Source organism: Dasypus novemcinctus, chromosome 9, assembly GCF_030445035.2.
Source record: "Dasypus novemcinctus isolate mDasNov1 chromosome 9, mDasNov1.1.hap2, whole genome shotgun sequence".
Lineage (NCBI taxonomy): Eukaryota > Metazoa > Chordata > Mammalia > Cingulata > Dasypodidae > Dasypus > Dasypus novemcinctus.
In genome coordinates, this window is record NC_080681.1 from 67215922 (window position 1) to 67360100 (window position 144179).

General features: G+C 36.6%; 1 protein-coding gene and 1 pseudogene across 5 annotated transcripts; one reads left to right on the plus strand and one right to left on the minus strand.

Annotated features, from left to right (window-relative positions):
- Positions 1 to 29475: 29475 nt before the first annotated feature.
- On the minus strand, positions 29476 to 114831 carry ATG4C (autophagy related 4C cysteine peptidase). 5 transcript variants are annotated; one of them, XM_058303467.2, is made up of 12 exons: positions 114653 to 114831; positions 98664 to 98839; positions 95710 to 95850; positions 79865 to 79948; positions 72197 to 72430; positions 69060 to 69390; positions 67419 to 67489; positions 64613 to 64749; positions 58131 to 58209; positions 57396 to 57472; positions 52613 to 52732; positions 29476 to 30621 (listed from the first exon to the last, which is right to left on the minus strand). In XM_058303467.2, the coding sequence occupies exons 3-12, from the start codon at positions 95783 to 95785 to the stop codon at positions 30454 to 30456; spliced, it is 1377 nt and encodes a 458-aa protein (XP_058159450.1). In that variant the 5' UTR covers positions 95786 to 95850; positions 98664 to 98839; positions 114653 to 114831; the 3' UTR covers positions 29476 to 30453. The 5 variants fall into 5 exon arrangements, with proteins under 5 accessions (XP_058159450.1, XP_058159448.1, XP_058159447.1 ...); XM_058303465.2 differs by having other exon boundaries at positions 98759 to 98839; positions 114653 to 114792; XM_058303464.2 differs by having other exon boundaries at positions 114615 to 114790.
- LOC101438162 (protein transport protein Sec61 subunit alpha pseudogene) lies at positions 101519 to 102903 on the plus strand (annotated as a pseudogene).
- Positions 114832 to 144179: the final 29348 nt, after the last annotated feature.

Consider the following 144179-nt stretch of genomic DNA (forward strand, 5'->3'; position numbering starts at 1 on the left):
TAATTCTACCTGCAGTTACAGCTTCCAGCGAAAGCTTCTGCACTAAATTTATCTTTTTTTGACATTTCTCCCTGTTACTCAAGCAGTTAAATCGAGGTAACATTACTAAAATCCTACCTAACTTTGAAAGTTAGAATTGATTTCTTTATAGGTATTAAAAACAAAAAATGGATAAGGATAGGATAAATTAGCCTTCAATTATTCCTAGAATAGCATTAAATTATGTTTAATCATGAATTTAGATTACTATATTCAAATACATGTGAGATCTACATATCTAAATCACAAATACATATTTCTACTTCTTACAGACATTTCTTATAAGATGAGCAAGACAAAAATTATTACTAATCCCCATCAGATAATCCTGAAGAGGTTAATCAACTGCTTTTTATTATCAATGATTTTTCAACTAATTTCTGGGAAAAGTAATTGTAAAAATGGTCATTTGTAAGTAAAAGTAATTGTAAAAATTGTCATTTTTAATTTATCTATCACTGCTTGTTTTCATTGGAAAAATCTTTACAAATCAGAGTCTGTAAATTGAGTAAAGTTCAAAACAGATACCTGAATAATGTCTCTCACAGACCCCTTTTTAACCACGGAATTTACCCCACAGAATATATTAGGTTCAGAAAGGGCCACAGTGTCAATGACACTATTGGCAGCTGTGTTAACAGTTAAGGGCCTGGCTTTGTACAGCAATACAGTTATTAAATTTCTCCAGAGACCATGACTCATTAATCAAATATTCATACATCTCTGTAAATACACACTAAACAGAGAATACCCTCAGAGTCGAGCATCCCAATACAAGTGCTCTTTCATGTAACACTGACAAAATCCTGAGAACATGCAGTCATGTTTTGCATTTCTAATGTACTATGTACTCTTTAATACTCCATTTCCTAAAAACAGAACACAAATGATCTTACTGATTCCAAGTGTTAGACAGTTACAATTAAAATTATTCCATTATTGCTTCATACAATCTTTTTATAAAATGAGGACAGTGAATCAATTCTTCTGTTCTTTGTTTACCATCAAACAGTAATTTTTTCCCAGGCGGATGAAGAAACCCAGGGCCATGCTCCTATTAATACAAGAATTTGTATTAGCATGAAAACAACAAATCACTACTTAAACTAGGGAGGCCAAATAACTTAGCATATTAGCAGACATGAACTTGCTATATTTTGCAAAGTCCTCAGTCTATTTTATACCACTGGGAGTTTCCCCCCTATTGTACAGTAACAAAAGGTCTTTCTCAATTGCAGTCTCTGGAAAATTGGGGTCTGAAGGCCAGGCAAAGAAGAGAAGGCTCAAAATGTCACCTCCCAAGGCTACTAAAATCAGGTTCTTCACCTCAGGACAGGCAGGATGTACTACAAGAATGGAAGAAAGGAAAGGAACATCTTAAATAAACTTCCCATCTATATAGCAGTTGATGAAACAATAGGTACCTGATTCTCAATACCAGTAAACAATAAGCAAATCTTTGTCAAGTACTACCTCATCTCTTCTTTAGCCCCTTCACTGTATTACCCAGACTGCCTGTGTTTTTAATCCGTTTTCTAAAATTCTGATTAAATTCCAGATTAAAGACTCCCTTTCCACAGTCTCTGTGCTTTCATCCCCATCCAGCTGATTATTTAATTAATAATATTTGAAAAATATTTAATAAGTGCTCAATAAATAACTGTTGTTGCCATTGGTATCATCACTGCCATTGCAAATATCTTGAAATAGTTATTTACACTGTTTTGAAATTATGGTAGGACTCGCTGCTAGAGCTTATTAATATGTTAATAAAAATATTTTAATAACTATTCCTTTTGTAATCTTATGTGTTTTCATTTACATTTAAGAATTTTTTTCTAAGGCATTCATAGGTTTGTAATCACTAATCCTCTATCACTTTTATTTTTTCTGACAATACTAATTCCCTCCTAACTTCAACCAGCAGAGAGATTCCCCTTTCCATTTAAATCCCCCTGACTCAGATGCCAAATTTTTTTTAAAGATTTTTAAAAAAATTTATCCCCCTCCTACCCCTCCCCCCCCACTTGTCTGCTCTCTGTGTCCATTCACTGTGTGTTCCTCTGGGACTGCTTCTATCCTTATCAGCAGCACCAGGAATCTTTTTGAAACCAGTGTTTCTTTTTGGTGCATCATCTTGCTGTGTCAGCTCTCCCTGTGTGTGGCACCATTCCTGGGCAGGCTGAATTTTCTAACGCACTGGGCGGCTCTCCTTACGGGGCGCACTCCTTGTGTGTGGGGCTGCCCTACGTGGGGGACACCCCTGCGTGGCAGGGTACTCCTTGCACACATCAGCGCTCTGCATGGGCCAGCTCCACACAGGTCAAGGAGGCCCGGGGTTTGAACCGTGGACCTCCCATGTGGTAGGCAGATGCCCTATCCATTGGGCTAAGTCCACTTCCCCTCTATCATCACTTTAAAGCCTTTCCTACTGATGCTCATAGCATCTACTTCAAACACTAAAAAATATTCCATATTCAGATTTCAATCTGCAATTCTCCTCTGCCTACCACTCTCACAATCTGGTATCATTCTATTTCCTCCACTTCCTTACTTTAAATCCTTTGGTAGTCTGGTAAAGCCTATGGACCTCTTAGAAAAATGTTTTTAAATGTAAATGAAAATATATAGGATTACAAAAGGAATATTAAAAATACCTTTATTGATACATTAATAAGTCTTAGCCTCAGGTCCTACCATAGTTTCAAAACAATGTAAAAAATTTCAGGATATCTGCATTAACTATAATATGACAGGAAAGTACCTATCATTTCTATTAGTAACAAAGGCTCAGGGACTGTTGATACTAATGTTTTGTTGCCTACATTCTTTTTTTTTTTTTTTAAAGATTTATTTACTTATTTATTTCTCTCCCCTTCTCCCCCCCACCCCGCCCCAGTTGTCTGTTCTCTGTGTCTATTTGCTGAGTCTTCTTTGTCTGCTTCTGTTGTTGTCAGTGGCACAGGAATCTGTGTTTCTTTTTGTTGTGTCATCTTGTTGTGTTAGTTCTCCGTGTGTGCAGCACCATTCCTGGGCAGGCTGCACTTTCTTTCACGCTGGGCGACTCTCCTTACGGGGTGCACTCCTTGCACATGGGACTCCCCTGCACGGGGACACCCCTGTGTGGCAAGGCACTCCTTGCACGCATCAGAACTGCGCATGGGCCAGCTCCACACAGGTCAAGGAAGCCCGGGGTTTGAACCGCGGACCTCCCATGTGGTAGACAGACGCCCTAACCACTGCGCCAAGTCTGCTTCCCTGCCTACATTCTTAATGGAAGTAAATACTATGCTTCATTACACAAGAGTGTTTTTCCAACCAAGTTCAAGGATAACAGAATTCTATCCATGGGTCTGCCAGGTTAAGAAGCTTTGCATCAGAAGACCTTCTCTTCCTCAGCCCCATCTTAATTCACTAACTTCATCCCTAGAATTCATAGAATTATATCTGGATCAAACAGACCCTAAGAGTGGGGCTTGAGGAATCATTTTCTAATTTTAAAGTATTAGAACTGAACCCCAGTTCTTCTGATTCTATACCCTATACTTCTCCTTCATAGCATCCTTCCTCCTGTGTTTTTCCCAGACATCTACCTAAGTAAGTATAAATTTCACCCCGACACTAAAGGCCAGTAATATGGCCTCAACATGCATTTCATTCTTATCACCCACTCCCCTATCCATATCATTGCAAGATGATATGCAATGCAACATATCATCGCAAGATGTTGCAGCATACATTTCAAGATGTACTGATGGTTAAATGCCAGCAGTACAATAACCAAACTACCCACATGCACTCCAAAACGTGCTATTTGAGGATAGAAACCCACCTCAACCCCACTTCCATTTAGAAACACATAGCCATGGACTCTTCTCTGGATCTTTTTGCTGTTTCCTTCTTAGTAGCTATACTAGTCTGAAGATATATGGGAAGTGGACATGGCTCAACTGATAGAGCATCCGTCTACCATACGGAGGGTCCAGAGTTCAATCCCCAGGGCCTCCTGACCCATGTGGTAAGCTGGCCCACGCACAGTGCTGCTGCCACACACAAGGAGTGCCGTGCCATGCAGGGGCATCCCCACATAGGGGTTCCCCACGTGCAAGGAGTGTGCCCTCAAGGAGAAGCACCCCATGTGAAAAAAGTGCAGCATGCCCAGGAGTGGCACCACACACACGAAGAGTTGACACTGCAAGATGATGCAACAAAAGAGACACAGTGTACCAGTGCTGCAGTATAATGCAAGCTGAAGCAGAAGAACACACAGTAATGGACACAGCAGACAACGGGGGAAAGGGGGAGAGGAATAAATAAAATAAATATTAAAAAAAAAATACATGAATCCCAGAAAATCAATTCCTGTGGGTGTAAACCTATTATTTATTTATTTATTTATATATTTTCTTCCCCACCCCCACCCTGCTGTTTTTGCTTTGTCCATTCGCTGTGTGATCTTCTGTATCTATTTCTCTTTTTATCTTTGCTTCTCATCTTTCTCCTCTAGGATTCACTGGGATTCGATCCTGGGGACCTCTGACGTGGAGAGAGGTTCCATGTCAATTGTGCCACCTCAGTTCTGGTCTCTGCTGCACTTCACCTTGACTCTCCCCTTCATCTCTCTTTGTTGCGTAATCATCTTGCTGTGTGACTCACTTGCACAGGCACTGGCTCATCGCATGGGCACTCGGCTCCCTCCGTGGGCACTGGCTCACCACGGGGGCATTCACATGGGCACTCACCTCACCATGCAAGCATCACTCGGGCACTCAACTCACCACGCAGGCACTCGGCTCGCCACGTGGGCATTCACATGGACACTTGGCTTACCGTGCGGGCACTTGGCTCGCCATGCAGGCACTGGCTTGCCACGTACGCACACTTTCTCTTTTTCTTTTATCACCAGGAAGACCCAGGGATCAAACCCAGGTCCTCCCATGTGGTAGGTGGAGGCCTTATCACTTGAGCCACATCCATTTCCCGGGTGTAAACCTATTATAAGTAGTGCCCTTTTGTTTAGGTTCAGTTAAGGGTCTTTTGATTAGGTTACATGGGTTAAGGTGTGGTTCAAAGTGGTCTCAATCCTCTTACTGGAGTCCTTTATAAAAGAATGTAATTCAGAGAGAAAGAGAGAAAGCCATGGAAGCCAGATCTGAAATCAATGAAACCTGCAAGAAAAGAGAGAGACCAGCAGACTCATCATGTGCCTTGTCATGTAACAGAGGAGTCCCGGATCACCAGCAGCCAGACTTGAGGAAGAAAACATCTATGATGACAATTTCACAGACTTAGAAGTGTAAGCCTGTAGGCTAATAAATCCCCATTGTAAAAGCTAACCTATCCAGAATATTGCCTTCAGCAGCCTAGCAGGCTAAAACAGTAGTCCTGTAAACAATATTCCATCTCTGCTTGTATATAAATCATGCTGTCTCCTCTATGAAGACTTCCCTAATCCCCATAATCAGATGTGAGCTCTCTTTTGAAACTAAATACCATTTTACTTTGTAGAACTTCTATTAAAAATCTTTTCTTCCTCTACCATGGGTGACAATTTTTTATGTTGTTGCCCATTCTTAAGTAAATTTCTAAGCTCCCTGAGGTAAGTGTCTGCCTTGCTGACATTCAATAAACACTGGAATTGGGAAGCGGACTTGGCCCAATGGATAGGGCGTCCCCCTTCCACATGGGAGGTCCACGGTTCAAACCCCGGGCCTCCTTGACCCGTGTGGAGCTGGCCCATGCGCAGCGCTGATGTGTGCAAGGACTGCCGTGCCACGCAGGGGTGTCCCCCGCATAGGGGAGCCCCACGTGCAAGGAGTGCACCCCGTAAGGAGAGCCACCCAGCGTGAAAGAAAGTGCAGCCTGCCCAAGAATGGTGCCACACACACGGAAAGCTGACACAACAAGATGATGCAACAAAAAGAAACACAAATTCCCAGTGCCACTGATAAGGACAGAAGCGGTCACAGAAGAACACAGCAAATGGTCACAGAGAGCAGACAACTGGGGGGCGGGGCGCAGGAAGGGGAGAGAAATAAATAAATATATCTTTAAAAAACAACAACAACAACACTGGAATTGAATTAAGGGCCTTTAATAGAGTTTTTCTTTTCTTTTTTAATTCTTCTTTAAAAAATACTAGTTATGCTGGTTTGAGTCTTTTATAGACCCCAGAAAATTCTGTTCTTAAAGCAAATACTTTCCTGCCTGTAAACCCATTGTAGATGGGATATTTGATTGGATTCAATTAAGGGATCTTTTTTAGATCACTTTTGATTAGATTGCTTTGGTTAAAGGTCTTTGATTAGATTGTGGGACCCAGGATGGGTCTTAATCCTCTTATTGAATTCTTTTATAAATAGAGACTAAAATGCCACAGACACACAGTAAAAGCTGCTGAGACAGAGAAACCCCAAGAGGCTGAGAGAGAGGTCCCGGTGGCCAGAGGCTAGAATCAGCAGAACACAGAGGCACAGAAAGAAGTCCCAGAGAGGCTGAAAGAGACAAAGCATATGCCTGATCACCCACAGCTGAGTTTGGTGAGAAAGTAAGCCTGGAAGAGAAGACAGAGACTAAGACCAGCAGAGTCACCATTGTATCTTGCCATGTAGCTGTAGTCAAGGACTTGTCAGTGCCAACATTCCGTGAGACAGCATTTCTGATGATACCTTGATTTGGACATTTTCACAGCCTTAGAACTATAAGATTTTAACCTAATAAATTCCCACTGTAAAAACCAACCAATTTCTGGTATATTGTAAGCAAACTAAAACACTAATTAAAAAATAAAAAGAACCAGTATATTCTTAAAGCCTTTTCAAATCTTAAGACATACATGAATAAAATCTTGATAACAGTTTTCAAAGGCTAACATTTACTGAGTACTTACTATGTGCCAGGCATTTTTCTAATGTTTTGCATCTACATTCTCTCTTAATCCTCATATTGGTCTGTATCAGTAGTTACTATTATCCTCATTTTATACATGAGGTTAAGTAACTTGCTTAAGACCACACAATTAGTAAGTTCTAAAGTCACAATTTGAGCTGAGCCAGTCTGACTCTACAGTTCAACCAGTTCATTAGGCCATCTCCTCTATGTAATACTGGAATTTGACAGAGAAATTAAATATTTTTTCCCTGAATATAAGGACTAAAAATTTTTTCAAAACTAGTAGTACTAAGTGAATATACAAAGCTCACTTTTGAAGCCCTTGTTTGGCTGATATTATGATATAATGTATTCTACTGTAATTTGATATGGTCTTATATAAAATAATCATATCTACAAAGCTATTTTGCAGGTTTATCCCATTCAAAACATTTACCTCTGGTGTTTGGGCTAACTTTATATTATATACATGTTCCATAACAGTTTATATTTGAAAACTTAAGTATACAAAAAGAAAAAAAATTTGCAGTAATTGATGAGCTGATCCTAAAATTCATATGTAAGTGCAGAAGACCCAGAGTAGTCAAAACAATCTTGAAAAAGAACAAAGTTGGAGAACCAATAATGCCCAGCTTCAAAGCTAACTACATGGGGAGCAGTTGTAGCTCAGTGGTTGAGTGCCTGCTTCACATGTACAAAGTCCTGGGTTTGATCTCTGACACCTCCTAAAAAAAAACTTACTACAAAAACAGTGTGGTACTACTGCCATAAAAACAGACATATAGATCAATGGAATAGAATTAGTAGTTCAGAAATGAATCCATATATCTATGGTCAGTTGATTTTCAACAAGGGTGCCAAGACATTCAATGGGGGAAAGAATAGTCTCTTAAACTAATGGTGTAGAACAATTGGAGATCCACATGCAAAAGAATGAATTTGGGCTGCTACCTCACACTATATACAAAAATTAACTCAAAATGGATCAATGACCTAAGTGGAAAAACTTAAACCATAAAATTCTTAAGAAACATCAGTGTAAATCTTGTGACCCTGGATTAAGCAATAGTTTCTTAAATGATACCAAAAGTATAAGCAACCAAAATAAAAATACATAAGTTAGATTTCATCAAAATTTAAAACCTTCATACTTCAAAGGACACCATCAAGACAACCCATGGAATGGAAGAAAATATTTGCAAATCACATATCTAATAAGGACTTGTATTCAGAATATGTAAAGTACTCTTACAACCCAATAATATAAAGACAAGCAACCCAATTAAAAATGAGCAAAGAATTCTAATATTCATTTCTCCAAAGAAAATCCAGATGGGAAATAAGCACAAGAAAAAATGTTCAAAGTCATTAGTTATTAGAAAAATGAAAATCAAAATCACAATAATATACTATTTCACACACACTAGAATGGCTAAGGTTAAAAACACAGATAATAACAACTATTGATGAGGATGTAGAAAAATTGGAACCCTCATACATTGCCAGTGGATAGTAAAATAATACAGCAGTTATTCATGAAGTTAAACATAGAGTTGGCATATACCCAAGAGAAATGAAAACATACATCCACACAAAATTGAGCATGTGAATATTCATAGTAACATTATTCATAAGAGCCAAAAAGTGGAGACAATCCAAATATCTATCAACTAATGAATTTAAGCAAAATGTGGTCTAGCTATCTAATGCAATATTATTCAGTTATAAAACGGAATGAAGTACTGATACATGCTGGAACAGATGAACTTGCACACATTTTATTATGTGAAAGAAGCTAGGCACAAAAGGCTACATATTCTATGATTCCATTTCTATGAAATGTCCACAATAAGAAAATTCAAAGAGACAGAAAATTAGTAGTTTCCAGGGCTGGGATGGGGGATAGGGGATATACAAAGCAGGGTGGAGAATAAGAAGTGACTATTAAAGGTATAGAGCTTTTTTCTGAGTTGATGAAAATGTCCTGGAATTTGACAGTGGTGATAATTGTACAACACTCTGAATATAGTAAAAACCACTGAGTTGTGTATCTTAGAATGAATTGTATAGTATGTGAGTTATATATCAATAAAGCTGTTATATGAATAAATCCATAATGAGATCCAATTCCCACTAGGATGGCTGTAACAAAAAAGACAGATATTAGACTTTCATATGTAACCTGACACCCCTAAACCACCTTAAATATTGTAAACTTTGGACTTTTGAACAAGTACTTTGAGATGTGAGCTGATATTATATGTTAGTTAATATGACGGTCTTTGCACAGAAGTTTATATTATTGGATTTTATATTTCATTTCCCCTTATTTGGTAAATGTGACAGGAAAACAGAAAAATCAAAGTGCTAACACAAGTGGTAAGAAATGTAGGTCTTGTAAATTTAATATAATTAACATAAAGATGGAAATAATCATTAACCTCTATGAAATGCTCACCGGACTTTAAGTCAATCAATTGTATATTCTACTGTGACAGAAACAAACAAAAATAAAGGATATCTATGAAATGCTGAAACTATATCATCCAAGATCATATCACCTTATAAGATTAAAAATAACTTTATAATGTTTTTAATATTTTTATAATATTTTAAGCTCCCTGTTAAACATAAGTCTGTTTTTCAAATTCTTCACATTCAACTGTCTTAAGTGTTTATAGGAACATATTATACAAAAATAAAAGTACCTCTCTAGATATAGACATGGGCTGGCAGCCACAAAACTGGCTAAGCATAGCTGGTAAAGTCTAAGAACTAGTCACAAGTCATAGGAAAGATTAGCATTTCAGTCAGAGGCATAAAACAATGTTTGTACATAATTTAAAATATAAAAGATTGAGTAAACAGAATAAAGAGAAGAGGAAAAAGGGAAGAGAACTCACATTTATGGAAAGCAGTATATTAGGTGCTTAGATAAGTTTGCACCATACTATTGCCAAGACCACTTAGGATTACGGGAAATAACTAGAATTCAGAGCCAGAGGAAAACATGTTATGTCAAAATATTAAAAGAATAAAGCTGAGTGTGGGGAAAGCTCTGTGATCAGAGTCCCACTTTAGGACAGAGTTTCTAAAATTCTATAGAAAAATTTTCAAGACAACAGAGATCAGGCAGATTAGATTAGGCAGGTTGTGCTGCTGTCATGTAAGAAATAAAATATAGTCTAAGCAAGCACAGTAATACATCTCAGAACCCATCTACGGGACCTGTGCAGTATTACTTCTAAGGCCAAAGCTACCAAGTCATTACTCTGAACAAGTGGATACAGCACTGACCCACAGGCCCCAAAAATCTGCATTATAATCACTGTAGCCATGGGTGGCAAGTCTTTTATTCACTTTTACTATTGCCCTCAAATGTAACATAAAAATGAAAACTCCAAACAGTGTCCTATCCTGTAAGATAAGATTCAAAACAAAGAAGCAGAGACTTTACTAGATAATTTTTTAAAAAACTGTTAGGTAAATCAGTGAACTTCCCTTTCCTCTCTGTTGTTTGTCAGTTAAGCTCTCTGGACAACTTTTACAGAAATGCTGCTAAATTTTAGAATATATGTAGTAGTCAGGAAGTATTTCTCCCATAGGTTGAGTTAGTTTACCATAAATTTAAATCAATGTCTAGTTTTTGAGAGACCACTAGTTACAACTATATTTTGAGTAGTGCCAACATGAACAGAAAATCTTTTCAACATGTTGACAGTTAATTATTTTAGAAATTAAGGTTGTAAAAGTACTTCAGTCTATGTTACTTTTAAAAAAATAGTCTTCCAGTTTCTAGGGTTCTACACTAGAATTCCTAGAGGGCATCCTGTCTAAAATAAGTAAGACATCAAGAACTACTGTCTAAGTTTTGGACTACAGAGATTCAACTATGGTGGGGGAGGAGCACTTGTGTGGGGTGTCATTAGTGAGGGGCACACGGTAGGGAGGGAGTTCTCCAGGGTATGTATACAGGATACATAGAAAGGTTTGGATATTTTCCTAGTGGTTTCAGTTGGAAACGACAGACGAGAGAGTGCTGAACTCCTGACCAGGGGAGCTCTACCACATTCCCCAATGGAACAACAACAATCCCCCTAGTGCAATGGCAAAGACCAATAAAGATGGATGGTCCAACGATGAGCCCTTGATACTGATGGCTCCGATTATGAGCCTGTATGCCTGAAATATGAACTAGGCCTAGAGCTGCAAGGTGCCTAAGAGTTACCTCCTGAGAGTCTCCATGTTGCTCAAATGTGGCCACTCTCTAAACCAAACTCAGCATGTAGATGCACTGCCTTCCCCCCAGCATGGGACATGACTCCTGGGGATTAGCCTCCCTGGCACCGAGGGATTACTACCAAGCACCAGCTGATGATGTAACTACAAAAAGACCATGAACAAAGAGGTCAACTCAGACCAGCAGAATATCTCAGCCTACATGTAATATCAGGTATTGAAAACTACTTTTTGACTTTGGATAAAAAGGAGGAAATGGAAAGGACAAGTGAGTTTATATGGCTAAGAGTCTCCAAAAAAGAGTTGGGAGGTCATCAGGGGGTGATGCTTATGCATGCCTCAGCAGGTTACCAGAGATAGCCAAGGTAGATGGAAACCCAGGTGCTGGTTCTCCTGAGGGCTGCAGCGACCCACAGGTTCTATGGTCAAGGTGGATGGCTCTGGAGTCCAGGGCCATGTCAGTGGGCCCTACTTTGGAGTTTGTGTTCCTAAGTGTGATGGAATTGGACACAGATATAACTTTTCTACACATGCCTCTTCTGCCTGTCACTTTTACTGGACCCATGGTTGGTGTTTGGGTTGGCGTATACTCAGGAGACCTGAATCTCTGAACTGTCCATGTGAAGACCAGGTCCTGGGCCTCAGCAGACTTGCAGCTCCTACCCTCTGGTTTCTTGGACTTACCCTGGCCAGCTGACAGGGAGGTCAAGAGGGTCAACCACCACACCAGGGAGCCAAGAATGCCTACAGCTTCAAGCAGGAGAATTGCATCCATCATCCATGTGGAATCTAAACCCCCTCTTGATGTAGAGGGGGACTGGACATAGCCATCCCAGGTCCATGAGATGGAGGAATAGAGTATGGATTAGAGTGGACTTACTGGTGTTCTGCTGGGGAACTATTGTGATTAGTAAGGAAGAAATTGTAATGATGTGGAGAGGGTGGTCATGGTGGCTGCTGATGCTTGGGAGAGGGAAGAAGAGATATGGTGTGGGGGCATTTTCAGGATTTGGAGTTGTCCTGGGTGGTGCTGGAGGGACAGATGCTGGATGTTGTGTGTCCCGTTGTCGCCCACTGGGTGGACTGGAGGAGAGTGTGGACTACAGGGTGGACCACGGTCCACATGCTGCAGTGGTTTTCCAGAATGTATTCACTGAGTGCAGTGGATGTGCCACAATGATGGAAGAGTTTGTTGATGGGGGAGGGGTGGCATGTGTGGGGTGGAGGGTATATGGGGACCTCATATTTTTTGAATGTAACATTTAAAAGAAAATAAAGAAAATTGTAAAAAAAGAAAAGAAAAGAAACTACTTAAATAAGCTTTTAAAAAAAGAAAATAAACAAATTAGCTTTAAAAAATAGGTCAGGGATTAAATTTGAGTTAATACAAAAAAATATTAAAATGTACAGTGTGTGACAAAATATTACAAGACAAACAAGGAAACTAGAAATGATGGCCCATCCAAAGGAACAAGATAAAATTTCAGAAACCATCAATGAAGGAGGACAGACTTTGGAAGGGAAGTACCAGATAAAGACTTTCAAAAAATTATCTTTGATATGTTCAAAGAGCTAAGAGAAAACATGGAGAAAATACTAAAGAATATCAGGAAAATGTATATAAACCAAATAATAATCTAAATTAAAAGATAGAAATTATAAAAAGGAACCAAAGAGAAATACTGAAGTTAAAGACCATAATAAATTAAAATTTAAAATCCCCTAGAGATTTTCAACAGCTGCCTGGAGCTGGCAGAAGGGAGAATCAGTTAACTTGAAGATAAGACAATAGAAATTATTCAAATTGAGAAACAGAAAGAAAAAAGCATGAAGAAATGTGAACAGAGCCCAAGAGACCTGTGGGACACCATCAAGCATACCAATATAAGTATTATGGGAGTACCTGATAGAGAAGCAAGAAAGGAGCAGAAGAAATATTCCAAGAAATAATGATAGAAAATTTCCCAAATTTAGCAAGACATGAATATATATACATTCAAGAAGTGCAACAAACCACAAAGAAAATAAATTCAAAAAAAGAAAGAAAACTGCCAAACAAGAATCTTATATCAGGCAAAACTGTCTTTCAAAAATGAGGGAGAGATTAAGATGATTCCCGATAAACAAAAGCTAAGGGAGTACATCACCAGAAGACTTGCCTTAAAAGCTATGTTAAAGAGATTTCTTCAATTGGAAGGAAAGGACACTAGACAGTAGTTCAAAGTGGCATAAAGAAATGAATATTGCCAGTAAAGGAAACCATGGGTAATTTATAAACTCTAGTACAATTGTATTGTAATTTTGGTATGTAACCACTTTTTACTTCATACAGTTTCTAATACAATACAGTTTTTTATGCAAAAGCATAAAAAGTAAAGATAAATCTATGGTCTTGCACATAAAATTTATAAAGATATAGTTTGTAACAAGTACAATAAAAAGGTAGGCGGATGAAGGAGTACATGAAAATAGTTTGTGTATGCTGTTAGAGTTAAATTGGTATCAAGTCAAACATGACTGTGCAAGACATAGGATGTTAAATTCAAGTCCCATGGTAACCACACAAAAAATACCTGAAAAATATACACAGGGGAAATAAAAAGGGTATCAATAGTTACTTTGATTAAACTGTATATTCAAAAGGCATGTGGCAGTTTGATATTATTTATTAATTCCAAAAAGAAACATTGATTATGTTTATAAACTTGACTGTTCCTCTGGGCATGATCCCCTTTAACTATAGTAAATTCAGAGGTTTCACTTTTATTTGATTAAATTAAGATTAGGGCTTTGATTCAGCCATGTCAGTAGGATGCTGAGCCCTTGCCTTCCACCGCACTCCCCATAGATGGACACTCATACAGAAAACAACATGGTAAAGGAGAGAGCTTAGTTTGATGCTTGAGTCCTGGGGAGAAAGCTAAGCTGTTTGCCTGATAGTTTACAGATGGCCTTGTGGAGAGAGCAGAGCAGCTGAGCCCAGAAACAGACAAGTCCCAGAAAAAGAGAGGAGCCATATGTCAGCCTACAGCTGAGATCAGAAGAAGCTGGGACCATGGAGCCTGACTAGGAAAAGGAAGGCTGAACCTTCACAGAGACTGGCAGCCATCTTGCTCCAACACAGGGCAACAGACTTTGGTGAGGGAAGTAACTTAACTCTTTATGGCCTTCTGACTGTAAGCTTCTACCCCAAATAAACACACATTTTAAAACCAACAGATTTCTGGTACTTTGTATCAACTTCCCTTTGGCTGACAAATAAAAGGCACATATTGGCAGAATGGAAAAAAGTATGACCCAATTATATGCTGTTTACAAAAGACAAGCATAAAGTCAAAGACACAAGTACATTGAAAGTAAAAGGATGGAAAAAATATCCATGCAAATAGTAACTAAAAGAGAGCTACAATAGCTATACTAATATCAGATTAAATAGACTTTAAGTAAAAAACTTACAAAGGACAAAGAAGGACACTATATACTGATAAAGGGGTCAATTCAACAAGATGATATAACAATTATAAATATATATGCACCAAACAGGAGATCTCCAAGATATTATGTAAGAGGCAAATACTGACAGATTTGAAGGAGATATTGACTGTTCCAGGTTAACAGTAGGAGACTTTGATACAATATTTTCAATAATGGATAGAACATCTAGACAGAAGATCAATAAGGAAATAGAAGAATTGATTAATACTATCAACTAACTAGAGATATCAGATATATATAAACCCTTCATCCAACAGGGGCAGGATACACATTCTTCTCTAGTGCACATGAGTCATTCTCCAGGATAGACTAAATGAGAGGTCACAAAACAAGTCACAATAAATACTGAAATCAAATAATATTTCTTCTCTGACCACACAAGAATGAAGCCAGAAATCAAAAACTGCGGGAGAAATGGAAAACTCACAAATATGTGGAAATTAAACAACATATTTTTAAACAACCAGTGGTTCAAAGGTGAAATCACAAGGGAAATTAGAAAATATCTTGAGAGAAATGAAAACAAAATACAACATATCAAAACTTATGGGATTCAACAAGTACAGCGCTGAGAGGGAAATATATAGCACTAAATGCTTACATTAAAAAAAGAAGAAAGATCACAAATCAGACCTCACCTCACACCTGGAGGAATTAGAAAAAGAAGACCAAACCAAACACAGTGACCATAAAGAAGGAAATAACAAAGAATACAGCAGAACTGAATGAAATAGAATATTAAAAAAAAAAAAATACAGAGAATCGAAACACAAACATTAGTTCTTTGAAAGGATTAATAAAATCAACAAACCTATAGAGACTGACAAAAGAAAAAAGCAAATAACTAAAATTAGAAATGAAAGGGGGAACATTATAACCAACCCCACAGAAATAAAAAAGATAAACAACTGTATGCCAACAAATTAGATAACCCCAGGTGAAATGGACAAATTCCTAGAAACACCCAAACTACCTACGCTACCTTAAGAAGAAATAGAAATCAGAGAGTAGAAGTTGCAACTCTGCTAAGGCTCAGAGCTCAGCTGGCACATGGCCAATCCAGAGATTGAAATCTCATGGGTATATACCAGCCCCAGTGCCAATCACAGGTTCAGTAAAAGTGAACAGAAGATGCAGTAAAGAAAGGTCACATCTAAGTCCAACTCCATCACACTAAGGAAAACAAATTCCAAAGTAGGGACCAATGACAAGGCAGTGAACTCGAGCCAACTGCCATGATTGTAGAACCTGTGTGTCTCAGTAGCCCTCAGGAGCACCAGTACCTGGGTTGTATCTACTTTGGCTTTCTCTGGGATCCTGCTGAGGCATGCGTAAGCATGACCCCTCTGATAACATCCTGGCTCTTTTTTGAAGACTCTTAGCCATATAAACTCATTTGTCTTTACCATTTCCCCCTTTTATTCAAGGTCTTTTTCTAGTTGCATCACCAGTTTAGTGACTGGTAGTAATCCCTCAGCACCAGGGAGGCTCATCCCTGGAGTCATGTCCCACAGTAGGGGGTGGGGGGGGGGAAGTATTGCGTTCACATGCTAAGTTTGGCTCAGAGAGTGGCCACATTTAAGTAACATGGAGGCTCTCAGGAGGTAACTCTTACACAGGTCAGCTAACAGGGAGGTGAAGATGGTCAACCACCACATCAGGGAACCAAGAGTGTCTACAACTCCAAGCAGGAGAATCACATCCATCAACCATGTGGGATCTAAGTCCCTCTCGATATAGAGGTGGAGTGGACATCACCAACCCAGGGTCCACAGGATGGACAAATAAAATATGGATTAGGGTGGACTTACTGATACTCTACTATAGAACTATTGTGACTAGTAATGAAGAACCTGTAGCAATGATGTGGAGAAAAGGCCACAGTAGTTGCTGAGGGCAGGGAAAGGGAAGAAGAGATGAGATGTGGGGGTGTTTTCGGGACTTGGAGTTGTCCTAAATGATATTGCACAGATGCAATGGATGTGTCATGATGATGGGGGAGAGTGTTACTGTGGGGGGAGTGGTGGGGTGGGGGCAGTGGGGGTGAATGGGGACCTCATATTTTTTTAATGTAATATTTTTTTAAAAAATGAATAAATTGAGTAGAATTTGAAAAAAAAAAGAAAAAAGAAAAAAAATAAAATACTACAGTATTAAAAAGAAAAAAATGATTTAAAAAATTTAAAAAATTAATAAATTGAGTAGAATTTGAAAAAATAAAATAAAATAAAAAATAAAAAATAAATGATATTGCAGGGACAGATGCTGGACATTATATATCCTGTCATAATCCACTGAATGTTATGGGAGAGTGTAAACTACAATGTAAACTACAATCCCTGCAGTGCAGCAGTGCTCCAAAATGGATTCACCAAATGCAATGAATGTGCCACGATGATGAAAGAAGTTGTTGACGTGGGAGGAAAGGAGGGGTGGGGGATGGGGTATGTGGGAGCCTTGTATTTTTTTTTTTAAGATTTATGTATTTATTTATTTATCTCCCCCCCCCCCCCCCCCCCCGGTTGTCTGTTCTGCGTGTCTATTTGCTGCATCTTGTTTCTTTGTCCGCTTCTGTTGTCAGCGGCACAGGAATCTGTGTCTCTTTTTGTTGTGTCACCTATCCGTGTGGGTGGCGCCATTCTTAGACAGGCTGCACTTTCTTTCGTGCCAGACGGCTCTCCTTATGGGGCGCACTCCTTGTGCATGGGGCTCCCCTACATAGAGACACCCCTGCGTGGCACGGCACTCCTTGCGCACATCAGCACTGCGCGTGGGCCAGCTCCACACGGGTCAAGGAGGCCCAGGGTTTGAACCGCGGACCTCCCATGTGGTAGACGGATGCCCTAACCACTGGGCCAAGTCCGCCGCCTGTATTTTTTAATGTTACGTTTTTTTGTGATCTATGTATCTTTTTAAAAAAGACAATTTTAAAATTTTAAATTTTTTTTAAAAAAAAGAAGAAATAGCAGATCTCAATATACCAAAACCAAGAGTAAAGAGATTGGATCAGTAATCAAAAACCTCCCACAAAAAAAAGTCCAGGTCTAGATGGCTTCACAGGTAATTTCACCAAAAATTCAAAGAAGAATTAACACAAATCCTACACAAACTCTTCTAAAAATTGAACTGAGGGAGTACTCCATAAGTCATTCTATGAGGCCAGTGTCATCCTAATACATAAACCAAATAAAGGTTTCACAAAAAAATAAAATTACAGACCCATATCTCTCATAAATATTGATAAAAATATTCTAAACAAAATACTAGCAGACCTCACAGCACATCAAAAAAATTATACACCACTATCAAGTGGGATTTATCTCAGGAATGCAAGGGTATTTCAACACAAGGAAATTAATTACAATTTCCACTTTAATAGAATAAAGGAGGGAAATAGCATGATCGTCTCAATTGATGCTGAACAGGCATTTAGCAAAATACAGCACCTCCCTGATAAAAAACACTCAGAAAACTAGGAATAGAAAAAAACATCCTTAAAGGGCATTTATGAAATACCCACAACTAACACTACATTCAATGGTGAAAGACTGAAAGCTTTCCCCCTAAGATTAGTAACAAGTCAAGGATGCCCACTATCACCACCATTATTCAACACTGTATTGGAAATTCTATCCAGAGCAATTAGATAAGAAAAAGAAATTAAGGCATCCAAGCTGGAAAAGAAAAAGTAAAACCTTACCTATTTTCAAATGACACGATGCTATATATAGAAGATGCTGAAAAAGCCATAACAAAGCTACTAGAGCAAATAATCAAATGCAGCAAAGTGCTGGGTCATAAGATGAACACGCAAAATCCAGTGGTGTTCCTATACATTTAGTAATGAAAATCTATTTACAACAGCAACTAAAAGAATCAAATATCTAGGAATAAATTTAACCAAGGAAGTAAAGGACTTATACATGAAAAACACAGTGAAAGAAATTAAAGAAGACTTAAGTAAGTGGAAGGACATTCTGTGTTCATGAATAGGAAGATTAAATATTATTAAGATGTCACTCTTATTCAGAGCAATTTACAGATTCAATATAATCCTGATAAAAATTCCAACAGCCTTCTTTGAGGAAATGAAAAAACAGATTATCAAATTCATATGGAAGATAAATGAGCCCCAAGTAGCCAAAGCCATCTTGGAAAAAAAAGAACAATACTGGAGAACTCATACTTCTTGATTTTAAAACTTGTTACAAACAGTAATCAAAACAGCATGGTACTGGCATAAGGACAGACATATAGACCAACAGAATCAATAAGAGTGTTCAGAAATAAGTCCTCCCATCTATGGCCAATTGATTTTTGACAAGGCTGCCAAGTCCACTCGATGGGGAAAGAATAGTCTCTTCAGTATATAGCTGCTGGGAAAACTGGATATCCATATACAAAAGAAATAAGGTATACCCCTACTTCACATCATATATAAAAATTAACTCAAAATGGATCAAAGACCTACATATAAGAACCAAAACTTCAAAACTCCTAGGAAAAAACTTAGGGAAGCATCTGGAGCACTTTTTTAAGTAATAGTTTCTTAAACTTTACAACAAAAGCATGAAAAACAGAAGAAAAAAACAGATTAGTGTGATTTCATCAAATTAAAACCTCTGTGCATCAAAGGACTTTATCAAGAAAGTAAAAAGATAACCTAAAAAATGGGAGAAAATATTTGGAAATCACATATCCAATAAGAGTTTGATATCCAGAATATATAAAGAGCCCCTACAACTCAACAACAAAAAGGCAAGCAACCCAATTAGGAAATGAGCAAAGGACTTGAATAGGCATTTCTCCAAATAAGACAAATCAATGGCCAATAAGCACATGAAAAGATGCTCAACATCATTAGCCATTAGGGAAATGCAAATCAAAAACATAAGATACCACTTCATACCCACTAGAATGGCTAATATTTTTTAAAAAGAAGGTTTTGGCAAGATAGTGAAGAAATAAGAATACTTATACATAACTGAGGGAAATGTAAAATGGTGCCACCTCTGCAGAAAAGGGTATAGTGGTTTCTCAGAAAGTATAGAACTACTATAGGATCTGGCAATCCCACTGCTAGGTGTATACTCAAAAGAAATGAAAACAGGAACTTAAACATATATTTGCACACTGATGTTCACAGCAGCTTTATTCACAATTGCCAAAAGGTGGGAAGAACCCAATTGTCCATTAATAGAGGAATGAATAACAAAATATGGCATATACATACAATGGAATATTATGCAGCCATAAAAAGGAATGAAAGTTCTGATACATGTTATAAACATGGATGAGCTTTGGAGACATCATGTTGAGTGAAATAAACCAAACAGGAAAGGGACAAATATTATATGATCTCATATATATGAAATAATTAGAATATGTAAATTTATAGAGATAGAAAGTAGACTCCAGATCACCAGGAACCAAATAGGGGTAGGGAATGGGGAGTTAATGCTTAATTGGTACAGGGTTTCTATATGGGGTGAGGGAAAAGTTTTGGTAAGGAGAGTCGTGACAGTAGGACAATACTGTGAATGTCATCAAAAGTGGATAAAATGAGAAATTTTAGGTTTTATCTGTTACCAGAATAAAAAATAAAATAAAACAAAACCCATAGGAATGAACAACACAGCCCTAACGTAAACTATGGACTGTCATTAACAGTATAATCATAATGTTGTTTCAGCAATTATAAAAAACGTACCACACTAATGCAAAATATTAATAGGGAAAACTATGTGTGAGGGAGGGCAGATATGGGAACTCTGTATTTCTGCATGTTTTTCTGGAAACCTACAACTGAAGGGAGGGAGGGAAGGAATGGAGGAAGGAAAGAAGGATGGAAGGGAGGAAGGAAGAAAGGAAGAAGTTTCACTATACGAATGGATTTTGCTAAATGAGGTCAGTTTCTATGTCTATATTCTGCCTAAAATATGATTTACTTTACCCTAGTCTTCAGTATATAAGTTTTAACCTTTGCTATTAAATCTCTCTATGCCTGGATCATTAATTCAGGCTCTGAGTCCGAGTTACTGATACCTTCTACCTGATACCCTTAATTTCTGTATAGTATGACTGTTACTCCCTTTTTGTGATTTTCCCCTAATCTAAGTCACTACATGACCAAAAATACTTTTATATTTATAGTTTATACTAAGCTTCTTCAATATTAATTGTTTGGATAATACTGATCTCTTAGTTTAATTAACCATTTGTTTTCTAGGCCCTCTCCATCCAATATAATACAGTTCAATTAAGAATCAAAATGGGGAAGTGGACAACAAGCAAGATGGCAGTGGAGTAAGGAGTTCCTAGAATCAGCTCTTGCTACAGAGCAGTTAGTAAACACCCAGAGCTATCTGGAGCTATTTGAAGCACTTGCTTAGGGACTCCAGGAGACCAGAAGAGCATCTTGCAACGTACTTAAAGGAATGGAAGAAGGAGACTGCCCACCTGTAGAGAACATTCATAAATAGAGCTCTCCATGACATGGAGGCAGGTGCCCATCCTCCACTGGAGGCACAAACCACCTCGGGAGCTGTTCTGTAGCTGGAATTGAAAACTCCACTTCCCAAAAGCGGGGGAGGAAGAGACGGCTGGGTACCAACTTCAGCTACTGATGAGTAAATTCAGCAGGCTACAGTATAATCGTAAGAACAGTTTTAGTTTGTGTCTGTCCAAGTCAGAAGGAGGACGGAAGCTGCCATCTTAACTCCACGCTTGGCACAAGGGGAAGCGGGGTGGACTGAAAATCACAATGCTGGTGATGCTCTTTCCATCCAGATCAGATTGCAGCTCTAGCCTAGGCCCCAGCACTGCCTCTCTGGGAAATTACTGACCAAGTCATGGAGACCAGTGATTATCCTACTCTGGCGGTGCAAGCCACCAGAGGAGCTATTCTGTGGCTGGAATTGGAAGTTCCATTTCCCAAAAACAGGGGAGGAGAAGATGGTTGGCTGCAATTTCAGCTACTGACTAGTAGACTCTGCTGGATAGGTATAACCATAGGAACAGCTGGGGTGTGAATCTGTCCAAGTTGGAAAGAGGCTGGAGGCCACCATTTTGCCTCCACCCCCAGGATGAGGGGAAGCCTGGCTGACTGAAAATCAGTGATGGTAGGAACCAGTATCTTTCACCCAGATCGGCCTGCAGCCCTAGACTAGGCTTCAGCCCCACCTCTGGCAGGGAGGAGGCTGGCGGGCCCTGCAACAGCCTAGCCAGGTAACTGCAGATACCTTTGACTGGCACAGACTGAATAACCGGAAGTCTACTGGGGCAACTGTGGTCTTCTTGGACCTGCACAGCATAGATTGCTGCCCACAACTGTAGTTCCATCCCACCCCAGGCAGGGGAGAAAGAGGTGCAAAGCTTCATCAGTCTCTCTGGGCAACTACAGTACAGGCCTGTGTGACTTGGATTATCCACACAGCTGGGACTCTGTCACTACTCCTGGCAAAGAAGAAAGTTCAGAGAAGCTTCATCAGTCCCTGGGGCAATAAGTGTAGCTTGAGGCTCCACAGCTTATAGCACCAATTACATCCTTGGCTCCTACTGCACAGCCAGTAAGGGAGAAATGGCAGGAAGCCCTAAACTAAAGAGAAAAACTGCACCCAGAATAAATACTCTAGGAAGCCAGATGCTAAGACACCAACAAAAAATTACAATCCACACCAAGAAACAGGAAAATATGGCCCAGTTAAAGGAACAAGATAAGCCTCCAGATGACATAAAGGAGTTGAGGCAACGAATCATAGATGTTCAAACAAATTTCCTTAATAAATTCAATGAGATGGCTAAAGGGATTAAGGATATTAAGAAGACACTGGATGAGCACAAAGAAGAATTTGAAAGCATACATAGAAAAATAGCAGTTCTTATGGGAATGAAAGGTGCAATCAATGAAATTAAAAAAACACTGGTATCATATAATAGCAGATTTGAGGAGGAAGAAGAAAGGATTGGTGAACTTGAAGAAACGGCCTCTGAAAGTGAACATACAAAAGAACAGATGAAGAAAAGAATGGAAAAAATTGAACAAGGTCTCAGGGAACTAAATGACATCAAAAGGCATGCAAACTACATGTCATGGGTGTCCCAGAAGGAGAAGAGTAGGGAAACAGGGCAGAAGGAATATTTGAAGAAATAATTGTAGAAAACTTCCCAACCCTATTGAAGGAAACAGATATCCATGTCCAAGAAGTACAATGTACTCCCATCTGAAAAAATCTGCATAGACCAACTCCAAGACACATACCAATCAGAATGTCAAATTCCAAAGACATTTAGAGATTTCTGAGAACAGCAAGAGAAAAGCAATGTATAACATATAAGGGATACCCAATGGATTAAGTGCCAATTTCTCACCAGAAACCATGGAGGCAGGGAGACAATGGTATGATATATTTAAGATACTATGAGAGAAAAACTTTCAGCCAACAATCATATCCAGCAAGACTGTCTTTCAAAAACGAAGGCAAGATTAGAACATTCACAGATAAACACAACCTGAGAGACTTTCTAAGCAAGAGATCAGATTTTCAGGAAATACTAAAGGGTGTGCTAGAGCCTGAAATGAAAAGACAGGAGAGCGGGGCCTAGAAGAGAGTCTAGAAACCAAGATTATATCAATAAAAGTAATTAAAAGTATCAAAGAAGAGTGAAAATAAAATATGACAGATAAAACTCAGATAGTCAGGAATAAACTTAACCAATGATATAAAGCACTTGTATTCAGAAAACTGCAAAAGAAATCAGAAAAGGCCTAAATAACTGGGAGAACATTCCATGCTCGTGGATTGGAAGACTAAATATCATTAAGATCTCAATTCTACTCAAATTGATATACAGATTCAATGCAATCCCAATAAAAATTCTAACAGCATTAAAAAAAGAAAAAATTGAAAACACGATTGTCAAATTTATTTGGAAGGGTAAGGGGTACTGAATAGCCAGAACATCATAAAAAGAAAGAGCAAACCCTCATCTCCAGACTTTAAATCATATTACCTAGCTGTAGCAGTAAAAACAGCATGGTACTGGCATAAAGACAGACACACAAACCAATGGCACCAAACTGATGGTTCAAAAACAGGCCCTCACATGTATGGTCAAGTGATTTTTGACTAGCCTATGAAACCCAGAGAGCTGAGGCAGAACAGTCCATTCAACAAATGGTGCTAAGAGAACTGGATATTCATAGCCTAAAGAAGGAAAGAGGACCCCTATCTCACACTTTATCCAAAAATTAACTCAAAATGGATCAAAGACCTAAAAATAAAAGCAAGAATCATAAGCTTCTAGAAGAAATTCTAGGAAAATATCTTCAAGACCTGGTGGAAGGTGGCGGATTCTTAAAGGAGGTAAGAGGAGGACTGAGAGAGACTACTGATGTTTAATGTATGTAGAAGTTTTAATTAGCTTTAATGTAAAAATGTGGAAATGCATAAAGTGGATGGTAACAAATAGTGATTACCAGCTAGTTTATAAATGGGGATGTGGCTGAAAATGGTAGTCTAGGTATGTCAATGCCAAATGAAAGAACGGTAGAGAATAATCTAGGAACTAAATAGCACAGTAAACCAAGAGGTGGACGAGAATTGTAGTTGATGGTACAGATACAAGAGTGTCCTTTGTGAGCTAAAGCAAATGTACATCACTACTGCGTGGTGTTAGGAATGTGGTGAAGCATGGGAAAAATACAACTGGAGCAACCTATGGACTGTGGTTAGCAGTAATAATATAATATTCTTGCATCTATGCAAAAGATGTACTGTGTTGATAATGGGGCAGTATGGAAGATGTTAGCCAAATGTACACTATGGATGTGGTAACAATCAGATGATATTATCTTATTTGTAACAAATGTTCCACTACAGTGTGGTGTGTTGATGGAGGGGTGTTGTTTGGGAATTCTGCACATGTGCATGATTGTTTTATAAGTTTACAACTTCTATCATAAATAAATATTTAAAAAATAATAACAGGGTGGGTTGGGGAAAAGACACACCAAATGTAAGATAAGGACTATAATTAGTAGTAAGATTTTGACAATATTCTTTCATAATTTGTAAACAAACATCTCATGACAATGCAAGGTGTTGGTGGAGGGTTGATGTATAGGACCCCTGTATGATGTTATACATGTTTGCTTTGTAAGTTCACAACTTTTACTACACATTTAATTGTTTATGTATGTTCATATATAAATGATATAAAGATAATAATAGAGTGGGTTGGGGGAAAAATACCTTGGTTAGTGGTAATATTTTGACAATGCTCTTTAATCAATAGTTAAAAAAGTTTAACAACAATGCAGGGTATTGGTGGTAGGGTGAGTTTTGTGAGTCCTGTATGAGGTTACATATGTTTGTTTTGTAAGTTCATAACTATTACTATATACTTATTGTTTATGTATATTTATGTATAAGTGATATACTTCAATAAATTAATTTGAAAAATTTTTGTTAATTAAAAATTTTTTTTAATTTTGAAATGGGAAGCAGATGTGGCTCAAGTGATGGGGCTTCCGCCTACCATATGTGAGGACCCGGATTTGATCCCTGAGGCCTCCTGGTAGAAAAGAAGAAGAGAAAGCATGCTTGCGCAGTGAGCCAGTGCCCACGTGGCGAGTGAGTGCCTGCGCGGTGAGCCAGTGCCTATACAAGTGAGTCATGCAACAAGATGATGACGCAACAAAAGAGAGACAAAGGGGACAGTCAAAGTGAAGCTCAGCAGAGACCAGGAACCAAAGTGGCACAATTGATAGGGAAACTTCCCCCACATCAGAGGTCCCCAGGATTGAATCCCTGTGAATCCTAGAGAAGAAAGACAAGAAGAGAAGACCAAAACAGAAACAGATACAGAAGATCACACAGCAAATAGACACAGACAGCAAAACCAGCAGGGTTGGGGGAGAGGGAGGAGAAGGGGAGGTGGTAAATAAATAAATAAATAAATCTTTTTTTAAAAGGCTCAAAATGCAACCTATTGAATGTTTATTTAAAGAGTAATGTAATGAACATAAAAGGGAATATAGAAAAATGTACATAATACAGTGAGATGGCAGAAGTATGGGTGGCTTTTCTTCCTATGATATCAATTTAAAGTACTGACAATAATTTATATATATATATTTCTCCATTTATACCCTCTGATCTAATTAGGCTTCTGACCATATACTATCCTGACCTGTTCCAATCTGTGATCATTCAAGTCACAGAACACATTTGTTTCCCCCTTAACCCTAGATCTAAGATCTAATTCCCCATCTCAGATTCATAAGTTATAATTTAATACAAGTGAACCGATTAGAACAGTGCTGGGTAAAGAGCAAGCAGTGTGTAAATATTAGCTACATGACTGCTACACTGCATAACTGTCAGGAGTGCCAGTCAAACAGTATACATTAAGAATAGTGCCTCCCTGGAGTTGTACAATGTGGCAATCCTACATCTACTTTCTGTTATCAGTCAGCATTTACTTCTTTCTAGTCCCTATATCCATTTTAAATCTTTGCAGCCTGCAAGCCTTCTTAATTCATACATTTTTATCTGTATCAGTTTACTATGGTATATTTGCCTAAATACACTCAAAACTTGCTGCCAATAACTCGTCCTTCAGCTTCTCAGACTTCTGTTGACTTCCAACTTCTCCTGTTTCTTTGTTTACTTTTCTCATGAAATAACCTCTTTTAGAACCCATGAATTCTCCATTTTTATTAATTTATATTTATGTTATATAAGTATAAAATACAGATATAGAGGAGTGGATGTAGCTCAAGTAGTTGAGCATCTGCTTCCCATGTATAAGGTCCAGGAATTGATCCCTGGTACCTCCCAGAAACAAACAAATGAAAAAATCAACTCTCCTTGGGTAGCGGATGTAGGTCAGTCATTGAGTACCTGCTTCCCATGTAAGAGGTCATGGGTTCAACCCCTGTACTTCCTAAAATAAAAAATACAATTATATATTTATAATAATTAAATTTTCAATTTTTAAAATAAGAGATAATTCTCTATATAATCTGTCATGATTTATTCTTAGATGACATCTTATATTTGGACTCTTGACTTAAAATAGGGGAAAATGAGTTTCAAAGTTTCTGGAATTAGGTTAAAGGGTAGCACAGTAAAGTAATTTTCTACCCAATAACAAAAATGTTCTCAGCATCTGATTCTAAAATCCATTTTTAACATATTTTCCTTATCATTGTGAGAGAAGTGAAATTTTATATCTGTAGTTGTGAATGTTTTGGGCCATTGCTTGCCACCAATAATGTCGAGAAAGATTGTAAAAAAGAAAAAGAGGAAAATGCTAACTCAAAAATGTGCCTGCAACACCAGCTCTAAATATAATATTTTTCAAAGTTTATTGGCAAGGAGAAAGTCTTTAAATAACCATGAAAGCCACACAAAAATGCTTAGGGTTTCTAAACTGATTTAAGATTCAAACTATAAAATGACATAAAATTTATATTTTTAAATCAATAGGATGTTTTCAATTTTTCCTGGTCTGATGTTTCACTTTCTCAATTCAGCACTTCAAAGTACTTGATCTAAATGCTCCAGTGAATAGTACTATTGAAATGTGTTTGATTGGCAATAATGAACCTACAATAAATATCACATGATAAATAATTACATTTTCAAAAATTAAAAATTTTTGAGAAAGGTATTTGCTCTTCTTCTATGAAAAATAATAATCCCTTATCCTTTCCAAGAAACTGTCCACATCATATATTCTGGATGTCTTGCTTCTACTACATCATTTTTTAAAAATTCTCAGTTTCCTCCTCATTTTATATGTCTATTTCAATAGCAATTCATATAGTGATTTAATGTTTTCAAAGTGTTTTCAATATCTGCCCTTCCTCTTGTTTCCTGTCTTTGGAAAATCCTTTATACTCTTTTTATGGTTGTTTATGAACATATAATCAAAAGTGAGATTAAAATGCAAGGTGTTGAGAGTGATCTGTGAGAAGCCAAGAAAAGGAAGTTTTTTTCCTAGCAGCAAAGAAATTAGCAGACAGAGAGATAAAAAACTAGATTTGTATAATTTGACCAGAAATAAAGTGCTTTTTGGCATGGAATGAAAGAAGATAACTAGAAATCTCCAAAAAGTAGAGACTTCTGACTTAAAATTGGATGAAAATGCAGACAAGTCATTTTTATTATTCTGTTTCTTTCATTCTTATAAAAACAGGATGGAATTAACATCTATACTTTTAAATGTATTTGCTCTCAGACAATGTTAAATCCTAAAGTGAATAGAACACAAGTGACCTTAGTTTTTAATCCTGTGAAGTTATTTTCTCACTAATACAGATTTAATGGGTTTGGTTTAATGTAAGAACAAAAACAATGGATACCTAAGGAAAAATTTTTTTGTATACATTTATACTATAAAGGATCTTTTCATTCACTCATTCAGCAAATGATGATTTTCAAGGTTGCCTGCTGATGGTTAATACGTTGACAAAACGGGATTCAAAGTTCAAATCTTATGGAGAAAGAGAAAAGAAATCTTCACCATCAAAAAGTCTCACCAAGAATTTTAAAAATTCATTTCTGAAATATTAATGGTAAAATCCAGTATCAAATGATGGGGGATCCTCCTACCATAATTCTAACAGAACACCCAACTTGGAATCTTGCCCTTTTTTATTTTACTTTCTTCCAGGCTGAAAGAGATCATTTATAAGCTTTACTTGACTAAGTTTACCTGCTGTCAGAAAAAAGATATCTGTGCTCAAAGCAAAGTTTGAAACTAGAATATACAGTCCTTCTATTCTAAATCTAGTGACGTAATTTTGTTGCTGCCTTCCCAATAAAAGATTAGCACAACTTTTGGCTAGCCATCTGCTGAAGATGAATTAGTGCCAAGAAAAATCCGTCAGCCCTTCTCTCAACTTCCATTCACTCATGCATTCATAAATATCACTGAATACCTTTTATGTACATATTTTAGGCTAACAATTTCTGATTATAAACATTTATTTCCAGTTATAAAAATGACTATATTGCAAGAATTTGTCTGTACAATAGTCTAAATTTTCAATATGATTCAATGTAAAGGAAGTTTCCGCCTTCTCTCACCTCAACTTTGTCTCATTCTAAAACCCTGCTTATAAATGACCATAGACATGCTGAGGAAATACCAGGATACTATCCTGTAACTCTAAGCTTTACATAGTTCTTGTAAGAAAACACTTACAATCAGTTCTGATCCATTTGAAGGTATGAGTGCTCTCATTTGATGTGTTTATTGTAGAATCCTGTAGAATACTGCAGCTGTGTAGGAACAACAAATTGCAATGGCTTAGAAGAGAGGACTGCAGTTTTTAAAATCTGGCATACTACCAACTTTCTGTTCCTACATTGCTTTGACATTCTAGGAAAATTAGTATTTGACTTAATTTGTACAAATTTTATCTAGGGTAAAGGAAACTTAGATATAAGACTATTTCACTTCAATAAACTAACCTCACTGGGAAATGTCAAATCTGATTTTTCTCATCAGGCATACTAAAGCAATCTGCTCACCCTCTATTTCAGTTTTGCATGCAACTCTAAATTTAACAAATAGCCTTTCTGATAGAAGAGATCAATGACTTAGATGATACACAATTTTATGTCTCTGTGATGTTACCTTTCCATTCTGAAACATGGAAGCTCCATAAAAAAGTTAATATTTTGCTTTCAGAGCAACAATATTATTTGCCTTATTACAAACAGAATTCATTTGAAACAATGATTTTTCAAATTAAAGGATTAAAATAATCCCAACACCAAAACCAAAACAAAAGCATTTTATGTTCTCACATCTTTATTAAAGTATTTTATAATCCTAGCTCAGTAATAACTCTTATTACCTTTATATCACAAATTTGCCTTTAAGAAACACATAATACCCTTAAGGCAGACTTGCCTTATAAATGGCCTCAGCGTCTAAACACCACTATACTGATTTATATTAATGGCAAAAATCACATAGAGCATGTATTGATGTCTTTCTTGGTACTTAACATCAGATTTTAAAAAGGCATAATAGGAAGAGTTCCCATAAAATTGCATTTTGAGATAGGAAACAAATACTTCCCCTATCTTATAATTGTCTTTATCTGGTTTGATTGGATGCAGTTACTATTCATAACATAACCTTTAAATTTGTGGAGAAAACCAATACTTTATATCCACTCCTTTTATGAAGGTTCAACAGCAAACATAACGAGCAGCCATTATAAAATCATATTGCTACATATTACCTTAGCTCACAATTCTGCTTATATAATTGTACGCATATCACAGCTAACCATTACTATTTAATATATTAAAATACATCCAAAAGTATCCTTTGGTTGCTTTAACAATCACAGCAAGCTGCTAAGCGGCATCAAAGATTGGTTCTCTGATCTTCTGGTCATTCGTACAAGTTAAAGCTTGGAACTATTTGATGATCCCCATCTTTGGACCTGTATCACAAAACCTCCAGGAAACTAGCGGCCTTGGGTATAAGGTTGAAGATAAGAAGACTTACAGTTAAGGTATAATTATCATTTGCAGAACTTAGGGAAATAGGAATGCAATCAGAATCACTCAATATTTATTAGAGACCAAGATTCATTAAATAATTTCCCTTTCAGAAAAATATCTTTAAAACTTGTATATTTTTAAACGTTCTTTTTTAAATGAAGATACTTGTGAAAATAAACCAATTTCAAGTATACTTGTGTCTCTTCATTTTTCCTCCTTCAGAGGAGTTCATTGAGCAACAGTGTGCTAATCTTTAAAGCAAGACAAACTCTTCTGTGCTCAATCTTTTGAATCTTTTCTTTACATCATCTGAGAAAAGGTCTTCTTCATTGGTTGTAGCTGATGAAAAATCATAGTCTCTGGAATGACCATTTACAAAAGTAAATAAGGGATATTTCTCCTTAGAAAAAACTTCCAGCATCTGCAACAGAAAGTACAGAAGAATCTCTTACTCAATGTGATAAATAGAGCATTAGGATCACTTGGCAAAATCTAACGTTTTAGCCCTTCTTGTTAGCATCCCTCTTGTTTCCATTCATCCAGGGCTACTGCTTTAACTGGTCTGACTAAAAGACAAAAATTTATCAGTATTATACAGTAATTTATAGCTGAATATATGTTTCTCTGTTAGAACTAGACCTCAAAAATTAAGCATGTGCTTATTCCTTCTCTACCCCCAAAATAAGCCTTCTGGTCTCATCAGTATGAGGGCATACTACATAATTACGTTGTGGTTTTCCTTTGGCAGTAATAGACAGAACAAAATGGTATCATGGCCTATGGTAAAATATTGTAAAAGACTGTTTGGTAGCATAATACAGAAAAAAGAGCATTAGACTGTGAAAGAAGCCCAGTCCTATTCTCAGTTCTATATCTTGCTTTGATGTGACTTTAGACAAATCAATCAACCTGAGTATCATCTACAAAATGGAAAGATATTCAATCTCCCTACTGCAGAGAATTGTTAAGAAGACCAAAAGAGATCATATAAATTCATTTAAAAAATAATTTTTGTTATGTAACATTTATGTAATCTAAGTATCCTTTAAAAAAAAAACTAAAAATAATTTTGGTCTTTTCAAAGATTCCTATATTTGAAAAAATATTTTGACTGGAATACTTTTGCAATAATCTAGCCAACATGAAAATCCATGATCTATTTTACAAATTAACACTACTAATATTAATATTGTTAATATTACATATTGGGCGGCGGACTTGGCCCAGTGGTTAGGGCGTCTGTCTACCACATGGGAGGTCCGCGGTTCAAACCCCAGGCCTCCTTGACCCGTGTGGAGCTGGCCCATGCACAGTGCTGATGCGCGCAAGGAGTGCCGTGCCACACAGGGGTGTCCCCCACGTAGGTGAGCCCCATGCACAAGGAGTGCACCCATAAGGAGAGCCACCCAGCGCGGAAGTGCAGCCTGCCCAGGAATGGTGCTGCACACACAGAGAACTGACACAACAAGATGACGCAACAAAAAAGAAACACAGATTCCCGTGCCACTGACAACAACAGAAGCAGACAAACAAGACGCAGCAAATAGAGAGAACAGACAACCGGGGTGGGGGGGAGAAGGGGAGAGAAATAAATAAATAAATAAATCTTTAAAAATATATATATTACATATTAATAATCCTGTGCCACACCATGCATATTTCCTTCTGAGACTGCATTACATAATTTGAAAATGAGAAAAGCAAAACCTAGAATTTCGTGGAGTAACCAACAACCTTTATAAACTGTCAATTTCAGATCCATTGACAAGTCATCAACCCATTCCAAAGCATTTTACATCTTTCTGTTACACAAATTCTATTTAAGAAATTGAAACAATTTTCATTAAAAAAAAGAATTTAAAAATTTGAATGAAGGATGTTTTGATAGAAACTTTTCTACCGGGAATCAAGTCCAAAAAAAAAAAGATTCTAAAAAGTTTGTGAGTTATAGAGAATGCTAAAAATATATCAACAGTATTTGATGACCATTACTCATAAGAAATTGATATAATTTGTTTTTTAAAAGAGAATTGCACACGGAGTGGCTATAGCTCAGTGTTTAAGTGCCTGCTTCCCATGTACAATGTCCTGGGTTCAATCTCCAGTACCTCCTAAAATATATGTGTGTGTGTGTGTGTGTGTGTTTGTGTGTGTGTATAATTGCAGAGATAAAAATTAAATTCTCCCAAAAATCAACATTTAGTTGAAGGATCATCCAATTCTTATATTATATATTATATTTACAGATTCTTTTGAAATGTGGCTAAAATAGTTACATGCAGCACAGAAATTCATTAAATTTAAAATATTTCAATGAGATGGTTATTATGAAATACATTTTTAAATGAATCAAAAGGAACTATTTTAATACAGTATGATTAAAAACTAGATATAATGAAAATCAGAGCCTATAATTATACTTTGTTCCAAAATACAGTGTTCAAATTTATTTTATTTACATTCTACCAAAAATAAGGGGGAGGAGAGAGAAATGACTAAAATGTGAAAAATAAAAAATAAGCAGAGAGGAGCTGGCATCTAATCAAGTGACTTCACCTTCAGCCAACTGCTTTGATGTAGCCCAAAATTGGTGCCATTTTATAATCATTTAAAACTTATAGGGAAGCAGACTTGGCCAAGTGGTTTGGGCATCCATCTACCACATGGGAGGTCCACGGTTCAAACCCTGGGCCTCCTTGACCTGTGTGGAGCTGGCCCACGTGCAGTGCTGATATGCGCAAGGAGTGCCGTGCCACACAGGGGTGTCCCCTGCATAGGGAAGCCTCACGCGCAAGGAGTCGCCCCGTAAGGAGAGGCGCCCAGCGCGAAAGAAAGTGCAGCCTGCCTAAGAATGGTGCCGCACACACGGAGAGCTGACACAACAAGATGATGCGACAAAAAGAAACACAGATTCCCATGCCACTGACAACAACAGAAGTGGACAAAGAAGAAGATGCAGCAAACAGACACAGAGAACAGACAACCGGGGCAGGGGGAGGGGATTTGATAAATAAATAAATCTTTTTTTAAATAAATAAATAAACCTTATAGTCATTCACTTGTAAAAGCCAGGATCTAATCAGCATATATCCACACTCTGTACCATTTTCAGATTAACATAGTAGAGTTTAACATTATCATCACTTCATTCTTTTTTTCAAGATAAAGACAGACATCACTGAGATCTATTGCCACAGGACTAAGTTGCTTATCAATGAAAGACTAAAATCTGTGCCCCAGAGAAAAATGTCAAAAAGTAACCCTCTACCCTTTAATTAGAAAATATCCCTACTTTTTTGCAATACGGGGTCTCTTAATGCATAATATTTATTGGTTTCAGGCTTTCAGAATTATTTTTCTAACTATTCTGAGTTTACTAAAAGTATTTTTAAAGGCTATCAAATGATAAATATATTAAAGGGTAGTTGAACTGAGCAAAAATATGTGATAATCTATCAATACTTAAAACATGATACAACACAGAAAAACTAATTTTAGGACATAAAAATGGAAGTGCCACTTGATGGAATAGAGGAGAGTATGGGCCATGATGTGAACCAATGTATATGAGGTGCAGAGGTGCCCAAAGATGTACTTACCAAATCCAATGGATGTGTCATGATGATGGGAACGAGTGTTGTTGGGGGGGGGGGGGGAGAAGGGGGGTGGGGGGGTGGGGTTGAATGGGACCTCACATATATATTTTTAATGTAATATTATTACTAAGTCAATAAAAAATTAAAAAATTAAAAAAAAAAAAAAAATGGAAGTGCCAAAGGAAACTTTAGAAATGATCTAGCTTACTCTAATTTTATAAATGGGAAAACTGAGATCCAGATTAGGTTATCTATGTGAGAAGATATTATACAAAAGAAAAGATCATGGTAAACTAGGATGTTTTAGGTATGGTGAGCTGACACAACAAGATGAGGCAACAAAAGACAAAAGGAAAATATAATGAGATACACAACAAAGCAGGGAGTGGAGGTGGCTCAAGCAATTGGGCATCTCCCTCCCACATCAGAGGTCCTGGGTTCAGTTCCCAGTGCCTCTTAGAAGGAAGACCCAGCACGCGGCAAGCAGACACAGCACATGTGGGGAGAAATAAATAATAAAATAAAACTTTTTTAAAAATTAGGATGTTTCTAACATACTAAACTGGGAGAATGTTAATTACCTAATATTAAGAGGAAAAAACAAAATATATTAACTCAAAATGGATCAAGGACTTAAATATAAGAGCTAAAATCATAAGGCTCTTAGAAGAAAACATAGGAGAAACTCTTCATGACTTTAGATTTGTCAATGATTTCATCACTATGACTCTAAAAGCATGAGCAACAAAAGGAAAAAAAACAGATAAATTGGACATCATCAAAATTAAAAACGTTAACTCATCAAAGGACATTATCAACAGAGTGAAAGGAGTGAAAGGGCAACCGACAGAATGGGAGAAAACAGTTGTAATCTATGTATCTGCTAAGAATTTAATATTGAGAATATATGAAAAATTCTCAGAACTCAACAACAAAAAGACAAATAATCCAATTTAAAAATGGGTAAAGGACTTAAGACATTTCTCCAAAGAAGATATACTGATAGCTAATAGGTTCATGAAAAGATGCTCAACATCATTAGGATGGCTATTATATACATATTTTTAAAAACCACACAGAAATAAGTTTTGGCAAGAATGCAGAGAAATAGGAACTCTCATACACTGTTGATGGGAATGCAAAATGTTGCAGTTGCTGTGGAAAACAGTTCGGTGGTTCCTCAGAAAGTATACAGAATTACCACATTCATCTTCTAGGTATATAACCAAAGGAACTGAAAACAGGAACTTGAACAGACACTTGTTCACCAAAGTTCATAGCAGCATTATTCCCAATAGCCAAAAGTAACCATCAGGAGATGAATGGATAAACAAAATGTGGTACACACCTACAATATTATTTAACCATAAAAAGAATGACATTCTGATGCATGCTACAAAATGGATAAACATTGAAACACTATGTTGAATGAAATAAGCCAGACAAGAAAGGACAAATATTGTATGATTCCACTTATATGAAATGTCTAGAATAAGCAAATATAGGAGACAGATTAGAGGTTACCAGGGGGCTAGCAGAAGGGACAAATGGGAAGTTATTGCTTAATGGGTGCAAAGTTTCTGTTTAGGGTAATGAAAAAGGTGAGATAATGATAGTGGTGATGGTAGCACAAAGTTACAAATGTAATTAATATCACTGAATTATACACTTAAAAAATGGTTAAGATGGGAAATTCTGTTACATATGTGTTACAAAATTTTAAAATTTTAAACAAGATATTTAGCTATATGCAAATTCCAATCTCAACTATATTAAAAGATTTTAAATATGCACTTAAAAATATTAGAAGGAAATACAAAAAAATTAAAAGTTATCTCTGAATGAAAGAATGGTGATTTTTAAATATTTTAGACTTCTATTTTTCAAACTTTCTAACATGTATTTCTACTGTAGTTAGGAGAAAAACACTATTTTTTAAAAGACACAAGATAATTTAATTTACTCTCTCATAGCTGCTTTTCAAAAAAGATTTCAGTTGTTTGATCAACCACTTTAGAATATACAAGTCTGTTGTATTTTATAAGACAACTAAAGATATATTGAAATTGCTTTATTATCTAAAAGGTAAATAAAAAATTTCTTTTCAGAAAGTCAATTATTTGATCATATTTTTCCTGTGTACCAAGTTGGCAGGTTTCAGAATTTACAAAGAAAAAAGTTGGAGGACAGAAGTTAGGCAATTTATTCCACCCAAAAGCTATTAATAATTGGAAGTAAGAACAGAAATAGAACCAGAAATGACCTCTTGTCACCAGGCCAAAATTTTTCCCACTAGTCCCTACCATTACACATGTGAAATCATGTCAATACAGAGCAGTCTATACCTATATGGTTTATATTCACCACAGTGAAGCTATATCTTAAGTAGGAGTTAGGTTCTAAAGTTAGCCCATATAGGAAAATAAAATATAGTCAAAATCAATTTAATCAAAATTAGCTTTGAAAAGCCCTCATAGTGCTCAAATGGAAGTATGCATAATCTTGAATATATAGCCCTGTTCAATAAAATGTATAAATGTACTATATTTATATGTTTGTGTGTGTGTGTGTAAATATATATATATAATGTATGGGATATAACAAAGAATACATATGGAAAAATATTTTCCAATTTTTTTACTATAAGAGCTCATGTAGTTGAATTCAAGTAAAATGACCATAAGACAAAATTCCACTCTCTTTGACCTACTCAATTTTAAATTCTTGTAACCTAACATTTACCCCTATCACTATACTGAAAACACTATCTTTTCTAGTCCTCAAATAAAAAGGTCTTTTATCAGTTCCTACTTTCCTGATATTTATACATTCCTTTCTTAAAATCTCCCCTGCCCCATTAACTTCTACAGTATTTTGGTTTTTTGGCTCTTTCTCTTTTCTGAACTATTTTTTCTCCATTTCCTTCACTGACACCACTTAGTCCCCAATCCCAAAATGCAGGTAAAAATGATCCTTTATCACCTCTCTATATATTAAGTCATTTTATATTCTTTCCAATGAAAATATTATCTACTCTCAATTTTGACTAGTTCCCCGATAATGATTCCAAAGTTGCAACTTAAAAACAATGACAGGGAAGCGGATTTGGCCCAATGGATAGAGTGTCTGCCTACCACATGAGAGGTCCAAGGTTCATACTCAGGGCCTCCTGACCCATGTGATGAGCTGGCCCATGCACAGTGCTGATGCACGCAAGGAGTGCTGTGCCATGCATGGCTGGAACTCCAGTTCTTGAGTTTGTACTGAAAAAGGTGGAATAAAGGCATGACAGCACTGAATCTATATCCCACTTTATGAGGAAAGCCAAAGTTTTCCCAGAAACTTCCAGCAGACAGTCACTTATATTTCACTGGCCAAAACTGTGTGTAAACAAAAGGGAGACATGAAAAACAAGCATTTGGGTAGGCATACTGCCAGCCAAAACAAAATTAGGATTCTCTTAGCAAAATAAAGGTGAGAGAGAGCAAATATTGAAAATGGTATACTAATGATGTTTGTATACCATTCAGAAATGAGAACAATGACAAAAAATAAAACAGGGTCATGCGATAAGGAAGGAGTGGGAGGCTTCTTTAGATTGCATTTTCAGAAAAGGTCAAGCTGAGACGTGAATGACCATAACCAGCCAGACCCAAAAGTTCGGGGAAAGGAGCTTTCCAGGCTGAGAAATCAGTTAGTGCAAAGGCCCTAGAATGTCAGCACACTTAGTATGTTCAAGGAGAAAGAAGAAGTAGGAGGCCAGTGTAGCTAGTGATTAGACAAAAAGGGGAAGAGTGGTATGCAAAAGCCAGATCACACAGACCCTTGTAAGCTAAAATAATGAGAGATTAGGTTTCATTGTTCTCATAAACATTCACCTCATCTTGTACCATAAACATATTCTAACATTCTACCTCAATGTTTCTGCTAAGGATGCTTCTGTTAGCTAGCTACTCTTCCTATTTCTTTTTTGATCATACAAACTCTACCAGTCCTTAAAATTCCAGACCAAGTTCCACTGACAACATGGAGTATTTACCAATGATCTCAGTTCACAGTGATTACTTCTTTCTCCAAAGTCCTATAAGTTTATCTAGTATAATGGTTACAAATATGAACTATGGAACCACACAATCTCTCTTAAAATGCTGGCTCGATACTTACTGTGTGACCCTGGGCAAGTTGCTTTATCAGATTGTGTCTCATTTCCCTTATCTGTAAAATTTTAGTAATGATAATTCCTAGCTCATAGTTTTTTTAATGAGAATATATATATATAAATACATGTACATGTATATTATATGTGTATATATACCCATACTCATAATTATATGTATGACATATATGTGTATATATATGTGTGTATAATATACATATAAGTTAATATATATAAAGCATGTAGAAGATTTCCTGGCATCTAATGTGCTATTATCATTATTGCCATTATCATAATATCAGTCTTCTGGCACTGATTAAACATACACTATTATTTCACTTGGAAAATATAATATATAAGGAATATCATCATGAACACAAGCCTGAAATACTCAAGTGTTTTCAGAAAGACATTTTTACCAGGATGGTGTTAGGTATGAGAAATTGTACACCTTTAGAAGAAATGGGAACGTTTGTCCTAGTGAAGGAAGCAGACTCATTCTCTTGTGCTGAGGCCAAGGAGTAAGTGACATGGAGACAGATTCCAACTCAATATCAAGAAAATCTTTTTTTTTTTAACAGTAAAGGTCTGTTCAAAAATTGTAATTACTACCAATGAGTTCACCATCAACTAAAATGAAGATTAGATAATCAATTGTCTGGAATAAGGATTGATGTATAAACAGAAGACTATAACATAGTGCTTATGAACACACTAATCTTGAGTTAAGCCTTCTAAGGAATGAATCTCAGCAGTCAATACTATTTATTAGTTGTGACTTTGGGAAAGTTACTGAACCTTTCCAAATGTAAGATTCCTTACCTGTAGAATGGAGCTAAGAATACCTACCTCAGAAGGTTAAATAGATTAAAAGAGAAAATGTATATAAAGCTTTAGCAAAGTGCCTGACACATGGTAAAAACTTTTGTCTGAAAAAAAAACATCCTAGAGGAAATTTATTAACCGTTGAGGGTTGCCCAGTGAAGAGGGAGGCTCATCATATGATCTCCCTAGCATGAACTTCGCCAGATAAAAATCCATGCCTAAATACAAGAGGTTCTACACAGCTTTTTCATGCCTCATCCTTAAATATAAACATACGCAAAAGCTCACCAGTCATTTGGGTAAAGCATTCAAAAGAAAATAGGAAGATTAAAGCAAAAAAAAAACAAACGAAGAACATGAAAAAAAGGTCCAGAAGGAAAGAGAAACAACAAAAGAAACAGAAGAAAATGTCAACTTTCTATAATTAATTTCCTTGGAGAGAAGGAAAGGTAAGTCTAGAAAAAAAAAAATAGAATGCTATGAAAAAAGAAATACAGAAAACATATATAACTCCTAGAAATTTAAATATAATTGAAATTTAAAATAATCAATAGAAGCATTAGAAGATAAAGTAGAGGAAATTTCCCAGGGCAAAAAGATAAAGAGATGGAAAATAGGGAAAAAGATAAGAAAATTTGAGGAGCAAATCAGGAGATTCAACAAGCATACAATAAGAGTCCCAAAAAGAAACAAAAAAAAGAGGAAAGGTATGTATTTTTTTAATTTCAAAAAATTTTCCAAAATGAAGGAAACAGGATAATCTATTTTTAAAAAACCTTGAACCAAGAGGTATTATGAAGTTTTAAAATACTAGAGATAAATAATAATAGCTAACACTTTATACGGTGCCTATCACAAACCAGGCACTAATCTACATTAGATTAAATAATTTAATTACATAATGATGCTAGAGATAAAGGTAGCTATTAATATTTTATTCCATGGAAAAACTGATGCACAGAGAGATTAAGGAATATGTTTGAGTTTAGATAGCAATTAGGTGGTAGAACTTGAATGCAAAACTGACCATTTTCAACTGAAAAAAGAAAAAGGTTACATTTAGAGGAAATGAATTCAAAATGACACCAAACTTCTCATTGTAGAAGGGAGTGGAGTGATGCCTCCACAGCTCAGGAGGAAAATTATTTTCATTCTAGAATTCTATATCCAGTAAAATTATCAACAAAAGATAGAATAAAGATGGTCAGACATGCAAGAATTCAAAAAATGTATCTCCCAAGCATCCTTTTCTTAGGAAGGCACTGGAAAATATGCTTCAGCAAAACAAAGGAATAGAGTAAAACAGAGATTCAGAAGATATGGAAAAGTAGTGATAGGAAGTTCCAAACTGACAACTCTGTACCAGGTCTAAAAATAGTTAACAGGGAAGTGGATGTGGTTTAAGAGACAGAGCTTCCACCTACTACATGGGAGGACCTGGGTTCGATCCCTGGGAACTCCTGGTAAAAAAGAAGAGAAAATGTGCCCGCACAGCAAGTCAGTGCCCATGTGAGTCCCGCATGGTGAGCTGGTGAGCACGAGTGCCCACATGGTGAGCACAAGTGCCCATATGCTAAGCCAGTGCCCACACAAGTGAGTCACGCAGCAAGATGATGACACAACAAAAGAGAGACAAGGGGAGAGTCAAGGTGAAGCACAGGGCAGCGGACTTGGCCCAGTGGTTAGGGCATCCGTCTACCACATCGGAGGTCTGCGGTTCAAACCCCGGACCTTCTTGACCCGTGTGGAGCTGGCCCATGTGCAGCGCTGATGCGCGCAAGGAGTGCCCTGTCACGCAGGGGTGTCCCCCACATACGGGAACCCCACACACAAGGAGTGCTCCCTGTAAGGAGAGCTGCCCAGCATGAAAGAAAGTGCATCCTGCCCAGGAATGGTGCCCCACACATGGAGAACTGACACAAGATGACACAACAAAAAGAGACACAGATTCCCGTGCCGCTGACAACAATAGAAGCGGACAAAGAAGACGCAGCAAATAGACACAGAGAACAGACAACCGGGAAGGGGGGGGTGGCAAGGAAGGGGAGAGAAATAAATAAATCTTTAAAAAAAAAAAAAGGTGAAGCACAGCAGAAACCAAGAACTGAGGTGGCGCAATTGACAGGGAACCTCTGTCCATATCAGGAGTCTCTAGGATCGAATCCCAGTGAATCCTAGAGGAGAGAAAATGAGAAGAGAAGACAACACAGACAGCAAAAACAGCAGTATGGGAGGAGGGGAAGGGGGAAAATAAATACATTTTTTTTTTAAGATTTATTTTTTATTTATTTCTCTCCTCTTCCCCCTCCCCGCCCCAGTTTCTGTTCTCTGTGTCCATTTGCTGCGTGTTCTTCTTTTGTCTGCTTTTGTTGTCAGCAGCATGAAAATCTGTGTCTCTTTCTGTTGCGTCATCTTGTTGTGTCAGCTCTCTGTGTGTGTGGCACCATTCCTGAGCAGGCTGAACTTTCTTTCGCACTGGGTAGCTCTCCTTACAGGGCGGCTTTCCTTACGGGGCATACTCCTTGCGCGTGGGGCTCCCCTACGCGGGGGACACCCCTGCGTGGCACAGTACTCTTTGCGTGCATCAGCACTGCACACGGGCCAGCTCCACAAGGGTCAAGGAGGCCCAGTGTTTGAACCGCAGCCTCCCATGTGGTAGACGGACGCCCTATCCATTGGGCCAAGTCCACTTCCCAAATAAATCTTTTAAAAATTAAATAAAAAATAAAAACAGTTAACACTGGAGCTGAAGGAACAACTAAGGGAGGAAAGAAGAAAAATATTGATATTCTTATGTCTGTGCTTATGAAAAATTTACTGCTTGGTATTTGACAGGTATCACTGAACATTTAGGAAAAAATATCAATAGGTACAAGGAAAACTAAGGAAATTATTATAGGGGCACAGTAGAATTAACTCCAAGAAAAACAAGGGTTGGAGAGAAAAGAAATATAATCATAGTACCCTATCTATGGCAGTTTGAACTTTTTTTGTGAATCCATAAAAGGTCATGTTCTCAAATTAATCCATTCCTGTGGGTGTGAGGCCCTTAGCTTATATTAGGGCCTTTGATTAGATCACTTGATTATATTGCTTTAGGGCCTTTGATTGGACTTTATCAGTAAGGCATGACCCAGCATGAGTCTCTGCCCTCTTGCTGGAGTTTTATACATTGAATACTGAAAGCAGAAACACAGAGAGAATGAGCCGCAATTTTGACCTTGCCATGTGAGAAAGATGACTGCACAAAGACAGAGAAACCCTGAGAGGACGAGAGAGAGGCTGGAGGGTGGAACCAGTGGAGCAGGCATGAAACAATGAGAAGCTGCCGTTTTCCCTTGCCATGTGGCAGGAGTTCAGGATCATAACAGCCGAACTTTGGTGAGAAAGCATTTCTGATGATGCCTTGACTTAGACATTTTCAGAGCCTCAGAACTATAAGCTTTTACTCTTAAAAATCCCCCTTTTAATAAAAGCCAACCCATTTCTAGTATTTTGCTCCCACTAAAACACTATGTAATTAGTGAACAATATTATGGAGATATAATAATGTGATCACTGAATAGTGATTTAACAAAAAACTGTGATGTAACTTAACTACATTGGAAGTATAATTGGGAGAAGGGGAAATGGGGGGAAAGGACTATAACAGGAAACTAATTGATCCAAATGGATTCATGTAAAATTGATTAATCAGATTGAATAAGGACAGAATAAGCACATAACTTAGAAATGTAGAATTTAAATCCTGAAGAAATAGCTAAAAAGAGTTAAAAGTGACTGTCTTTGAGGAGGTATCTTAGGGAGTAGAGACTCCTGTTTTTCAGCATAAGCCTTTCATTGCCATTTCATGTTATTACCTTGATAAAGATGAAAATTAATTTTAAGTCCATATTAGTTGGCCAAAATATGTTTTGAACTATGTATTAAGTAAATAGGCTATTATAAAGTAAGATAAAGCCACAGCAATTTAAGGAAAATACAATTTAATAGAAGAAATAGGTGAAAATACACTGGAGATTTGCTATAATTCACTTCTTAGTTCCTTGCTGACTTATAAATAAAACAAAGTCTCTTTGATTCATTATTTCATACAACAAATATGGATTGAGTACCTACAGTGTGACAGGTCTGTTCTAGGCACTGGGGATACAACAATAAACAAAACAAACAAATAGCCCTGCCTTTGTTGAGATGACATTCCAGTAGGAGTAAACAGATGATAAGATAAATAGAACATATATATTTATGATATAGCAGAATATATACATATATGTATGTGATATGTGTATGTGTTTAAACAAATGATACCTAATGATATGTGCTAAGGAGAAACATGAAACAAGGAAGTGGGGGGACTATAAATATATAAAGGGTAACCAGGGAAGGCCCAATAAAGTGACGCTTGAGTAAGGTTGTAAGAAAAGTGAGGGAGAGAATATCTGTAGCAGGAAAATTCCAGACCCAGGAAACAAAAAAAGTCCTTGAAATGGGAGAGCACCCAGCATTTTTAAGATTAGTGTTGTTGAACTTGGGGGAGCAAGAGTAGTAGCAGATGAGGTCAGAGAGGTAATAAGGCTTTATAGGTTGCTTTAAGGGCTTGAGCTTTTACTCTAAATCAGTTGGAAAGCTACTTTAGGGACTCAAAGAAAGAATTAAAACAATCTCACTCAGAGATGAATATGAAGGAGAGGATGAACAGAAAGATTAGAGGCAGGATTAAATAGAACTATTCCATAGAGATAGAAAGCCTAGAGAAAGGGGCAAAATGGAAGAGTTGTTTTAGATGCACTCCCCATCAACCGGACTTCAACATATTACCTAACCTTCAAATCTTCCACACTCTCAATTGTCCCAGACCATTTGCCTCCATATACACACAGATGTCATAGTGGATCATTTCAATGAAATAATAGGAACCCCTAACCTCACTTGCAATTCCACTATCTTTATCATGCCAAACTCTATCATTCAAAGGCTTCCAAGCAATCTTAAATCAAGTTATGAAACTCTGTGAATTTAGGTTCTTTTTTTTAAAAAAAAAAAAAGATTTATTTATTTATTTATTTCTCTCCCCTTCCCCCGCCACCCCCACCTTGGTTGTCTGTTCTCTGTGTCTATTTGCTGCATCTTCTTTGTCCACTTCTGTTGTCAGCGGCACGGGAATCTGTGTTTCTTTTTGTTGCATCATCTTGTTGTGTCAGCTCTCCATATGTGTGGCGCCATTCCTGGGCAGGCTGCACTTTCTTCTGTGCTGGGCGGCTCTCCTTACAGGGCGCACTCCTTGCGCGTGGGGCTCACCTAGGCGGGGACACCCCTGCGTCGCAGGGCACTCCTTGCGCGCATCAGCACTGAGCATGGGCCAGCTCCACACCAGTCAAGGAGGCCCGGGGTTTGAACCACGGACCTCCCATGTGGTAGACGGACGCCCTAACCACTGGGCCAAGTCCACCGCCCATAGGTTCTTTATAATTAGAAGAAACCTTACTATTCTCTTGTTGATTTCCTACTCATTATGTAGTAGGTTTAAAAAGGGCAGGTTTCATGGACCATTAAGATGTTATCTGAGCCCTAAGGAAAATGTAGTGAATATACCCTTTAAATTGTTTCTGCACTCCCCAAATTAATTTATGTCTCATATTTTTCTTTCTCCAAACATTATAATATTTTTTCTTAATGAAACTTTTAATTTTTGTTATGCATTCATTTGTGTGTTTAATGTTCATCTTGCCTACTAGACTATATTTTCATGAAGACAGGAGTCAAAACTATCATGTTCACCACTGCATAACCAGCTCCAAAAAAATATACTGAACACTTACTATGGGCCAGGCACTGTTCTAGATGCTTGGGATATGTCAATGATCAAAAGAGGCAAAACATTCCTCTCCTTGTATAGTTTACATTTGAATAGGGGAGACAGATAAGAAACAATCTAATAAATAAATTATGTATTAGAAAATGTTAAGCACTACAGGAAAAAAGGAAAAGACAAGGTAAAAGGGAATGAGGGATTTGCAATTTTAAAATAGGGTGGTCAGGTTAGGCCTCACTAAGAAGGAAGTACCTGAGCTACAACTTAAAAGAGATAAAGGAGTCAGTCATGCAGATACCTGAGGGAAAAGCATTCTAATCAGAGGGAACAATCAGTGTCTTATATTTTAAAAGGATCACTTAGGTTGCTGAATTGAAAATAAACTGTAGCAGAGGTGGGGGGAAGCTTGGAAACTAATTGGGAGGTCATTGTAATATGGCCTGTGCATGAATTCAAACTTAATTCTATATCCAACTTTGCCTAGTTCCCAGAAAGCCAGTTAAGTGATACAGGCTCTATAGGCTTTGACTATTTAGGAAGGATGCAGACTGAATGTGTATTCAAACTTACATCCAGATGGAATGTGGGTGATATATTAATTCAAACCTACCTGGTATCCAAACAAACCCCTAAAACTCTAAGAAACTAACAAAGAAAGTCCTTTTTGCATAAAAGCACCAAGTGGTGCTTTTCCACTCCACACTCCTACATCCTCTATATAAAAGGGACCTAGAAATCCTATTCAGGGTTTGGTTTTTTGGACAGAAGTCTGTTGGGCCCAGCCAGCGGTTAATAAATCTTCCTTCTCAGAGATTTCTCGCATCCTGGCCCTCAATATCACAATCACCAGACTTCTCTCTCTACTATAACAACTGCAGTAATGATGGTGGTTAGACCAGGATAGTAATAGTGGAGGGTGGTAAGAAGTGGTCTGCTTGGATCCCAGAGACAGCCAAAGTAGATACAAACCCAGGTACTGGTGCTCCTGAGGGCTGCGGAGATGCACAGGCTCTACAATCATGGCAGTTGGCTCGAGTTCAGTGCCTTGGCAGTGGGCCCTACTTTGAACTTGTGTTCCTGAGTGTGATGGAGTTGGACTCAGATGTGAACGTTCTACACATGCCTCTTCTGTCACTTTTACTGAACCTGTGGTTGGCACTGGGGTTGGTGTATACCCAGGAGACTTCAATCTCTGGACTGGCCATGTGCCATCTGGGCCCTGAGCCCCAGCAGAGTTGCAGTACCTACTCTCCGATTTGTTAGACTTGCACAGGTCGGCTAACAGGGAGGTGAGGATGGTCATCCACCACACCAGGGAACCAAGAGTGCCTACAACTCCAAGCAGGAGAATCGCATCCCAACAACCATGTGGGATCTAAGCCCCCTCTCGATATAGAGGTGGAGTGGACATCACCAACCCAGGGTCCACAGGATGGAAGAATAAAATATGGATTAGAGTGGACTTACTGATATTCTACTATGGAACTATTGTGACTAGTAATGGAATAAACTGTAGCATTGATCTGGAGAAAGTGGCCATGGTAGTTGCTGAGGGCAGGGAGACGGAAGAAGAGATGAGATGTGGGGTGTTTTTTAGGACTTGGAGTTGTCCTAAATGATACTGCAGGGACAGATGCTGGACATTATATATCCTGCCATAACCCACTGACTGTACTGGGGGAGAGTGTAAACACAGTGTAAACTATTCATGTGATGCAGCAGTGCTCCAAAATGTATTCACCAAATACAATGAATGTGCCACAATGACGAAAGAGGTTGTTGATGTGGGAGGAGTGGGGGGGTGAGGGTATGGGGGGAACTCTTCTATTTTTTAATGTAACATTTTTTGTGATCTATGTATCTTTAAAAAAAAAGACAATTTAAGAAAAAAAAAAGAAGTCTGCTTGTAAATACATTTTAAAAGTATAACTGGTTATGGAAAATGTGAGAAAGAAAGGATTTAAGGATAATGTCAACACCTTTGGCCTAAGCAGACAGAAGGATAAATCTGCCATCAAATGAGATGAGAAAAACTACAGAGTACAGCAGGCTTCAGAAGGAAAATCAGGAATTTTATTTTGGTTATGCATGTCAGACATAGAAGGGATGCTGAATAGCAGTTTGGCATATATAATCTAAAATTTGGAAGAGAGGTTTGGGCTAACAATATCATCTTAGTTTTAGCAGACTTATACTTGATATTTAAAGCTATACAATTGAGATCACTGAGATGAAGGAGAGTTGAGGAATAAAGACTAAGTAAGCCCTAAGGTACTCCAACATTAAGAGGCTAGAGAGAAGAGTAGGCAAAGGAGAGGTAAGAAGAAGCAATTCGTAAAGAATGAGGAAAATCAAGGAAAGAGGATTTTTAGTGAAAGAAGGGTGAAAGCACTCAAATATTTGTTGATTAACTAAAAGAATGACCAAATTATTAACTATTAATTTTTTCTCCCTCCAGCACCTACAATCTGATCTATTGGACTTACCACACTCAGCTAAGATGGAGTTGAAGAAGGACAACCACCACACCATGGAGCCTAGAGTGATTACAACTGAAAATGGGAGGATTGCATCCAGCATCCATGTGGAATCTGAGCCTACTCTTGACATAGAGGTGCAATGGACACAACCAATCCAATGTCCACATAGAAGAGGTGGCATTGGATTGGGAAAAGTGGACATGGTGGACGATGGGTATGGGGAAAGGCAGGAAGAGATGAGAGGTGGAGGCGTCTTTGGGACATGGAGATGCCCTGGATGGTGCTTCAGAGGTAATCACCGGACATTGTAAATCCTCACAGGGCCCACGGGATGGAATGGAGGAGAGTATGGGCCATGATGTGAACCATTGTCTATGAGGCGCAGAGGTGCCCAAAGATGTACTTACCAAGTCCAGTGGATGTGTCATGATGATGGGAACGAGTGTTGTTGGGGGGGGGAGGGGGGGGGTGGGGGGGTGGGGTTGAATGGGACCTCACATATATATTTTTAATGTAATATTATTACAAAGTTAATAAAAATAAAAAATTAAAAAAATTAAAAAAATTTTTTAAAAAAAAATTTTTTCTCCTAGTCACCTAGATGTAAAACAGAGCTGTCTTTGAGATGTCCCTTTTCCCTATCCTCCCCCCACCCTGCCCCAGTTCAAGCAGCTGATTAGTCTTACTGATTCTACCTTCACCAACTCTCTCAAAACAATTTCTTCCTCTCCAGTCCCACTGCTTTGGTCCTACTTCAGGTCCTTGCAGAAAACATTACAATTCAGCAAAGAAAGGTTAGACTTTTCAATAAATGATGCTGGAACAATGGGCTATTCATATTGGAAAACAAAATATCTACCTTACAACAGAAAAAAGACTTAGATGTGAAACATATATCTTCAAAACTTTTTGAAGAAATGTAGGGCATATATATATGATTTTGGATTATTAAAGATTTCTTTAATATAAAGTTTAAAAGCTATAAAGGGGGGGGAAGGGGATGTGGCCCAAGCAATTGAGCTCCTGCCTACCACATGGGAGGTTGTGGGTTCAGTACCAGTGCCTCCAGGAGAAGATAAGCAAGACAGTGAACTGGTGCGATAAGCTGATACAACAAGCTGATGAAACAAGATGACACAACAAGATGATGCAACAAGACACAAAGAAGAAACAATGAGAGAGACAATACAGCAAGGAGTGGAGGTGGCTCAAGCAACTGAGTGCCTCTCTCCCACATAGGAGGTCCCAGGTTTGGTTCCCAGTGCCTCCTAAAAAGAAGAGGAGTAGACACAGAGAGCACACAGCGGATGGACACAGAGAGCAGACAGCAAGGGCAAACAAGGGGGGGGGGGCAGGGCGAATAAATAAATCTTTTTTAAAAAAGCTATAAAGGGAAAGATTAGTTAATTTGACTATATTAAAGTTAAAGACACCACTAACAAGTGAAAATAGTAGCCTAGAAGAATATATTTACAAACAAATAAAGCCAATAAAGCAATAGTACCCAGAATTATATAAAGAATAGAATTCCATCAAAGCAAATAACCCCATAAAAAAATATAGAAAAGAAATGAACAAGGAACCAATGTGGCTCAAGTATGGGCACCAGCTTCCCACATGGGAGATCCTAGGTTTGGTTCCCAGTGCCTCCTAAAGAAGACAAGCAAATGTAATGAGCTGATGCAATGAGCTGACACAACAAGCAGGGAGCGGATATGGCTCAAGCAGTTGGGCACCCACCTCCTACATGGGAGGTTCCAGGTTCAGGTTCTGGTGCCTCCTAAAGAGCAGACAGTAAGGGGACGCAATGAGCAGACACAATAAGCAGACAGCAAGCAGAAACAATGAGCAGACAAACAAGGGAGCCATTTCAGGGCAGGGGACAGGGAATCACAATTTTTTTTTAAAGTGGATTTTCCCACAAAAAGAAATGAGCAGGAAATTCACAAAAGAGGAACCAAATGGGCCAATAAACCTTGATAAGATGCTCAACCTCATTAGCAATCAGGAAAATACAAACAAAAACTACAAAGAGATACTATTTCATATCCATGAGATTGGTTAAAAATTTTTAAATCTGACAATATCAAGTATTGATAAGGATATGAAACACTCACATATTTTTGATATGACCACTGAGGAGAGCATTTGATAATATCCAACAAACCTAAATATTTGCATACCCTATGACCCAGTAATTCCACTCTAATGTATATATCCTAGTGAAAGATATGAGATAGGTTCAAGAATATACTTATAAACATTATTTGTAACTGAAAAATGAAACAAGCTAGATAGTCATCAACAAAAAAAGTACATAAATAGTATACTGTAAAATGGAAAACTAGTTAACAGTTTAAATGAATAAACTAGACTTACATGTATACATATGTATAACATTTAAATCAATTTTAAATAAAAAAGCAATTTTCAGGATATATACATTTTATATAAAATATCATTAATAGAAATTTAATAACAAGCAAACAGTATAACATGTTATTTATGGATATATACAGCATGTGTACTGTATATTAATTCAGGATAGTGGTAGTCTCTGGGGAGGGAGGAAGAGGATTGGGAAAGCATAACATGGTTCACTTATATATGTAATTTTTTTAAAGCTCATTAGTAGAACATGGGTACTTATTATACTATTCGCTATATTTACGTAGGCCTGAAGTTTAAAAATGAATTTAAAAAATCAACCTATTGCTAAAGTACCACATCTTAGCCTGGGATTAAAGACTTTCCACAATATTATTACAACCTACTTTTCTAGCCTTATCCTTTACTATTCCAGCAGTGTTTCTTAAATCATAGAACTTCACTATTTTCACTATAATTGTATGCCACCTCTATTATAATTAGTGAATTATTTTTCTATCATCATTTTAACATAGACTATAAATCAACAACTGGAAAACCATATGCTTAATATAGCACCCATATTTTTCTAATAAACATACACATATAAATATTAAAATAAAATATTTGCCTTTGTGCCACCTAAAAAAAAATCATTAAATCACACTTTGGGTTGTACTGCCTTAAATAAGTGCTTCTCAAGTACAGTGCACAAGACTTACTTGGAAGGCTTGTTAAAAATGGAGAGTCCCAGGCTAACCCCTAGGCATTCTGATTCAGGCAGTTAGAAAAAAAAATCCTATTCTATTGTATCCTTGGTACCTACCAAATTATACTACTGGCCAATTTCTAGACAAGCTTTATACTTTCCTTCCCCTACACCTTTGCTCTTATTTCCTCTGCTTGAAGTATCCTTCTTTCTCCTTAAGCCAATAGAAATTAAACCCGACATTTTAAGGCCCATCTTAAATATCACCATCATGATAAAGCACTTTGTCTTGGATGTGACATCTCTCTCATTTCAACACCTTTCCTTCCCCTATCAATTTATTTCTATTTCTATATACACGCATATCATATTCAATATATGTCTACTTGTCTTATTTCCCCTCCTCAACTATAAATGCTATTTGAGGGCAGAAGCCTTATAACTTTGTTTAAAAGCAGTGATTATAATACATATTTTATGTTTTTCATATGGTAGTTACTCAGATTGTCCTGGGCTGAACTCTGCTAAATCCTGAATTCGTTTAATGATTTTATTAATATTTCTAAAATCACACAGCACAAATAGAACATTCACTAATATAACATCACAAATGAATATGAGATTCTAAAACTACCTACTTTCATTTCTAAAACAAGAAAACTGAAAATATATCCTATATAAAATAAATAATTTTAAGCTGTTTTAATTTTCAAAGAGAAAAATTAGGAGTTTAACTGAAAATGTCAAATTCAGTTTTTAAGAAGAAAAGGAAAACCATTTAAATTAAAAATTTTCAGACAAAAGTAAATGATCACATTATTAATTGACAAAGTGATTTTTGGATAGTACTACAAAAAGCTATTAACTTGAGAATACCACTACAATTAAAGCAAAGTTAATTGATTCTGGCAAAATTCTCAGGACTTCCAAATGATACTTTAATGGGGTTTCTTTTTGCCGTTATATTAGACACTATTCTGATGTATCAACAGCAATAATTTCTAAGTATTCCATCAGTGTAAAAACCATAATAACTATCTGTTTTTAATCACAAAATATCAGCATACAACTCATTCGTTTCTTTAATTTGGTATAATAATTTGGTTTGTTTCTATTTCAAGAGTAAGAGTTTGCTTTACTGTTCTAAATATACTTACTTTAACCTAAGCAGAAAATATATTAATGGAAACACAAAAATGGGACTTTTTCATGGAAAATGTTTACCAATATCAATTATACTATAATATCATCTGGATTTGTACATTTTAGCACATTCTTCCATAAAGACAAAAAATTGTCAAAGTAAAATATACAAAATTATATACCAATATCAAGTAATAGAAGATGAAAAAAGGGAGAATATATATTTTGTTATGTTCACTTGGCCTTCCAGGTAGAAAAAAGGAGAATGAAAAGACAACAAGTATAAGAAATGAAAAATAAAGAAAGGTTCTCACATATCTCATTTTCTCTTCTCATTCATTTTTTTGTCATATTCTTGTTACATTTCCTTTTTTAAGTGGCAGGTCAAGTAAAGTAAAATAACTTATGTAAAACTTTTAACTTAACTTTTTCATTCTATTTTTTACATTGTAAACATAAAAATTCAACAAATAATGTCCACCTTCCTAAATTAAATTAAATTAAAGTAAGGAAAAGAAATAATAAGCTACTGACTTTTATAGCTGACCTTGCCAAAAATTCCCAAAAATGATCTGGTATTAGTTTTACTTACCATAAAACGGCAACCTATAACTGCTTATACTAATAAAGAGACCCAACCAGTTAAGCTTACTTCCTATATAAGTAATGTTTTTTATTTTCTAAAGTACCAAGCATAGACAGACACTAAGACTCTGTAAATGTTTTAGCAATACTCAAGGATCAAAAAAAGCAGAAGTTTAAAGGTAATGAGAAGAAGTTAAATAAACCTATTTCAAAGATCCTTTAAATAGAACAGATCAGATTAAACAAGCTTATTGGAAGGTAACAACACTCCTCATTTGATAAAGCAGTTCTGAGAAATCCAAAAATACCATTTCTCTTTTCTAAAAAAATCAAAGAAGCACTTGGACTAACAAGAAATAATGCACAATTTGGTCTGATCAAATACTTCATTAATTTTTTTCTACCCCTAAGGGATTGCCCTTTTAAAATCCTCTTCAAATAGAATATAACCTAATTGCTTGCACTTGTCTACAGTTCACAAAGGAATTTTTACTTCAACAGTGCCACCTAGTGGAGCAATCAATTACTTTCAACTGGTCACTAACAGGTTTCATTTGTTTTAGACTCTAGGATTCCCCCAAAAAGTTTTATTTTCTAGTTCCCAATATTCTTAATAACATTAATATTCAAGGGGCAATTTTACAAAATGCCAAAGTTCAGACTGTTATTTTCTAATAGACTATCTCTAACAAAAATTAAGCCACTTGCAAATAGTATAATATTTTAAAAAAGGTACCTTAGTAATTTCTTCAGAAGCTCGTTTGAAGTCCTGAACATTTCGACAGTAAAATCCTATTGTACAGCTAGGATCCATTTTTCGAAATGACATCTTTTTAGGAGAAGGGCAGTGGAATGTCTGTAATTTTAAAAGTTCTTTAAGATTAATTTACCTTTATTTGATGAACTTAAATATACACAAAAATCTTAATTTAAAATTTGCTACCCAGCTTTTCCTCAAGACTATGCAGATAATCCCTCCCGTTAAACCATGAGAGCCAACACTGTACATTTTCAATGCACCAAATCTCTACCTTATGTGACATTAGTGTCATTCTCCAAAGGAAAGTGATATGCAGTTCTAACACTTGCAGAAGAGAAGAAAAATGTGCCACTGTAAAAGACATGCATTAACTAGTACACAGTTTAAAATCAAGTTAACCATTTCTATGAAACGACATTTAAGGTGCCTTAGAGCTTTTTCTAAAATGTTTATAAACATTTTAATAAGGTTATCAAGACTTTTTAAACAACTTCACAGGTTCACGTAAATGTTCAATAGAGATATGGAAAGAGGTTGATTTCAGAGTTCTAGCAATTGACACTAGTATATAATGCCATATTTTTTAAAATTGTTCTTCTACAGTGCTTTAATTTATGTATCTGTTTAATCCCACATACAGTACAGGATGGAACAGGTGAAAGCTGGTGTATCATGGTCTTTGTTCTCCTACTCCCAGTGTTCCTTTCCCTTTAATTGTCATTTTTTCTCAGGTAGTCATAGTGCCACAAATATAAGTGGACTAGGTTCAAGGCTGCCCAGCCCGTCTACTCTTCCTGATGGAGTTTGGCATCTTTTGAGAATGCAAAAGTAGGAAAAAAGGCAAAATATAAAGCAAGTAATTCCAATTTTTTTTTTTGGTTGCTGTTCACTACCACATTTTGGTACTACATTAAAAGGAATTAAAAAAAAAAAAGAACTTGAGTGCACAGATGCCTTGTTCTTGCTATCAAGTCTTTTTCTGTATATGTAAAGAAGTTTGTGTAAAACATAAGGTGAATAATAATATATATTCATTTTGTTCATATATGCCTAAATGAACTCTGCACAGATATTCAAAAAACTAATGTTTTGGGAAAGAGAGGGAGAACTAGGCAGACGGGAGGCAGGTGCAGAAAATTGTGGTATGTGTGTGTGTGTATATATACTTTTTTTTTTAATTAAAGAACGAGCTCAATTAAGAAATATCGTAGGCTGGATTTAAATTTATAAACTTTCCCTATATTAAATACCTAAGGGATTTTAATTTGAAACTATCTCCTAAATGTGAAGAAACACAGGCCTTCATATTTGTTATGTTCATGGTGAATCAATCAAAATCAATCTCTCCTCTCCTGTCCACATTCTACTGATGCAATTTGTGTTCCATATCATCACAGAGCATGTGCAAAATGCACATATTCAAGTGGCTTTTTTTTTCCTCAGGATAATTAAACTGTATGTTAGATTCAATCCAACATCATGTCATTTAGTACAAACCAAACCCATTAGTTTTCAAAACATAAGTATGACTTATTTTATATAGTGAGATTGAGATGCAACCTAGCTAAAGTGGAACTTCCAGGTTACTAGGCAACACAATTACTGTCTTTGTTGGACTTTTTCAAACATTGTCTTGCCTTTTTCATTTATAAAGAGATATTAAAATCAGATCTAGAAAGGCACAGAAGATCTAAGTAAAATTGTTAATGATATACCCCTACATTTAAAGGCAACTTTTGCCTTCAAAAAATACTTTTAGTGTGTAAGGCACAGTTCTAAGTTATATTTACAAGAAATTATTCTAAATACATAGTGTCTAAAAATAGTTATTTGCCCCTCAATTCAAAGACAATAATAAGGAATGTTTGGTACTGGGGAAGGGCAATGTAGGAGGAAGGGCCAAGGAGATTTTCACAAGGTCCAATAATGTATTTTTCTAACTCATCTACAAAGGTGTTCTATATTTTACTGAAGTATTTGCTTAAAGCTTTCATGTAGGAACCATGGTTTATAACACTGAACCAGAATAGGCTTCCTGCTGTTTCACTATATTGTTTCAATGGATAGTAATGACAACCACTAAATTGTTATTCCTGGTTGTTTTGTTATCTACTCAAATTATAAATTTTTCACAAAAATATATATATAAACCTCTGTTTACTGAAAACTGAAATTGCCATCGGGTGTTACTGCAACAGTGACAATGGAAAAGTGAGTTTACATCTTATGATTTGCTGTCACACTGAACCATGTGCTCCTTTCCTCAGTGCTGATCAAGGATTGCCTGGCATATCTCCACTATTGAATTGCCACTAATAAACTCAATCCAAATTTGACTACTTAGTGAAGTCAGCTAAAGATGAGGAAGTATCTCCCTAAAAGTTAATAAAGAAATTAAATATTAATACAAAAATATGTAATCAAAGCATGTGAATGGAAAGAGTTCAACAGAGGACTCCATGTAATGTGCTTAACACAGCACCTACCACACAGAAAGAGTTTAATAAATGATAGTTAAAAGGCGAAAGAAATGAGATGGTCTGATTTGTTTCAAAGAAAACAAAATTTTAAAAGCTTAACTCTAGAAATGTAGGAATTTAACACCCTAAGAACAACAAAAGATACAATCTGTTTAAATCTCTTCTTAAATTTCAAATATTCTTATTTCATCAAGCTTTCTTAAAATTTCACAATCCTATTGGATTCAGGGCATTCACTTAAAATTTAAGCACTACCAGCAATTATTTATACAGAATTGGATAATAGGTCTAAGATTTCAATTTCTCTACATATTGATCAAAAAGAAGCATTGAATTAAAAAGTTATTTACAAAAATGTTTTGAAATAATGAAGCCTAAGGGTGACTTTAAAATGTGCATTTAATTTATTACATCAAACAACTGCAAAATCTCAATAGCATACAAACACAGAGCCAATATAGCCCAAGGCAAAGAAGGTTAGTAATAGAGGGTAGTTAAAATATACTTCCACTGGGAACATTATAAACTTAAGAAAGATAATATCTTTGTATCATATACAAAGATAGACTGTAATTTTTATATAATACTTTCATAGGAAAAGAAATGATGCTATTAACTGAGTAATTTAAGATAAATCCTCTGCATTGAGAAAAATGAAAAACTTCTAAAAGAATTACTCAGACTGGTCAAGATAATTCTACCAGCCTCTCAAAATATAATGTCTAAACCCAACTTTCTTGATGTCCCAATATTTAAGGAATAAGTATTTCTGTTCATGCATTATAAGAAGTTACCCAATCTCATCAAATTTTACTTTACAAAGACTCTTAAAATCAATTCTTCCTTTCCATTCTTACTACCATCACCCTACTTCAAGCTTTTATTGAATCATTCCTGGGAGTGACTATGAGACCATATCGCAACAGTCTCCCAATGATGAGTTGCAACCTTTCAAATCTTGACTGTATAGACATAACCAGGATATTCATTCCCCTGACATCTTTAAAATCTCTCAAAATATCAAACTGAGAGTCTCACTCTCTCTACTGGCCAGAGTAATCAACACCAATAATCTTTTCATTTGCTTATTTTAGGTAACACTAAAATACTATGACTTTTTTTTCATCTGAATCTCAAATATCTACTACTTGTAAGGAGTCAATTTAGCCCTGATACAGTGGAAAGTGTAACTGAGATGTAGGAATCAGCGCAGAATTACAATATGGTTCACATTACACAGTTCTGACATGACTCCCCGGAATCTGTCACTCAACTAGCAAATATTTACTAAGGTTTACAATGCATGATACTACAAAGGAAGAAAGTAGTAAACCTGCTCTCTTGCCTCAAGATGCCCAAACTTTAGTTGAGGTAATAGTTTACAAAGGATGCTAGGATGTTATATAATGTACCTTCCTGGACCACATTTTAATCTTGCAGTTTATCTCTTTTTATAATCTACCCCTTAAATATTATTAGATATTCATATTATCCAGCAAGCTATTACTACCACGAAGTACTAAACCACATTTCCAATTTGGCAAGTCCATTAGAATTAGTAATCCATGCCACTAATGCAATTAAGAATTATTTTAAAACTGTCTATAAAAGCATCAACTGGGAAAACAAGAACCAAAACCACATAATAACTATGTGTCTGATTTATGCACTTTCAAAATTTCCTGAATTAAAACACTGGATCACAAAATGAACTCCATAAAGTAAAAGACCTTAAGCTAAAAAAAAAACAAAGTTAAGACAAACACTAGAAACCCAACTAATCTCTTGAAAAATTCTTATTCAAAAGGTAAGATTTAATTTACTGTACTTAAGGTAATATTAAAGCAAAATAATTTAGCATGTAATCTCCTTCAGTCACCCTATTCTAATCCAACTCCATCACCCTCTCTTCATTTTTTTTTTTTCCCCCTTTCTTGTATTTTTTTAAACATGCCTAACATTTAAAATTCTTCAGTACTGGTAAGTGGTCTTTTCTACAAGATTACTTGGAGTCTTGATCATTTATTTTAGGGGTTAGAGTACCTAATAAGTAAGAGACAAAGATAAATGAATTAGGAAGTATATCATAAATTAAAATTCAGCAACAATGTATTTAACCTCTGGCCATTGTGCTGATTATGGTTTTATAAATTAGCAAAATAGTGATTATTAATCTGTAACGGTAATATCGTAAAAGCATAGCTACCAAGAACATCTCTATAAATTTAGAGTTTGCTTCATATGGTAAGAAAACAGTACCAGTTCTCTATCCATAGTACCTCAAGAGGGAAATCCTTTATGCTGACATCTACAAAAGATTGGCAGTAATGAGGATCCATGTAAATCAAACTGTCATCTACAAGGACAAAACAGAAGACAAGTAATTCAAAAAACACCTTATTATTACACTGCTTACAATCCAATTTCTATGTAGAACAGCTGAAAAAAATCTGGGAGTAACAGCTTGCCAGACTGATATTCATTGACTGAAACATTGGTTTGCACAGGACAGATTAACTTTTGCATAATCAAATATGCTTGTATAAGCAGAATTTTTATAAAGTGATGAGACTGTCATTTAATTTTTGGTGATAAAATTACTTTCACAAACACACAATTATATTCTACGGTTTGCATATGAAAAATGTATTGCACTACTTTATCCTGACAGGAAAAACATATTGCTTGTCATTTTATCATCAAACTAGCACTACTAAAACTGGTAAAAAGTAAATATGTAAATAGCAACTGCCACAATGTGGCAGCAACATCTTCTCAAGTTTAGTGAAACCAATAAATTATGCCTTGTTTATGCAATAACAGAAATTAAGCATATATTTTACAGAATCCAATTATGTTGTGGACCAAATGACAAATGAGTAGCTATGGCAGGACTGATGAAATTTATAAGGTATGCATTTTGCTCTGTTAATCATCCTGCTTCCAGATGATCCTGTATTAATTTTCTGACTATTAAAAGAAAACAATGAAATATATTTTATTAAATTACTAACCTTGAAATCCAGCAAAGTAATATGACTGCTTGGGTTTGCCACCAATAATACCCACACAATATTCAAGGCTTAAAACTCCCTGTCAAAAGATATTAATTTCAGATTTAGAAGTCAATAGACAGGTGGTAATTGTTCAAAACAACTAAATTCATATTACCAAGATTAGTAATCCCAAACTTTTCATCAGTTTACCATTTTTATTACATTTTCCCCAATGTTTTAGAATTCTTCTGTCTACCAAGTTGTATTTCCTTTTCTTTAAATCACTCAACATTAACAACCACATAAATCTTTTGATCAGCACGTAAACTCAAAAACATTAAGGAATAACAATGTGCCAGATACAGAAATAACCGATGTTATCATGTTAAGACGATAAAGTTCCTGCCAAAACCAAGCATTTGGTCTTTTAGTTGGGTGGTGCAGCTTCATTATGATCTATGTCATATTGTCACTAGACTTTTTGAAATGCTAGAAATAGTTCTTGAACCTTAGTAATATTTTCATTGATTCTTAGAATCCCAGGTGGAAAATCATTCTCTAATCAACATGGCACTCACTTGACAAATTTTTATGATACTTGAGTTGGAATAAAAATAGAGTAATAGAATAATTTAACAAAGTAAAATCATTGTTACTGCATGTAAAGCCAATTCCTTTTACTAATCATAAAATATCAGCGACACCTCAGCAGAACTCTTAGCTGTGCCAAATAATTCTATACCTTCTTAAAAAAGATTTCTAATGAAGTCAATGAAAAACATGTCCAGAGGAATCTATCAATGTCCTGACAATATTTCCCGCATTATTTTATGTTAACACTAATAATGATAAACTATATGTCATAAATCCCCAAAAGTATTAAACAATAGATGGACTTTCCTTTTTTAAAATAAATGAGGATATTTTAAAATCTAAAGGATGTAAAATTAAAAATGTATGAACAATTTTCTTTAACAAGGAATAAACCAGAGATTTTTTAAACTTTATTTTCTTTAAATACGTGGTCATCACAAACACACACGACATATAGAAAAAAGTAAAAATTTCCCCATATTCCATCACCCAGAGCTCATCATTATTAACATTTTGGGGGATATCCTTCATAACATCTTTCTATACTATATATATTCACATACAGATTTATGTATACTATGTTATATACATGGATTATACCAATATGCTGTTGTAAACTTTTATCACTCATTATGTCATGAAAATCTTTTCATCTCAATAAATACGTATCTATAGTATAAACTTTAATAGTTCTAAATTTTCTATTTTATAAAGATATCAAAATTTGCTTAATCAAACTCCTTTATGAATATTTATATTGTTACCAGTTTCTCACTATTATAAACAAGCTACTGAAAAACAACCTTCTATATTTTCAATCTTGTGAAAATATCATATCATAGAGGCTTTTTTGAAAAGGGGAGCTGCAACTGAAAAATTAAATAAAACAGAGAAGGTATATTTGGTCAATTCTTCAAATTAACTAAAAAATAAATTAAGGTGAAATTATACAAAAAATAAATAAACATTTTATGGTAATAGAGTTACCCGTAATTAAGGACTCTATTGCTTTCTTCCTAAATAAAAACCCTTAACATGGCCAGATGTACCCCACTTTAACCTGAGGTAATCTGATCAGCTGGGAAAAAAAAAATATATATATATATATATATAAAAATATACACATACACACACACACACATACCAAGAATCATCACTGCCTCTCCTAAGAAAAAGAATGGTTCCAAGAAATGGAAAGAAGCTTTTGCTTCTTGACATCTATTTTTCCTTTGTAACCAACTCAGAAGATTTAGCAATAAACACTTAGAAGCAGATTAGAAGCTAGAATGCTGTAGCAGTTTATATAATTGATCAATTCCAAAAAGAAATATTGGATTATGCTTGTAATCTGATCTGTACCTGGGCATGATTGAGTTATGATCAGGGTATGGTGAAGAACAGAATTAAGGGTTTCTGATGTTGGAGTTTTGATGTTGGAGTTTGATGCTGAAGACATAGGAAGCAAGCTCCCAGAGGGAAGAGAAGCCAGCCCCAGGAAGAAAGGAAACTTGAACCCAGAGAAAAGTAAGCCCCAGGAACGTAGGAACCCAGGAAGCCTGAACCCTCACAGAGGTTGGCAGCCTCCTTGCTCCAACACATGGAAATAGACTTTGGTGAGGGAAGTAACTTACGCTTTAAGGCTTGGTATCTGTAAGCTCCTATCCCAAATAAATACCCTTTATAACACCCAGCAGATTTCTGGTATTTTGCATCAGCACCCCTTTGACTGACTAATACAAATGCCATTAAATATAAGAGACTGTAGCTTTGGAAACCTGAAACTCTTTTCAGTTTCTAAAAGAGCTTCTTCACAGTTATCTAGTGGTAAGAATTTACTGAGCTGTATCCATGAAGCAATAAATACAACAGTCAAAAAGGAAAGTACTGATTTGTCTTGCTGAAGAAAGAGAGCATATTGGATTTTCTTCATTCCAAGTCCATAAATAAAGAAACAAACAAATCTCTTGTGGTAAGCACACCAAATTTTTTTCTACCCACAGGATGCCATAATTGTACCACCTCTGAAATGCTGTAGAATTTACCTTGATTAATAAATTTGAAAAATAAAACTGGTGGATTTCAGAGACATTAAAATGTAAAGACTTGGGCATGAAAAAATACAACTGCTGACCACAAAAAAATTAAATAAATACAGGAAAAAGAAAAAGAAAAAAAGAAAAAAAATTTTAAGGAAGAAAAAAGAGAATTCTTTTTCTTTTAGGTCTATTAGACACATTATTTTTTAACTTCTAAATGAATACCTCTACATACCCTCTGATTTTGGCTTTGACCCTCCTCTCTAGCTAAGCATAACATCCAGAATATAACCTATTTCACTCAGCCTTTGCAGATATTTTTACCTGATAACTGAAAAATTAAAATGCCTCAATAGTCACTGTGCTCTCATTTTAGTGAACTCTAATGTAGATTAGTAGAAGCTCAAAGAAATGTTATATTTTTTAAAATCCATATTTTAAGGGAAAATAAGAAAAACAATGAACTAAGTATCAAGTAAGCTCTAGACTCTACCATCAGTTTATTATCTGAACTTGAACATGTCACTTAACTTCTCTATGATTCTTCTATTTTTTTAAGGAAGGCAATCCAGATTCTAGCTATGGTACCAGTCCAATGATATAAATTTGCACTGAAATTTTTATACAAATATGAGCATTAAATATTTATTGAGTTACTTCTATAAGTTAGGTATTAAGGATTACATTAACAGCTAATCATGGTTTACTTCACTATGGATCAAGCTACAGTGAATCACTTAAGAGCTTGGACCTGCCATCTGATAAACACTATAAATACCACCAAATAGCAAAGCCCTCAGCTAAATAAAACATGCCTCCATGCCATCTGCAACCCATTACAGCAGGAATAGGGATTTGGTGAAAGAAGACAGCTCCAAAATTGCCTCAGTTTCTAATCTTCTCATGTGGTAAAGGAGGCAAAGGGAATCCAGTTCAGATTTGCTTAGAACCTTCCTAGAGATGACATCATGCCAGAATTCCCAAAACCCTCAATGATTCTCCAGATGAAGTGTCCAAAACTTCTCATATTCCACCAATAACATTATAAGGAACTCACATGTTAGAAATCAAAACCCACTTTTATTTAGGGCATCCATATGTATTACAGTAGTAGTAAGAGTAGTGGTAGTAGTAACAAATGTGCCTGAAAAATTTTAGTAATTATTAGGAAAAGCAAACATTCCATCTAGAAGACTTCCATGTATCACATATGGAACAAATGCTCTAGATTTTTAGATCAGCAAAATCTAGTCTGAAGATCTATATGTTCCACCTATGTACATAGGGACCATAATACAGGATCAATGCTTAATGTAGGGAACAAATTGTCACTAAACCATAAATGACAACTTTAGAGATTGTTTCAAGATTACTATATCCCATAGTACTGCATTCAAAAATAAATTCTATTTCTGGCCTTGGAAATAGACTCCTAAAAATGAGGAATTTTATTAAAATTATGAAAATGTTACAAATATTACCTTAACTAGAAACTAGTAATTTTAAAAGTTAACATTTTATCACAACGTAATGTCTTGGTGCTCAAAACAAGATATATAACTAGACAGGTTTCTCTTGGTGCAAGAAAAGAGAACTATGTGTACTAAAGTACAACAGATTTTTAACTGGTTAATATGAAGAAAACAAAGTTGAAACCATAGTATACTCTCCTCATTTTTTCCATAAGGCTTAAATATTTATAAGTAAAAAACAGAACTTCAAAGAAACTACAAAAACCTGAAGATAAGGAAAGACTTTTTTAAGCCACAAAACCCATAAAGGAATAGACTGACCTGACTACATGAAACTTTAATACTTCTCAAAATAAAACAGGAAATGAACATTCACTTTATACAAAGCTATATAAAAAACATTCCTCTTCTTCAGGAAAAAAGACTAAAGATCATGAACAGACAATTCACAAATAAAGTAAATGACAAATACCATATCTGAAAACTGTTCAACCTAGTAATCAAAGAAATTACACCAAGAAAACATTTTTTCCCTTAGCCTGGCAAAGAGTTAAAGAACGGTAGATATGGGAAACGGACTTTGGCCCAGTGGTTAGGGCGTCCGTCTACCACATGGGAGGTCTGCGGTTCAAGCCCCAGGCCTCCTTGACCCGTGTGGAGCTGGCCCATGCGCAGTGCTGATGCGCGCAAGGAGTGCCCTGCTACACAGGGGTATCTCCTGCGAAGGCCACGCGCAAGGAGTGCACCCATAAGGAGAGCCGCCCAGCGCGAAGGAGGGAGCAGCCTGCCGAGGAATGGCACCGCCCACACTTCCCGTGCAGCTGACGACAACAGAAGTGGACAAAAGAACAAGACGCAGCAAAAAGACACAGAAAACAGACAACCGGGGGAGGGGGAGGGGAATTAAATAAATAAAAATAAATCTTTAAAAAAAAAAAAAAAAGAATGGTAGATATATGTACCACTGATAAGTATAAAATTGGTACAACCTATCTAGAGAGCAACTTGGCAATGCATAACCAAAGCTTTTAAAGTGGACATACCCTCTGAACAGATATTCCACTTCTAGGTATTCAGTCTAAGAAAATATTCTAATAGAGACACAAGTGTAAATGTTGGAAGACATTCATTTAAGCTTTACACTTAAAAACGAATGGGCTTGGGAATTGTCCTGAATGACATTCATATATCTTATCATAACCTTCAGAATTGGGTGGGAGAGAGGGTAAACTACAATGTAAACTTTAATTCATGCGTGGTGGCAATGCTCCAAAATGTGTTCATCAACTGCAGTGAATGTACTACACTAATGATGTGGTTAATGTGGGTAAATGTGGGTGGTGTGGGAAGGGGGCATATGGGAATCTCCTATATTTTTTATGTAACATTTATGCAATCTAAGCTTCTTTTTAAAAAAATGAATTTTTTTTTAAAATTGGGAAGTCCCTTAAAAGTCCCATAAAACTTCATAAAGATATGATTAAATTTACTAGGGTACAGCCATAAAATAAAAAACTATTAAAAATGATGTTGATAATGCTGATCTATACATTTATACACATAGAAAGATGTTCCCCAAATATTCAGTTAGAAAAAGTTGCTATATTTTATACAATTCACTTTTAAAAGCAAAAGTATATATTTACAAACACATACATATTTATGGAAAGAAAAATATGCAGATGGATATTTATATAAATGTTCAACTGGTTAGTGGGATTTTTTTTCCTGTTTTGCTTGTTTATATTTTTTTAATTCTTCTACAGTGAGTAGGTACTACATTTTGGTTAATAAGTATTTAAAAATTAAGAAGGGTGATTTGTTTTAAAACAGTTTTAAACAGTTAAATTTTATATTTTTCAATGATAACATGCAGTTTTTATTCTTCTTTTCTTTAATCAGCATTTTCCCTTGGCCCTTACCCTACTATCTTCATCATTTCTGTCTATATAAATAATCATTCTAACCTCTTATTGACCTCATTGTGGCACAGAAAACAAATTAAGAAGAGAGAGACCAGTAATAGAAAAATCAGTTTATTTCATTAATTACTTCAAGAGAATTTAATGCGAATTTTATGAATAAACAAAGGTACATACTTTTAGAAGCCACAGTAAAGATAATGAAAATTGTAGCTAAATTATAAATTATGATTTTTGCTACATCTGTGTCTCCTTGATTAGCTATAGAGATAAAAAGGCTTTTCATTTTTTTCAAGGAACACTGTGTTCTTCAATTCTATCTGATCTTGTAATATTACAATTTAAAATTGCAAGTCAAACTTTACATCTACAACTGTAAAATCATTACTTCCTGTTTTAAAAAGACTAAAAACCTACTGTTGTTCATATTTTCTAGTATTGCCTTTAAAAAAAAAGACGAAACTTTTATTTCATACCTTTACAAACTCTAAGTAGTCAGTGTTGGTTCTCTCTCCACCAAGTCTAACGGGAACTAGAATAATAACAGCTTTGTTGTCTGTATTATCAGAGGCCACAGAAGAACACTGTTTATCAATTACATCAGAGTTGTAAACTGAGGAAAATATAAGAAAAATATATTAAATTTTATAAAAGTGAACTTAAGAAATACTTTACCCTAGTTTTTCCCCCCTACCATTAGCCCATCATCTGATCTCTAACAGTTCTATCAAGGTCTTGACAAGTTAAAAATATTACCTAATTTACAAAACTCAGTATTTATTGTGAGGCTACTATGTACAATGCCCTGAGCTATAGAAGTAAATAAAATGGAGAAAAACCCATACAGCACACACTCTAATAGGAAGAAACAGACAATAAGTAAAGCAGAGAATATATTGGTAGAGATAGGTGCTTTGAAGAAAAACACAGGGAAAAATGTGGATAGGAAATGCTGAGGGGGCAACTGAAAATAAGGTGATTGGGAAAGGCCTTATGAGAAGATGACATTTGAGTAAAGACTTAAGTAAGAAAACAAGTAAAGCAGATATCCAGGGATATGGCATACCATGTAGTAAGATCAGCAAATGCAAACTCGAGGCAGAAAAGCTAGGATGCTCCAGAAACAAGAGCCTAGTGTCTCTGGAGGGAATTAAGCATGGGGCTGGGAATGAAGTCAAGAGATAAAGTTAACAGATTGGGAGGAGAGGCAAACAGACTGGGTGAGTACTTGAAGGCCACTGTAAAGACCAGTTTTTACTTTAAGTGAAATGGGAAGCCACTGAAGAGGTTTTTTTAGGAAAGGAGTGCCCTGGTTGGACTTACACTTTCTAACAGTGTGATTCCTATATTGATAATAGACTGTAGGAAGCAAGGGCTACAGCAGAGAACAGTTAGAAAGTTATCACAGCAATCAAGTAAGGGATGATGGTGAATGAACAAAGGTAGAAACCACAAAAATTAGGGAATGGTCATATGAGTTTCTGGATATATTCAAAAATAAAGTATGAACTTCCTAATAGATAAAATGTAGGGTGTGAGAGAAAGAACAGGGTCCTGGATGATTTCAAGGTTTTTGGTATAAGCAAACAGAATAAAACAGTTGTCATTCATAAAAACATGGAAGACATGGCAGGTTTAGAAGCAGGTTTAGGAGGAGAATTGAAAACTCAGTTTTGGGCATGCTAGGTTTGAGATGCCTATTAGACATTCAAGAAAAAAAGTTGATTAGATAATTAGAGACATGTAAGATTGAAGTTTGGGGAGAAGTCCTGGCTTAACCTATAAATTTGGGAGTTGCTAATACACAAATGGTATTTTAAAGACATGAGACTAGGTAAATTCAAATCAGGGTACATAGAGAAAAAAAAAAGATGAGATCCAAAGGCTGAGCACTAATACACCAACATTTTTAGAGATCAGGGAGATAAGGGAAAACCAGCAAAGGAGACACTGAGGGAGTGACAAGGAGGCAGAAGGAGAACCTGAAGGGTAGTGTTCCAGAAACTAAGCAAATGCTTGTATCAAATGCTGCTGACAGATCGTGTGACTGAAAATTAACCACTGGATTTAACAAGAAAGAACTGCTGATGCCTTGATAAGAGCAGTTTTGAAGAGGTGGGATGAAAACCTAAGTGGAAGAGTTCAAGAGAAAATGGAGGAATTTGGTGTATTGGTGTAAGAAAATACTGACAAGTCCTTCAAAACTGACTTTATACCCATAATCCCTGTCAGCCTAACTAAACTCTTTTGTTCTTCCCAGTTAGCAAGCTAATTAACAAATTCTGCCACTTTTTTGCCCCAGTTCTTCCATTTAAATTTCAAATTTAGATGATAAACTATCATAATCTGCTGTTTGCCCACTTCCCCATCTCCCAGAGTCAGTCTAAACCAAAGCTACAAAAAAGCCACAATATTTCTTTCTTTTTGTTTTAACTCTATCATTTCACTTTCTCAAAGCTATAAAGACTTCTAATCATAAACCTTTAAATTCTCTCATTTTTCTGAGGCAGTACACACATGATCATCCCCTATCTTTTACTTTTCTGAGCTATTACACACTTCAGTCAAATGAGCTTTCCCTTCTGGGAGGGTTACTTCTTTCAGAAACAAATATTCCCACAAGTAAGATAAAGTAACTATGTTCCCACTGGTATATTCAGTAATCTCTCCCTATCAAATGCCTATCATTCATCTTCTTCTTCATTCAACACACATTTGTTGAGGACCTGTTACTTATTGAGGTATTCTGCTAAGTATGCTAGGGGAATATAAAAAGATTCCCTGGTTCAATCATTTTGAATTTTTCCCTCTACTCTCACCATATTTAGGGCTATGATACAGTGCAATTCTGTGCCAAAGACTCACTACAACAGTGATTCTCAACTAAAATACTGATAATCTCCTCCTATCCTTGCTACCATAGCATTCAGAGATCACAATCAACAATCATAGAGAAACATTTAACTACAAGGTGACAAGTACAATATTTAATGAAGTATTTCCAAAATGTTTCAGAACACAGAGGAAAAAGAAACAAATTCTGCCTTATGGAAGCTAGGAAAGGTTGACCAGAGATACAACCTTTGAGCTTATTCTTGAAGATGGAGTAAGAGTTAATAAGAGTAAAATATACAAGGGACATTCTAACCACAGGCAATAATATATGCAAAGGAATGGGGGGAGGAGAATTATCTTATTTATACTTGGAAAGACAAACTAAATAGAAGTGAAAAGTCTGATCAAATAAAACAGATAAACATTAGAATTATATACTTTCCTCACCTGTACAATCTTGAGCAACATAAATAGTTATTCCTTGCAAATCAGGGTGTCTTGCTTCTTCAACTGCTTTTCTAAGAAAATAACAAGCATCATCCTGTAAAATCCTAAATAACATTTCTAGGTGGTAACTAAGCACTTAATGGGAAAAAAGGCCATCATTTTCCTGACTTTCCTTTTTAACTATAATGTCTGGTTTCAAAACCTATCATCTGAATGGTATCAGATGAAGGAAAAATCTTTTTTCTTTAAACAACAGTGTGACTTTTTTCCTACCTCTCACCTGAACAAATGAATTCCTAATGTCAAGTCTTGAATTTCTATAAATAAAACTGCAAACTGAAAAATATTTCTAATTGACTATAATGTTCTCAATGGTTCACATGGTGTGAAAAAAATCTCAGTGATAGTATCTCTAAAATTATGCAAAGTGAAAATATAAAGTTTTATTTAACTGTACCTTCATAATTCTTTAACTTAACATGACTTATATGCATGTTTCAATAGGCTAGTATAGAACAAGGATATGCAAACTATGGTCCACAGGTCAAATATATAGCCTATGGCCAGTTTTATACAGCCTGCAAACATAGTACAGTCCTTAACAGTTTAAAGGCTTGTAAAAACAAAGAAGAATGTATAACAGAGATTATACATAGGCCCACAAAACCTAAAATATTTACTTTTTGACAATTTTTTACAGAAAAAAGCTTGAGAAGTAGAGAAGTAGAAACTATGACTGAGAAGTAGAAACTATGACTTTATGATTATGCCTTTATAAATGTCAAACAGAGTTGGACTTGATATTATTAGTAAAAGTTAACCCAATTAAAAACATTAGGCAAATACTTTTTCAACTTTAAAGTATCTGGCCTATAAAATATAAAAGCATGCTAATATGCAAAAAAGCTTTATACTTTCATATACATATATATACTAAATGGAATAAATTTACCATAATATACAATACTTAGATGACATATTAATAATCCAGTTTATGATAATAGTGGGACATGCAACACATAACACAATTAAAGAAAAAAACCTAAGTAGGATCCAAATAAATGACACATGAAAACATGAGGTATAGGGAAATTTGACTTTTGACTTTTTTCTATCAACCTGAATGTCAGAGACTCATTATTTTTACTATGATATAATTATAATATTAATAGTCCCTTACATTTACAATCCAAAATAATTTAATATGTGAACAGAAAAGCTAAAAACATCTATTTTAGCTCTTGACATTTCATTACAGTATCAGTACATTACCGACCCCAGGTTACACTATTAAAAAAAAAAAGAAAAGCTTCTATTATACATGTTCCAAGGTGGAGAGCTGTTGGTTTTTAGAATACCTCAATGAGGTAGTCCAATGAAAACATGGGTTACAAAGAGACCTTGGACGCCTCTACCTAAGAGCAAAAGAAAAAGCTTGTCAATAGATAAACTAAATCTAACAAGTTGCAATATCAATACTCATACTCCCCCCTCCCCTTTTTCTTCACTCTCAGCAAACGAAAAACTCCTTTATGAACATTCGCATACATTTAGACCTTAAAAGGCACAATTACATATACATGCTGGAAAAATCAGTGTCTCTGAACCTAGGGACTTATGACAAAAGATGAAAGATTTTACCTTAAAATATGAGCAACCACGGCTGGTCCATACCAATCTCCAGCTTTTTTCCCAGACTTCTTTCCATATTCTATTAGTTGATGTAAGCCAAAGAGGGCCAAGGGAAAATCACCAAACCAAGAGATAATTTTCCTGTGATAAATTTCATTTCGTATTTCATGATCATCAGAATATTTCCCAATTGTTTCCTTCAGGGAAATTTTTGGGGTTCTGAGTTCTCTTTCCCCTGATAGCGATGCTTCAAAAGATGCAGTAAATTTTTTTACTGTATGGGAAGTCCATGATTCAGAGTCTGAATTTTCAATGTTCAAAGCATCAGGCCAGGTCCAAGCTATAGTAGATTCAAAGCAAGGTATTCAGATCTTTTAAATCTTTAGACTTTAGTAATTTTACTAAAATCAGTTTGTAGCAGTTAATTAAAACCATGCAGCTTACTAAACTTAAATAGTAAACTCAGGAATAGCCAAATTTTTAGAGACAGAAAGTAGAAAAATGGTTGCCCATGGAAGGAGGGGGCTATTGGGAGTAACTGCTATAGGTATCAGTTTATTCTTCAACCATCACCATAATTGTAAATACACTAATAAGTATTGAACTGTTTACTCTAAATGAGTGAATTTATGGTACATAAATTATATCTCAATAAATATGCTTATGAAAAAAATAAAACTACCAGCAAAAAACATATGCTAATATATCAATGATGTCTTTTCTGGGTGGTGGTATTATTCTCTGGACTTTTCTGTAGTTTCCAAAATTTCTAATATGGTAATATATTATATACAATCAGGAAAAACATGATACAAACAAAAGACAAAAGCATAAAATAGGTACAAATGGGCAATTCTGGAATTTCCTTATTTTCTTTGAAAATGCTAAGATGGAATGGACTTGTGTATTCCATTACCACGACTCCTTATCAGACATTGAGTCTTGAATAACCAAAGGCACAATAAACATATTTACTAACATTGATATTATTCATGAGAGGATAATTTCATAAAACGGAATTTATTTTGATTATATAGTAAAATAGAAGTCTGACCACAGATTTTTGAAATTTTCTCTTCAAAGTTATTTTTTCCTAAATACTCCTTTCCATATAACTTCATCATTGTTATAGAGTAATACCTTTTCTTTAGGAAATGAAAAGTAAAAAAGTTAATAAACGAAGACATTAAAGATCAAAGATCCCCCCAAATCAAATATAGCCATTATTTCACTGATTTTAAATAACAAGATAGTCCCCAATAATATATGTAATTTTAAATTAACAAAATGAGTCAGATTTAAAGTCCTAGTCAGAATGATGCAAAATATTCTAACCCCTGTCCAGAATTACACAAGACTATACATAACCTATCTCAGAAAAATATTTTTTTTAAATCCTTTTTTCCTTGCATTATCCAAACCACTTTTGGGTCAGCATTCTTTCTAAATGATCTCATCAACAGTCTCTACAGAAGGGTTATTAAATATCTGCCACTCACTGCTAGGAAATTATCTAACATTTTTTTTAAAAAAGCTCTGATAATTGTACTAATCAGATACAATATCCTAAAATGGTAAACTGAAATCCTCCTACTAATGTACACATAATAAAAAATGGACTAATAGAAATGGTAAGGTGGTGTATTAGAGAAAAATACATATACATATTAATATATAAGTTAGATATCAATGACATTTCAAGGACCCAAAAGCCTAAGCATGATTACCTAATTAATAACATGCTTAATCAATTTAATGACTAGTTAAAATCATACATTACTACAATAAAATTTAAAAAAAATAAATTTATATTTGGACTAAGAAAAACATTCAAAGGCTTACTGGGGATGACAGCACAACTCTGAGATGAAAGTGAAAGCCACTGAATGTACACTTTGGATAGAATGTACAAGGCATGGGACTACATAACACAGTGAACCATGTGGTAAAAGATGGTCTGTGGTTAATAGTACAAACATGAAAATGTTCTCTCATGAACTATAACAATGTACAATACTAATACATAGCGTTAAAATAGGGAAAAATATACCAAGTGTGTGCTATGGACCATAGTGGTAATAGTTTGACCATGTTCTTTCACAATCTGTAACAAATGTTCCACAACAGGGTAAGGTGGAGGGATGATGTAGGAAAATTCTGCATATTATGCATGATTGTTTTGTAAGCTCACAAATTCTCTAATAAAAAAAATTATGTGGAAAAAATAAATTTATATATGATAACCTATTTCCCCAATGCAACAGACTTACTATTATCGTAGTAATAGAAGAACTTGTAACATTGATATAAAAATAGTTGTTACCAGAGGTTCTGAGGAAAGGGAGAGGGAAGAATATGTGGAACATGGGGCTTTTTTAGGGCAGTGGAATTGTTCTGCATGATATTGCAGTGACCGATACAGGCTATTATGCATTTTGCCAAAACCTATAAAATCGTACAGTGCAAAGTATAAACCATAATGTAAACTAACAACCATGGGTAGGAGTAATGCATCAATATTTGTTCATCAATTGTAACAAATGTTCCACACTAATGCAAAATGTTATTAATAGGGAAAAATGTGAGAGGGTGAAGCGGTGGAATAAGGGAATCTCCTACATTTTCAATGTAACTTTTCTGCAATCTAAAAGTTCTTTAAAAATAAAGTTAAAAAATTTTAAAAAATCATATTTATAAATACAATTTTAAGGCATTATCAATATATAGAGAGAAATAAAGAAACCAGCATATAAAACACTTCAAATTTAAGTAATATAAAAATACTAGCTATCTTTCCAAAGTCATTGCAATTGATCTGCCTCGGGTTTACTAAACTAGAAATAACCCAGAGTTCAAATGAAAGGGAAAAAATAACAGCAAAAACAAAAAAATAATAATACAAAGGCTACCAAAAATTGAACTAACAATTCAGAATGGCAACCAAGGATAACAGATGTGTTTAACTTTTTGAAAAGGCAATCATGAAAGTTTACATATAAGTTATACCTGTCCCGGTTTAATAAAAATACAATGTATAGATTAGGTACAATTTGAGAAAACATCAGAGTCAAGAAATTACTCTCAGGAAATTTTATACACATTGAAAGCTGGAGTTCAAATTTTTAAAAAATAAAAGATTGATTTACCTCTACCAAGAAAGTGTAGTAAGAGTCCTTGAGCCAGTAGCATTTGGCCAGTCCTCAATGTACAGCCCCAACCACAATCTGTTGTCAAATTTGAGCCCTCTATTTGAGGAAATTCTTCCCGATATGTCAGCCATATTCTAGAAATGAAATCTTTACGAAATTCTTCTACACTTCCAGAAATTATATGATCTTCTACTGAACATCCTGATCTTGCAGGTAACATTTTATTTTCATCTATAAAATAAAAATATAAGCTAAAGTCTAAAAATAACATTTAAGCAAGTAAATGTCAATAGTATTATCATATATAGACAGTATGTCACAATCTTTCTAATCCTTTTTCTCTGACTTCAAATGACATTAATATTCTGCCTAATGAAATGAGAATGAATATCGAAATGTTTCACACACTGCAATGCTATTAATAACTAATATAAGGTAAAATCAATAATAAAGTTGTTAATAATATCTTGTATCCCATATAAAATCAACTCTTCAGTGAGAGGGTAATATAAAATCTCTTTTTTTTTGCTTGATATTTGTCATTATACAGGTATAACAACAGATCCTTGAAATGCTATTTGCATATCTAATACCATGATTTGTCAAAATGTCAAAATGTGTATAATCACATTTAGTTCTTAAGATATGTATTTATTGTCATAAAGATGTATACTAAAGTTATAAAACCAAAATTAACAGGCTAAAGATTATAAGATTCTTAAAATGTATTGTCAGCCTTTTATATTTTTCAGAAACTATAACCCACATATATCATTTTTAAAATATCTAAACAACAAAAGACACCATAAAAGAAATTTAAAAGTAAGCTAGAAATTAAAAGAAAATATTTGTGCACGCTGGAGCTTTCTCTTGTGTGCACACACTCTCTTTTTCTCTGTATATGGATGCAGAGAGGTGTGTGTACATGTGTGGTGTATGTGAGACTAAACCCATAAAAGTATACTACCATGGAAACCAGAAGAAAGATTGTGTGTTTGTGTATGTGTCACACAAATGTTAGTCTCTGTGGTGGTCTAGAACTATGCACCCCAGAAAAACATGTTCTTAAACTTAATCCATTGCTGTGGGAGTGAACTCAATGTAAGCAGAACCTTCTGATGAGGTAACGTAAGACAAGGTATAGTTCAACCCAGTCAGGATGGATTTTAATTCGATTACAGGAGTCCTTTAAAAGCAGAATCAAATTCATACATAGAGAGAGAAAGCCACAGGAAGCAAGAATCGGAAGTTCAGTGGAACCCAGAAGAAAAAAGAAAGTCTAGGAAAGACCACTATGTGCTTTGCCATGTGAGAGAGGAGCCTAGAACCAAGCATCACCAGCAGCCAGTCCAGAATGCTAGTCTTCAGGAAGAAAGCATCACCTTGATGACACCATAATTTAGACTTTTCCTAAAAAACCATGAGCTTCAGGAGTTTGGTGCCCTGCCAATGGGTCCTACTTGGGAATTTATGCTCCCCAGTGAGACAGAGATGGACTCAGTTGTGGTTTCCCTACATATGGTTCTCCTGCCCTTCTATGTGAACCTATAGTTAGTACTAGAGTTGGTAGGTGTACGTCCAAGAGACTTGAATCTTTGGGCTGACCCTGTACCAACTGGGCCTTGAATCTCAAAAGAGGTCCAACTCCTACTCTACAGTTCATTGGACTCACCTGGGACAACTAACAAGGTGATGACAGACAATAACCATCTCAAGAAACTATGATAGAGTCTGCAACTGTAAGCAAGATAGTCCCACCCATCTGCCCCATGGGATCTGTGGTCCCTCTCAATTAGAGGTAGAGTGGGCATCACCATCCCAGAACCCTCAGGATTGGGGAATGAATGATGGACTACAATAGACTTACTGGTATTCTACTATAGACTTATTGTGATTCTAGCAATGGAAGAACTTTTATCATGGATGTGGAGGCAGTGGCCACTGGAGGTTCTGAGGGGAGGGAGAGGGAAAAATAGGTGTAAAATGGGGTCATTTTCAGGACTTGGGAATTGTCCTGAATGACATTACAATGACAGATACAGGCCATTATATATCTTGTCATAACTTACAAAATTGTGCAGGAGAGAGTGTAAACTACAATGTAAACTATAATCCATGCTTAGTGGCAATGCTCCAAAATGTATTCATCAATTGTAACAAAAATACCATTCTAATGAAGGATATTGTTAATGTGGGAAAACGTGGGAGGGGCAGGGAGTGGGGCATATGGAAATCCCCTATATTTCTTATGTAAAATTTATGTAATCTGTCTCTTTTTAAAAAATTAAAAAGTATATATATTTTTAAATGAGCTAATAAATTCCCATTGTTTAAGCCAACTCATTGCAGGATATTTGCTTGAGCAAGCAGTCAAGGAAAGTAAAACAGTATCCAAATTAAAAAGAACTAAAAACCAATATGAAAAACATGAACAACCCAAGAAAAAAATGAGCCAAGAAAATGAACAGGTGATTTTTAAGTAGAAACTTGAATGGCCAGTCAAACATACGAAAATGCTTAAGAGGAATGCAAATTAGAACAAGATACTGTTTCTTATTCACAGATTTATAAAAATTTAAAGGTCTGATGATATCAAGTATTAGCAAGAATGTAAAGTCCTCAAATCTTGCCAGTAGGAGGGTAAATTGGTACAACCTCATGTGAGAAATTTTAGAGTATTTTAAAAAACTGAAAATAAACACACTCTATGATCCGACAATTCCACCTTTAAGTATTTACCCTCGAAAAATTCTCCATATTTGTACAGACAACATGTACAAGGATGTTGATGTTAGCATTTTTGAAATAACAACAACAAAAAAAATAGAAACAACTTAAATAGTCACAAGTAGGGGATTAGATACTTATTGAGCATGTACTGTGTACCAGACACTGCTATAGGCACTGGTGTTACTACTGAAAGTATGACTGACATGTTCCTTACTCTCAAGGACCTTACAATCCAGCTTAATGAGAGACATTAAACAAATAATTACAAAAATAAATAATCCTATTATGTTATTTGTGAAGGAGCAGACATACAGACTGTTATAAAACTGTCAATGGAGAACAAACCAGAAAAGATACTACTGGATACCAATAAACAAAGTCCATTTCAAATGGCTTAAACAATAACGGGATTTATTATCACATATAAGCAGAACAGAAGTCCTGAGGTAGGGGTGGCTCTGGGTTGGTTAATTCAGTTCCTCAGTGACATCATCAAGGATTCATGTTCTATCCATCTTCCCACTCTGATGATTTCAGCATGTTGGCCTAAACTTCACTTAGCTCTCCACATAGTAGGAAGTGTCTACTTCAATACCAAGACAGAAGATATGACAGAATCCAGAGAAAGAAGGGCATTTTTTCCTTATATTATTTCTTTCAGTTCTTTACATTTTTTGAAATTATGGAATATTATTTATTCGTACATAGAAAAGATAAAAATTTATGTGTACACTATCAAGAAGAAAATAAAACTCTAGTCAACATAAGAAATACAACATTCTAGGTAATTAAAAAATCTGTGAACTTCTATCCACCCTCTGAAACATTTACAATGACAATTCATAATGATAAATATAAGATTCTTAAACTTGATTTCAGCCCCATTATTTAATTTCTAGTTATATCAGAATATATTCACAAAAATTATATTATTTTACTATTCTAAATCTGTCCTAATCTGTCAAGATTTTAAATTTATCTTGCTACTTTTTCTAAGCTACACGCTCTTTTTCTTATATTATACAATTTTCCCTTGTCAATGTAAGGTATACTATGTATTTTTATACCAGGTTTGCAGTATATAAATCCAAATGGTCCTCCCAATTAGTATTACCTTGACTAAATATCAAACATTTTTTTTTAAATTTCCAGAGTGTCTGGTGAGCCATTTATGAAGGAGGCAATTAAGGGTTTTATCTTACTTTTGGTAAGCCTCATCTTCCCACAGATGACAATATCCATCTAGCAAGATATTTCCATGTTTTCTTTTGGATGATTCAGAGTACACCTAGGAGCCATTAATGAAGAACTATAATATGAGATCATCTCTGGTATACCAGTTCTATCTCAGAGACAAAATGATTTAATATAAACTGGGGAGAAGTAAGGCTCTTCCCTCCTCATTTTTGAACTGAGGAGCATTCACAGAAAATCACTGTAGACTAGAGACAAAAATAGGACACAGAAACAAGAAAGGAACCTTTTTAAGAGATACACAGAGACTAGACAGACTCAGTCTACCTGAAATAATAAATATTTTTTCTCAACTGAAACCAGCCTAGGGATTGAGCTTTGCTGAGGAATCTCTTGGCAGGAGGTAAAGGGGAGAACATGATACTAAGATATCAAGGGGTCTTATCATGTATATTCTTTATTCTATCTCTGCTGTTTTCAGGATCTGAGTGCTCCTGAACTTGCCAAGATTATGCCCAACTGTTGCAGAAATAAGACACCAGATTCGAAATTTTTTGAAATGTAACTTTTGCCATTTACTAAAAAATGGCATGAAAGAAGAAATGAGCAGTTATTTAGAGATGTAATATTTAGCTTCCACCAGAGTACATTGGACATCTGTTTTCTAAATATGCCCTCTAACTTCTCCTAGTTATTGCTTTTGTCATGCCATTCTATCTGCCTAAAATGCACCCCTTCTTTATTTTTCAACTTCCTATTCATACTTCAAGATCAAAATTCCACTTTTCACGTACCCTTCTCTATTCACACAGTCAAAACTAATCACCTCCTCTCCTGATTTTGCAGTTCAGTTGTTTATATCATTCTTATTATCCTTTTCTTTGCCTAAATAATAGTTACATACATGCCAGTCTTTTTAATGAGGATATGAGCTATTTGAGAGCATGCAGAGTTCCTTATTTATTTTTTCAAGCTCTCAGCATAGCATCTTGCAGTAAAAATTTGATTAATATGTATTTAATTATTGAATAATAGCATCATAATTTTCTATTGTCATTCTCACACAAAGATGATTGAAAGGCAATTAACAACAAAATTACACAAATGAGGTAAAAACAAAGTGTACCTTTGTTCCATAAAAGCAGATTTAGACAACAGTATAAATAATAACTGCAGAAGAACCCATTAGCTATATGTAACAATGACCAGGACTCATCTAAAACAATTTAAAATTAGGTAAAAATGTTTTATCTTTCAGTAAAACAAACTTTTTCAAATTCTATCTTCAGTGCTAGGCAAGATATAAGGAAAAGGAAATATATACTTCCGGAGGAAATGTGAACACTTTGCTGAAGAAAATCTCACATTATATATTTAAAGTCCTAAAATACACATGCCCTTTGACCCAGAAATTCTAGGATTTTATCCTAAAGAAATAAGTATAGGGAAACTGACTTTGGCCCAGTGGTTAGGGCATCCGTCTACCACATGGGAGGTCCGCGGTTCAAACCCCGGGCTTCCTTGACCCGTGTGGAGCTGGCCATGCGCAGCGCTGATGCGCGCAAGGAGTGCCGTGCCACACAAGGGTGTCCCCCGCGTGGGGGAGCCCCACGCGCAAGGAGTGCGCCCGTGAGGAAAGCCGCCCAGCATGAAAAGAAAGAGCAGCCTGCCCAGGAATGGCGCCACCCACACTTCCCGTGCCGCTGACGACAACAGAAGCGGACAAAGAAACAAGACGCAGCAAATGGACACCAAGAACAGACAACCAGGGGAGGGGGGGGAAATTAAATAAATAAATAAATCTTTAAAAAAAAAAAAAAAGAAATAAGTATAGTCGCACATGAAGCTTTATCTATAAGAACATTGCTGCATTATTTAAACTAACAAAAAAACTAAACAATATCCACAAGAGAAGACTAGGTCAATAATTTATAGTGCATTTATTCTGTAGTCATTAAAAGTGATATGGAAAGATGGCTACAATATATTAGTCTGATCATATTTTACATTTATATATATAGAAATACAGAAATATAAGCACAATCTCATTTTTACAAATATATATAAAATTCCAGAAAAATATGCACCAAAAAGTTAACAGTGGTTATCTCCATGTAATAGCAATACAAGTGATTTTCATTTTCCCTCAGCAATTTCTATATCTTCTCTTTCTTTTTAATAATAGACACGCATTTCTTTTAAAATCAGGGGGAAAAATTTAAAGGTAATAACTGTAAAATCACACAGCAAAATGACTGTATGTCATTTGTATGCATTTCTAAGTAGTAAGGTGATTTTTATTTTCTTTATTCCCTTAGCTTACTTTCTTTATTCCCTTAGTTTATTTTCTAAATTTTCTATAATAATAATACACAAAAATTTTAGTCAGAATTTTGTTTTTAATTTCAGTGTTACTAGGTACTGGACATATATATACAGACATATATACACACCAACAATTAGCTTTCAAGTATGTGCAGAGAGATAAATACTTTAAGTATGAAGATAAAAACACTTTAATTATACAATACTGGTAAGGATCACAGGTACTTGGGTCAGACTGGCTTCAAATTCAGGTTCCACCGTAAATCAAATGCATGATTTTAGAAGATTACCTAAACTTTCTTTCCCTCATCTGTAAAATGGGGACAGTAATAGTACCCAACTCACACAATTATTGTGAGAACTCAATGCGTTAATACAAACAAATCACTTAGAATACCACCTGGCACATTATAAATGCTAATAAATGTTAACTGCTCTACTGTAAAGAATTTCAATGTTTTAGAAAATTGCTGATAAATTATGTACCAGAACAGTTCACCATAAAATGAACAGAAGCCTGGAAAATCACATACTGTCATATTCATTTTCTCTTCCTCTCTTTTCCCCTTCTTCCCCTTCTCCCCACCTCCCTCCTTTCCACCTTCCATCCCTCCCTCCTTTTTGCTCTCTCCCTCTCCCACTCTCTCTCTCACACACACCACTCACACACATGAAACCACGTAAAGGAGTACAACAGAAATAGAACAGTACACTAAAGTGATACATGGAAAAAATATTTTTAATTAAATAAAAAAATAAAGTGATACATTGTGTTGGTTTAAATTTCAGGCCTGCCATTTAATACCTGTGTGAATTTGAACAAATTGTCTAACTTCTACTTTACCTTAAGATGGAGATATTAAACCTACTTTTGCAGGCTTGTTGACATTCCCAAGAACCTAGCATAATGCCTGACACATAGCAGGTACTCAGTACCTGACATTAATTGTTAAAAGAAAGAATAAGATAATATAAAACCATTATTATAAGGCTGAACATATGCAGCAATTCAAAAGCATGATATAAAATAAATAATTTCAGAAATTTGAGCATCCTTAAGAATTGGAAAATTGATCATTTTTAGGTTAACTAAGATAATACTGTAATTATCAACATATACTTTAAAGTTATCAGAGAATATGATAGAGAATATTAGGATAACAATTCAAATAAGATTTATTTAGCACCCATATTATAAAGCAAAAAATAGAGACTATAAAAAAAGATGCTATAATCATTATCCTCAAGGTATTTCACAAGAATCCCACACCATATAAAAATAATTATGTTATATAAACTAAAGATACTTAAAAGAAATATACCAAAAGTAGATTAATCTAAAAATAAAATAATGAAAACAGTTTCACAGTAAATTTCCACAAAGACTTTTAAATGGTTTACACATTTAGCACTTGCCTTCATATTTAAAATGGTAACATTTCCCAAGCAATAAGACAGGAGAATTTCTACTAAAATACGTCTTTGTTTTCAACACCCAACCTAAGGAAAAAAGAAAAAAAAGTTTTTTTTTCAACTAAAAGATTTCAGCTTAAATGCCAACATTTTGTTTACTTAATTAACTTACTTTTTTATGTTTCTTTTTTTAAGTTCATAGATCACAAAAAAATGTTACATTAAAAATATGTTAACTTAATTTAAAACCATCAATCACCAATTGTGGATATCCAATTTTTCTAAGAGTTGCAAAGTTCATTCATGCAACTTTCAAATAAAGTTAAGTATTTTAACCAAATTCTATCAATTTAAAGACTATGAAAAAGAAAAATTTCATTTTAATTTATTTTCCAACTGATCCCAATGTCTTATGGTACAAAACTTAAAAGGCACAAATTGTCTTATGGTATAAAACTTAAACCCTAGTTTCCCTGACAGCATGTTTTTTTTCCCCAAAGCAAAAAATATTACCAATTTCTTGTGTCCTTCCATCTCATAATTACAAAAAGGTTTATTTTAATATCTCAATGAAGTAATTTATGAAAAAGATTACACAATAGACTAAAGTTTACGATTAAATGGATCTCTGAAGGTTTCTGGGAAAATCTATTATAATTCCATCATTTCAACCAAATGTCTGCCAGTGGTTTATAGAGTTGGCAATTGCAATTTTCCATTTCCCAACCCCTAATCATCCACGTTAGCTGCTAACTCTTAATACTTCCAATTTCCTAATAAATTTTAAGCTTCTTCCAACTTCCTACTAAACTGTCAGCATCTTAAAAGTTGTGTGCTTCTGGCTTTTCACTCTCAGTCTCCAGGAAGCAAGGAGGTAGGACAGAGACAGCTAAACCCTGTTATGATTTCTCAACTAAACTAATTAAATAAAACTCAATAGTTTAAGAAACACAGGTATACTTGACAAAATGGACATTTGGTAAATTGGTCATTGATTAATTGACTCAGAACAGTGATTGACTATGAGTGGTAGGAACTGACCAGGAAGAAAGCATGTTTCTGGGGTAATGAAAATTTCCTATGCTGAATGGGGTCTCACAGATATACTCTTCAAATTGTAAACTTAAGATCTGTTCAGGGAAGCGGATGTGGCTCAAGCAACTGGGATCCCATCTACCATATAGGAGGTCCAGGGTTTGATTCCCAGGGCTGCCTCATAAAAGCAAGCTGACCCAAGCAGAGAACTGACCCACACAGAGTGCTGGCCCGTGCAGCAACCTGGTCCAAGTGGAGTAATGGCCCACGCAGGAGTGCTTACCCACATGGTGACCTGGCCCGAACTGAGCAATGGCCCATGCAGCAGCGATAGCCTGTGCAGGAGTTCTGGCCTGCATAGGAGTGCTGACCCATGCGGCAAGCTGGCCCGAGCACAGAGCTGACCCAACAAGATGACACAACAAAAAGAGACACAGAAGGGAAACGGACTTTGGCCCAGTGGTTAGGGCGTCCGTCTACCATATGGGAGGTCCGCGGTTCAGGCCCCGGCCTCCTTGACCCGTGTGGAGCTGGCCATGCGCGGCGCTGATGCGCGCAGGGAGTGCCGTGCCGCGCAAGGGTGTCCCCCGCGTGGGGAAACCCCACGCGCGAGGGGTGCGCCCGTGGGGAGAGCCGCCTAGCGTGAAGAGAAAGGGCAGCCTGCCCAGGAATGGCGCCGCCCACACGTCCCGTGACACTGACGACAGCAGAGGCGGACAGGGAAACAGGACGCAGCAAATAGACACCAAGAACAGACAACCAGGGGAGGGGGGGGAATTAAATAAATAAATAAATAAATCTTTAAAAAAAAAAAAGACACAGAAGACAGATAATAAGAGACACAGCAGACCAGGGAGCTGAAGTTGCACAAGAGACTGAGCACCTCTCTCCCACTCCAGAAGGTCCTAGGATTGCTTCCTGGTACTGCCTAAAGAGAAGACAAATAGACACAGAAGAACACACAGCAAATAGTCACAGAGAACAGACAATGGGGTGGGGGGGGTGGACAAATAAATAAATAAATCTTTAAAAAAGAATCTGTTCATTTTACTGTATGAAATTTTATCTCAATTACAAAAATAAAAAATTAAGAGATGAACTGGGACAGTGTTTCAATTATCTATTCCAGTTTTAAAAACCACCCCAAGACTTACTAACTGGAAGCAACAACTTTTTTTTTTTAACTTCACATAGTTTTGTGGTTTGACTGGGTTCAACTGGGCACTTCTGCTGGTCTTGCTTGGAGTCTTTAATGTTTTAAACATGACAAACTTTGAATAACTATTAAGTTAGCAATTTGAAAATCACAAACAAAGCTTTTAAAGATGATAATAAGACAAAAGGCATGGAAATAATGAAGATGATCATGCTTTTCTGGAGGATCAGAGAAACTCAGAAAATGGATGATGTAGTTATTGACTATAATCAGGAAGTCTAGTTTATATATCTCATAAAGTCACATAAAACAATGGGAAAAAAAATGAAAGATGCTTTTCAGTGTTAAGCGTATAACATCTCTAGCCCCATCTTCTACTGAGCTTGATAAAAATAATCCTAAATTATTTATGCTGTATTCAAAGAAAAGCAAGATTAGAAAGCAGGGAAGACTGGATCTAAACGCCAGTTCCAATTTTGGCGTAGTTATGTAACCTTGACAAGTCATTAATTTGTTTTCTAATTTAGAAAAAAAAGACTATCACTATCTATCTCAAAGACCTGTAAGATTTAAGTGAGAGGTATATAACATACCTACTAGAGTACCTGACACATAATGAGCACTCAATCAATATCAGTCCTTCCTACACCACACAATTCTAAGAAAGGAAAATATACACATATTTTTTAAAATTTTCACCAATACAATCAAATGAAAACAACACTCCAAAATTTAAAGCTATCTGGAACACTTTGTAACTCTAAACAAACAATTCCTTAGAGATTTGATTACCATAATTTTACTATATCCACTTAAATATCTAGACACTAAAGTTAAATATATGTAAATAATAGGTCAAATAACAAACCCTAGGATACTGATGAAATGAGTTAGGTTAGCTAATTGAGGACCTGTTTGACAATTTTTAGACTTTACAAAGGAAATCTTTATCACATAGCTTAATCCTTGAGGATTAAATAACTCAAAAGGTTAGAAATCTCTATTTGCAGATGACATTATTTTATGTACAGAAAATCCTAATAAAACTACACAAAAACTATTAGAGCTAATAAATACAGCAAAGTTACAGGATACAAGATCAATATATAAAAATCAAGTGCATTTCTATAACTAGCCATGAACAATCTGAAAATGAGTTTAAAAAAAGTAAAATACTTAGGAAAAACTTTAACAAAAAAAGTTTAAGACTTGAACACTGAAAACTACAAAACATCATTGAAGAACACAAAAGACAACCCAAATAATTGGAAAGGCATCCTGTGTCCCTGATTGGAAAATTTAATATTGTTAATCTGGCAATATTCCTCAAATTGATTGATGGAGTCAAAGCTAACCCTTTCAAAATCCCAGCTGACTTTCCTATAGAAATGGAAAAGCTGATCCTAAACATCATATGAGACCAAAAATAGTCAAAACAATCTTTAAAAAGAACAATCTTGGTGGCCACACACTTTCTGATTTCAAAATTTACTGCAGGGGAACGAATATGGCTCAAGCGGTTCAGGCCCAGTGCCTCCTAAAAACAAACAACAAACAACAATGAAGCAGATGTGGCTCCAGCAATTGAGCTCCTGACTACCACATAAGAGGTCTTGGGTTCAGTTCCCAGTGCCTCTTACAGCAGACGAGCAAAACAGCAAGCTGGCACAATGTGCTGGTGTGGCAAGTGACGCAACAAGATGATGCAACAAGGAGACACAAGAAGGAAACACAACGAGAGACACAACACAGCAGGGAGCAGAGGTGGCTCAAGCAATTGAGCTCCTCTCACCCATATGGGAGGCCCCAGGTTTGGTTCGTGGTGCCTAAAAGAAGATGAGCAGACACAGACAGCACAAAGCAAATAGACACAGAGAGCAGACAGCAAGCACAAACAACAAGGAAGGAAGTGTTAATAAATAAAATATTTTTTTAAAAATAAGTAAATACAAAAAACCAACCCAGGGGAGCCAATGTGGCTCAGTTTCGAATGTTGGCTTCCCACATATGAGGTCCCGGGTTCATTCCCCAGCCCTGGTATCGCAAAAAAAAAAAAAAAACTAAACAAAAAAAAACACCTTACCACAAAGCTTCAGTACTCAATGGTTTGATAATGACATCAGGGGAAATATAAAAATCAATGAAATAGAATTAATAGTCCAGAAATAAAGCTATATCTATATCTATAGTAAATATCTATAGTAAATTGATTTTCAACAGGATGCCAAGACCACTCAGTGGTGAAAAAATAGACTTTTCAAAAAACGGTAGTAGAAAAACTGGATATCCACATGTAAATCATGAAGTTGGACCCCTACCCCATACCATATCCAAAAATTAACTGAATGGATCAGCAATCTAAATGTAAGAACTTAAACTATGAAATTCATAAGGAAAAAAGGGTACAAATTTCAATTACCAGAGGGTGCCATCAGCAAGATGTACAGTGCCCCCACAGAATTTTTGAACAACAAGCAAAAACTGGCAGAACCATCTTTCTCATAGCTCCAGAAAGCAAAGGGTTGAATTAACAGGGAAAGCACGAAACCAAGAAAAAGGCAACTTAAAAACAGGATAAAAACCTAGTGGCTATACCTTCCCCTACCACTTCCACAGCTCAGTGCAGGCCCCTCATCCTGGTTTGAGGTAGCATAATAACCAATAGGCATAAAAAGGGGTGCATGTATGTCTGTAACAATCCATCTAGCAACAGCCAAAAGGACTGAAACAAGATGTTCAACTCTGTTTCACAAGTCCCAGAACTCCCTTTGGATATAGAAACAGTTCACAGAGCAGATAAAACACTGTAAGAAAAAAAATTCAGGTAAAGTTTCAGAGGATTGTAGGAAGAAGGTGGCATAGGAAGCTCCAGGAATCAGTTGCTCTACCAAAACAACTATTGAACTGACAGGAACTGTTTCAATCAACTACTTTGAAGCTCCACAGTCCAGTGAAACACTGCAGCATCCAGGGAGCAGTGAAAGGAAGAGGCTGATAAATTGCAATAAATACTGGTAAGTTTCACCCTTCCTGCAGCAGCCACCATCCCCCTACCCTCAAGCCTCATAATGAGCAGCAGTGGGGACTCCTGGCATAGCTTGATGGTACCAGGGTGACACATAAAAGACCTAGATCAGGGTCCTGACACAGCGTGCTGATGCCAGGGTAGGACATAAAGCTCTAATCTTCCAAACTCTGGGGTGGATGGCCTGATCACTGATCACTTCTTTTGACTGACTACTTCAGGTTGCTGGGGGCCAGCTCTGAGGGTGGCCACTGATACAACACTCCTCAGGCAAAGACAGCAAAGGAATCTTAAAGACAGTAATTTTCCTCAAAACTACGGAAAATAGTTAAAGGACTTCATTAACTGAGCAAATGCTGAATTTATAAAAATTCAGTTTGCCCTGCAGTTCCATGCAAGCTCAGGTAAAAAAGAAAGGACCCTGCATTATCATTTGCCTTGAGTTGATATCCTAATAGGCAACCAGCCAAAGAACAGTCAATTTGCAAAGATAGTGAGTGGTGCTTTTTGTTTAGCTTTATTTGTTTTGATTAGCTCCTGGCATTCCAAAAATCTATTATATCACTAGTTGGATAAAAATTTAAGGAACAGACAGCTCAGGGACTAAATTAACACTTCAAAATATTAAAATGTACAGTGTGCAACAAAAGATTACTAGACAAACAAAGAAATAGGAAATGATGTCCCATGTAAAGGAACAAGATAAAAATCCAGAAACCATCAATAAAGAGGACCAGACATTGGACTTAGTGGAGAAAATTATCTTCAAAATGCTCAAGGAGCTAAAGGAAAATATAAGAAAGAACTAAAGGATATGAAGAAAACAATGAAGGAATAATATGGAGATCTCTTTGGGATTCTCAATAGGAATTAACCACTGGAGTTTAAGAACACAATAAATGAAATTTAAAAAACTCCCTAGAGCATTTCAACAGATTAGAATTGGCAAAAGAAAGAATCAATGATCTCAAAGACAAGAAAACTAAAATGTTTCAGGCTAAACTGCAGAAAGAAAAAAGTACAGAAAAACACAAACAGAGCCTAACACACCTACATGATACCATCAAGCATACCAATACATACTTTGTTCTAGAAGAGGAATAAAGAGAAAAGGGCAAAAAGAATATTCAAAGAAATACTGGCAGAAAACTTCTCAAATTTTAACAAAAGACACAAATATGCACATTCAAGAATCCCAACAAACCCCAAAGAGGATAAACTATACCCAAACTCATAGTAATCAAACTGTCCAATGCCAGAGAAGAAGAGATTCTAAAACAGCAAGAGAAAAGCAATGAGTTATGTAAAAGAGAATCCTGATTATGTTAAATGTCAATTTTTCATCAGAAACAGTGGAGATCAGAAGGCAGTGCAATGAAATATTTAAAGGGCTGAAAGAAAACAATTGCCAAACAAAGATTTTTTTTCCAGCAAGACTTTCTTTCAAAAATGAGGGAGAAACTAAGACATTCTCAGATAAACAAAGTTGAGGCAATTTATTACTATAAGCAATGCTAAAGGACTTTCTATAAACAGAGAGGAAAGGGCACTAAACAATGGATCAAAGCATGATAAAAAAAATAAAATTCTCCAGTAAAGGTAACCATATGGGTAATTATAAATACCAGTAGTAATGTGTTATATTTTTTTAGTATGTAATTCCACTTCTTGCTTTTTAAAGGTGCTAAATGCAAATGTATAAAAGAAACAATAAATCAATGATTTTTGAATATACAATGTATAAATACATAATTCATAACAAGTCCAAAAAACAGATGGAAGTACAGAATAGTAAAAGAACAGTGTATATGCAGGCTATAGAAGGTAAGCTGCTATTAAATCAAATAATGTTGTTACAGATTTAGGACATTTCATTTTAACCCAATGAAAACTACAACAAAAATATATGAAAAAATACATTCAAAAGCAATGAGAAGGGAAGCTGCTGTGGCTCAATCAGTTGGGCTCCTGTCTACCTCCTTGCGAAGGGAAGCTGGTCTGCACCCATGCCGTGGAGAACTGACGGCTGACACAGCAAGATGACACAATAAAGGGAGACAAGCAGACACAGAAAAAATACACAGGAAATGGACACAGAGAATAGACAGCAAAAACAAGCCTCAAGGCAGGGGGTAGGGGGAGAATAAATAAATAAATAAATAGATAGATAAATAAATACATCTTTAAAAAAGCAATGAGAAGGAGCTCAAAATGGCACAATACAAAGAAATCAAAACAATTTGAAAGTGGGCACTAATGGAAGAATTGAGGGTCAAAAAAGTATAAATCTAACAAAACAAAAGAGCAAAATGGCAGAAGAATGCCAGGCATTGTCAGTAGTTACTTTAAAGGTAAATGGATTAAACTCTCCATTCAAAAGGCAGAGACTGGCAGAATGCATAAAAAAGCATGACCCAACTATATGTTGTTTGTAAGAGACGCACCTTGAATTCAAAGATACCAGAAGGCTGAAAGGGAAAGGATGGATATACATATACAATGCAAGTAGTAACCAAGAGCTGGGGTAGCTATACTAAGATCAGAGGAATAGACTTTAAGTCAAAAACTGTTACTAGGTACAAAAATGGTAAATATATACTGATAAAGGGATCAATTTCAATAAGAATAATTATAAATACATATGCACCTAACAGGAGAGCCCCAAAATATATAAAGCAATTGTTGACAGACTTAAAGGGAAAAATAGTCCACTTTAATAGTACAAGATTTCAATATACCAATTTCAAAAATGGATACAATATCCATAAAGAAAGTTGAGTAAGGAAATAGAAACCTTGAACAACACTCTAAACCAACTAGACATAAGATGTATATATAGAACACTTCACGCAACAGTAGAACACTTCACCCAACAGTAGCAGAATACACACTATTCTCTAGTGCCCATAGACCATTCTCCAGGAAAGACCATATATTAGGTCACAAAACAAGTGTCTGTAAATTCAAAAATATTGAAATCACACAATATTTCTTCTCAGAACACAATGGAACAAAACTAGAAATCATGTTGGAGGTCCCAGGATTGGTTGGGTCTTGGTGCCTACTAAAGAAAAGATGAGAAAAGAAGATAAGCAGACACAGAAGAATGCACAGCAAATAGACACAGAGTGGTGGTGGTGGGGAATAAACAAAATCTAAAACAAATAAAATAAAAAATAAAAAGAATTAATGCAAATCCTGCTCAAACTCTAGCAAAATATTGAAGAGAAGGGAACACTCCCTGACTCATTCTATAAGATCAACATCACCTAAACCAAGGCCAGATTAAGATACCACAAAAAAAGAATATTACAGACCAATAGCCCCATGAATACAGATGCAAAAATTCTCAACAAAACAGCAAACCAAATCCAACAGTGCATTAAAAGAATTAGACACCATGATCAAGTGGGATTTATCCCAACTATGCAAGGGTGGTTCAACATAAGAAAATGAATTAATAAATACAAAGAGAAGGGGGGAAAAAAACACCTGCTCATCTCAATAGATGCGAAAAGGCATTTAACAAAATCCAACACTTAGAAAACTAGGAATAGAAAGAAACTTCCTCAACATGATAAAGGGCATATATGAAAAACCCCCTGCTAACATTATACTCAATGTTTCCTGAAAGCAGATCAGGGAACAAGACAAGGATGCCACCATCACCACTGTTATTCAACATAGTACTGAAAGTTCCAGCCAGAGCAGTTAGGCAAGAGAAAGAAATGAAAGGCATGTAAACTGGAAGGGAAGAAGTGAAACTTTCCCTATTTGCAGATGACATGATCCTGTAAACAGAAAATCCTGAAATAGCCACAAGAAAGCTACTAGAACCAATAAATGAATTCTGCAAAGTGCTGAAGTAAAACATCAACACACAAAAATCTGTATATGTGTTCTATATATTAATACCAGTAATGAACAATATGAAGAGGAAACCAAGAAAAAAGTACCATTTACAATAGCAATTAAAACAATCGAATACCCAAGACAAAAGGACCCTATACTCAGAAAACAAAAAAACACTGCAAAAAGAAATCAAAGAAGACCTAAATAAAAGGAAATCCATTCTGTATCATGGATTAGAAGACTAAATATTGTTACGATACCACCAATTCACAAATTCAACACAATCCTCATCAAAACTGCAACAGCCTTCCTTGCAGAAATGGAAAATCCGATCATCAAATTTATATGGAAAGGTAGGGGACCCTAAATAGCCAGTCATCTCGAAAAAGAACAATGCTGGAGGACTTATACATCCAAATCTTAAAATGTATACAAAGCCACTGTAATCAAAACAGCATGGCGGAAGCAGATTTGGCTCAACTGATAGAGCATCCACCTACCATATGGGAGGTCCAGGGTTCAAACCCAGGGCCCCCGACCCATGTGGTGAGCTGACCCACGCTCAGTGCTGATGTGCACAAGGAGTGCCATGTCACGCAGGGGTGTCTCCCATGTAGGGGAGCTCCACATGCAAGGAGTGTGCCCCCCAAGGAGAGCTGCCCCACACAAAAAAGTGCAGCCTGCCCAGGAGTGGCGCCACACACACAGAGAGCTGACGCAGCAAGGTGACGCAACAAAAAGAGACACAGATTCCCAGTGCCACTGACAAGAAAGCAAGCAGACAAAGAAGAACACACAGTGAATGGACACAGAGAGCAGATAATGGGGGGGGAGAGAAATAAATTAAAAAATAAATAAATTTTTAAAAAATGATATTGAAAAAAAAATCCAGCATGGAACCAGCACAAAGGCAGATATACAGAAAATGGAATAAAATTCAGGGTTCAGAATCAATCCTCGCTTTTATGGCCAACTGATTATGACAAGTGTTCCAAGACCACTCAATCGGGAAAGAATAGTCTCTTCAATAAAAGGTACTGGGAAAACTGGATGTCACATATGTTAAAGAATGAAGGTGGACCCATACTTCATACCATACGCAAAAATCAATTCAAAATGGATCAAAGGGGGAGCGGATGTAGCTCAAGTGGTTGAGTACCTGCTTCCCATGTACAGATTCCCAGGTTTAATCCCAGATACCTTCTAAAAACAAAAAAACAGAAACAGAAAAAAAAAAACCCACTCATTGGGGGAGCAGATATAGCTCAGTGATTGAGTGCCTTTTTCCCAAGTACAAGGTCCTGGGTTCAATCCCTGGTACCTCCTCTAAAAAAAAAATGCATCAAAGACCTAAATATAAAAACCAGAAATATATAACTATTAGAAGAAAACATAGGGAAGCATCTTCAGGACCTATGTTAGGTACTAGTTTCTTAGACTTTACAACGAAAGCATAGCAACAAAAGAAAAAATTTGGTAAATGGGACCTCATGAAAATTAAAAAGACAACCTATACAATGGGAGAAAATATTTAGAAACCACATATCTAATAAAGGTTTAATATGCAGAATATATAAAGATATCCCACCATTCAACAACAAAAAGACAAATAACCCCAATTTAAAAATGGGCAAAAGACTTCAACAGACATTTCTCCAAAGAAGGTATTCAAATGGGCAAAAAGCACATGAAAATGTGGTCAATATCATGAGCCACAAGAATGTGACTCATAACCACAACAGATATCATTTTATATCCACTAGAATGGTAAATAATTAAAAAAAAAAAAAAAAAAACGGGAAAATACAAGTGTTGAAGAGGATGTGAAGAAATAAGAAAGCTGATTCATTGTTGGTGGGAAAGTAAAATTGAAATTGTGATAATGCAACAATGCAGATGAACTTTGAAGACATCATGTTGAGTGAAAAATGCTAGACACTAAAGGACAAGTACTGTATGATCTCACTGATAAGAAATAATTAGAATAAGCAAATTATAGAGTCAGAAACTATCATATAGGTTACCAGGGCCTGAGGTGGGGCTAAGAATGAGGAGTTAATGATTAAATTGTATAGTTACTATTTGTGGTGATGGAAAGTTTTGGTAATAAAAGACAGTGACAGTAGCATAACATTGTGAATGTAATTAGCAGCACTAAATTACATATCTGAACATGGTTAAAAGGGGAAATTTTAACTTGTATATAAGTTACCAGAATAAAAAGTCTAAATGAAAGACGAAAATTATTTCCATTCTTTTCTAAAAGAATGAACTGAAAACGGACCAAAGACCTAAATAAAAGCAGCAGAACTATCAAATGCCTAGAAGAAAACATAGGGAAGCATCTTCAGGACCTTGTGTTGGGCAATGGTTTCTTAGACTTTATACCCAAAGCACAGGCGATTAAAGAAAAAATAGATAAATGGGACCTCCTCAAAATAAAAACTTTTGTGTAAAGGACTTAGTCATGAAAGTGAAAAGAGAACCAGAAAATGGAAGAAAACATTTGTAAACCACATATCTGATAAGGGTTTAATATCCAGAATATATAAAGAAATCATTAAGCAAGGGATTTTTTTGCAATTAGGCAAGAAAAAGAAATAAAGTTATCTAAATTGGAAAGAAGTAAAAGTTTCCCTATTTACAAATGACATTATATTTATAGAAAATCTTGAAAAATCCACAGAGCTTCTTTTTGGGGTGATGGAAAACTTTTGTAATGATGGCAGGAATGATAGCACAATGCTATGAATGTAATTAACAGCCCTGAATTATATACTTGAAAGCTATGAAATGTGAAAATTTAGGTGATGTATTACCATAATAATAATTTCTAAAAAGCCATAGAACTGCACAACAAAGAGTGAATGAATCCTAATGTGAACTATGGACTATTTATTGTTAGTTATAAAATTATAAAAATATTATTTTATCAATTGTTAACATAAATACCACATAATACAAAATGTTAATAATAGGGAAAATTTTGTTTGAAGGTGATATATGGCAACTCTACTTTCTGCATGATTTTTCTGAAAACCTACAACTGTTCTAATAATTTTTTTAATTTGTAAGAGATTGAAATCATACAAAGTATCTCTCTGAACACTATTCAATAAAGCTTAAAATCAAAAACAGAGAACTATAAAATTCACAAATATGTGGAAATTAAATAATAGACTCAACAACCAATGGGTCAGGGAAATCACAAGGAAAATTAGGAAATACCCTGAGGCAACTGAGAAGCAAAACAAAAATATCAAACTGATGAGAGGCAGCAAAGGCAGTGCTCAAAGGGAAATTTATAAATTTAAATGCCTATATTAAAAAGAAGAAATATTTCAAACCAATAACTTCACGTCTTGAGGATTTAGAAGGAAAAAAAACTAATTTCAAACTGATCAGAAAGAATAATGAAGATTACAACAAAGATAAATGAAATAAACTAAAAAATAGAACCAAAGTTCATTTGTTGAAAAGATCAATAAAATGTACTAACTTTAGCTAGACTAACAAAGAAAAGAAGAGAACGCAAATAACTAAAATCAGAAATAAAAGGAGGGGTAAGCGGATTTGGCTCACCTGATAGAGTGTCCACCTATCACACGGGAGGTCCAAGGTTCAAACCCAGGGCCTCCTGACCCATGTGAAGCTGGCCCATGTGTAGCGCTGATGCACACCAGGAGTACCGTGCCACACAGGGGCATCCCCTGTGAAGGCAAATCCCACATGCAAGGCATGTGCCCTATAAGGAGAGCCATCCCAGGCGAAAAAAAAGTGCAGCCTGCCCAGAAGTGGCGCTGCGCACACGGAGATCTGATGCAGCAAGATGACGCAACAAAAAAAAAAAAAAGAGATGCAGTTTTCCACAGCCACTGACAAGAATACAAGCGGACACAGAAGAACACAGTGAATGGACACAGAGAGCAGACAACTGGCAGGGGTGGGAGGAAGGGGAGAGAAATAAATAAAATTAATCTTTAAAATAAAAAAAAAGAAATAGAAGGTGTATTACTACTGACATTCTAAAAACAAAAAGATTATAAGAGGAAATTATGAACAGTTGGCTGCCAACAAATTAGGTAAACTAGAAGATATGGACAAATTTTGTGAAAAACACATATTAACTCAAAGGAACAGAAGATCATGACAGACCAATAACAAATAAAGAGATACACTCAATAATCAAAAAACTTCCCAATAAAGCAGGTACAAGAGTAGATGGCTTTACTGATAATTTTACCAAACATTCATAGAAGAATTAACAACAATCCTGCTTAAACTCTTCCATAAAACTAAAAGGAGGGAACACTTCCTCATTCATTCTATGAAGTCAGCATCACATTAATATCAAAATCAGATAAAGATATCACAAGAAAAGAAAATTACAGACTGGTATCCCTTATGAATATGGATGCAAAAATCCTCAACAAAATAATAACAAACCAAATCCAAAAGCACTTTAAAAGGACTATATACCATGACCAAGTGGGATTTATCCCAGTAATGCAAGGGTGGTTTAACATAAGAAAATCATTCGATATAATACAACAGATTAACAGAATGAGGAAAAATATATCAACTGATGCAGAAGAGGCATTTGACAAAATCGAGCATTCTTTCTTGATAAAAACACTCAATACGTGGAACAAAAATAAACTTTCTCAATTTATTAAGGGATCCATATGAAAATGCCATAGCTAAAATTATATACAATTGATGAAAGACTGAAAGCTTTCCCTCAAAGATAAGGTGCAAGACAAGGATGCCCGCTTTCACCACAACTATTCAATATTGTACTAGAAATTCTAGTACAATTTAATTAAAGTTACTTAGGCAAGAAAGAGAAATATAAGACATACGCACTGGACAAAAAGAAGTAAAACTATCCCTATTTACAGATGACACAATCCTATATATTAAAAATCCCAAAGAATCTACAAGAAAGCTACTAGAGCTAATAAATGAATTAAACAAAGCAACAGAGTACAAGATCAACACCCAAAACAAGTTACCTTTCAATACAGCAACAATGAATAATCCAAAAAGGAAAACAAGAAACAATTCCAATCACGGTAGCAGCTAAAAAACAAAATATCTAAAAATAAATTTAACCAAGGACATAAAGGACTTGTATACCAAAAAAAATATACCCCACACAAAATATTACTAAAAGAAATTGAAGAAGATCTAAATAAATGGAAAGATATTCCATGTTATATCAATACTATCCAAAGCATTTTATAGATTGAATGCAATCCTAATAAAACTTCCCACAGCCTTCTTTGCAGAAATGGAAAAGTCAGTCCTCTAATTCATATGAAAGGATAGTGGCCCTAAATAGTCAAATCCATCTTGAAGGAGAAGAACAAATTTGGAGGACTCACATGTCCTAATTTCAAAGCATATTCCAAAGCTACTGTAATCAAATACTGTGGTACTGGCCTAAGTACAGACATACAGACTAATGGAATAGAAACGAGAATTCAGAAGTATACCCACACTTCTATGGCCAATTGATGTTTGGTTAGGGTGCCAAATCCGCCTAATGAGGGGAAAACATCTCTTCAACAACTAGTACTGGGAAAACTGGATATCCACACATAAACAAAAGAAAGTGACCCCTACCACACACCATATACAAAATTACCTCAAAATGGATCAATAGCAGTTAATGTTGGGGTTTAAGATATATTTAGGGGATTTGAATCTCTGGACTGACAATGTGATAGCCAGATCCTGAGCCTCAACAGACTCCAGCACCTACAATCTGATTTATTGGACTTACCACACTCAGCTAAGATGGAGGTGAAGAAGGACAACCACCACACCATGGAGCCTAGAGTGATTACAACTGAAAATGGGAGGATTGCATCCAGCATCCAGGTGGAATCTGAGCCTCCTCTTGACATAAAGGTGCAATGGACACAACCAATCCAGTGTCCACATAGAAGAGGTGGCATTGGATTGGGAAAAGTGGACATAATGGACAAAGGGTATGGGGAAAGGCAGGAAGAGATGAGAGGTGGAGGCGTCTTCGGGACATGGAGCTGCCCTGGATGGTGCTTCAGAGGTAATCACCGGACATTGTAAATCCTCACAGGGCCTACATGATGGAATAGAGGAGAGTATGGGCCATGATGTGAACCAATGTATATGAGGTGCAGAGGTGCCCAAAGATGTACTTACCAAATCCAATGGATGTGTCATGATGATGGGAACGAGTGTTGTTGGGGGGGGGGGAGAGGGGGGGGTGGGGGGGTGGGGTTGAATGGGACCTCACATATATATTTTTAATGTAATATTATTACAAAGTCAATAAAAAATAAAAAAATTAAAAAAAAAAATGGATCAATAACCTAATAAGAGTTAAAACTATATATATTTTTTTGTATTCAAAGACCTATTTTGCTTTACTCTCTGGTTCATATATAGGGCTGTCTGATATTGGGTCTGAAAAGCTGAGATATTATCATCACCTGAATAAATTCTATGTATTTCAGAATATTAAAGAACAAAGTACACAAGCCATTAGGATATAAGTATATTCTATGAATTTGTTTTCTTTAAAGGACCATGTAGTTAGCATGCTTGAGTCCCTAAGCAATGTTTATGATAACATTCGGCCCTTTCTTTTGGAGATATTCTTATCTAAAACCCTTACAGAAATATTTTATTCAAAGGGAACCTCAGATAATTGTCAATGACTTAATAAGGGACATAATACATGGTTTCAAAGATTTCTTTAGATTTATACAATTTTTAAATCATGATACTTACTATATTTCATGTTATTCCAAGCAGACATAAATTTAGTTTTTAGCTTGTCAACTTCATCTGTTCCCGTTGCCTCCATATTCAAATTCTAAAAACAAGCCATCACTTGATTGCATTCTTCTGTGGTTTAATCTTTTGTACTCACTTAAAAAAAATTTTAAGTAATGAGTATATTTTACATGTTGTCCAATCTGCTAAAGTAAAGTAACTTTAATTAAATTGGAAATGAACAAACCAATTTCTAATTTTACAGAGTAAAATGTTCTATAAATATTTTAATTACAAAGCATTTAATACCAAATATACAACAATAAAATTATCACACAAAACCAAACAATAATTTCCCCCAATTGGTCACATTTGAATAAATCAATTTAGAAACACAGCTCAGCTCTGGCACTTGTGAGAATATCTATTATTTTATTTTATTTATAATTAGACAAGGCTATCTCTTCAGAATGGAGGCTTTCATTTATACTGATTTGATCTATATAAATCTAATTGTTTTTTTTTAATTAAGGCATTTACACCTTTGTTGCAATACTGCAGCATTAAAAAAACAGAATAGCATAAATTTGCAATAGAAAATGTTTTCTTACTTTAAAATAAGAATAAATGTACCTCATAAGTGTTGGTTTTAAATCTGACTTAAAGGAAAACTGAGATGTGTGTATATATAGTCTGAAAGAGAAACAAATTATACCTTAAAATGTCTGTGCTTATTTGCAATAAATCAGAAAAAGCATGCTGCACAGAACGTTATCCTTTGAGGGTTATAAATACCAACTCAAAAGTATTAAAACCATCATTTCTCTATTTTATAACACATTAAAAGCTACTAATTATATATTATAGTTCTAAGGCTGGAGAAAGCCTGGAATATTGAAAGAACTGAAAGAACCAAAGTAACTAAAGCACAGAAATTTAAAAAAACTTTTTAAATGTGGCACAAGATGACAAGAGGAGGCTGTAAGTTTAGAGAGGGGCCAGAGAGTATAGGGACTTGTAGACCATACTAAGAATTTTGTTCTTTATTCTAAGAGCAACTGGTTTCAAACAGGAATATCATAATCAGATTTTGAGGGTTTATTTTTTCATTTGTTTGTTTTACTCCAACAATATCGTAGGGAATAGATTGAAAAGGTGTAAGAGTAGACAGTGAGAATTTACTACTATTGTATAGGTCTAAGAGAGAGATAATAGTAGCTTGGACCAAAGCAGTGGAGATGGAGAGAAAAGCGCACATGAGGAAATGTGTAGAAAATTAAATAAGTCTCGGTGATGAAATGGATATGGAAGGTGAGGAAGATGGATGTGTCAAAGATAGACTCAGGCTTCTAGATGTAAAACTAAGTAGATATTGTCTATCATTAAAATAAGAAACATTAGGAAAGGCAAGTTAGAGAGGGAAGATAATGAATTTGGTTGGAGATATGTGATATTTGAGGTGCCTCTAAAATATCAAAGTAGAGAATCATTTAATTGTTTAATCAACCAACGTATCATTGACAGGCCCTATTCTAGGCAATGCAGATACAGCAGAAAGCAAAGGCAGTGAAATACTTGCTTTCATGAAGCTTACATTCTAGATATACTGTAGAGATGTCAACTAGGCAGATGGATATACAGATCTGGAGCTCAAGGGAAATATCTGCACTTGAGAAATTAATTTGAGAATCACTGGTGCACTGGAATATTAAGCTATAAGCAGGTTCCTCATGGATAAGGACTTTGCTTTGCTCATGATTGTACTCCCAGCACTTCGCACAGTGCCAGATACTTGAGGCTAAGCATCCAAGGCCCTTAATGAAATAACCTCTGCCCACTTAACTTAGCTTTCTCTAGAATATCCACTCACTCACATTCAGCATATGCTGAAGACAATTTAATATTAAAGCTTCCTAAACTTGAAATGCCTCCATTCCTTTGCAAGTACTCTTTCCTCTACTCACACCCTTACCTTATTCCCAAGAATCCTTAAGACCCAATTTAAGTTTCACCTCTTTTGTAAAGACTAGTAAGATTTTCCTGACTACCCTTCCCCAAACCCCAAACTAAGACAGGTGCACTTCTATCATAGGATTCAATACCCTATCCTGTAATTACTTGTATCTTAAGTATCTTCTACATTAGATTGCAAACATCTGAGTGTCCTTAAATTCTATCCGGTACACAGTGGGTTTTCAAAAAATATTTATTAAATGAATCAGTAAACTGATCAATTAATACAATATAGGCATATCACTAGCCATACTCTCATGAGCCATAATTAGAATATTTTAACTGACAACTAGAATAAAGAAAAGAAAAAATTTCCTCAAGAAAACAGCATACATAATTTGGCAATGTCTGGAAGAGTTCGAAGAAAAAGAGTTTATGAAATGTATAAATTATACACAGTGCATCCATACAATGACAGATAGATAAATATCTATTTTTTTTTAATGTTTCCATTAAGGAAGCAGCTATGGCTCAAGCACTTGAGCTCCCCTTTACCACATAGAGGACCCAGGTCCAATCCCCAGGACCTCCTAGTGAAAAAAGAAAAAAGGTGTCCCAGACCTGTGTGGAAAAGCCCCCCACATGGCATGGAAAGGCACAGGCCACTGTGGGGCAAAGTAATGCCTAAAAAGACAAGGATGCAACCAGATAGAAATATATATATATATTTCCATTAAATATGTTTAGAAAAATGATTTTCTTTTCCAAAAAAAGAGCTTGTAAAAATGGGAAACACTATATGGAATCCAAAACTATGTATCATATGACAGTGGTTTAGTGAAGAGGTAGGGAGAAAGAATTAGAAAGAAGTACACCAAAATATTAACAATAGTATTTCTGGTTATACAATTGTGTGTGGTTACTTTTACATCACTTTTCTCCACATTTTCCAAATCTTAAACAAAAAATATATACTATTTTTAGAAGTTAAAGTTTCCTTTTAAAAAGCTACCAACCTTGAATCTTCTAAATCCAAATTTTTAAAAATAAGAGAATACACATGCACATATTTTCTTTCTAATTCAGAAAGAAAGCAGGTCACAGGGCATACTTTGGTTCCGACAGTTCCCAACACCAGCCACTGGGTGACACTCTGGACAATCCTCAACAAGGGGGTGGAAACCAAGATACCCTAAAAGTCAGTAGGGAAGAAATAAAGACAGTGTACAATTAGATATTTTGTATGTGGAAAGCCTGTATCCTAGATAACGATACCTAAATAAATAAATAAGATTCTGTGACACTACAGAAATTAATGAGACAAATATTCCAACCTCAAGAAATTTAGAGAATAAATTGTTGAATTATTCCTTTTAACATTTTTGACTGAAACTCCTGCTACTTAGACCTTCTATTCAGAATAACTTTACCCGCAAACTTGAAACATTTCAAATGTTTTTGGAATATATCCTTGACTTTCTGTAAGAATACTTTTAGGGAAGCAGATGTGGCTCAAATATAGGGCTTTTGCCTACCATATGGGAGGAACTGGGTTCAATCCCTGGGTCCTTTTGGTGAAAAAGAAGAAGAGAAAGCGTGTCTGCGTGGTGAGCCAGTGCCCACATGGCAAGCTGAGTGTCCATGCTACGAGGCAGTGCCTGCACAAGTGAGTCATGCAGCAAGACCATGACACAACAAAAAGAGAGATGACAGGGCGAGTCAAAGTGAAGTGCAGCAGAAACCAGGAACTGAGATGGCACAGCAAACAGAGAATCTCTCTCCACATCAGAGGTCCCCAGGATCAAATCCTGGTGAATCTTAGAGGATAAAAATGAGAAGAGAGGACCAAAAGAGAAATAGATTGAGAAGATCACACAGCAAATGGATACAAACAGCAAAAACAGCAGGAAAGAGGGAGGGGAAGGGGGGGAAACAAATCTTTTAAAAAAAAGAATACTTTTACTGTGACTGATTATATATAGAGTAGATGAGAACGCTAAAGTTATAAGATCAAACTAAAAATGGGCTGTTGTTAGTTTAATAATTCAGTATAGTTAATTATAATATAAGTAAAGTTGAATTCCTATCTTCTGTAAACACCAAAACCTACTTTATATCTATAACAAAAATTAAAATCGATGTTCCTAAAAATCTTAAGTTTATAGCAGAGCAAGATTTTAAAAGGTGATCCTGTAAACTACATTGGAAAGTATTAGAAAATTGAAAAAATTTTAAAGGAATAACCAAAAATTCCTAATGAGGTAGGAATTTACCTTACTATATATTGAAACATATTATAAAACTACAATAATTACAGTTTAAAACTATTTAAATTTACTATTCTTATTAGCACAGGATAATGCTAAATAAAGCATAATATGGAATAGAGAAATAAATTCAAGCATATTTGAGAATTTTGTATCTGATATGAGAAATATTTCACATCAGTGGGAAAAGATGACTAATTTGATATAGTAGAACAAGCTAGTCAGTTTTAAAAATAAAGCTCATTGTCTCACACATGAATTCTAGATAAATCAAAAATTTAAATGCACACACACATACAGCACATGCATATTACAAGGAAACACAGGTAAAAATTTTTAAACAATCTTGGAGTAGAAAAGACTTTTGTAAGCCTGATTCAAAATGAGAAATCAGAATAGAAAATGTGATTACATAAAAACGAAAATGTCTATACAAGAAGAAGGAAAAAAGCACTGAGTTTCAATACATCAACTAGGGGGAAAATGGTACATATTTAGTGGACAAAGTGTTAATATCCCTGATATATGAAGAGATCTTATGAGCAAGTAAAGAAGGGGAAAAAAGCACAAATGGAAAAAGAGTACACAATCCAAAAGAAAAAATAAATGGCTAATAAACATATGAAAATATTTTCAACTTTATTAAATCAAAGAAATGCACATTAAAGGAATTTCATCATGTTTTCATCATTATAAGAGATGAAATTGGCAAGGCTAAAGAAAAAAGCACTTTACTTAATTATTTATCAACTCTGACTGATCACCAAAATCACTGGAGGGCATCTGACCACCAGAGACATAGATTCCAGTAACCTGGGGTGGGATTCAGCAATCTGTGTTTTTTTCCTTATTGAAGAAGCTGTGGGTTTACAAAACAATCATTCATAAAATACAGGAGTCCAATATATCACCCTATTATTAACACCTTGCATTGGTGTGGAACATTTGAGGAAAGCACATTTTTATAATTGTACTATTAACTATAGTTCATGGTTTAACTTAGGATTCACTGTTTGTATAGCACAATTCCATGGATTTAAAAAAAATTTTTGTTACCATATATGCAACCTAACCTTTCCCCTTTTAACTACATTCAGATTTATATTTCAATGTGTTGTTAATTAAATTTACAATATTGTGCTACCATCACCACCATCTACTACCAAAACATTTCCTTCGTTCCAAACAGGATGAATAGATAAACAAAATGTGGCATATACGTACAATGAAATATTACTCAGCCATAAAATGGAAATAAGTTCTTATACATGCAACAACATGAATGAACCCTGAAGAACCACACTGAGTGACAAAGCCAGACACAAAAACAATTATTGTATGATCTCATTTACATGAAATCATTAGAATAAGAAATTTGTATTTTTAAAAGCTCCACTGGGGGCAAGCTAGAACACACAAGGAGCAGGCACCCAGGCCCAAAAGGTGAGACTCGGCTGCTGCCATGGAGTTTTCAAACCTTTATGTGTAATTTTTACCAGTCATTCAGAAACCTGGAAGGAAAATCTGGTTTAGGAAGAAGGTTCTACAGACTATTAGAACTCTCTATTTTCTCAGTATGTCGTCAGATAACACTGTTTGGAATCATGTCGTCAAATTCTAATGATACTTTCTACTTGATAAGAGTTATTCTTGCATCCAATAGAGGAACTTTAATGGAATTGGCTATCACCCCAATTGTAACATCTAGTTTGATTATGCAGTTTTTAGCTAGAGCCAAAATCATTGAAGTTGGAGATACACCCAAAGATAAAGCTCTGTTCAATGGGGCCCAGAAACTTTGGTATGATTATTACCACTGGCAAGTCTTGAATATGTCATGACAGATGTGTGGGGAACCTGCTCAAACGGACTTTGACATCACTTTCCTCATCATCCAGTTGTTTGTTGTTGGTTTGAACTTGCCGCTGTTAGATGAGCTGCAGCTTGGGGTCTGGTTCCATTTTCTCTCTTTATCGCCACCATCATCTGTGAAACCATTGTCTAGAAGGCCTTTACTACCACTATTATTAACAAAGGCAGAGGTACCAAGTTTAAGGGGGCAGTCATCATCCTGTTCCATTTATTGGTCAGAAGAACAATCAAAGTTCGAGCTTTAAGGGAGGCTTTACTACTGCCAGAATTTACCCAATCCCCTGAACCTCACTGCTACAGTTTTTGAGATTGGTGTTACATATTTTCAAAGATTTCATGTGGACTTGCTCATTAAGTCGGCCAAATACGGAGGAGAGTATAGCAACTACCCCATCAAGTTCTTTTATACTCCAATATTCCCATTATTCTTCAGCCAGCCACAGTGTCAAACCTCTATGTTTTTTCCAAATGCTTTCTGTTCAATTTATGGGCAACTTTCTAGTAAATTTACTAGGACAGCAGGTTGATGTCAGTGAGGAAGGACCTACTTGTTCTTACCACATTGGAGGTCTTTGTCATTATTTTATCCCTCCTGACTCCATAGGTGCCATTTTTGAGCATCATGTACATGTAGTTACTTACATCATCTACACGTTGGGATCATATGCATTCTTTTTAGGACATGGATAGAACTATCTAAATAGCTTAAAGAACAGCAAATGGTAATGAGGGGTCACAGAGATACTTTTATGGCTCATGAGTTTAATAGGTATGTCTCCACAGCAGCTGTGTTTGGTGGTTTGTGCCTTGGCATCCTTTTGGTGCTGGCTGACTTCCTGGAGGCCATTAGATCCAGCACTGGAATTCCACCTGCAGTTACTATTACTATCAGTATTTTGAAATATTTAAGGAACAGGCTGAAGTTGGTGGGATGGATGCTCTGTTTTCTAAATGTTCAAATAATTCTTTGTCTGTGTGTGAAAAGGAAAATATTTTGACACAAGGTTTTTTGTCAAATGATGCTGGTTACCCTTTTCTTCCCTTTCAGTTTCTTGTTTCCAAGTGCTGGCTGCCTGTTTCTGAAAGGGGCACTGAGTTAAGCTGTGTGCAGCATTAATACCCACTGGCTTAAAAGTAAGTTTACATCATTCATTCAATTACCTAGGTGTTGAAAGATGTGTTCAACATCTAGTGCTGCCTGTAATGCTGGAAACCAATGTATCTACCTGTTGTTACATCATGACAGTGAGATGGCAACTTGGATTAGTTTTGCACACAACATATGAAACACTGTTTAAAAATAAATGTAGTACAAATTGCTTCAGCCACTGTATTGCTTTCAGCGTTCAAATGCACCAAGCTATCTTGACTCCGAACTTTAAACATGGACTTCCTTCTTCATTAACATTCCTCTACCACACTCACCATTTGACTAATTTCTATCATTCAGGCCTCAACTATATACATCACTCTTCCTCAAGAAATCGTTCCTTGAATCCCCATGTTGAGGTAGACAATCCTATTATACACTCTGGCTCACTTTGTATTTGACCCTGCCTGTCACATACTTTATTGTGATTGTTTACCTGCAGAGTAGACAGTCAATAAATATTTCTTGAAGTAAATTGAATTTAATGAGTCAATAGGAAAGACCTGAAGGTAAACTCCTTGAGGGCAGAGAATCTATCATGCTCACTATCATATCCTATTACCTAGCACATCTGGCACGTATCAGCCTCAAAAATATTGGTTGATGATTAAATTAGGACATATGCAAATTATGATGCTATAGATCTATATTTACTGCCATAAAAAGATATCCAAGACAGAATGAAAAAAGAGAATATGAGTATGATTTATGCATGTATATGCGGAAATATATATATATTTATATACATATTCCCACACACCTAAATACATACATGCATAAAACAATGTCCAGAAGTCCATGATGTTAAAAGTAGAAATCTCTAGAAGCTGAGATTTCTATTTTTACTTTCTTCTTTGCACTTTTATTATTTAAATTGTTTACACTGATCCTCTTTTAAAATAATTCAAAAGTAAATTGTTCAAATAAAAAACGTAATATACAAAATTACAAATGTGCCCACATGTTCAACTCTAACCATATCATACAACCAGAACTGCTCAACTAAGAAATCTACATAGAAGACATTCCACTACAGAATTACTAAACAGCCTAGAGACAAAATAAAAATGCTGATTCAAAGTGCTTTTTTCCTTTTTTAAGATAAAGAACTCTATTCTGCAGTTCTTAAAGACATCAGATTCAGCAATTTACTCATGTGAAAAACAACTTCTTCCATTTAATTCCCCAAGGCAGGTTTGGCAAAAAAAAAAAAAAAAGAGGCTTACTGGATATCCCCTGTTAATTCACTTCTGTTTCTCTTTAAAATAAGTATGGTGGGAAATGGACTTGGCCCAGTGGTTAGGGCGTCCGTCTACCACATGGGAGGTCCGCGGTTCAAACCCCGGGCCTCCTTTACCCGTGTGGAGCTGGCCCATGCGCAGTGCTGATGAGCGCAAGGAGTGCCGCCCCATGCAGGGGTGTACCCTGCATAGGGGAGCCCCACGTGCAAGGAGTGCACCCCGTAAGGAGAGCCGCCCAGCGGGAAAGAAAGTGCAGCCTGCCCAGGAATGGCGCCGCCCACACTTCCCATGCCGCTGACGACAACAGAAGCAGACAAAGAAACAAGATGCAGCAAATAGACACAGAGAACAGACAACTGGGGAAGTGAGGGAATTAAATAAATAAATCTTTAAAAAAATAAAATAAAATAAAATAAGTATGGTGAGATTTGAAAAGGGAGTAAAGAACAAATTAACAGTTAGGTACATTCACGCTATTAAATATTTGCTTTATATTTGGGTGAAATGAGTCAAGGAAAGGCAAGACAAACAGTACTTTTCTCCAAGTGAACAGAAAACAGAAATGGAGAAACCACAATGAACTTTAAGAGAGTCTCACTGCAAAATTCTAAACAGTTCTCTCCCACAAATGCTGTTTTCCTAAGCTTCCCCAAAAAAGTTTTTTTTAAAAATGAATGGATTAAAATTCATTAGTTTACAAAGCATATAGTGAAGTAATAGATCAGCCATTATCCATTATTTCCTCTAATACCTAAAATATCTAGTTTGACTGCCCAATTGATTAAACTGATGTGCCAAAATTCTTGCTTATTCTACATATTATCATTAGAGTCTCAGACTAGAAAACCATAAAAATAACATTCTTCACAACTTCCAAATTATTCTAAGAAGGAACATATGATTTATTTCTTAAAACTTTATTCAAGTAGACTTTCCTTACTAATGCATATTACATGTCATGGCATCTACCATCTCCATATTCCTGTTCATTGTTTACATTTTGGCAGGTCATTTTAAATTAGAACATAATATCATTGAAAAGGAGAAAATTCTATTTATTCTATCTCAGTAAAATAAAGCTACCATATGTATTTTATTCCTAACTTCATTGTTAATGATGTGGAAAGCAGAGTAAAGACTAAACAGAGTTCTTTCGAAAACTGCAACATTTCATATGAAAATCATCAATTGAGTCCCAGATGTCATTTTTAAGGAATTACTTTTCTAACCTTAACCATGCATTAAGATGGTCAATAAATTATAAACTGATAAATGTAAAGGATACTCAAATCAATGTCCTTGAAGAGCAGAAGAAAGAAACTAGCCCCTCCCATCTAGCAATAGACAGAATATTTTTTCCACTTAGGATTTAAAGTCAAATAAAAGCTCTTGGCAGACAGAACTTTAGGCACTAATTTTACAGAACAGACAATAGATAATAGACACACAGGCAATAGATAAAAACATTGCAGACTTCTGGGATTTGCTTATACTTGAGCATCTTCCCCAAATGGTATTCTGCAGCAAGAAGAAATATAGATATTGATTTAGTATTTTTGGTGTGCTTTTAGCTATACCATTAAACAAAATGAACTGTGAGATATGCCCTAAGTTTTTCATTTACTGTATCCTTTTTTCCCTACTTACATTTTTAGTGACAAATATCAATGTCTGAACTCAAAGGTCAATACCTTAAGCTGTCTTATCTCTGCTCTCTTATTTTTTCTCTCCATCTCAATTCTTTGTTTACAGAAACATCAATTATTGTTTCCATTTCTATTCCCCCTTTTTTCCAATACCTGACAATCTTCTATCTTTATGCACTGAACTAGCCCTCTAAAAATGTTCAGTTTAGGGGGAAGCAGATGTGGCTCAAGTGGTTGAGTGCCCACCTCCCACATGGGAGGTCCCAGATTCAGTTCCTGGTGTCTCCTGACATAAAACAAAAACAAACAACAAGCAAAACAAATGAAAAAACCAACTCAGAAAAGCCAATGTGGCTCAGTTGTTGAGCACCAGCTTCCCACATACGAGGTCCCGGGTTCAATCCCCAGCCTCCAGTACCTCAAAAAAAAAAAAAAGTTCAGGTTATAAACCCAGCTGAAAAAACACCTAAGGGTCCAGCATACTTATCAAAAAAAAAAAAAAAGCGGCAATATTAAAGAAGAGGAGAGCAATAGTAATATTTATCTGAATTTCCTCCTTGCAGAACAAAGGATTAGGTAAAGTATAAGGCAGTAAAGAGATGGAAAAAGATTCAGAAAAGAAACAGCAATATAAGGATGGGACATGCACATTCAGAAACTGACTAAGAAAAGAGAAATAAAGGGCTGATAGCAAAAATAATAATAGTATACATCTTAATACACATTCATAGGGCAGCTCAGGATCACATCCTCCAGTTAAAAAACAAATCAATGCACAACTCCTTTATATTGACTATTTAAATAAAACATTCTACTCAAGCATCCTTCTCTTAAATCTAAAAAAGTAAAATATATACAGAAGAAATTAATAGTTGAGCAAACTGAACTATATATTTACCCTCATAACTGACTTGTATTAAGTTCCTATAGGCAAAAACTTCCACTTGGCCAACACTAGTACATGTTCACAGACTGTAAAGTCATCATCATAACCAACATCAATAGGATGTAAGGAGTTTAAACGACATCAATCATTTACTTGAAGACCTCAATGAAAATTATTAATACATGGGCTATATTAAGCATTCCATGCTCTTATCTCTACGAAGAACATAATATTTACAGTAGTTTGATAAAGAAATTTTAATTACGTCAAGACCTTAGTAACCTCAGATGAATCCAAGGCAACTATAAAAGTTTGCGGCCTCCATATTTTAAACTTTAAATGCAACCTTCCAAGGAGGAAGCTATTATATTCATAGTATATAAGAAATAACATACTGGGCCAAACCATTTAATCAATAAAATATACTTAACCCCTACAGGAATTGAAGGATGCCATAATCTTAGAATTGAAAGGGAACTTAAAAAACATCTAGTAATTAGTAACTATTAATATAAACAATAGTTCTTGATATATTATATATCACATTGGAAGTGTTTAGAAAGCATATAAAGGGAAGCGGACTTGGCCCAGTGGTTAGGGCGTCCGTCTACCACATGGGAGGTCCATGGTTGAAACCGCATGTGGACCCGTGTGGAGCTGGTCCATGCACAATGCTGAGTGCCGTGCCACCCAGGGCCCCCCGCCCTGGGAGCCCCACGTGCAACGAGTGCACCCCGTAAGGAGAACTGCCCAGCATGAAAGAAAGTGCAGCCTGCCTAAGAATGGTGCCGCCCACACAGAGAGCTGACACGAGGACGCAACAAAAAGAAATAGATTCCCGTGCCACTGACAACAACTAAAGCGGACAAAGACGACGACGTAGCAAATAGACACAGAGAACAGACAACCGGGGCAGGGGAGGGGGGTGAAGGGGAGAGAAATAAATAAACAAAAAAATCTTTAAAAAAAAGAAAGTGTATAAAGATTTTAAAAGATAGACCTCAGTATTGTCAAATTCTCTTGTGCACACAAAACCTGGCCCAAATACCCTGCATGGTGTATCTCCATTTGAGTTACTGAGTAGGTCAGTCACTAAGACTCCTAAAACACAACAAAGGTATCTACCATATCTCTGGTTATGCTCCTGAAGTGGAAGGAGAGCACTGCAGTATCAGACTCCTGCAGCAGCTGGCAGTGGCTCAATATGGCCAGATTTACATTGCCTCTAGACTGGCTGTTTCATAGTGCCAGTGAAGCACTGGAGATTCCCTCTAAGGGCTAACAGTGCTGCTGCATGCTAACTGTGTGAAGGACATACCAAGTGGAGCATTAATTTTCAGAGTAATATGAGTAGAACTTAAAAAAAAAAAAAACCATTATGGCCCGCTCTCATGGAGAAACGATGTGTATGGGTATTGCAAACCTGGAGCTTAGATCTATTAACTGCAGCTCAAAGACAACTTGTACATTGATTGTGCATTGATTAGTATTAAGTACTGTATCTATATGCCTGATGAATATGATATCTCTTCTATTCTAGATCATATACAGGGGGATATTGAACATGTTAAAAGTCTTGGTAAACAATTCATTTTCTAAGCAGTTAATGAATGTGCCTATAAGACAAAAGAATGGCTCTCTCAGGTACTGTTTTTATTCTGCTTGCCTAATGGTTGTCTTGTTGTTGCCTATACTGTCTTCGTGAGCTTATGTCTAGCCTCTCCTCATACCTCTCCTAGCTGTCTTAGGCATAACCACCATTGTGAAAACTGGGGTCGGCAGTTTATACCAAACCAAGCAGGTCTACCACAATCTCTCCCTAGAGTTAACCAACAGCATGAAAGAACTCAAAGAAGAATGCTGTTTCCCATCAACTTTGGGAGGATGCAGCCTCTGAAGGCACATGGCTGGTCCCCTTTTGGGGCCTGCTTATCACCATCTTCTCTATCCTTTTAGTTGAACCATATAATTCTAACTAAGTTTCTTTCTTTCAGAATCAATACCTTCCAGAACAAGATATTAGTTATGTGGGGATTTCATTCAGTTCCAACCATGGTGCTGGTCTGTCTTCCCTTAACCTCAAAAGAATAGCCAGAAGGTTTTACACTCTGTCAGGCAGGGCCTACTGCCCCTAACCAGCAGGAAGCAGCTACAGAAGCATGACCATTACCCTTCAACCCTTAAGAATAAGGGTGTAAACTCTCTGAGGGAGTTGTTGAGGCATGTTAGTATAGGAAACAGGAAAGGAGGCTGAGGACTAGCAGACAAAATGGCTGGTAGACCATCTGTGAAAGCCCATCCAGAAACCTCCTGAGGGAAAGGCTTCTGGAAAGATCCTGTAAGACCTGACCATGAGATCCCATTTAGAATCTTTCCGGGATCAAGAACAAACCCCAATAACCCCTCATTGGGCTCCTGAGAGGTAAGAGGCAGCGATCATAAGGCAATCCATCAGAACAGTACACAACTGGGGCCCCTCCCCAACATTATGAAGGGGGAGGAATAATTCTTAAAAGGCCTAATCTGGGCCCCCCTGTGTGCAACTCATCCTGTAGCACACCCGCAATCCATGTCTAGGACTTTGTACTCTTTTCCTGTTTCTTAATAAACTCTTTACTCCCAGGCCAACAAAAAAACAACAAACAATAGTTCTTAATTTTTTCTCTGTATTCACACCATTTTCCCATACAATACACTCCAATCCATCAGTAATGTCTCATAATCTTCAATGCAGGAATGGGGGGCGGGGAGGGTGATAGTGAAGGAAAATTTTTAAAATTGAAAAAATATCACCCTATCCCCAAGAAGCATATCTGTTCTCTGGTTTGGACTTGCTAATCAATAATGGGGTTCCACCACCCACACAGTGGCAAGATCTTCTTTACAGCATCCCTGCCAAATACAGTTTTCCAGCAGCATAAGACTGAACACTTGTAGAACAAAGAGTTCAGTACTTAATGAGTATTGTACTGAATTGAAAATACAGCTCTAAATTTTAAAATCTAGTAAAGTTTTGAATTGTTTATCATAACTGTTCTAGAGTAGCCATATAACTACCATGATACCTATTAATTTTAAACTATACTTGCTAAAAAAAGACCATTATATGGAACCAATAGTCTGTCTCCTCTAATTTCCACTAACTGTGTCCTCTGAAACTAATCCCTCTTCCATTTGAGATATCTAAAAATATATGACATCATCTCCCAAATATTCTCTGTTCCCCCATTAAATATCCCCAATTCCTTCAACTAGTCAGAAAAATATTAAATAAGTGGTAATGAGACCCTCGATCAGGATAATGGTAAAGGGATTAGAAATGAGAAAAGAAACAACAAGCTGAAGTGTGGAACTAGCATCTTCACATATATCTCGTTCCATAAGATGAGGAATTCAGTTTGAGACACATGGATTTGGGGGTTTATAATAAGTAAATGTGAATAAAATCTTTTCAAAGTTTCATTCCACTTATTATTGCCAAGAAAAAAAATAACATTTATTCATTTAACAAGTATTTGAGTGACTACTCCTGCAAGGTACTATGCGAGATACAAGATCCATGAAGCCCAGTTCCTACTCTCATTAACCTTATATTTTCATAAGCAAGATGTTTATAAATAACCATAACACAAGGCTAAATGTGGTTATGCCTTGTAATAAACTATAAAGTGTTATAACAATTAAGAGAAAAAAATCTTTTCATATGAAAGTATTCACACATGAATAATATCTCAGGGTAATACACAGTTACAACTGGCATTCTTCAAATACAAAGGACAAAGACACACAAACAACAAATCTATTCTGGATGTAAATAAAGGAAACACTAGACATATTACTTAGGAATGAGTTAACACACCCTCAAAAACTGAGTCGATTGTTAAAGACTAATGCTTGAATTGTATTATCAGTCAAAAAAAGAGCATTGTTTAAAAGGTTCACAAACACAACTGTTTTGCTCTACAAATGAAATCATTTGATAGCACTTTTCTCCTCATTCTCACTTTTAAAGTTTAAAGTTTAAAGTTCTAAAATGCTTAAAAATGCATATTCTCTCTACTCTCTAGAGTTCCCCATAACTATATATTATGATAAACTTTTAAATTATTATGTCTATTTTAGTAGTTTTACAGAATAGTGATTTTATAGAAAGTCCATTAAAAAAGTAGTTTACTTTTCTCTGTCTTGCCATCTTCTCCATCACCGTATCTAAGATAATATCACCCCTCATCTGGGCTATTCCAATAATCTCCTGACGATCTTTCCTATCCACACTCTCATCCACTTTGCAATCAGTTCTTCCACTGCATAATATCAGGTCCTTTTTATAGCATGTACCATAGTTGTAAATTTAATTTCTTTGAGTTATTTGACTAGTGCCTGCTTCCCCTATTACATAAGTAATAAGAGGATAAATACTGCATTTACTCACAATTTTATCACGGTAGCCTAGAGTACCTGGTTAACAAATAAATGCTAAATTACTGAATGCATTGTCAGATTGGAAATTTATTTATAAACAGTTAAAAAAAATAAAGTGGTTATGAGACTCTTCTATTGATATAAAGAGTACCTTATTTCATAAATTTTAGGCCATATATTTTTTACATTTTAACTCTAAAATTGAAATGCATCTTAGAATTGATGATTTTGTTTAATTGACAAAATTTTTTCTTTCTGAATGGTACATAAAATAAAGGTATATCTTGGAACCAAAAATGTCCCGATTTGATGAAATAGGTAAATCCACAAAATACTTTACCACCTGGTCCACTTAGCTCAAACCTGGTAATCTTCTAGCCTCTTGCCTCCTTTGCTACCATCCTCTCCCAACACTCAATAATTAACAGGTCCTACTGGTTCTTTCACAACAGCTCTCAAATCCATTCCTTTTTCTATTGCCACTGTAAACACCATAGTTCTAATTCCTTATTCCTTCACATCTGATTTTTTCATATTCAAGCAACACTATGCAACTACCACTATATACAAGTAACTAGAGATGCAAAGCAGTCCAGTTATCTGTCCCTCCCTCTAATCCAGGGGTTCTTAACCTTTTTTGTTCCACAGACCCCTCTGCCAGTCAGGCAAAACTTACAGACCCCTACAAAGTCCACACTATACTGTGTATTATTTAATAAATATATCACACCCGCACCAACACAACCCCACAAGAATGTTTTTTTTTAAATTTCAATTCAAGCTCACAGACCCCTTGTTAAAGAACCCCTGTTCTAATCTCTCTCCCCTACAATTCAGCCTTCACAATTTTGTCTTCTACCTCAACCTAGAATCACTTCTCTCTCAATTTCTACCAAATCCCTTCATATTATTCAAGTCCAGATCAAATCTCCTCTTCCTGAAACCTTCCCTAGTTAATCTCTCCTTTCAACTTTAGCATTCTAAACTACTCATACAAAATTAACACACATTGGCTGTATTTTCTACTCCTTGAAGTGAAAGTTTACATCTCACACATTCTGTAGAGTGCACACTCTCTAAGGGCAGGGACTTTTGTGTTTTTTTGTTCACTGCTATCCCCAGAACCTGGAAGAATATCTGGCACATAATAGCTGCTCAATATATATTTGCTAAATTAATGCCTTTTTATAGTTCACTGTAGAGAACTTATCTTTGCAGCTGTGATACAATGGAAAGAGTCAAAGAGAACTGGATTAAATGACAAATTCTTTGGGTTTGAGTTTCTTCACATGGTAAATATAATTAATATTCAATATCTCACAGTTTAATAATTAAATGAGATACTGCTTTAAAAGTATCTAGTACAAGTGAAGCAGACCTGGCCCAATGGATAGGGCGTCTGTTTACCACATGGGAGGTACGCGGTTCAAACCCCAGGCCTCCTTACCCGTGTGGAGCTGGCCCACGCGCAGTGCTAATACGCTCAAGGAGTGCCTTGCCCTGCCACGCAGGGGTGCCCCCTGCGTAGGGGAGCCCAACGCGCAAGGAGTGCGCCCCGTAAGGAGAGCCACCCAGCATGAAAGAAAGTGCAGCCTGCCCAAGAATGGCGCCATACACAGGGAGGGCTGACACAATAAGATGACGCAACAAAAAGAAACACAGATTCCCGTGCCGCTGACAACAACAGAAGTGGACAAAGAAGAACACACAGCAAATGGACACAGAGAACAGACAACTGGGGGGGGGGGGGAGGAAGGGAGAGAAATAAATAAAAATAAATCTTTAAAAAAATAAAAAGTATCTAGTACAGAGCTGAAGATATCATGCTCAATAAACATTTTGTTGATTTTGTTACAATAGTTAAATGGTAAGAAGTTTCCAATAAGTGTCTACTAAATGAATAAAATTTCAGGAAAAATATAAGAATTCTTACAATAAAGAATTCCATGAGTGAATTTATTCTGAAATATTATACATTTAGGCCCAAATCCTAAGCATGACTGAAACCATTTCAGATTAATTAGGAAAAATCCAAATTTGAAAGGATATAAGTATTAATAGTTATATTTTACTAACATGCATAGATTTTATTTGATTGTTGAAAGAAAAATGATAATTTCAGTATTAGAATCTCTATAGAGCAATCATCAGAATAAAGCTGCAAATACATTTGCGTTACATGGTCCCCAGAAACCCAGGAAGCACAAAATTTCTGTTTACAAAACATTAGTTAGTAGTATACAATGCTGTTTTGCCATAGTTATCAAAATATCTAGAAATTTCTCCTACCCAACTACTGCAAACAATTTTTTAATATTTGGATCTATCCCATTTTGCAGGGGAAAAAAGAGCATCAGTTAAAAGATTTTTAAACTCTTTTCACTAAACTATACAATTCCTTAATTGGCCACTTTTAACTTTTAAAAGTTCCCCAAATTTTACGGCGAATGAGCTGCTAATTGATTCAATATAGTATTAGATGACTGGACTAATTAGAAACTCTTCACTGTTCAGAGAAGAATCCTTATTAATTTGTATCTTGGAAAATACACAGACTTTGCCTTTCAAAACCTTTCCAATTCCTCTGGGTACTTTCAATGACTCATAATCTAGTTACGAATCACAAGCAAAATAGACTCCCTTGTGTCTATTTGCTATGAACTGGCAGGAAATCATTGAGAAAAATTCCAAGTAGGCACATAGGGTCTAAGCAGGAAGAAAATTCCCATCTAGTATGCAGAGCTGTAGAACGAGGTATACCCCTCTAACTATAGGCTAGCAGAGAACCCCAGGTGGGAAAATAATCAATACGAAATGAAAATATAAATCAAAGAAATCTTAAGAAAATATAAACTCAGTTAAGTAGAGTCGTGCTGAGTTGACCGATGGTCTCTCGTATTTCCAGTTAACACTTGAGCTGGGAATTTTTAAAATTATATGTTAAGAATGTATTCTGAACCTCCAACCTAAGAGATGAGAACAAACGAGAACCAAATATTGCGAAGAGAATGAACGTTAATGTCCTAATGGAAAAGCAAAAGCATTAAAATATTCAAGGGAGCGTGTTATGATCTGTAGCAGCAACAAAGGCCATACAGAGGGAGAGGAACTAGGATGAGAAGACTCAGATCTCGGGGATCCGGTTTCTATTTATTGACTGATATATTTATTTTATCGGGAGAAAGACGGCCGGCTGAGCAGTGTCATGGGAAAGCGATTAAATGACTGCGAGAGCTCAAGGGACAATAAATTCGTGCCTGGAATACCTAAGTAAAGCTGTAATTAAAGGGCTAACTGCTGCCCACAGAAAGGCTTACGGTTTATCTCTGGAACCCAGGATGGGGCGAGAGGTGTCAGAAGACAAATGACACTAGGAAGGGCAGATGAGGGAGCCACCAAAGCGACGGTTGGCCGCAGGGTCTCCACTGAGGGCAGGGCCCCAAGAAACCCGTAATTCGGGAACCAGAGACAGTAAGCCCCAACCTTCTGCTGACTCCGCTAGCCTCAAGTCGTTCCCTCACCGAAACATGAGGACTGGAGAACTGTAAAAGTGCAGGAGCCACCAATCCAGGAAATGCTCCAGCTTTAGCAGCTACCGCCACAAAAACAGCCAGCACACAAGCACAAGCTCCGACCTCAGCACCACAGCCACAAGTGCCTCGAGCTCCCCGGCCGCCGTAGTCGGAAGACTTACCCCTTCAAACCCCAGATCAGCCACTTCCGGGGCACTGGGGCTTTCCATTGGCGGCCGCCATAGCAACAGCTTAGACACACAGACACATACGGACACATATACACACACACCAGCCGCTTCCTTCATTCGTTCTTTTTATTCCACCCGTTTGTCACCCCAACTTATAAGCCATCACAGTGGCTAGTGCAGAACCGAGAGAAAGTATCTGGCTACAAGGGGCAGCAAACGACCTTACAGACGCCGTGTTTGTTGTACATTTGGACTTCAATTCCCAGCATGCCATGAAACATCGCTCCTTCTTTTCGGGCACAGTTACTACAAGACCCAGTATGCACTGCGCCCCCTCATCTCTCTTCCCGCCTCTTTCTCCCTGTTTCGCTGGTCTTCCACGCCTCTCCCCTCTCTCCATTAGGGAGACCAGTGTAGACCTTCTTAGGAAGCCCCACTTTGGTAAATGTCCAATATTCCTTCCTATCCTATTGTATTGGTACTCTAAACTAAACTATACTTGGGATTGTAACTAGATACTTATAAAACATCAACTGGTGTGTGCACTCATTTTCTATATTCATATTATTTTTAAGGAATGAGAGCACGGTATGCAGAGATTCTTCTGGAATGGAAAAGTTTATCCTCACTCCTAAGGAATGTTGGGAGGAATGCTAAATTATTGCAAAATGTAATTTAATATCGTTTTGCAGTGCCACAAGATTTTACTGGAGCAATTACTTGCAGGCAGGCTCCTGAGATGTGTAGGAAATGTTGGTCAGAGGTAGAAGTAAAAAAATTAACAGTCTATAGTACCCTACAGGAAACCACAAGGGAAAATTTTTCAGAATGCAGAGTTGAAAAAGTTCAAAATTACACTTAAAGCATTTTTCCAATTTTTTAATGCGTTTAATATTTTGAATTAGTCTCTCTTTTTTAATTGTTATTCTTACGAGAACAAGTAATGAAATATTTATTTTCTGCTATGGTTAGGTCAACCGAGTAACCAATCAAGCAAAGGGTATAGCTAGATAGCAAAATGAAACATTTATTAAAGTAAGCAAAGTAACTGTTTCCTTACTTGGTTAGGCTAGACTGCCTGTTGTTCTGACATCCCAAGACAACTAGATGCCTTTTTGTAGCTTTCATAGGGATTTCTTGGATTTCAAGAATGGAGATATCTTATCTTTGGTATTCTGCATTAAAAGTCATAAGAAACAATTCTTGAATTCTGAAAATAACAATATATTAATTATATAAAATTGTGTAGATTTACAACAAAATTCTGTAGATTTACAGCAAAACCAACTTTATTAGATTAGAAAAAAAGGGTAGAAACCTTTCATTTTTACAACTTCCCATCGAAGACACAGAGGGAAATTATATTTTGTAACACTGACATGGAATCAGTTACCACACAAACTTCTTTCGAACTCCAGTGTGCTAAATTATGCAGCACTAGCAAATAAATATTTAAAAATCTATGAGCTTGGAAAACAATCTACTCTACCAAAATAATATGAATGCAGTAAGAGAAAACATTTGCACTGGAATGATTCAAAGGTAATGTTGATAAACTATAATTAGCTTATCTTCTATTCATAGGTGTTTCAAGTAAATAAATATGTAATTGCCTTCACTTATTAGTCATGTTATTAAGGAAATTTAAAACCATGCTGAATATTTGATATTTGTATTTCTAAAGCAGTTTCAATGATCCATTGTATACATGAATGTGGAAGAGAGTTTAAATAATAAATAATTTATGTAATGGACCTTACGCTTTTTAAAGAGATTCTGGCAGCTGTAGCACTTTTACAATTATTCTCTTCTCAAAATATCTTTGACTTCCCAGTGCAGCCAATAGCCAACCACTTAAGAGTTAAAATTGGAGAAGCTGTTCTCTCAATTCAACAAATACATGAGTGCTACTAGGGCCAAGCACTTTGCTAGGCACTATAAGGTGTTTCTGAAGCACAGAAAGTTTTGGTAATTAGGAAAGATTTAGGAGGGAAATGAAATGCAGATAATTCTATCACAATGGAAACCAAAAGGTAAAATGTGGTAATAAGACTTTTAATAATCACTTAAGCATTTGGTTAATTGGATTTCTATAATAGACAATATAATTTTTTTAATTTTTTATTCTTTTTTTATTTAAAAATTTTTTACTTTATTCTGTACATTTGATAATTGAAAATATAAACAATTAAAAACTAAAAACAGTTGAATAAAAACATACATTTCTCATTTAAATGTACTAATACATATAAATTTTTTTAATCATATAGTGTGTTACACAATATATGTTGGTTCATAGTAACACAATCATACAGTATTTGTCCTTTTGTGTCTGGCTTGCTTCGCTCAGCATAATGTCCTCCAGGTTCATCCATGTTGACATATGCTTTACAACTTCATTTCTTCTTACAGCTGCATAATATTCCATCATGTGAATACACCACAGTTCATTTATTCATTGGTTGATGGACACCTGGGTTGTTTCCAGCTTTTGGTGATTGTGAATAATGCCACCATGAACATCGGTGTGCAGATGTCTGATTGTGCCTCTGCTTGCAGTTCTTCTGGGTATATACCCAGTAGTGGTATATACCCAGGGTCATGTGGCAAGTCTATTTTCAACTTCTTTAGGAACTGCGAAAGAGTCCTCCACAGTGACTGTACCATTCTGCATTCCCACCAATAGTGAATAGGTGTTCTTATCTCTCCACATCCTCTCCAACTCTTGTAGTTCTCTTTTTAATAGTGGCCATTCTGATAGATGTGAAATTATATCTCATTGTATTAATAGTTTTGATTTGCATTTCCCTAGTCATGAGTGATGTTGAGCATTTCTTCATGTGCTTTTTTTGCCATTTGTATTCCTCCTTTGGACAAATGTCTATTCAAGTCTTTTGCCCATTTTTTAATTGGGTCATTGTCTTTTTATAGCTGAGTTGTAACATCACTTAAATATCCTGTATATTAAACCCTTGTTGGATATGTGATTTCCAAGTATTTTCTCCCATTGAGTTGGCTGCCTTTTTACCTTTTTGACAAAGTCCTGTGAAGTACAAGTGTTTAATTTTGAGGAGGTCCCATTTAACTATTTCCTCTTTTGTTGCACATACTTTGGGTGTAAGGACCAAGAAACCACTACCTACTACAAGGACTTGAAGATGTTTCCCTACATTTTCTTCTAGTAGCTTTATGGTCCTGGCTTTTAGATTTAGGTCTTTAATCCATTTTGAGTTCATTCTTGTAACTATCCAGTTCTTCCAGCACCATTTGTTGAAGAGATGTCCTGTTAACATTAATTTGGTAGGTTAGATGAGGGTTTATTTCTGGATTCTCAATTCTATTCCACTGATTAATATGTCTATCTTTATGCCAGTACCATGCTGTTTTTGACTACTGTAACTTTGTAATATGATCAAGGTCAAGCAGTGAAATTCCTCCAGTGTTGCTCTTCTTTTTTAGAATGCTTGGTAATTGCCTTTTCTAAGTCTGTAAAGTAAGCTGTTGGGATTTTGATTGGTATTGCATTGAATCTATAAATCAGTTTGGGTAAGATTGATGTCTTCGTGATATTTATCCTTCCAACCCATGAACATGGAATGTCTTTACATTTGTTTAGGTCCCTGTAAAAATTTTTTAGCATTGTTTCATGTTTTCTGAATATAGGTCCAATACTTCTTTGGTTAAATTAATTCCTAGGTATTTGAGTCTTTTTGTTGCTATTAAAAATGAAATTTTTCCCCTGATTTCCTCCTCAGATTGTTCAATACTAGTGTAAAAAAACATAACTGATTTGTGTGTGTTGATCTGGTATCCTGCCACTTTGGTGAACTCATTAGCTCAAGTAGCTTTGTCATGGATACTTCAGAATTTTCTAAATACAGGATCATCTGCAAATGGTGAAAGTTTTACTTCTTCTCCTATGTGGATGCCTTTAATTTTTTTTTTCTTGTCTGATTGCTCTAGCTAGAATTTCTAGTACAATATTGAATAACAGTGGTGACAGTGGGCATCCTTGTCTTGTGCCTTCCCTTAGAGGGAAAGCTTTCAACCTTTCCCCTTTGAGTATGATGTTGGCTGTGAGTTTTTCATATATGCCTTTATTGAGGTATTTCCTTCTATTCCCATCTTTTGGAATGTTTTTTATCAAAAAAGAATGCTGGATTTTGTTGAATGCCTTTTCTGCGTCTATTGAGATTATCATTTTTTTTTCCTTCAATCCGTTAATGTGTTGAATTACCTTGATTGATTTTCTTATGTTGAAACGGGACTCTTGTCCATTTCATCTAGTTTGTCTAGTTTGTTGGCTTATAGTTTCTCATAATATCCTCTATGATTCTTTTTATTTCTGTGTGGTCACTTGTAACTTCCCCCCTTTCATTTCTGGTTGTATTTATTTGCATCCTTTCTCTCTTTTTCTTTGTTAGTCTAGCTAGGGATTTGTCAATTTTATTAATCTTTTCAAAGAACCAGCTTTTGGTTTTGTTGATTTTCTCTATTGTTTTTTTTTTCTCAATTTTGTTTATTTCTGCTCTGATCTTTATTATTTCTTTCCTTCTACTTGCTTTGGGATTGGTTTGCTGTTCTTTTTCTACTTTCTCTAGTTCAGTTAAATCTTAGCATTCAGCTCTTTCTTCTTTTTTAATTTATAGCATTAGGGATATAAATTTCCCTCTCAAGGGAAGCAGTTGTGGCTCAACTGATAAAGCATCCGCCTACCATCTGGAGGGACCAAGGTTCTATATCCAGGGCCTCCTGACCTGTGTGGTGAGCTGGCCCATGTGTAGTGCTGCCACTTGCAAGGAATGACATGCCAAACAGGGGTCTCCCCCTCGTAGATGAACCCCATGCGTAAGGAGTGCACCCCACAAGGAGAGCCACCCCGCGTGAAGAAAGCGCAGCCCACCCAGGACTGGCGCCACACACAATGAGAGCTGATGCAGCAAGATGATGCAAAAAAAAGTAACACAGTCTCCCAGTGCCGCATGAGAAGAATACAAGCGGACACAGAAGAAAACACAGCGAATGGACACAGAGAGCAGACAACAGGGGGGAAGGGGAGAGAAATAAATAAAGTAAATCTTAAAAAAAAAAAAATTCCCTCTCAAGACTGCCTTCAGTGTATCCCATAAGTTTTGATAAGTTGTGTTCTCGTTTTCATTTGTCTCAATATATTTACTGATTTCACTTGCAATTTATTCTTTAACCTACTGATTATTTAGGAATGTGTTGTTCAGCTTCCACACACTTGCAAATTTACTTTTTGCCTGTCTATTATTGATTTCCAGTTTCATTCCATTATTATCAGAGAAGATGCTTTGTATAATTTCAATCATTTCATATTTATTGACAGCTGCAGTGTACCCTAATCTGTGTTCTATCCTTGAGAAAGATCCATAGGCACTTGAGAAAAATATATAATACACTGAATTTGGATGCAGAGTTCTGTATATGTCTATTAGGTCTAATATTATCATATTGTTCAAGGTCTCTGTTTCCTTGTTGATCTTCTATCTAGTTCTATCTAATGATGTGAGTGGGGTGCAGTCTCCAACAATCATTGTAGAGATGTCTATTTCTCCCTTCAGTTTCCCCAGAGTTTGTCTCGTGTATTTTGGGGCACCCTGGTTAGGTGCATAGGTATTTATGACTATTATATTTTCCTGGTGAATTGTCCCTTTTATTAATATATAATGGCCTTCTGTATCTCTTACAACATTTTTGCATTTAAAGTCTGTTTTGTCTGATATTAGTAAAGCTACGCCTGCTCATTTTTGGTTACTCTTGGCATGGAGTATCTTTTTCCAACCTTTCACTTTCAGCCTGTTTGTATCCCTGAGTCTAAGGTGACTTTCTTGTAAGCAGCATATGGTGGTTCATGATTTCTTATCCATTCTGTCAGCCTGTATCTTTTGATTGGGGAGTTTAATTCATTCACAATCAATGAATTACTGTAAATGCACTATTTACTTCCATTTTATTCTTTGATTTTCATATGTCATATCATATTTTTGTCTGCCTTTTTATTCTTTTGGTTATCCTTTCTGCTATTCTTTCTTATATACTCTCCTCTAAGGCTCGTTCTCCTATCTTTTTCTTTCAGGTTCTAAGACTTCCTTTAATATTTCCTGCAAAGGTGGATTCTTTTTTGCCAACTCTCTTAGTTTCTGTTTGTTTGTGAATATTTTATACTAACCTTCATATTTGAAGGACAATTTTGCTGAATAAAGAATTCTTGGCTGGCAGTTTTTCTCTTTCAGTATCCTATCTGTATCATACCACTGTCTTCTCACCTCCATGGTTTCTGAAGGGAAATCTGTACTACATCTTACTGGATGTCCCTTGTACATGGTGGCTTGCTTCTCCCTTGCTGCTCTGAGAATTTTCTCTTTATCTTTGATATTTGACATTCTGAGTAGTGTGTGTCTTGGAGTAGGTTTATTTGGATTTATTCTGATTGGGTTTTGGTGTTCTTCTTGGACATGTAAGTTCATTTCTTTCATAAGAGTTGGGAAGTTTCCAGCTATGATTTCCTCAAATACTCTTTCTGCCCCCTTTCCCTTCTCTTCTCCTTCTGGAACTCCCATGACATGTATGTTGCTGTGTTTTGTGTTCTCAGAGCCCCTGCTCAATTTTTTCCAATTCTTTTCTCTCTCTGTTTTTTCTTCTCTTCAATTTTAGGTGTTCTGTCTTCAGTATCACTTTTTCTTTCTTCTCTTATTTTGATTCTGCTGTTGTATGCCTCTAATGTGTTTTGGATCTCACCTATTGTGTATTTCATTTCCACGAGCTCAGTTTCTTTTCTGTTCAGGATTTCAGATTTTTCTTTGTGCCCACTCATTGTCTTCTTGATGTCATTTATCTCTTTAACCATATTGTCTTTCAAGTCATGAATTTGATTTTGGAAATTTGTGTGTGTCTCACTGATTAGTTCTCTCAAATTCTGCATCTCTTCTGGGAATTTGATATATTCCTTTTCTTAGAGCATGTCTTCTATTTCCTTAGTATGGGTCATAATTTTTTGCTGATGTCTAGGCATCTGATTAGGATGTAGTTTACTAAGATGCTCAATTCCTTTCTCTTTTGTAAGGACTTAGTAACAGGAGGCTGTGTGTTACCACTACTCTTTGAGTCTTGGCTCAACCTAGATTGTTAAGATTATCCCTGCTGGTTGCTCAAAAGTGGGCACTGGATCCAGTAATTTGTTGCAGACTCGCTTCCTGGAGCCTTAGGGAGGGAGGTAATAGAAGACAGAAAAAGCCTCTCCAAATTTTTATTTTCTCGCATGCACTTCCTTGTTCTTCCAGCAGGTGGCGATCTTTGGAAGCACTCACTTCAATGCCTGGTCAGAATGTATTTGTTCAACACAGAGAGGACCAATGTGATAGAGTGTCCTGTCTGGAGGCTAGGAGCCTTGTAATTAAAACTTTCTCTGAGACAGTTCTCCAGCCTTCTCTGGCACCCCCCTCCCTTTTCCTGGCTAGGAGAAATATTTCCACTCCCCTCTGAATCCTCAACAACCATTTCTGGTTAGTAAAGTAGGAGATTAGGAGGGTCCTATATCTTTAGTCCCTTGCTTGTTCCCAAGGCAAGCAATGGCACAGCCCCACATGGCCTGGAAGGGCCCCTGGGACACAACACACCAAATCAAAATCTGAGTCAGCCTTAGACTGTGTCCCTCTCTCTCCCCTTTCCTGGAGTGTACTCAACAATCAGTCCCAGCTAGAAGAGAGGGAGATTGAAAGGGTCAGATTTCTGCAGTCCTGTGCCAGGTCCCAGGGCAAAGTAAGGTGTGGGCCCACCCTGCCTGGAAGGGCTGGTGGGGCACAGCAGACCAAATTTGTGGGTCAGAAGCTGAGTCAGCCTTAGGCTGTGTCCCTCTCTCTCTCTTTTCCTGGGGCGGTAGATCCCTGGAGCCCCCTTTCTCTGTATGGACAGGACCAGAGGCTTGAGAACACTTAAGTATCTTTAATGTGGGGAATGGTGCCTGCAGAGGCAGCTGCTGATTTCAACTCACAGTTCTGTCCTTTGTCCTTCTCTCCTTGGGCGATGTCCAGCCTTCACCTGGTATCCTAAACCCTAGATTTTTCTAAGCTGTTTCAGCCTGTTCTCTACCTATTTTTCTGGAGAAGAGAGTCCCATGTTTCTCTAGTCCACCATCTTCCCAGAATTCCAATGTAATTTCTTAAAGGCAGGTACTGCATCTTAATATTCTGTGTTCCTGGCAGCTCTAAGTATAGTTCTTTGTACATAGTAACTGGTTCTCAATAAGTGTTTATGGGGAAGCGGACTTGGCCCAGTGGTTAGGCGTCCGCCTACCACATGGGAGGTCTGCGGTTCAAACCCCTGGCCTCCTTGACCCGTGTGGAACTGGCCCATGCACAGTGCTGATGCGTGCAAGGAGTGTGGTGCCACGCAGGGGTGTCCCCCCCGTAGGGGAGCCCCATGCACAAGGAGTGCACTCCGTAAGGAGAACCGCCCAGTGCAAAAGAAAGTGCAGCCTGCCCAGGAATGGTGCCACACACACACAGAGCTGACGTAGCAAGATGACACAACAAAAAAAACACAGATTCCCATGCTGCTGACAACAACAGAAGCGGACAAAAGAACATACATCAAATGGACACAGAGTACAGACAACGGGGGCGGGGAGGGAGGGAAAATAATAAATAAAATAAATCTTTAAAATAAATAAATAAGTGTTTATGAAAGTTCACAGTGATGGCTGAGGTCCTGAAACTCCCTGCTCATTCATCTTATCTAGTTTTAATGTAAAACATTTCTTTCTTTTTTTTTTAATTCATTTTTAAAAAAATATTACATTCAAAAAATATGAAGTCCCATTCAACCCCACCGCCCCCATCCCCCACTCCCCCCACAGCAACACTCTCTCCCATCATCATGACACATCCATTGCATTTGGTAAGTACATCTCTGGGCATCGCTGCACCTCATAGTTAATGGTCCACATCATAGCCCACACTCTCCCACGTTCCATCCAGTGGGCCCTGGGGGCGTCTACAATGTCCCGTAATTGTCCGTGAAGCACCACCCAGGACAACTCCAAGTCCCGAAAACGCCTCCACATCTCATCTCTTCTTCCCATTCCCCGCACCCAGCAGCCACCATGGCCACCCTTCCCACACCAATGCCACATTTTCTCTGTGGACATTGGATTGGTTGTGTCCATTGCATATCTATGTCAAGAGGGGGCTTAGATTCCACATGGATACTGGATGCACTCCTCCTGCTTTCAGTTGTAGGCACTCTAGGCTCCATGGTGTGGTGGTTGACATTCTTCAACTCCAATTTAGCTGAGTGGGGTAAGTCCAATAAATCAGAGTGTAGGAGTTGAAATCTGTTGAGGTTCAGGGTGTGGCTATCATATTGTCAGTCCAGAGATTCAAATCCCCTAAATATATCTTAAACCCCAACACCAACTACAATTCCAGTAAAGTAGCATGAAAGTCTTGTGAAAAGAGATCCCATCTGAGTCCAGTTCCATCACGCAGAAACACTGGCTCCAAATATATTTTATTATTTCCAAATTAATAGTTCATGTTATAATATATTAAAAAATACTAATAAAAACTAGAATTTTTTTAAAGATTTATTTTTTATTTATTTCTCTCCCCTTCTCTGCCTCCACCACCCTCCCAGTTGTCTGCTCTCTGTGTCCATTTACTGTGTGTTCTTCTGTGCCCACTTGTATTCTTGTCAGCTATACCCAGAATCTGTGTCTTGTTTTGTTATGTCATCTTGCTGTATCAGCTCTCCATGTGTGCGGCGCCATTCCTGGGTAGGCTGCACTTCTTTTGCACTGGGCGGCTCTCCTTGAGGGGCTCACTCCTTGCACGTGGGGCTCCTCTACATGGGGAACACCCCCGGGTGGCATGGCACTCCTTGCATGCATCAGCACTGCATGTGGGCCAGCTCATCACACGAGGCCTGGGTATGAACGTTGGACCTCCCATGTGGTAGGCAGATGTCCTATCTGTTGGGCCAAATCCACCTCCCAAAAACTAGAATATTTGATTAATCAGAACACCACCCACATTCAATGTTCATGAAAGAGAGCAATTTGTTGCTTAGTTATATATGCTACTAAATAATTGCATACATCTTAAATATTCAAGCCCTTTCTAAAATGTTACTGTATCCCAGGCATATATTTTGAAGGAATATCACCAGCCATTAGAGTACCACTGATAATGATACAGCTTCGGATTATTATAAATAAACTTTTAATCCTTAACTTCTATCAAATGTACTTCCTACCCATCTCTCTCCTAGACCACAGAAAGATGAAAGTGCTATTTAATAACTAAATGTATACCATGATCACAAATGCCTGATTGGAGGTACTATATTGAGAGAAGTTGAGATTAGTCTTGATTGGAAAAACACCTTACAGAGCTCTAAAGACTATTTATTTTAAGGAAAAACCTGGTGTTTCAATTTCCTAGGTTGCTGAAAAGCAAATACCATGAAATGGTTCAGCTTAAACAATGGGAGTTTATTAGATTCCAGTATTTAGGTTGAGAAAATGCCCAAATAGAGAAGCAGACATGGCTCAACTGACAGAGCACCCACCTACCATATGGGAGGTCCAGGGTTCAAACCCAGGGCCTCCTGGTCCATGTGGTGAGCTGGCCAGTGAGTGGTGCTGCCGTGAGCAAGGAGTGCTGTGCTACGTAGAGGTATCCCCCAAGTAGGGGAGCCCCACGCACAAGGAGTATACCCTGCATTGAGCCACCCCACACAAAAAAAGCGCAGCCTGCCCAGGGGTGGCACCACACACACAGAGAACTGATGCAGCAAGATGACTCAACAAAAAGAGACATAGATTCCTGGTGCCACTGAGAATGCAAGTGGACACAGAAGAAACACAGCAAATGGACACAGAGAGTGGACAACAGGGGGGGAGGAGGAAGGGGAGAGAAAATAAATAATAAAATATATCTTTAAAAAAAAAAAAGAAAATGCCCAAATCAAGGCATCATCAAGGTAATCCTGGGGAAGCAGACTTGGCCCAGTGGTTAGGGCGTCTGCCTACCACACGGGAGGTCCACATTCAAACCCTGGGCCTCCTTGACCCATGTGGAGCTGGCCCATGCGCAGTGCTGATGCGCGCAAGTAGTGCCGTGCCATGCAGGGGTGTCCCCACGTAGGGGAGCCCCACGCACAAAGTGTGCACCCCATAAGAAGAGCCGCCCAGCACAAAAGAAAGTGCAGCCTGCCCAGGAATGGCGCCGCACACACGGAGAGCTGACACAACAAGATGACACAACAACAACAACAAAAAAGGCAATCCTTAACTGAAATACCCTCATCAAAAGGTCCTACTTAAAATGAGTTTACGTCCACAGGTATGGATTAGATTTCTGGGGTATATATAGATCAAAGCACACAAACTCCACCCTCAGAACCCCCCAAAAAAATGTTCTTTCAACATGTAAAATCTATTCATTCCATCATAATATCCCAGTCATTTTCAGAAACAATGCTTAGTACAAAATCTCATCAAAGTTGGTTATAGGTGTGGTATATCCAAGGGCACAATTCCCCTCCATCTGTGGATCTATGAAACCTAGAGAACAAGTTATCTGTTTCCAATATGCAAAGGAGAGACAGGCATAAGATAGACATTCCATTGCCATAGGGAGAAATTGGAAGGAAAACATGGGTCACCAGTCCTAAACAATTCAGAAACCCTGCAGGACATACTCCATCAGATTTCAAGGTCTGATAGTCGTCTTGGAAAGATGGTTTGTTCTCCATGCTTGATGGAGGGGCATCCCCAACTCTTCTAAGTGTTTACACAGTGGCCATGCTCACCCACAAATACTGTGGTGAAGGATCCATCCTCTTCAAGCATAAAAATGGTAACCAGGCTTTCCAGGAACTTCAGGACACAGATTCCACACTCATCAAGCACTGGGGTGATAGCCAGACTCTCCACAATCCCCAAGGCACAGACTCCAACTTCTGGAAACACTAGGGAAGTAGCAATCTTCCTGAACAATGGGATGGAAGTGTCAAGGAAGACTTATCCTTTCCACATACAGGGTTGGGTCCACTCTCTTGCCCCAAAAATATGTCTTCAGTCCAGACTTCAGCTTCCATAATCCTGCCCTTGAAATGATTTTTCCTTCAATTCGTACCTTTCTGTCCCTTTTAGTCCAGGCTGGAAGTTGTTCTGCTCATACAGATCTTGCAATAGACTTGTCACTTTCACATGTAGTATACAGGGGCCTAAACCATCAAACAGTAGGACTTTCCATGGAACCTTTCTCAATACCTTCAGTCCTGACTTCCACTGAAATGGTTGATTAGATCCACATTCAATTAAACTCTATTCTCTGGGGATTTGCTTTACAGCAGCTTTGAATTTTACAAACCTTCACTTTCTGTATTCTTTTTCTGCAGCTTGCAGCTTATTCATTTACTCTCACGTTTTACTATAAGTTACAAGGAGAAACCAGGCTGCACTTTCTACACTTAGCTTGAAAATCTCCTCCACTAAATATCTGAACTCATTGTTTTCAAATTCTGCCTTCCGTCTGACATCAGAACTCAATTTTGCCAAGTTCTCTGCCACTTTAAAAAAAGAAAGCCTGGGAAGCAGACTTGGCCCAGTGGTTAGGGCATCCGTCCAGCACATGGGAGGTCTGTGGTTCAAACCCCGGGCCTCCTTGACCCGTGTGGAGCTGGCCCGTGTGCAGTGCTGATGCGCGCAAAGAGTGTGCCCCGTAAGGAGATCCACCCAGCGCGAAAGAAAGTGCAGCCTGCCTAAGAATGGCGCCACCCACACGGAGAGCTGACACAGCGAGATGATGCAAAAAAAAAGAAATCCGTGCTGCTGACAACAACAGAAGCAGACAAAGAAGAAGATGCAGCGAAATAGACACAGAGAACAGACAACCAGGGCGGGGGGGGTGGGGGTGGCAGGGGGTGGTGGGGAGAGAAAGAAAGAAATCTTAAAAAAAAAAAAAGAAAGAAAGCCTTTCCTCTAGTTTCCAAAAAACACGGCCATCATTTTCATCTAAGGCCTCGCTGGATGTACTTTCAGCCTCCATATTTCTACCACAGTCTCTTCAAAGCAATCTAGACCTTTTCTAATAAGCACTGCACAATTATTCCAGCCTCTACCCATTACCCAATTCCAAAGCTATTTCCACATTTTTGGTATTAGCAATAGCAGCACTGTGCTTCTGGTACCAAAATCTGTTTTCATTTCCTGTGCTGCTTAAAGCAAATACCATAAAATGGCTCAGCTTGGACAATGGGAATTTATTAGATGACAGTTTAAATACTGAGAAAAAAGGCAAATCTAGGCATCAAGATGAGGCTTTCTTCATGAAGACTGGCTGCTGGTGCTCCTTGACTCCTCACACCATGGCAAGGCACAGGTTGGCATCTGCTAGTCTCTCTTTTCTCTGCTGGGTTCTGTTGCCTTCAGCTTCTTTCTGCTGTGATTTTCTCTCCCTCTCTCTTGATTAATTCCATTTATAAAAGACTCTAGCAATAGGATTAAAACCCATCCTGAATGAGGTGGCTCACACCTTAACTGAAGTAGCCTCATCAAAAGGTCCTATTTCCAATGTTTATGCCCACAGGAATGGATTAGATTTAAGAACAGGTATTTCTGGGGCACATACAGCCTCAAACTACCATACTTGGTGAAAACGTTTCCTTCTTTCCTAGTCACCTTTATTCTCTCCCCTCTCCTACATCTTCAGTCTCTCCGTTCACTGGCCCTTTACCTCAGACTATAAACATGCACATATTCTTCATAATTTTGAAAACACCTTCAGTGGACTCAGTTTCCCTTCTAACTACAATATTCTATCTTCCTCTTCCTTTCATATCTATACTTCAGCAAGCTACAAAGTAAACTTTAGCCTTGAAATGCAGCACAGGATTTCTTCACAGCAACAGCTACATTCATTAAACACCAGCTCTGTGCTAGATCCTGGAAATACGACAATTCATGTAAAGAACTTATGGTCACACAAGACAGTGTGATAAATGCTATGAAAGAGGGATGGGCAAGGTATTTAAGAGGTATCAAGGAGAGTAAGTTATTCTCAAATTGAAGGTTCTCCGAGAAGGGAGTTCTTGAGATAATTTAAATAAAAAATAAAAATTAGCTAACTACAAAAGAGGAAGGGTCAATCAGTTTAGAATAATGCAGTAAGTTCATTATAACTGAAAAGTGAGAGTGAGGGAGTGGCAAGAGATAAGGCTGAAAAGACAGACTGGGCTGTTTCATAAAAGAATCTTACACACTATAAGGGTGTGACTGTTTGGGGCTTTTTGTGGAATCCAGAAAGGATCATGGTCTTGGAGCTAAGCCATTCCTGTGACTGTATGACCCTTTGATTGGGTCAAACTCAGTTGGGGAGTCATTGATTGGATTGCTTCAGTGAGGTATGACTCAGGGTGGGTCTTTTCTCCATCGCTTGAGTCCTTTATAAGCAGAGAACTAAAAGCAGAGCACAGTTTAAAAAAAACGGCAGAGACACTTAAAGAAGGCTGCCTGGAATCGGTGGAGCACAGAGGCATGGAAAGAGGGTCCCAAGAAGCTAGGACCATGGAACAGCTTGAGGCTGAAGAGATGAGGCCCAGAGGAGAAGGGAGAGACAAGCAGACAGGCATTGTGCCCTGCCATGTGCTTGATTGGCCACAGCTGTAATTCTGAAAGAAGGCATCTTTAGGCTGCACTGCCATGCACCTGATTGCCTACAGCTGCAACTCGGCGATACAGCATCTCTTAATGATGCCTTGATTTGGCACTCTTATGGTCTCAGAACTGTAAGGTTTTAACCTAATAAATTTCCATTATAAAAGCCAACACATTTCAGGTATATTGCATGGGTAGCATTTTGCAAACTAAGACACTGGATGTTTTAATTTCCTAGACTGCTTAAGCAAATACCATGAAATGGGTTAGCTTAAAAAGTGGGAGTTTATTTGCTCATGGTTTTGAGGCCAGGAAAATGTCCAAATCAAAGTATCATCAAGGCAATGCTTTCTCTCCAGAGACCAATGCACTCTTGGGCTGACTGCCAGTGATCCTCGGTTCTTCCGTCACATGGCAAGAAGCATGGCATCATCTCTGGTTTCTCTCTCCTCTTCTGGGTTTTGCTGATGTAGCTTCTTGCTCCCTGTGGCTTTCTCTCTATCTGAATTTCATTCCACTTATAAGTACCACAGTAATAGGATTAAGACCCATCCTGATTGAAGTGGGTCACACCTTAACTTAAGGAGCCTCATCAAAAGGTCCTACTTAGAATGGGTTTGCACCCACAGGAATGGATTAACTTTAAGAACATGTTTTTTCTGGGATACATACAGCTTCAAACCATCACAGGATGTAAAGGAAAAGCCATTTAGTGAGTGACATAATTGGATTGCGATTTAGGCTACTGTTTAGAGTATGGAGAATGGATTCAGGCTAGCAAGATAAATTAAGATATTTTTATAATTCAGGTGAAAGATGATGGGGACTTGAAGCAAAGTATTGACAAGGGAAGGGCAAAAAAAATTGAGAGATGTTAAGATAGTAGAGTAAATAAGAAGTGTGTGGGAAAGAAGGAATCAGGGGAGACTGTGAGGTTCTGGCTTTGAAAGAGTTTTCTGGTTTTCAATTTTCCAAATGTTGAGTTAGTAATATTGTTTTTCAGATTTATTTATTTATTTCTCACCCCACCCCCTTGTTGTCTGCTCTCTGTGTCCATATGCTCTGTGTTCTTCTGTGTCTGCTTGTCTTCTTTTTAGGTGGCACCAGGAACCAATCCTGGGACCTTCTAGAGTAAGAGAGAGGTGCTCAATCTTTTGCACCACCTCAGCTCCCTGGTCTGTTGCATCTCTTGTTGTTTCTCCTCTGTGTCTTTGTGTTGCATCTTCTTGCTGTACCAGCTTTCTGCTTGGGCCAGCTTGCCGAGTCGGACAGCACTCCTGCATGTGCCAGCACTCCTTCACGGGCCATCACTCTAGCTCGCCACATGGCCAGCACTCCATGTCTGGCAGCTCTCCACTTGGGCCAGCTTGCTGCATGGGCCAGCTCTCCACTCAGGCCAGCTCGCCACACAGGCCAGCTCGCCTTCACCAGGAGCCCCAGGAATTGAATACTGGACCACCCATATGGTAGACAGGAGCCCAGTTGAGCCACATCCACTTCTCTTGAGTAGTAATATTTAAGTATTGTAAGATACTGTTTTAGTTTGCTAAAAGCTGCCAATGCAAAGTTACTAGAAATGGGTTGGCTTTTATGAGGATTTATCGAGGATATAATTGTCCAAATCAAGGTATCATCAGAGATGCTGTTTCACCAAAGGTTGGCTGCTGGCAGATCTTGGAGTCCTGCCATGTGGCAAGGCAAAATGGTGGCTCTCCATCTAGATCTCTGCCTTCTCCTCCAGGCTTCTTACTTCTCAGTCTCAGCTGTTGGCAGTCAAGCACATGGCATGGCTCATCTCTTCAGCTTTGAGCTGCTCTGTGGGCCCAGCCTCTCAAGGGCCTCTTTCTATGCCTCTATGCACTGCTGAATCTAGCTCCTGCCTCTCATTCAGCCTCTCAGGGTTTCTCTCAGCCTTTTTCTCAGTTGTAGCTGATTCTGGAGTCCTCTTTTATATGGCAGGGTCAAAATGGTGGCTGTCTCCCTGTGTATTTCTGCTTTCAGTTCTCCACTTACATGAGACCCCAGCAAGAGGATAGACACCTAACCTGGGTCATGCCTCATTGATATAATCTAATCAGAGGCCCCAAAGCAATCTACTCTGAAGTGATCTAATTAAAGTTCCCTTAACTGAATCTAATCTAAAGAGATCTAAACCCAAAGGAATTGATTAATTTAAGAACATGATCTTTTCTGGGATTCACGAAAAACTTCAAACTGTCACAGATAACTATACCAAGAGGGTAGCTGGATATGGAACTTAAGGGAAGATTTGAGCTGACTATATAGCATTGGAAGTCAACAGCTTTAGATGCCAGTTGAAGCCAGGAGTATAGATAAGATTGTAAACCAGGTGCATCTGTCTTTGGGGAGCTGCCGTAGCAATGAGGGAGCCAGCAGATGACAGAGATGAGGTGAGATGAAGAATTGTGGGAGCAGATGTGGCTCAAGCACTTGAGTGCATGCCTCCCACTTGGTAAGCCCCAGGTTTGGTTCCCAGTGCCTCCTGAAAAAACAAAAACAAACAGCAAGCAAAACAAACAGTAAAACCAACTCAGGGAAGCCGAGATGGCTCAGTGGTTGAGTGCCAGCTTCCCACATATGAGGTCCCCAGTTCAAATCCCCTGCTCCGAGTACCTCAAAACAAAAAAGAATAGTATAAGCAAATGTAATGAAGAGCAAGCTGAACTAATCATTGGGTCCCTTGATCATTAAAATGAGTGAGACAAAATTAAAAACAAAACAAAACAGTCCATTACTTCTATTTGACATTTATGGTCTGAATATGATGCCTTGAAACTTAAAGAGTTTTTAAAAGGATAAAATCAGATAATGTATGTAAAACTCCAGGCACACAAAAGGTACTCAATACATCATAGCTATTATTATTCTGAAATAAGTGAATATTAATCTGTAGCCATTTGGATTTATGACACAATAGAATAGTTAGAGCCTCTAAAATAAGGAAATGCTATTTCATAAAGTAGATCACAGTCCAGTCTGTAATCTTCTTCAATATTGGGAAACTAGAACATCAGTACTATCTATGCAATAAGAAAGGAATTTTTTTTTTAAGATTTATTTATTTATTTAATTCCCCCCCCTCCCCCGGTTGTCTGTTCTCTGTGTCTATTTGCTGTGTCTTGTTTCTTTGCCCGCTTCTGTTGTCGTCAGCGGCATGGGAAGTGTGGGCGGCGCCATTCCTGGGCAGGCTGCACTTTCTTTCGCGCTGGGTGGCTCTCCTTACCGGTGCACTCCTTGCGCGCGGGGCTCCCCTACGCAGGGGACACCCCTGCATGGCAGGGCACTCCTTGCTCTCATCAGCACTGCGCATGGGCCAGCTCCACACGGGTCAAGGAGGCCCGGGGTTTGAACCGCGGACCTCCCATGTGGTAGACAGATGCCCTAACCACTGGGCCAAGTCCGTTTCCCAAGAAAGGAATTTGATCAAAGTTTTTATTGTCATTAACCTATCCATAAACATATTAAAGCCTTTTATTGTGATTTCTCCAGTTTAAAAAATAAATTTCAAACAGTGTTTCACTTTTTACAGGTGATTGTATTTAAAATGAGGTAGATATTAGTATAAGAACATCCACATAATCCACACAATTATGATATTCATTATATTTTTAATTTTTCTATTAGAGAAGTTGTGAACTTACCAAAAAATCATGCATAATATGAAGAATTCCCATATATCACCCCTCCACCAAAACCTTACATTGTTGTGGAATACTTGTTACAGATTATAAAATAACATTATCAGACTATTTCCACTAACTATGGTTCATAGCGTACATTTGGTATATTTTTCCCTACACCACCTATTATTAACACAATGCATTAGTGTTGTATGTTTGTTTTAGTTTATGAGAGAACACTCTCATATTTGTACTGTTAACCACGTCTATCTTCCACCACATGGTTCACTGTGTTATACAGTCCCATGTCTTGTACATTCAGTTCAAAGTGTACACTCAGTGGCTCTCACTTTCATCACAGAGTTGTGCAGATATCACCCCAGTAAACCTTCTAACGTATTCCTTAGTTCGAAAGAAATAATTCTATACCTCCATATTATTGGCCTTTAGCATTGATACATTACCTTCTTTGACACTGATGGAAGAATATTACAATATTGCTATTAACTATAGTCCATAAATTACATTAATTGTATTTTTTCCATGCATCACTATATTGTCACCTAATAAAAATGGTGTGCCCTTGTTCTAGTTCATAGAAGAACATTCTTGTATTTGTATTATTAACCACAATTCTCATCCACCTCTGGGTTCACTATGTTATTGAGCCCCTAGATTATTCTCTAGTTTTCTTTAAATTGACTTTGACATCCCTAGACTACCCTTTACAGCCACAGTCCCAATTATAAACCAACCATGTTAGTTATACTTGCTAAAATGTGTTGCCATCAACTCTATCAATTTTCACACTTTTACAGTCAAATTAGTTGAAAATTCTGCATACATTAAGCTCAATTATCCCTTCTCAGTCCTCATCCCATTTCCTAGAAATCTGTAGTCAAGGTTTTTAACTCCACTTGTTTATTCTTCATATTTGGTATTCTTCATATATGGTTCATTGTATGAGACCATACAATATTTGTCCTTTTGTGTCTGGTTTATTTCACTTAGTATAATGTCCTCAAGATTCATCCATGTTATCACATGTATCCCAATTTCATTTCTTCTTGCAGAAGCATAGTATTCCATCATATGTATATCCTGCATTGCTTATCCATTCATCAGTTGATGGACACTTGGGTTGCTTCTATCTTTTGGCAGTTGTGATTAATGCCACTATTAATATTGGTGTGTAAATGTCTGTTTGCACCACTGTTTTCAGTTCTTCTGAATATATTCCTAGTAGAGGACTTGTCAGAGTATACTGCAGTTCTATATTTAGCTTCCTGAGGAAGCACCAAACTATCTTCCACAGAGGCTGTACCATTCTACATTCCCACCAACAATGAAGGAGTGTCCCTATTTCTCTTTATTCTCTCCAGCACTTGTTGTTTTCTGTTTTTTTAAATAATGGACATTCTGTGAGGTGTGATATGGTATATTATTGTAGTTTTGATTTTCATTTCCTTAATAGTTAGTGATATTGGACACTTTTTCATGTGCTTTTTTGCCATTTGTATTTCCTCTTGGGAGAAATGTCTGTTTAAGTCTTTTGCCCATTTTTGTTTGTTTTGTTGTTTAGGAGATAACAGGGATGGAACCCAGGACCTCGTACATGGGAAGCAGGCACTCAACCACTTGAGTTACATCTGCTCCCCAGTGTGAGTTGGTTTTTTTGTTTATTTTTTAGGAGTTACCAGTGATTGAACCCAGGACCTTGTTTGTGGAAAGCAGGTGTTCAACCATTTGAGCTACACCTGCTCCTTTTTTGCCCATTTTTAAGTTGGATTGCTTGCTCTTTTATTGTTGATCAATATATGGACTCTTTGAATAGTATAGAAATCAAACACTTATTGCACTGTAATTTCCAAATATTTTCTCCCATTGAGTGGGTTACCTTTTCACATTTTTTATACAATCCTTTGAACCACAAAAGTATTTAAGTTTGAGGAGATCTCATTTATCCTTTTATTTTCTTTTGTTGCTCACACTTTTGGTGTAATGTTTAAGAAACCACCACCTACCACCATGTCTTGAAGATGTTTCCCTACATTTTCTTCTAGGAGCTTTATGTATTTCTAGGAGCTTTTGTATTTAGGTCTTTGATCCATTTTGAGCTAATTTTTGTATAAGGTTTTTTCTTTGTTTTGGGTATGGATATCCAGTTCTTCCAACACTATTTGTTGAAAAGATTATTCTGACATGACTTGGTGAGTGGGATAGCCTTGTCAAAAATCACTTGACCATAATTGTGATGGTCTGTTTCTGAACCATCAGTTTGGTTCCATTGGTCTATCTATCTTTATGCCAGTACCAAGCTGTTTTTATCACCTTAGCTAGGTAACGTGATTTAAATTCCAGAAGAGAGAGTTCTCCAACTTTGTTTTTCCTTTTTAAGATGTTTCTGGCTATTAGGGCCCTTTACCCTTCCAAATATATTTGATAATTGGCTTTTCCATTTCTCTAAAAAAAAGCTGTTGAAATTTTTGTTGGTATTGCATTTAATCTATATATCAACTTGATAGAATTGACATCTTAATGACATTTAGTCTTTCCATCCATGAGCATGGAATGTTTTTCCATTCATTTAGGTTTTCTTTGATTTCTTTTAGCAATACATTGTAGTTTTTGGAATAGAAGTGCTTTACATCCTTGGTTAAGTTTCTTTCTAAGTATTTGATTCTTTTTGTTGTTATTTTAAATGGAATTTTTTTCTGATTTCCTCCTTAGCTTGCTCAATAGTGTGTAGAAGCACTATTAATTTTTGAATCCTGCCATTCTGCTGAACTTGTTTATTAGCTCTAGTAGCTTTGTTGTAGGTTTTTAGGGATTTTCCAAAATTGTTTTATCATATCATCTGTGAGTGGCAAAAGTTTTATTTCTTACTTTAATTTATTTTTCTTGTCTGATTGCTCTAGCTAGAAACTCTAGCACTATATTGAACAATGCTGGTAACAGTGGTCATCCTTGTCTTCTTCCTGATCTCAGTGGGAAAACTTTCTGTCTTTTACTATTGAGTACAAAGTTAGTTGTAAATTTTTGTTTATACTGTTTATCAAATTGAGGGAATTTCCTTCAATTCCTATCTTTTGGAGTGTTTTTATTTAAAAAAAAAAGATGCTGGGTTTTCTCAAATGCCTTTTCTTCAACTTTTGAGGGGATCATGTGGTTTTTCTCCTTTAATTTATTAGTGTAGCGTATTATGCTGACTGATTTTCTTGTGTTGAACACTTGCATGCCTGGGATAAACCCACGTGATCATGATAAATAATTCTTTTAATGTGTTGTTGGATTCAATAAGCAAGTATTTTGTTGAGGATAGTTGCATCCATTTTCATTAGGGAAATGGGTCTGTAATTTTCTTTTTTCATAATATCTTTATCTGGCTTTGATACTAGGATGATATTGGCTTCATAGAATGAGTTTGGTAGCATTTCTTCCTGTTCTATTTTTTGGAAGAATTTGAATAGGATTGGATTTAAATCTTTGAATGATTGGTAGAATTAACCTGTGAAGCCATTTTGTCCTGGGCTTTTCATTTTGGGGAGTTTTTTGAAGACTGTTTCAATCTCTCTGCTTGTGATTTTTTTTTAAGGTCTTCTATTTCTTCTAGGGTCAGTATAGGTTGTTCATATGTTCATAGGAATTTTTCTATTTAAGCTACATTGTCTGTTTTTTGGCATATAGTTGTTCATAGCATCCTCTAATGATTTCTTTTATTTCTGTGGGGTCAGTAGTAATGTCCCCATTTTCACTTCTGATTTTGTTTATTTGCACCTTCTCTCCTTTTTTTTTTCTTCTTTGTTTGTCTAGCTAAAGTTTTGTAAATTTTGTTGGTCCAAATCTTGGTTTTGTTAATTCTCTCTATTTTTTTTGTTGTTGTTCTCAGTTTCATTGATTTCTGCTCTGATCTTTGTTATTTCTTTCCTTCCGCTTGCTTTGGGAATACTTTCCTGTTCTTTTCCTAGTTCCTCCAGCTGTGTAGTTACGTCATTCATTGTACTCTTATTCTTTTAAAATGTAAGCATTGAGAGCTATAAATTTCCCTCTCAGCACTACTTTTGCTACATCATATATGTTCTGATATGCTGTACTCCCATTTTCATTCATCTTGAGGTATTTATTGGTTTCTCTTGAAGTTTCTTCTTTGACCCACTGATTATTTAATAGTGTGTTGTTTTCTCCATATATTTGTGAATTTTCCCTCTTTTGACCTGTTGTCAATTTCCAGCTTTATTCCATTATGATCAGAGAAAGTGCTTTGTATAATTTCAATATTTCAAATTTTACTTTGAAATTTTATGATCCAACATAAGTTCTTTCCTGGAGAAAGATCCATGAGTACTTGAGAAACATGTATATCCAGCTGTTTAGGGTGCATGTTTTGTGTATGTCTATTTATCATATTATCAATCTCTCTGTTTCTTTATTGATCCTCTGCCCAGAAGATCTATGTGACAATGAGACTAGTGTATTGAAGTCTCCAGCTATTATTGTAGAGCCACCTATTTCTCCCTTCAATTTTGCCAGTATTTGCCTCATGTGATTTGGGGCATCCAGGTTAGGCACATATACATTTATAATTGTTATTTCTTCCTGGTGAATTGCCCCTTTTATTAGTATGTAATGTCCTTCATTGTCTCTATTAAATGCTTTGCTTTTAAAGTCTATTTCATCCAAAATAAATATAGCTACTCCAGACTTTTTGGTTACTGCATATGTGGAATATCTTTTCCCAGTCTTTCACTTTCAATTTATGTCTATCTTTGGATCTAAAATGAATCTGTTGTAGACAGCATATAGATGGCTTATATTTTCTTATCCATTCTGCCAAACTGTGTCTTTTCATTGGAGAGCTTATCCATTAACATTCAATGTTACTACTGTAACAGTTTTTACTTCACCCATTTTGATCTTTGGGTTTTATCTGTCATATCTTTTTTTCACCACTCTTTTTACACTTTTAGTTGCTTTTACTGATAGAATCTTCATTTCTAGAATCTCTTCCAAGTCTCCCTATCCTGTCTTTTTTTTTCAGGCGATAGCACTCCCTTTAGTATTTCCTGCAAAGCCAGTCTCTTAGTTACAAACTCTCTCATTTTCTGTTTATCTGTGAATATTCTAAACTTGCCCTTATTTTTGAAAGATAATCTTGCTGAATATAAGATTCTTGGTAGGCAGTTTTCTCTTTCAGTAACTTAAGTATACAAACCACTGCCTTCTTGCCTACATGGTTTCTGATGAGAAGACAACACTAAATCTTTTTGGGAGTCCCATGCATGTGATGAATCACTTTTCTATTGCTGCTCCCAGGATTCTCTCTTATCTTTGGCATTTGACATTCTTATTACTATGTGTCTCAAAGTAGGTCTATCCAGATTTATTTGGATGGGAGTATGTTGTGCTTCTTAAACATGGATATCTATGTCCTTCAATGTGGTTGGGAAATTTTCTACCACTATTTCCTCAAATATTCCTTCTGCCCCCTTTCCCTTTTCTTCTTCTGGGACCTCATGACACATATGTTTGCACATCTCTTGCAATCATTTAATTCCCAGAGGTCCTTTTCTTTTTTTTTTCATTCTTTTCTTGATCTATTTTTTTTGTATGTTTGCTTTCAGAAGTCCTGTCTTCAAGCTCATTGATCCTTTCTTCTTCTTCATGTCTTCTGCTACATGTCTCCAGTGTATTTTTTATTTCATTTATTGTGCCTTTCATTCCCACAAGATCTGCTATTTTTCTATGTATGCTTTCAAATTCTTTGTTCTCACCCAGTGTCTTCTTGATGTCCTTGATCTCTTTAGCCATCCCAATGAATTCATTAAGGAGAATTGTTTGAATATCTATGATTATTTGTCTTAACTCCTTTATGTCATCTGGAGGCTTAATTTGTTCCTTTGACTGGGTCATATCTTCTTGCTTTTTGGTATGGATTGTAATTTTTTGTTGGTGTCCCTATCTGATTTACTAGATGTATTTATTCTTGGCTCCTCTTCCCTCTTTAGTCTACGACTTCCTGTTTGATTGGCTTCGTGCTACAGCCCCTCCTTAATACTTGGTTCAACTTAATTTGGAACTTTATAATGACTTACGTTTAGCCAATATGATTTTTTCAGCTCTTTTTCATCTGCTTCTTACCTCTTTTTCATTGCTAGTTGTGGAATAGGAGCTGAGGATATGGTTGGTACTGAAAGCACCCACAGTTGCCTGGAGATGTTGAGGAAACACCACCCCCCTCCTATCCTATTGGGGGCAGAGATGTATCCATGGGTTTGCTCAACAATCTAGTCTGTGCAGGTCAAAAGTGCCTGCAGTTTCCTGAAGAGGATGAGGATGTATTACCCCTGTCAGGATCAGGGATGAAGCCAGAGATGTGTGCAACAATCCAGTTCATCTGGGCCAAAAGCACTTGCAGGTGCCAAGAGAGACTGGGAAAACCCTGCCCCTTCCTGTCCTTTCAGGGATGGGATGGAGTCACAGATGTGTCCAACAATCTGGTCCTTGCAGATCAAAAATGCCTACTCTTGCCCAGAGAGCCTGGTGCAGGGTCACCAGCTTCCTCCCTGCCAGAAGTGGGGCTGGAGCCTAGGCTCAGGCTGCAATTCAACCTGGATGCAAAGAAGCCAGTACCCACCTTCACTGTGATTTTCAATCATTTCCCCTCATGCCATTTCCCCTCATGCCAGGGATGGATTTAAAATGGAGGCAGGTGTAGCTCAGTGGTTGAGTACCTGTTCCCATGTACAAGGTCCCAGGTACAATTCCCAGGACCGCCTGAAAAAATGGAGGCCACCAGCCTCTTTCTGCTTTGGACAGGTTCAAACTTTATCTGTTCTTAGGATTTTGACTTTAGCCAGCTGAATTTACTAATCAGTAGCTGAAATCAGTGCCAACTGTCTCTTCCTCCCCTATTTTTGGGAAATGGAGCTTCCAATTCCAGTCAGGGAATAGCTCCCAACTTGGCTTGAACCAACAGCAGGGGATGGGCTCTGGCATCCATTGTGTGGAGTGCTCTACTCATAAATCTTCAGTGCAGGTGGGCATTTTCCTCCCTCCAGTCTTCCAACGATGTTGCAGGATGCTCTTCTGCTCTCCTGAGTCCCACAAATAGGCAATTTAGATAGCTCTGGCTAATTATTAACTGTACTATAGGATGAGTTGACTGAGCTCCTTACTCTACTGTTGTGTTGTCCCCTCTGATATTCTTTTTAAACTAACATTATCATAGCTAATTTGCAATCCTTTTACAAAGAATAAAGATTGGTTAAATAATGCTAACACTTCATTTTTAAATGTAAGGACATGGGAAGCAGACTTGGCCCAATGGATAGGGTGTCCGCCTACCACATGGGAGGTCCGTGGTTCAAACCCTGGGCCTCCTTCACCCATGTGGAGCTGGCCCATGGACAGTTCTGATGCACGCAAGGAGTGCCCTGCTATGCAGGGGTGTCCCCCATGTAGGGGAGCCCCACGCACAAGGAGTGCACCCCATAAGGAGAGCCACCCAGCGTGAAAAAAAGTGCAGCCTGCCCAAGAATGGTGCCACACACACGTAGAGCTGACACAACAAGATGACACAACAAAAAGAAACACCGATTCCTGGTGTCGCTGATAAAGATAGAAGTGGTCACAGAAGAACACACAGCAAATGGACACAGAGAGCAGACAACTGGGGGGGAGGGGAGAGAAATAAATAAAAAATAAATCTGTAAAAATAAATAAATAAATAAATAAATAAATAAATAAATGTAAGGGCGTACCATTAAAAATTAATGGTTATCAAAAAGCAAATGTGGCTCAGGTGACTGAGCTCCTGACTACCACATGGGAGGTTCAGGTTCAATTCCTGGTGCCTCCCAGAGAAGACATGCAAAACAGTGAGCTGATGTGGCAGGCTGGCATGGCAAGATGACGCAGTGAGATGATGCAACCAAGAGACACAGCAAGGAAACACATGAGAGACACAACAAAGCAGGGAGCGAAGGTGGCTCAGGAGATTAGGCATCTCCCTCCCACACAGGAGGCCCCTGGTTTGGTTCCCAGTGCCTCCTAAAAAAAGAAGACCAGTACATAACAAACAGACACAGTGAATGCAAACAATGAGGAGCTGGGGAGAAATAAATCTTTTTAAAAAAATTAATGGTTATCAATGGACTAAAGTAGACTTATTATTATTCTATTATAGATATTATTATTGTAACAATGGAAGAACTCTTATTATTGATATAAAGGCAGTGGCCACCAGAGGTTCTGAGGGACAGGAGAGGGAAGAATAGGTGTAATACGGGGGCATTGTCAGGACATTGGAGTTTTGCTGCATGACATTGCAGTGACAGACACAGGCCATTGTATATTTTGTCATAACCTACAAAATTGTGCAGGACAGAGTGTAAACTATAATGTAAACTATAATCCATGGTTAGCAGCGATGCTTCAATATGTGTTCATCAATTGTAACAAACATACCACACTAATGAGGGAAGCTGTTGATGTTGGAAAGTGTGGGAGGGAGAGGGAATGGGGCATATGGGAATCCCTTATATTTTTTATGTAACATTTATGTAATTTAAAGCTTCTTTAAAAATAAAAATAATTAATTTAAAAAACTAATGATTATTTCCATTCTAAATTTATAAACATAAATTTCTGGTATTTATATTATGATTTTATAGAAGTATACTGATAATTGATGTTGGGCACATGTTTATTGATTTAATGAATGAATGCCTTCACAAACCCCCACCTCAATCCTCCATCTGCTTTTAACTGCTTCCCAGCTCTCTCCTTCCCATCACATTAAAACATTTTCAGGGAGCTGGTGTAGCTCAAGCAGTTGAGTGCTTGTTTTCCACATATGAGGTCCCAGGTTCAATCCCTGGTGAAACAAAACAAACAAACAAAAAACTCAGGGGAGTAGATGTAGCTAAGTGGTTTAGCACAGCGAAGAAACAAAATGAGAGACACAACAAAGCAGGAAGCGGGGGTGGCTCAAGAGATTAGGCACCTCCCTCTCACATCAGAGGTTCCAGGTATGGCTCCCAGTGCCTCCTAAAGAAACAAGGAAGACAGACACAGCAAGCACAAACAACAAGAGGGTGGGAAGAAATAAGTAAATAAAATAAATCTTTTTTAAAAAAAGACATGTACAAAAACTTGCAGTACAACATTATTGACTAAACTAAAAAAACTGGAAATAAATTAAATGGTTAATATAGAGAATGGCTAAATAAATGATAACATATCAATGGAATACAAAGCAATCATTTAAAAACACATTGTATTATGTATGTTCATGTAAATATGATATGAGACAGTAATAATCATGTAAATATGATATAAGAATACTTTGTTTAGTAGTAATATTTTGAGGGTGATCTTTAATCATTAGTTAAAAATGTTTCACAACAATGCAAGGTATTGATGGTAGGGTGAGGACTGAGAGTCCTCTACAATGCTATATATGTTTGTTTTGTAAGTTCACAACTATTAATTACACTTAATTTTATGTATGATTATGTACTAGTGATATACTTCAATAAATTTTTTTAAAAATTTAAAAACACATTGTAGAAACATAGTTAACATAGAAAATATTCAAAACTAACTGTCTAACTGTTAAGCTATGATATTTTACCATTTTTGTTATAAAATATTATATATATGTGCGTTCATATATGCATGTGTAAAAAATGTATGTAAAATGTTAATGAAGTTACCATTTGGCAATCAGATTATGATTTTGAGTTTATATTTTCTCTGTAATTTTCTGTTTTGGAGTTTTACATTGATTAATGTATTGGTTTCCTTTGGCTGCTGTAACAAATCCCACTAATTGTAAGGCTTAAAACAACAGAAATTCTCTCACAGTTCTGCAAGATAGAAGTCCAAACTCAAGGTGTCAGCAGAGTTGGTTCTTTCTGGAGGCTTTGAGGGAGAATGTTTCATACCCTCTCCTTGTTTCTGTTGTCTCCTATAATGAATGATCAAGTTGTTTGCAAGAGTCTCCTGGAATACTAGTTATACTAATAAATGCAGTGGGCTGGTGAAGTCACGTCCATGCAGACAGAAAACTGTAGAAGGCAGTTAATTCCAGTGTCTGTGTCTAAGCTATGTAGAGGTTGATGTTTCAGTTCTAGCATCCATTTTAAATCAACTTCTCAGCTTGGGGGTCATTACCATACACAGAGTAAAACTTGGAACTCCAAACCTGATGAAGACAGGCTGAAATTAAAAATTTTTGGCGCATGGATGTGGCTTGAGTGTTCGAGTGCCTCCCACACGGGAGGTCCCAGGTTCAGTTCCCAGGGCCTCCTGAAAAAAATAAATAAATAAATAAACAATCAAAACAAATGAAAAAACCAAGTCAGGAAGCCAATGTGGTTCAGTGGTTGAGCCCCAGCTTCCCACATATGAGGTCCAGGTTCAATCCGCAGCCCCAGTAACTAAAAAAAAAAAAAGTAGAAAACATATACAATAAAACATGTTTTTTTAAAAAAGTTGCAAATTCTTGAGGGCAATATTTTTCTTCCTACCCAGATCCCAAGATAAGACAGATAACATTTCTCATGGGCATATTTTTGTATTGGTAGCCTATTTTTCACTCAGAAGTTCTATATGTACATTATAGTGAGAGAGTTGGGGCTATTCTTATTCAAAATATTACTTTTAGAGAGTGACATCAAAACGATGGCAAAGTGAAATGTTCCAGGGTTCTGTCCCCACAGAGGTTTTAAACAACAAGCAAAAACAGGCAGAACCATCCTTCGCATAGCTCAGAAAAACAATTACAGGTTTAAATAACAGAAAGAGTGCTGAATCAAGAAAAAGACAACTGAGAAACAGTAGGAAAACCTTAAACACCTTTGCCGGTCCTTCACCCATCCCTTTACCAGCTCGGTGAGACCCAGCCCACAATCCCAGTGCAAGTTCCTGGTGCCAGTTCCTGAGGCAGCAGAAAACTTTTACTCTGTTTTACCTCCTAGCTGTCAAAAAATATCATGCAATGGGTTGTCTTAAACAAT

Bases quoted from the DNA above. Each gene is read 5' to 3' on its own strand.
- ATG4C (XM_058303467.2), bottom strand. From the start codon at position 95,785: ATGGAGGCAACGGGAACAGATGAAGTTGACAAGCTAAAAACTAAATTT. The intron at 67,490-69,059 runs GTAAAATCTTTC...TTATTTTCTTAG, and splicing joins GTGGTTGCTCATATTTTAAG to AAAAGCAGTTGAAGAAGCAA. The intron at 64,750-67,418 runs GTGAGGAAAGTA...TATTTTCCTCAG, and splicing joins TGTTGCTCAAGATTGTACAG to TTTACAACTCTGATGTAATT.